Here is a 129,066-nt window from a genome sequence, read left to right as displayed (position 1 = left end):
GAACAAAAATAAATTTGACTTTAAAAAAATAAGATCAAGATCTAAAAGTAATGTATGGGTAAAAAATTGCACTTAACATGTGGACTAACATGTAGTCGACACGTGTCATTTTAAATAATGACGTAGAGAGATCAAATGGTAATGCCGAGTAAAGCCTTTGCGGAAAGGTAGCTGATACCAACGATGTGGTCAACGAAAAGAGCATCAACGGAAACAACAAACAAGACCGTCTTGATTGCGCATTGAATAGAGTTAATACAGTAACAGCCAAACAGTTTCTAACTACCAGAGTCAATGAATTAAACAACATCATTAATTCAACAATTAATGATAGCCGTTACATGTATATAACGGGAAGGACACCAGAAAGGTCCAGATACCTATAAATAGGACTTTCACTTGTATATCTGAGCATCCAATATGGACTGAAAAATATACGATTATTGATTATTCTCTGCTTATTACTATTATCATTATCATTATTCTTTTATCATCAAGTTCTTATTCATTCTGTGGGAATGAAGAAATCCATCACTGTTGTTCATCTACAATTGGCATAATTTTACTTTTTCCTTTTATTTACTTATTCTTTATTGATCTTTAAATAATTTGCATGCGTTAATTCTAACATCTGTATCATTACTACCAGCTATGGTTAACCTTAAAACAAATTCAACTATTTGGGTAAAATACGAATTTTGACTCAAACAGTTTGGCGCCGTCTGTGGGAATTCTAAAGTGGGCTTTGTAGTTTGATCTATGTTTTATTTCTGTTTACGCAAGCGCTATTACTTTGGTATTTTCTTATGTTTTTGCATTCAGTTATGATAGCAACCACAATTACAAATAAAGACAATCTAGGAGCAAATGGGAAGATCATCGCCAACAATTGCAACATAAGCAATTTGAGCTATAGCATTCCTAACGCAGAGACACATTATACGAGCTGTACCCTTTATCCGGGTTTAATCCAGATTGTATTTTACCGAGAAGAGGCAGTAAAAAGGATATACGGGAATGGTATACCTGCTACATTGTTTGAATATACATACTTCACACCCAAACAATAGGGGGCTATGAATAGGGACTGTCAGTCTGTATGTATAAACTAGGGACTGCAAGTCAACCCGATAAAATTACAAATTACTCAAAATTACAATGCCTTTGTCTCAGTATGGTTTCAAAGTTGCATAGCGGCGAACATTACACAAGCGTGATCCCGATTCATGGAGCGATTTTATCAACTATAACTCCGGTTATGTAAATAAATCTACTATAGGATCATATTTTTCTCAAAGAAAATTCAATTCTACGTGATTGTTTAAAGAAATAATGAAAATGAGAAACCACACTCGTAAAATGATTCAGACAATTTTTTTATTCAAAACAGGAAAAATACAATGGAACGATACTTGGAAATACTAAAAGTATACATGGATCAACTCTTCTACTTAAAGATAGCAGGAATCTAAGAATCAGCAATGGTGACAAAGATTAGAATTATCAGATGGCACCACAAACCAAATCAGCACACACTTTTTCAAGATTCTTAACATTCTTGGAGGAGAGAATGATTCTAATCTTGGGAATCTTCCAACACACACTTTTTCAAGATTCTTAACATTCTTGGAGGAGAGAATGATTCTAATCTTGGGAATCTTCTTCGGAATCTTCCAAGTCTTTAAGAGATGCCGGTGCAACGTGAAGCTCATGGGTAAGCTTGAAGAGATGTGGTCAAATTAAAATTTGGAGTGAGAGCTTCCTCAAAATCTTCTTTTCGAGATTTAAGGATGTCCACATTACGTTGAAGGCGCAAAAGAGCTTACACTGGGAGTAGCAACGTTCACGAGAAGCTTCAATACTTTTAAACCGATCTTGAAGGTCCGCGTAGGATGTGCTCAATACTTGTATTGCATTATCCCGATGCTGTAACGCACAAACAACATCCTCTAGGCGCAACATCAAAGCAGCTTCAACAGAGCCAGAGTCCCGAAGGTCAGACTAAAGCTTTTTTATTTTTATCTTAAGCTGCTCATTTTCTTTTCTCGTTTTAGCAACATGTGATGAAGAATCTGCAGCAAGGGAGTAACCTCGTAGAAGCATCTCGGATTAAGTGACCCAAGGATAACTCCGCATTACCATGGGACGTTCTTGGTAACGGGAAGGATCAATGGTTAACACTCTTCGAAGATGCTTCTCTCACCGATATCTCGGGATTAGGCAGAGGAGGGGCAACAGAATGACCAATATCAGCTTTAACCTCCTCGTCATCATCCTCTATTATGATTACATCTCTCTTTCATTTTTCCATTTGAAGGTCCGGGCCTTTCTAAAGGAAAAACTGAGAGAGGAAGCCTTAAACTCCTCCAAGAACTTATAAAATCCCGAGAGGCTCCCAACAAACCTGTGATCCAATCAAGAATGTCTGCAATCTCATTCAGATTAACAGGATTCGGAGATGAGTTCCATGTCTTCGGAAAAACATCGTCGGAGGGGCGATGGAGTAGTTCTGTTCGAATATTGACAAATCGCTTCAATCGATCCACGTCGCCAGAATCAATAGAGTCAATTAGGTTGCGTTCTCCACGGGGAAACAAATGAATCAAGCCACCCCAAAAAATAAAAGAAATGTATAGGTGGATCAAATGATCCAAGTTAAAAGGAAGATTAGCCTTAATGGCTAAAAACTGGAGGCAATAAAATAATCGCCAGGTATCAGGAGCAATTTGACCAACACACATATTGTATCGGCAGCAAAATTCCTCAATAACAAGAGGAATGGGTAACAGAAACACAATAAGAAAAGGAAAAATAGGCATCAAAGTAAAACCATCCACATGGTTATGGAGTCTTGTCCCGTTGTCAACAACTAAAATGACATCAGTACCCAAACCACAATCTTGAGCAATTGAAGCGATATCTTCAGGAGTAATAGAGGAGTCAATACCCTCTACGGGAGAGGAGTGATGAAAAATTCCAAAATCATTACAATAATCAGAATGAGTTGGAAGAAAGGTAGTAGCAAAAGTCTCTAATTCAAAAGGATTAGATAGAATTTTAAAAGGATTTTTATCAAAAGAAGAAGACATGTTTTCAGAAAAGATATGAAAAGATTGCAGAGAATAATTCTTGCTTTAAACGATTTATGAAAGGAAAGAAGACTGCGAGATATTTGATCAATGATTCACTTCCTTATATAAATTCAAAAGAGGAATACAAAGGGTTGAAATTGATGGTTCCAATAAAAAGCAGCCTTTATGGAAAATAATTATGAGACGTTACGCGAATCGAAGAGGATCATCGAAAAACTAAACTGTCTTATCAGTCTTAATCATATCCTATTTTCCCGCCAAAATTCAGGTGAATCCATGGAAACCGAACCGTTTCGCCGAAAAGAAGAAGGGATTATATACATGCATGACAACAGTTTATGTAATAAAAATAAATGCGAAATGTGCAACGCCATAACGACAAAACATTAAGTACAAGCTTTACAAAAATTATTTATTATGAAAGAATCTTGCAATTTAATTGCATGATGCCCCTTCAAATACCAAATACGACAAAAGATTTCAATCTTTTGATATTCCCGAATAAGTTAATATCATGTTTTTGAAACAAAATTCTTACAAAGCAATAGCTAAACCCAAGCGCAACAAAAGTAAGAGAAACAATCAAACATTGGAGGAAATAGAAATGCAGGAGCCTCTGAAATGATCTAAGTATGATCATCGTCGGATGGAATCTTCTTTTCAAAAAGAAAATCATCACCTGCATCCCCGGAATCACTTTCCTCCTCAACCTCCTCTTCGTCATTTTCTTCTTCAGCATGCTCATTTTCGAACATGTCACTGAGAAGATCACAAGCGTCTTTTAGTTTTTGCTCAGCAATAGCGAGGGCGTTGGCATGATCAAATGAGGAAAGATCAAGGCCTTTCAGAAAATTGAAGCGAGCTTCAAGAACAACCAGGTTAACAACATTTTGCTTTTCTACAGCATGGGCTTCTTCCAATCACTTGACCTTCTGCTTATACTTGTTTTTCCGGTACATGAGTTGCCTCCCGCGCTCTTGCAGATCTTCTAGTTTTCTCAAGATTTTAGTAATAAATCTATCTTTCTTCTCCAACGAAGTTTTCATCTCGAGATCTCAGTATACTTTTCCTCAATTGCAACTATGTCAATCTTACTTTGATTTAAATCAATCAAAGCTCTAGTTAGATCCCCAGAATCTTGAATGCTTTTAACTTGTAATGATTGAAATTTTGCATCAAGCTCGGCGAATTCGGCATTCCCAGAAGACAATCTATCTCGGAGATTTTGGATTTCCTCAGTTGCTTTTTCAAATTTGGCTTCCGTTTGCATAAGTTTCACCCTCAAATTGCCGATGGACGTATCCTTCTCGAAGATCTCTCCTTTCAATTTTGGAAAATCGGATACCTGATCTTGAAGACGCTTCAACTCTACTTTGTACACATCGGCTTCCGCCTTGGCTTCTTTCAACTCTGCATCACACAAGATTGCTTTGCTTTTAAAGCCGACAACTCCCCGAGCGAGAGCGACGTTGTCTTCATTAAGTTTATCAATGTGTTTGGACTCACCCTCAGAACGCTCAAGACTTCCCCCCAAATAAGTCTGATCTTGTGAGCAGATTATATAAAGTTATAACGTATGAGGAAAATCTAGTGGAGGAAAATTCATAGAGAAAGATGAAAAGAAACATACCTGGATCATAAGCCCTAAAACAATCATGTTCATCTGATATGTAGGCATATCCTTTAGAACGACATGTTCTTTTGGTCCTATGAAATTATTGGAAAAAGTGCTCATCACATGAGGATTAGCTAATAAATTTGCCTGATCAAATAAACTGAAAGATCGATTGTGATTAACAGTAAGAGGAACAAAAGACTACATCCACTTTACTGCAGGATCATCAGCCCGAAGAGCATCATCACCAGTTTCAGCGTCATGTGAATCCTCTTGAACAAGTCTTTTTCCTTCTGCATGATCAGAAGATCGACCTGAAGGAGTTGGAGCATCGCACGAGAAGGTGTCAATTTTAGGAGAACCTTCAACCTCATCCTGAGAGTTATCAACTTTGGGAACATGGGCAATCTCCACCCCGGCAATATCAGTCTTGGTTCTATTAACAGCGGTGATTGTGCTTTGGAAAGGTACCTCGGAAACATTATCAATAATCACCACCTCAGGGAGAATAGCCGATGAATCTTTTTCCCGAGAAGGAACTTCAAGGATGCCAGATAAATCTTCAGAATCCTTCATCAGAGATGCCTCTGAGACATTTGTCACATCAATAAGAGAAAGGTTAGTTCTTCTTCTTTTCCTCAAAATTAAAGGCGATTCTTCCTCGGAATCTGTACTTTCAGTGCTACGCCTAACTTCAGTCTTCCCAATCACGGAAGGACCAGAAGAAGATTGCTTCTTCAATCTTCCCTTCTTGAGAACAGGTTTACCAACATCCTTTGAACCTTCCGCCTCCGCACTCGATTTTTTTCTAACAATAGAGTGGATATTATCTAGTGCCGAGTCGTCATTATTGGGAAGAATCAAAGATCTTGATGATGGTCTCCTTTTGCTAGAACGACCTGACAAAATAGAGACAATAAAGATAATTGTGACCAAAAAAAGAAGATTAATAAGAGTAAATACCTTTATTCTTTCCGGAATCATCTAAAGTACGAATACCCCGCTGCACCGCTATTGATTCCCAAGTTCTAGCACTTGCCGAGAATCGGATTATTATTTCTGTAAATGTACGAATATTCTCCGGAATATTTAGCTTGGGATTAAAAGCTCTTGCATTCCACTTCTCCTCCGAAAAGACTCGGCGCTTACTCGGCCCCAATTGTGAGTATGAATAAACACAAACTCATTAAACCATAAACGGTCATGGCTATCCTTGGGATCATCGAACAGCTTATTCAGGCCCCTGGCCCTAAACATTATCATAGAACCCCTTATAAAACGAAGGGAGTTCAAATATAAAATATGATCTAAGGTAAGCTGTACATTGGCAAGTCGAGCAACATGTTGATATAATTGAATCAAACGCCAGACTCCCGGAGTGAGTTGCTACACAAATTTAGAGACGGCAGCATAATTGATCAATCAACAGAGTTAACGGTAAATTAAACCCAATAGTGAAGGGTAGATGTACACAACCCGGGAAGATGAAGAGGAGAGTCATCAAAGGGATCAATAGTTTTACAGAAAATCCAGGAAAACGAGAAGTGGCCGGTCTATCTGGTTTAGGAACAATAACCTCCACACGGTGATCCTTCCAATGATAACTTTCAATTACAGAAGGAACAAGGTCTTCCGTAATATGGGATTTAATCCCAGAAACCATAGCCACTCTTTCCATATCGGTTTCATGTTCGTTTGCAATCTTTAAATCAGTAGTGTGAGTAGGATTTGTGGGGAGCACACTATCAACAGAAGGAAGATTTACCTTTCCAACTTCAACATCACTAGCTCCAGAAGATATTGAAGAGGAAGGCCTGGGAACAACAGCAACAACAGTAGCATCACCCATAAATTTTTTGGGAGGCATTCTATTCTTAGGTTTTTCAGCGCCCACATGGGGAGGAAAAGCGTCAACAATGACGGTCTTTTCTGATAAAGTATTTTGAGAAGATGAAGGAGAAGACATGATTAAGAATTGAAGAAATAGAAGAAATTGAAGAAGAAAAAGAAGCAAAGGAATTTGAAATTGAGAGTTTTGGGGCGGAAAATTTGAGATGAAATAATGAAAAGGTAAAATTTAAACTTTTATCATTAAGTTCTTATTCATTCTGTCGGAATGAAGAAATCCATCACTGTTGTTCATCTACAATTGGCATAAGTTGACTTTTTCCTTTTATTTACTTATTCTGTATTGATCTTTAAATAATTTGCATGCGTTAATTCTAACATCTGTATAAAATTACTACCAACTGTGGTTAACCTTAAAACAAATTCAACTATTTGGGTAAAATAAGAATTTTGACTCAAACAAGTAATTAATTGAAAAGTTTGATATTTTATTGAAAACTACTGTGATGACTACAAAAACACTTTGATTGTCTCTTATATATAGTAGTAAATAGTAATATATACAGTTAACTTATTATGCCTTAATACCGAACTGGTTAGACTTACAGAATACTACGAGGGGAAAATAAAAAGTAATCATGCAAATGAATTCAGATACGGCAGCCTTAAATTCTCTAAAATTACGAACTAAATGCTTGTGCTTTCACAACTGTTGTATCCTAACCACTAGATATATGATGGATAACAGTCTTAACTTTAAGCAATTAAGATCAATTCAATATATTGAAAATACCCCTCCCGTCTTATATTACTTATCCACTTTTTTTTATTTTTTTTTTATTTTTTTATTTTTTTTAAGTCAAATTATATAAACTTTAATCAACATTTTGAACTATATTTTTTATCCATATTGATATGAGAAGAATTACAACTTGTAGTACTTTTCGTATAGTTTTGAAATATCTAAATTATATTTTTAAACTATTGAATTGATCTAATCCAATTTAGTTCCGAAAATTGGTGAACTTAACTCTCAAAAAGCGAAGCAGGACAACTAATATGGGACAGAGGGAGAAATCAAGAAGTAAATTAATACTCCCGCCGGTCCATATTTATTTGATATATTTAGCTTGGGCATACCCTTTAAGAAATCACTCATCCCTAGTAATTAAGAAGTATTTTCACCAAATTAGCTTTAATTAGATAGTATCCATTTAAAATGATTTCTTGGTTATGTAAAAAATCACTTGTCTAAATAAGGATAATTTTGAAAAAAATAATTATTACCTTTATTATTATGGATAAAAACTTATTTTGAATTAAATATAGAAGCTAAAAACACCATATGATGTAGACCAGAGGGTGTAGCTTGTTTGGAATGTCATTTTGTAATTGGATTTGGATATAATTAGGCGTAACCGGAGAAGAATTTGCCCGATTCCCCCTATCTTGGGGTGGCCTTTAATTTTTTGCGCTCAAATCGCAGGAATTTAATTTTTGCCCTTCGGCACTTTAAGTAATAAAAAAATGGCTAAAAATACCTCTGACGTCGGAAAAACAATTTTTTTTTGTATCTATGTCTAATTTCACAAGGAAATGTTTCATAGAATCATAATTTATCAAATTAAATAAAAAAACTTGATTCCTATGCTTTCTATAGCCACTAGCCAGTAAATGATACTCCCTTCATTCCATAATAAGTAGTGTTTTAGGCTTTTTATTTTATTTCAAAATAAGTGGTGTTTTAGGATTTTAAGAAGAAATTGATCTTATTCTTCCAAACTTACCCTTATCTATAATCAAGAATCATTAAATAACTTCCTTTTTCTAGGCATTAATTAGGGGTAAGTTAGTAAAAGCACTCATAATTTTTTAGGAGTAAGCAATTTCTTAAGGAGTGTGCATAAGCTAAAAACACCACTTATTATAGAATGGAGGGAGTACTTATTTGAAAGTAACTACTGTGTATTGATGGAGAAATAATCATTTATGCTTGTATAATTGCATCCAGAAATACGTAGCTTATGAAATAATGCTTGTTAATTTGATTGGTACATTATATATGAAATAGACATCGTAATTTGGAGAATTCACAGGTTAACATGCATTAGAAACCACAAAACTTGCATTTCTTTAGCGTACTGTCTTGTTCGTGCCACACACTTGCCCTGCTTCTGAAATCTGAGGATCGGCATCATAGTCTAAACAAAAATTGGCCAAGAAAATGATGACCCGGTGGATGATTGAAAAGAGAAGGATTAAGAAGATGAAAATAAAAGAACTCAAAGTGGAGAGAATTGGTCGGGTAGGTTTCTAAAGGACTATGTATTTAAAAATAGGGGGTGAGTCATTTGATTCTGAGCTTGCCACGTGTCACTCTATCAAAATTAAGGGCAAGTTTGGGCTTCAGTAAAATGGGAGGGGCATATTTAGATCAAAAGTATAACGAGAGGATTATATTTGGACTAAAACTCAAATGAGAGGTATATTCAAATTATTTTTGATAGTACTGGTGTATATTCGGCCCTTTTCCGTAAAATGTATTAGCTGGCAGAAGAAAATGGGGTTGACAGGGTATTATTGAATGATGAATTTCGTGTAATGTCTCATGCCATGTCTTTTTATAAGGCATTTAACTCTCTCGGCTTTGAAGATGTAACATTAAGAAATATATGAATTGTTCTGCCAAAATATCTCAATAACATTGTATACAAAGTATATACATATCCTATTTATGCACTGCAACTATACTCAAAATCAATTTGTTATATCTGCAGAATATTATTAAGGATATTATAAGGCTTTGAGAATGTGAACCACTTATATTCAATGCGTTATGTCTGTTGAAACTTAATGGATATTATAAGGCTCTTAGAATTTGAACGAAACAATAGAACACGGGGCAATTCGCAGAATTGCCCTTCTTTTGGGGTGGTCTTTAAATTTCATCCTTATTTGTATCTTTAAATTTTGCGGAAACCCCTATGCCCAGGGTTCCGAATCCCCACTTCGATCAAAAATTTTAAAAAAAAAAAAAAATTCGAAAGGCAAAATTTGAATTTCGCTATGCCCTTCCGCCGTAATTTTATTTATGTTTAACCAAAAATCTGATGGGGGACGACTTTTGCCTTGAAGCATATATATATATATATATTATATATATATATTATTATATATATATATATATATATATATAAGTAAACTTTTAGTTATGCCTTAACTAAAAAAGTGTGCCCCATAAGACATAACTAAAAGTATGCCCCATGGGAAACTTCCTTAAAGAATAACTAAAGTTATGCCGGACGCATAACTATAAGTTCCGCCTTATAAGCGGTTTACGCCTTAAGGAAAGTTACACGTATAGGGGCACACTTTTAGTTATGCTAAAAGTCGCTTAAAGCGCATAACTAAAAAGTATGCCTCGTAAAGGCGGAACTTTTCCTAAAGGCATAACTAAAAGTTTGCCTGTATAAAACAGAAATCTATGTTTAAGGAAAAGTTGACCGCATGGGGCATACATTTAGTTATCTTTAACTAAAAGTGTGCCCACATAAGGCATAACTAGGAAAAAACTTTTTAGTTAAGGCTTAACTAAAGTTCTGCTATCATATCTTGACGGACCGACATACTTGTTATAGAATAACCAAAGTTATATAGGACTGACATACTTATGCCAAGTCAGCCCATAAGGCATGAGTATGCGGGGTCCGGCATAACTTTGGTTATTCCTTAACAAGTGTATGTTGGGTCCGACATACACGCGACCCAAATCTTGCCTTGCGATTTTTTTTTAAATTTATGCTTGAGTGGGAGTTTGAACCCAGAACCTCATGATTTCTGCGCGAAGCTCAGGATTGCAACACGAAGGGCAAAAATTAAAGACCAGCAATATGAGGGGCAAAATTTAAAGACCACAAATATGAGGGGCAAAATTTAAAGACCACCCCAAAAGAAGGGCAATCCGCGCAAAAAAATGTAGAAGATCAACTGTCATTTCTTATTTTGGGCCGTCCTCAGCACGACAATTTGCACGATTGGCCTTCATACAGGCTGGTCTTTAATTTTTGTTCCTCAATTCGCTGGTCTTTGATTTTTTCCCTTTGCTTAAAAAGATGGCCGAAAATATCTCGAGGTTTTGGGTTCGAAACTCAGTAGAGTGAAAAATAATAATATTTTCGCAAGACATAGGTTTCTATGAACCTATGCCTATTCGGGAGAAGTTACATAGAACCCATGCCGGAGACGGTAGACTTTGCCTTGTAAGACAAATATGCCTTAAGGCATAACTAAAAGTCAGCCGGTTCCAGCAGACTTTACCTTAAGGCAGCCTTTTAGTTATGCCTTAAGGTTTTGCAAAAGTCATTGCCTTGTGAAATTATTTATTTTTTTGACTGAGCGGGAGTTCGAACCTAGAACCTCAGGGTATTTTCGGCCACCTTTTTAAGCGAAGGACAAAATTTAAAGACCAACAATTTGAGGGACAAAAATTAAAGACCACAGCAAAAGAAGGACAATCCGCGCAAAAAAATGAAAATGTTGATTCTGTTTGTTTCTTGATATAATAGATGTAATTTTCATATTTGCAAACAAAAAACCTATTAAGTTGACTTGAATAAACTCGAAAAAGACCGAACCAAATACACACTCCTAGCGAATAATATAGATAGTACAAGGTGTACATTAAAGGAAATTTGCCACCCGTCACCTTCAAATCTTGAATCCGTCTTCCGATCATCCCCTTATTCCTTCTTTCTTTCTATTCCGCTTAGTTCCAAAGCTCTACTTGGTATTTTTAGTGTTCATTACATCGTTTTATGGACTTCGTTGAGTAGTGAAGACCATTTATCGGTTAAGCAGGTGTAAACTTATCAAGAGTACTATACAAAAGGAAATCCTTGCCCAGAAACACATATAATTTGGAAATGATTTTGTTATCTTGATCACATCCAGGTTATAGTTGAGATACTGTTGGATCCTCCAACACCGACGAGACTTATAGCCTGTTTAGCCAAATTTATTTTCTCACAAAAGTACTTATTTTCTCCAATAAGTGCTTATTTTAAAAAAGTAAAGTGTTTAATCAAGCTTTTAAAATAAAATAAATATTTTTGAGAAGTAGCAGAAACTATTTTTTAAAGCTAAAAAAAATAATTTCTGTCTAAAAATATTTTTGAGAAAGATACACTTAGAAGCAATTTTTAAAAGCTTAACCAAACACTAATTGCTACTCAAAAGTACTTTTTAAATTAATTGACAAGACAAACTGCTTTTAAGCAAAGTACTGTTTTGAAAAGCACTTTCAAAAAATTCACTTTCCAAAATAAGTTAATTTTAGAAGTTTGGTCAAACAAGCTATTAACTGTTGAATATGGTCGAGAAATATCTGGAAAATCACATTAAAACAGTAATAATGGAGGAAAACTTCAAAACAGAATGAATAGACGTCGGAAAAAGAGGGTTAAAACAAGGTGCCCTTGATACATCATTCGTGTTCACTAGAAAGCATACAGCTGAGAAAACATAGCAAAATCCAAATTCAAACAAACACAAACTATAATTCACAGTAGAGAGTAGATACTAATGATTATCCGTGTTGAGTCTGTTGACCAATACTTGGCTCATTTTAGGGGATCTAATGCGCAACGCGCAATATTCCATGCAAATACCCACCAGTCATAACAAGAGACACAAAGGAGACGACACCAGCTGGGAAAATCTTCTTCGATTTCAGAAAACGAGATCCCATTACTCCAAGAAGTCCAGCCGAGAGGACGAAACCCATTGCTGATGCCATAACAGGTTGTGTTGGAAGCATAACATAAACAGAGTACAGAAGGGCTGCAGAAACTCCACCTGCAATCAGGGATTTCGTGCTGCCACTCTTCAGATAACCCATAAAGCCACCAGCTCCAACCAAGAAGGCATAGCCCAATGTCAATTTTTGGGACATAGAAAGGGCCATTTTCTTTTTACTGTTATGATCTTTGCCTTCATCTGACCCGTCCTCATTGCCACCATCGTTATTATTATTTCCACCATTATCTCCCCCGCCGCCACCATTTGCACTCCCGGAATCACCTCCACCGCCACCTGTCTCTGGCAGAATATCGATTCCTGGCCCAGCTGAATCAGCAGTAAAGGTAGTCGGCATTGTAGAGTCAGAGACAACACTGGCTCTGACTAAATGCTTTGATCGAGTGGAGAAGTTCAGAGACACTGTGCAAGGGGTAGTCAAGGGATGCAGAGATGAAAGAAGTGACCTCAAAGGCTGACTATGAGCAACGAAATGCTGCCTTTGACTCCAAGCTTGGAAGCGGAAGTGAGGCAACACGATGGAGGACTGAGAAATGGCCAAAAATTCTCCCATTGTCTGGAATATGAAATAGAAATGTGTACGCTGTATTACTAGAAACTTATTTTCGGGATGTCTTGTTTTCTGCAGGTTCTGTAGTCTCAGCAACTTCCACAAAAATCAGTCTTCCGTCAACAATCTGCAGTTGATAGATCATTTCAATGACACAGCAGAAATAGACTCAGACAGCCAATGTAGGATATATTTCACTAGGAGGAAATGAAATTAGATGCACTTTATAAAGCTGGAAAACAAATTCCATTGGGAAAGTAAGACAATCTTTCTGCAAAGAGATAATGCCACTTAAAATCCTCCCAAACATTGAGGATTTCTAAATTTTAGCAGAGAGCAAGAATCCATTCACGGCACTTATAACTATCATTTTTTTTTTATTTTTTATTTTTTTGCAACAAAATCTCACAAATCCAATATATGGATCAACATGAAACAAACAAAACAGACTTTCTTTTTGATAAAATAGTCATCTACTTTGGAATTATGAAATAATATATAAAATCAAGACTTTGGACATAAGTAAATCAAAGCACAATTGTTACAAACAACCAACCACCACAATCTCAAATCAGCTTCCAAGCCAAAGCTTGGTGCATTTTTTTTGTTTTTTTGAGAAAGGTAACTTTGTATTCATCAGTACCAAGATGATACTGGCTGTAAGATAATCACAAAAAGGCCCAGAATCTTACAAGGAGTCAAAAATCTACCGGTGATTATGCATCCACTACATAGTTCTCTTTACACCAGAATTGGAAAAAAAAAAAAAAACACAATTTAGCTTGATTCTCTGAATAGAATTACTTCTGTTCTCAAAACATCTACTGTTCCTAGATTGAACTCTCATGTCAACAAGAAACCCTTAGTTCATGCATTATTTAACTAAGATATACAAATAAACCACACAGCTGCACCAAAAGTTTTCCTAACATATTCACATTATTGATATAGGATTTCTACTGCTCTCAGCAATTGTGCTTTCTGTAAACTCTATTAATCTGTCTGCTTGATACTTTAATCGTGTCTATCTCAAATTATAACAATCTTTTTGCTCACAAAGTTTAGGGATCTGTTTTGAACAACTTAGAGTCCATTATGCCATTGTGACACTAAAAACACACTCACAAAAAAAGAAAAAGAAAAAAAGAGAGAGTCACGGAAGAGGGAATGGACGCTGATAGATGCGGCAATTAGGTACCAATATTAGATGAGAAGTCAAGAAAGGTATTGAACACATAGGGTAGGTGGATAGAGTAGCTTAATAGAGGGGAAGCAGAGAGTTCATCAGTTTGGAGGGCACCAGGATTGGAATTTGATATCATAATTTTGTTCTTCGATGGACATATTTTGTGCATATGAGTATTCTTTCTTTCTTCTTTTTCTTGTTTTGTTTATTACCGGCTGAAAAAAATTCTCATCTCCAGAACACACTCCATTTTTTAAGCCCTTATTTTTCTTGAATTGAGAACTTTTGTATCATCTTTAGTCTTTCCTAAAAAACTTCCCAGTTTCTTATCAATAACTCAACGACTACCAGTACTTAACGCAATATAACATCTTCGAACAGTGAACTTCAAGAAATTTTGTCTCTACTATGCTGTCTGCAAAACCAGAAGGAAGACGTGCGAAAACAAGATATTTCCAGTCTTCATTTTCACTAAAGAGTTTATGCGTCAATCAATTCAAGAAGGTAGGATATATCTCCATACAGGAAAGTTAGATTTTCTTAGATGGTTATATTCTTTGCATGTTTGGTTATAAGCCTATGAGTTCCCCAAACTTATTTTTTCCACCCTTATCGTTGGCTCGTTTTAGCAGTGATTGTCCTGTCTCCAGCTGAAAGCATTTGCAGGACCAATATCAACTACCACATACCCAGTGAAATCATATTCTAAAAGTCCTTAAGACCAAAAAATGCACCAGTAGATGCCGGTTGATAGAATAAAGTTCACCAAGTCAAACAGCACGCTGAAACGATTCAGCTTGAAATAGATCTTTCGCTTACAATTTTGCAGCAAAGTGTTGGAATTAGACATCTGCTTCCTCTAACCTATGATTGATAAAGTGTTTTTAAGCCGCTAACAGTCTAAGAATTGTCAATAGGTAGATACACACCTAGTTTAAAATGCGGAATACAACTAATAACCATAATTCCTTGTCCCCTTTCTAACAATAGGTACAGATTTAGTAAAAACTTACTCCCTCCGGTCCATTTTACTTGTCGTCTTTACTAAAAATAGATGGTCCAAACTAGTTGTTATTTTAGAAAGCCAAGATATAATTAACTATTAGTTTCAACTTTTACCCTTACTCAATAAATGTGGAGAGAGATTAATGTGGTGAAAAAGAGAGTAGTATTAGATTGAGATCAAACAATAAATAAGGATAATTTAGTCAAACTACCCTTCTAGTTAATGGTTTCTTAAGAAGCGTGGAAAAACAAACATGCCAAGTAAAATGGAATCCAAAATTCTATACAAAAACACGTAACAAAGCCTAAATATCTACAAAGCTGAGAAATTACCCTTCCGTTCATGGAATTCAATGCATTTTGAGCTTCTGCTTCTTTCTCAAAGGTAACAAATCCAAAACCTTTAGGCCTTTGTGTTCTTGGATCTTTAACAAGCCTTGCTGCTCACCCAATTAACAAATCAATATCAATCAACAAAATTAACTAAGCCCTAACCCTAAACTAAAGGCAGACTCACTTAACATATTAATCATGAAATAAAAATCTCATTTTTATAGAGAGTTACAAAGCAATTACATATAGTGATTAAATTTAATACTTAATATACTTAAAAATAAAGATATCAGTTAACAAGCCTTGCTACCCACCCAATTAATAAATTCATATCAATCAATCAAATTAACTAAGCCTTAATCACAAACTAGTTGCAGACCCAGTTAACAAATCCATATCAACATATCAATCAATCAAATTAACTAAGCCTTAATCCCAAACTAAATGCAGACCCGGTCAGTGGTAGATCTAGGATTTTCACTGAGGGGGTTCGAAAAATAAAAATGTAGTGCTTGAGGTTCCAACTTGGAACCTCAAGGTGAATTTTGAACCCCCTAAACCACTGAACCAACCCCTACTCTTGTGTTCAGGTATTCAAAATCTATATATGTACACAAAAACTCTAAAAATACCTTATATATAAAGTGTAATTTATTGCCGAGGGTGTTCGGGTGAACACCCTCACTGGGCTGTAGATCAGCCCCTGGACCCAGTTAACAAATTCATCATAAAGAAAAAAAATCCTAGCTTTATAGAGAGTTACAAAGCAATCACATATAGTAGATTAAATTTAACACTTAAGGGGTCGTTTGGTACGCGAGATAAGGTGGGACATCCCAAGATTAAGCTAGGGATGAAATTTATACTGTGTTTGGTTGACGGTATAAATTTATCTCAACCAAACACAATATAAATTTAATCTCTTATCTCATCGAACTTGGGGTTATCTTAACCTAGCTCCCAGGTGGGATAAAATAGTCCAAGGATTGTAATTTTAGGACCATAATCCTGATGTAATTTAGTCCGTATATACTTATAAATAAATATATCAAGAATACAAAAACGAATAAATTAAACACATAATGACTAAATTTAACACTTAGGGGTCGTTTGGTACGCGAGATAAGGTGGAATATCCCAAGATTAAGTCTTGGGATTGAATTTATACTGTGTTTAGTTGAGGGTATAGATTTATCTCAACCAAACACGGTATAAATTTAATCCTGAGATATCGCACCTTATCCCATCGAACTTGGGATTATAGTCAATTTAGTCCGTGAACCAAACAACCCCTTCATATACTTAAAAATAAAGATATCAGGCATACATCAATGAAGAAATGAAAAGTAACCTTGTCTAACAGCGCCAAAAGGTGAAAATAGCAGTTTGACTAAAAACACACCAATACATCCTCAACTCCACCCACCCCACCCTATCCCCCTGCCTACCCACCCCCTCCTACACCCCCACCCCTACCCCCACTACCGAAAGTTGCAACCCAAATCCCAAAACATCATGTTATTTTTCTATAAATATATGCAAATCACCGATATTTTCCAACTTGCGTACCAAACACAAGAAAATGAGTAGGAAAATCACTTATTTCCAAGAAAACATTTTCCGTCATACCAAACACACTCTTAATCCCAAACTACTTGTAGACCTAGTTAACAAATTCATCACGAAGAAAAAAAAATTCCAATCTTTATAGAGAGTTACAAAGCAATCAAAATAAAGATATATCAGTAAAAAATGCAAAGTTAACCTTCTTTAACAGCGCCAAAAGGTGAAAAGAGCTTCTTCAACTGTTCATTCGTAGTGTAAAACGATAATCCTATTTAACAACAACAAATAATCAGTATTAGGGTTTTAATAAGGATTCCACAGAACATATATTAGACTATACAAGTTTGTTAAAAAAAAAAAGAAAAAAGCTTGTTATATAAAACAATAAATTTATATATTGGGAGAGAGAGTTTACTGTTGACAAATAGCTGCAACCCTTTTGCCATCTAAAAGTTTCGAGAGCATCTGTGTATCCAGTTAAAGAGACAACTGCAATTATCAAAATTGCATATTGGTCACTGTTTTAATCGAAATTGCATATCGGTCCCTGTTTTTTCTCTTTAGTTGTGGCACCTTCCGTCCAGATTTATGTGAAGATGTTTGATCGGACAGGAAGTTTAATAGTAAAACAAAATACGAGTTTTAAAATTTGTAGTCTAAAATAAATCTTAGACATTTGTGAGTGTAAAAATTATTTCATTAGGAGTAAAATAAGTTTTTTTAAAATTAAGTTATTTCTAATTACAACAACAACATATCTAGTGTAATCCTACAAGTGGAGTCTAGGGAGAATAGAGTGTGCGTAGACCTTACTTTTAACTTGAGGCTTAATAAAAAAAGCGTGCCAAAAATTGAAAGGGAAAGTATTTTTTTTTCCCAATAAAAGCTACTCCCTCCGTCCCAAAAAAATTATCGTAGTTTGACTTGACACGCAGTTTAAGTTTAAGAAATGAAGGAAGGCTTTTGGAATGTATGCTCCAAAACAAGCCTTAGATATTTGTGTGACTGTAAATCATCCCATAACGTTAAATTGTTTCTAATAATAGAAATGTGTCAATCTTTTTGGGACAAATTAATCAAGAAAGTAAAACAATCTTTTTGGACGGATGGAGGTTAGACAAGACAACTGTATATTACTCCTAATAACCAAAAATAGAAGACGTAAGACATAGGAGCAAATGCCTAGGTTCGTTCCTCAACTGTACAATGTGGATTAGACATGCCTAAGTCCTTAGAGGAAGAGGTGTAGATGTCAAACTATGTTAGAATTAGAGTGAGGAGTAAGGGATCTACACTCGTATACAAAAATGGATGTATCAATTAAGCTTACAAACAGTTACAAAACTATGGTATGGATAAAATCATCATGTAACGGGGGTTGAGGTAAGCGTGCTACATTGTGCTTTATTCATTCAGAAAGCTCATCTAGCCTCTCTAGGAATTTTTCCAAAACATGTTAGCTATAGCCTATAGGGAACACCTCAAGGTGAAATCCCAACTTTGCAAGAGGACACTTGAAACATTATTTCCCTCTGTCTATAGATGTTGAACTTGAAAATGATGTAATTGAATTGCCTCTATCATTTCTTAGGACTTGTATTCGCCCTTCAACATCTTAACAATCAAGAGTGAATCTAATTCAAGAATGATTTTTTTAAGATTGTTTGAAGCAACCTAAGAGATGCAAAAGAAAGCAATTGCAAATTGTTAGCACAGAAGTGAAAACCCTTAGCAAATTCCATTATTAGCACTCCATTGCTATTCCTAATGATGTCCCCAATTCCAACTATAACACTACAATTGCTACCATCTGTGTTATTTTTTAACGGATCAGTGGGAGGCAATTTTCGTGTCACTCTACATATCCGTAATGCACGCTTAAACCTTTCAATAAGCCTAGAAATGACACCCTATGAACCCTACCAATTAAAATATCTGTAGTTAACTTTCAGAAGCAAGACTTCGAGGGATAAGTTTGTATCATTATACTTAGCTGCACACCCATCCTTTCAAAGTTCCCACCAGATAATATATGGAACACATTAGGAGTAAAACTGTGTACTTCATTCACAGATTAAGTGAACCACCAACTTTTACAAATTTGTTTCATGTCCTCAGCTATACTTGTATCATTATATAAAATGTTTCTGTATCATCTGAGCCTTCCAGTTGTGAAAGAGTGAGATATGTATGCTTCACTTGGTTTCCTATAATAGTAGTATCTCGAAGGACCCTGTTGTTACACCTCGTCTTTCGCATACGTTAAAGTTTCGTCTTAAGCGGATTGTCGTAGGCTCGTATTGGGAATCATTTGGGAAGTTGTGTATGAGACCTATGGATGCATCTCAGAGTTATATAAGTCCTTAAACATGTTTGGAAAAGAGTATGAAGGTTAGGCGTCAAACAAATCGGAAAGAATATGTTTCGTCAGAAAAATTGGACCAAGGCAGTTCCACGGCCACTTCCATGGACCGTGAATCATTTCACGGACCGTGAAAGTGGTGTTGGGCCACCGTGGAATGGTGGCAGTGGGGTGGAGTCACTGGAATCATCCCACGGATCAATCCACGGTCCGTGAAACATTTCACGGCCGTGAATTGGTGCCGTGAAATGTATGTCGGTTAATTTTTTGGCTAAGTTATATAAAGGTGGTCCATGACTTGGACCTCATTTTTCTTTTTCCAAAAAATCAGAACCCTAAGGTCCTCCAAACTCTCTCAAAAGTTCTCTATCCATCTTAAGCCATCACAAGAGGTATCAAGCTTTAAAACCCTAAGCTAGTTCATGGAAGGTGATTGTTCTTGCTTCTACTTGATGTTGTGGTGAATTTGGTCTTGAAGCAAGTTGTGTGGGTTGAAGTTCTTCAAGTTATGAGGTATGTTCTTCATCCTATTTCTTATGTTGAGTTGATTTGGAGGTTTAACAAGTCTTAAAGGTGAAGAGAATCATGGTAGAGAGGTCATAAGGTATTGAGTTGAAGTTATTGGCTATAATGAATTTGAAAGGAAGTTTTGGATTGATTTGAGTCTAGCTTGAATGTAATCCCTTGGCTATGGTATTGTTGATGTTGTTAATGATGCTTTAGAGTTAGGAGGAAGTATATGATATAGGGGAGATGTTGTCCAATTTCCGTTAGCTCACCTGTTAGTTTAATTTGGCCTTATAAGTGTCTCAATGACTTACCTTAGTGTAGATCATCTTGAATGTAGATTGGCAAGCTCGGGAAGATAGATGTTGAGTGGTTAAGTAGACGACGAGGTATGTTAAGGCTATCCCCTTTTTTTTTTGGCATGATCATATTGATACAATTATATACGAACGACATCCATAATGACTCCATTCTTAGAAATATTAGAAGCGTATGTTCTTGATCTTTTTATGATGTTATTGATTTTGCCTCATGATTATTGATCTTATCTTATGATTGTTGATCTCATCTTATGGTCATTGATTCTTCAAGGTGAGATATGATGACGATGTTAGTTCTATAAAGATAATCGGAGGTATACCGACGTTACGTCACTCCGATAGAGTCGTAACACTTCTTTGACCTTTCATGCATGCTTTATATATATATGTATCTATTTTATGACACCGCGCCTTATATAACCGGTCGGGTACGATCTTATCACCTTATGGTCATTGATTCTTCAAGGTGAGATATGTGCACACCTATAAAGATAATCGGAGGTATCTTAGCTTAGTTAAGTACGATATGATGATGAGAGCCCCAAGAGTGGCTTAATGATGATGATACGATGATAGCCCCAAGAGTGGCTTAATGATGATGATACAGCCCCATAGTGTGTATCAGATATTTTTAAAAAAAAATGAAAGCATCCATGTCATCCGCCTTCAGAGGCATTCAGATGTACAGGTTGTTTCTCTTTTATCTTATGTTACTTTCATGTCTTTATTATGTTGTTTTTCATGCCTTACATACTCGGTACATTATTCGTACTGACGTCCTTTTATTTGTGGATGTTGCGTTCATGCCCGCAGGTAGACAGGAAGACGATTCACATCCTTAGGTTGTCTTCTCAGCGCTTGTATTGGAGCACTCCACTTGTTCCGGAGTTGCCGTCTAGCTTGGTATGATTCTTTTGTGTACATTTGGGTATGGCGGGATCCTGTACCGTCCTTATTATGTTTTGCACTCTAGTAGAGGCTTGTTACACCTCGAAAAAATTTCATGTCGTCATGCGGTAGATAGACTAACGCAGTGTGAGATGTATGCGATGTCCCTACAAGTAAGAAAGGTTGCTTGGCGATTCTAATTAAGATTCCAAAGACATTTGAGGCAAGAGAAGAAAGTTCGTTGAAGAAGGCAAGGTATAAGTCATGTTTTGGAAGGATTTTTGCAAAGTACCGAGTTAGTGTTGATTTAATAATGTCTTGAGGAAGAGTTATAACGCTCCTTAGATTGTTAATGAAGTGTTAAACAAGTGTTAAGAAGGTTCCATAAGGATTAGAGATCAAACGAATCGACGAGATTAACTACGAAAAAGTGGAGTTATACGACCACTTATACGGTCCGTATAAGGGTCCGTATAACCTTAACAGGAAGGGAACATCCTTGATGGTGAAGTACGGTCACTTATACGGACCGTATAAAGTTATACGGACTGTATAAGTGTCCGTATAACATGATCGGGATAGCTTTTTTTTTTTCTAGTATAAATAAGTGATCCAAGTTATTATTTTTCATTTCGCACCTTCCTCACTTCTCTCAAGAGTTCTAGAATATTCCATATATCATACCAACATAAATTCAAGGTGAATCCAAGATCAAACACCAATAATTAGTCGAATCAAGTGCAAAGAGGCTAACAAGGGTTCATGGAAGCTAGAAATTTCCTTGGAATTGAAGTTAGGGTTTTCTCCAAGTAAAGTATTTTCATCCAAAGCCCATTCCTATATAATCAAAGGTGAGTTTTATGATCATTTCATGTTATTAAGAATATTGAATGATTGAAAGACTTGGATTGAGGCGGAAAGTAGAATATGGAGCTCAAATGTGAAGATAATGGTATTCTTGAATAGTGACTTGACTTGAATTATAGTTCTTGACATGTTGTGAGTATGATCTTGTTATAAATGATATGAATAATGTTAAAGAAGCATTATATGAGGATGAATGTGGTGTTGTATTATGGCTATGGTTATGGATGACTTTGAGAGGAAATTTTGAGAATTGAATAATGACTAACTTAACGAAGTCTATTGATTATGATATTGTGGGTGTGTTGTTGATGTTTGAGAGTTGTTATATTATATGGAGAAAGTTGTAGAAACAAAGGAGATGTTGCCCAATTTTCATTAGCTTTAGCTTAAGCTTAAGTATATTATCGATTATCCAATCTTAGTACGAATTCTCTTGAATGTGGAATCGCCAGCTTCGAAGGAAACCATTTAGTTGATAAAGTTAAGGAAACGAAAAGGTGTGTGAGGCTAGTCCCTTCGTTTCTAAGACATGATTCCTATAATATGACTTCCTTTATCTTTCCATGACTTTCTCATATTCCAGAAATTATAAGTCTATGATTATTAAGAGCTACTCGCAAGATAATGATAAGAGACGTGTTATGGATGTGATAATGATAACAATGAATCTAAATCTAGAGACCTTAAAGCTCATGATGTGATATTATTATGAAGCTAATGATCCTTATATGATTCCTTGATGTTGTTCATTGTTTTTAGACTCACCTTATGATGCTAGTTTCTTCAAGGTGAGACATGATGATCATGACTACTCCATAATGGAATCGGGGGTTCTCGACCTTACGTCACCTCGATAGAATTGTAGCTTTACTTGAGTTCTAATGCATGCTTTATGATAAATATATAATGATGAGATTACACCGTGCCTACATGGCGGAAGCGTAGACATCATAAGCGGCATATACACCATGTCTAGATGGCACGGGCATACACCACTAGTGGGCGGCGTGAGATGTTTACCTCGACACGGGAGGCTTGAAGCACGACGATCACACCGCACCTATATGGTCGGGCAGTTACATACATATGTTCACATGATATGATGTTGTTTATTATATGAGTTAGCATGCATGACTCTGCCTTAAGAGGCAATCAGTTATAGGTTACTCATTTATCTTATATTCTTGCATCTCTTTATCATGTTATTGTAAGATAAACTTGCATCTCTTTATCATGTTATTGTGTATGCCTTACATACTCAGTACATTGTTCGTACTGACGTCCTTTCTTTTGGACGCTGTGTTCATGCCCACAGGTAGACAGGGAGGCGGCCCAGATTCTTAGGAGCTATTCGGCAGATTCACAGGAGCACTCCACTATTCCGGAGGTGCCATTTGTTGATACATTCTTTTGTGTATATATTTGGGCACGAAGGGGTCCTGTCCCGTCCTTATGTCTCAGTACTCTAATAGAGGCTCGTAGATACATATGCGTGGGTAGTAGTTGTCTCATGAATACATCAGTGTATATTTTTGTATATCATTTTTGCAGCCATGAGGGCTTACGTATATTTATGTATTGCCTTGGAGATTATATGTGTCCAGGATGGATATGATGACTAGCGTTTTGATTGATGCTCGGTAGTCAGCTCCGGATACCCGTCATGACCCCCTCGTCGAGTCGTGACAAGGCTCGTCGACAAATGTATGCGATTAGATGATCTATGGCCTTCTCGGTCTATATATATTGTTGTATCATTATTTTGATAGCCTTGTCGGCTAGTATACTTAGGTTCAGCTTGATGACATATGTGTATATATATATCTTTTGGGCTTGTGTCCCTTCCAGCTTATGATATCTATTAGTTAGCAGGTTGTCTCGTGACGGCCCTCATGGCCCACATTCAGGTATGACTATGTGATGCATGTATGTTTTGTGGTGCCTGGTAGGTTAGATCCGGGTGCCCGTCATGGCCCTTCGATTGGGTCGTGACACCTGAACACCAAACCTTCATCCGTAGGTAATCTCGTCTCAACATCCTTATCATGAAAAGAGACACTTTAAAAGGTATCTTTCTATGCCAAACTTTCTGTGAAGATAAATTGTTGCTTCTAATATTCCTCATTGCATTAAAAGCTAATTTACAAGAGAAGTGTCTATCTATTGAAGGTTTCCACAGATAACGCTTAATCAGACATTGAACTCCAACCAAACATGTCACTGTTTATGACAAGCCAATTAGGTGAAACCACGCCGTAATCTATTTTTGACATTTTCAAAGTAATAGCATCCAAATCCAATAGCTAAAGTACAAGTTCAGCTAAGAGCCAGCTTACACCCCTATCACTAGTGCAAAAAACCTTGACTATGACTTCCCAAGAGTCAAAGTCGAACCTTTCTTTCTCTTCTTCCTCTCCTCCAAAACAAAACAAGCACCTTCAACCTTCCCTTTATCATAGGGGTTAAGTTCAGATAAATTTGAGGACGTATTGATGAAAAATGATCCAAATGTATGATGACTCTTGATTATACTGATGTAAAAATGAATGAGATATCTCAAAAAGAAGTGTCCAAATTTATTCCTACTAAAATAGTGTCTAGATCCCTGTCTCATGGCTATTGTAACAGACCTTTCAGAAGTCCATCTTCATTATAAAATAACCCTTTATTTGCTTTGGTAACGTACTCCTTATTAGTCATTAAGCCCTTTTATTACCGTGACAACTCATGCATTAGCTAACAAATTTATCGATAGCTAATATATATTCAATCATTAATTTTTCTAACATCTGCAACCAATTGTTACAGCTCCTTGATGAGCTTTCAATCCTTAGCACATTAATAACCTTCTTGTCCGTTGGAGGCATTTTGAGCCATTCTAGTGAGATGCCTATTCAACTATATAAATTCCAAGTCTTTTCCTTTTGGAGTGAGAGAGATATATATCCATAGGTATTCTTCCTTTCATACCAATGGTGCTGAGTTTTATATTAAAATAAATCTTTATTAGATTCTGGCTCCTAGTTTTGTACTAGAAGAACTTGTTGAATCTTGGGGGATACATCTTAACCGAGTGATATATCCTTAAGGACAGTGTCTTAATTGACACGCCTCAAGCTATGAGATTGTTCAAGAATTCCCTACAATTTCGTGACCGAGTATTTTCCGTAAGATTTCCAACATATAATTGTTCTGCATACATCTGACAATAAGATAATTTTAAGAAAGTAAGAATAATGATATTGCCTTATTGGTTAGCCTAAATGTGACCTCTTTACATAGATATGTTGTGGACTAATGGTTGGCATGTCTCTATTCTATGTTTTTACTTTAAAGTGTTAAGAAAATGGGCTTGATATTTAACTCAACCTCAAAAATTAGCTCATACGGTGAGAATTGTCCTAGATCATATAAGGAGAGTACAACTGAAATGCTCAAACCAATGAAGACTGTTAAAGGGGCTATCACCAAGTCAAGTCTCCCTCTACCTGAACGTCAATATCCTTGAATTTTTGTTTTCATTTTCTCATGAGTTATATTTCCAAGAAGAGAAGTTTGATCATGTTTTAACACATGGATTGAAGATTGGGGAGTGAGGATTCAAGTGGTCCTATGTGCTTACTTTACTGAGTCTGATTACCTAGTTATTAGGGCTAAATTTGATGTAGATTCTTTGTTAAAAAAATAACATATTAAGAAAAGATATTACTAAGTTGTAATTTATCTCATATTATATTAAAAAAGAACTGCACTTTACTATGTAGACTCTCAAAAAGCAAAATATTGCGTCCTTTTTGGGGCAAAGAGAATATCCCAAAAAGAAGTGAACCCAGACATATTAAGTCAGTCTCTTCACTGGGCTTGACAATGAAGTCTTATTATTGCTGCAAAGACTTCAAGTCTTTCCACCAATAAGTAAGTACTTTAGTCTTCCCTCACAGCACCTAATTATACGTTTCTCACAACTTTTCCAAAATCCACTATGCTTTTAAAGACAAGTGTAGTGAACAACTTCAGTTTATATGGTTTAGCATTACAACCAGACGAGAGCATTATTCCACAGTCAGATTGTCTAGACAGAGAGAAAGGAAAGCTCAGGTCAGTAAGATTTTCACATGAAAAGGACTTTGGACATGTTGAATCATTTCTACCCTTTGTCTGAACTAAGCAATAGATCAGAAGAAAGCATACAAAAGAAGTGAATGCCATATTGGATCCCATTGATCAAACAAATTTCCTCTCTCAAGAAGAGAGAGACTAGATTGTGTGTGCTTTCTTCTGATCTGTTGCTTAGTTCAGACAAAGGTTAGAAAGGATTCAACATGTTGCTTTCTTCTGATCTGTTGCTTATTTCAGACAAAAGGGTAGAAAGGATTCAACATGTCCACAGTCCTTTTCATATGAAAATCTTACTGACTTGAGCTTTCCTTTCTGTCCGCACAACCTGACTGTGGAATAATGCTCATGTTTGGTTGTGATGCTAAACCATTTCCAAAAATTCAACTGCTTCCTGGAGGACATTGGTCCTATGCTTTAGGAAAGCCATATAATTATATAGTTTTGCTTGTTGATCCGATGCTTCAAATAGCATTGAGGCAACACAATTGCCAGGCTTTTAGCCAAAATATCTCCGATCCTGTAGCCTCTCCTTCTATTTCTGTCAAAATCCTGAATTTTCACAACTTCTTCAAATGCAGTATCACCAGCAACAATACCCCTAATAGTACCCAGAAGAAGAATGATCATTTTGCTGGTTATAAAATGTACAATGGCTGTAAAGTCTTTAACATATACTACAAGCTTCTCAAAGATGATAGCGTTGAAGACATTCGAGCAGGCAATCTTACAGCTAACTGTTCCCTTATCAGGTTGCCAATTAACCCAAGATCAGATGGTGGTGGTTTGTTCAATATGTTAAGTCCCGTTTTTCTAATTGAATGGAAATTGTCTGATGACAGTTACCAATGTCGCTATGGTGGAGGAGGTCAAAGCCAGACTGATAAACCCAACAAATTTCTTTGTCACAAAGGTATGCATCTCCATATAATCTGCTCCTTTTGAAGGTCAAATTCAAATCTGAAGACCCTTCCTTATTCTATACCACAAACCCATAATTTGTAATAACATAACATTTGCTGTTTTTAGACAGTTCAAGTAACAGAGAAAATGCTCTAGCTTATGGTGAGCTGGAGTAAGAAATTGAACAAAAACTTTGGTTTTTCTTTTATTTGCATCTTTATGTGCACTGATTGTGAAATTGTGCTGATGCCGAGGTGTTTAATTACGTCCAAAGATTCAACCACTTAGTGGGACGTACTTCCAGGATAATTCATTTATCTTTCTCTCAGTATCCCCACATATCATGATTTTCTAAGTGCTAAACTAGTGTCAAACTGTCAATAACCCTAATAGTAAAGAAGATTAAACTTTTTCTTTCTGTTTATGATATAATTGAGTAACTATGTTGTTGTTGTTGATATAATTGAGTAATTAAATGACCTATGCTTGTGACTTAAAAGATAACCGAAAAAAGAACTAAAAAGAGAACAGAATGGAAAAAGAAAGACAAGAAAACGATTATTAAACGGAAAGAAATGTCATTCTATGGAACTTACAAGTGTTAGTATTGCACACAGTGGCGGAGTTACATTGCTCAAAGGGAAGCTACAAGTCTTCGTCGAAATATTATACTGCTGTGCAAATAGTGTAAAAACAATTAATAAATATCTATACACAATTAATTGTTAAATCCCTTACACATGAGGGAAGCTCTTGTGTAGCGGAAATGGAGGTTCAAATTTTATTTTAGGATGCAGAATCAAAACCCAAATGTGGCGTTCTTACTTATCTTTGAATCCCTTTGTTAGATTTCTTGGCTCCACCACCGGTTGCAGCTGTAAGAAATCTACTACCAGGAACATCAAAAATAGGCCATCTTCGGACAGCCTGGTTCATGGTGGCGACAGGTAACTCGTCTTCTTTGTTCTTCTCTGAAACTGTGACTGCCAGATAATCTTTTCATATACAACCACTTTATTCCTTGCTCTTTCAGACTGTTTTCTTTTTGTACATATCTACTACTTGCATTGTCCCAAACAAAGACTATTTCTCAGATAGTGACATGTGATTTTTCAGAATGCATTTATATTCTCTGATGGTGTATGACTTCATATTTTTCCACAGGTACAGTTTTCTCTAGTGTTGGATTATTGATTTTGCTCTTCTGCTTCAGAAAAAAGGTTTTATGGCACAAGTACCTCATATTTTGGGAATCTAAAGCTGAGGATCACCGGAATATTGAAGCATTTCTTAAGAACAATGAGTCATGTGCTCCAAAAAGATTCAGCTATTCAGAAGTCAAAAGAATCACCAGTTGCTTAAAATGATTCCACGAATCACCAGAGATTTCTGATTTTGGCCTTGCCAAAATTTGCATGAAAAAGGAGTGCTGTGTCAATGTTAGGTCCACGAGGGACTATCGGTTATATGGCTCCAGAAATTGTTTGCAGAAACTTGGGAGGAATCTCTCATAAGTCTGACGTCTATAGCCACGGAATGGTGGTCCTAGAGATGGTTGGAGGAAGAAAAAATGTTGATAACGGAGTTGATTGCACAAGTGAAATCTACTTTCCACATTGGCTCTAGAAACATATTGAACTGGACGAAGAGCTTCAACTAATCGGAATAATGAATGAAGAGGAGAAAGACTTGCAAGAAAGATGGTGATGGTGAGCTTATGGTGCATACAGACTGATCCCTCAAAGCAACCATCCATGAGCAAGGTTGTGGAAATGTTAGAAGCAAACCTAGACTCCGTGCAAATTTCTCCCAAGCCTTACCTATATTTTCCCTCAAGATCAGAGGTAGATTCATCAGCAGAACTGGCCCAGTCTTTATTTGTTGATCTGTCAAATGTTATTTCTGTAGTCTTATTTTGTTGTGTACTTTTAGCCAAAAGCTGGTATGATTGCCTCTGTTTTTCTTCGACTACTGAATTTATTACTCCCTCTGTACCATTTTATAAGACACACTTTCTTATTTAGTCTGTCCCAAAAAGAATGACATTTTTATGTCTAGTCCTCCCTTAGTTTCAATTTCTGTGATGTTAAGTTTCAAATCATGACTGGGCCAGAGGTTTAAGAAACAAAGTGGGACAGAGGTAGTACTTGCTCCACGCTTTTCTCCTTGAAGATGGTGGCAGATCCAGAATCCGATGTGCTTAGATATCCTTGAGAGTGTGGTAGCTGCAAATTCATGATTTTCTTAATGATTGGTTGCTAATGGATCAGTTATTTGCCTAAAGGATTTCAAGAACTGTCCACAGGAAATCAGATGTACATTCTCCTTATATGAATTTAAAGCCATTCTAGTAACAATTTGCAGAAGTATTTTGATGGAGTAGATCAAATTTTAAGTCAATTACGCTAAGAAGTAAATGTCAGTGCTTAACTAGCAAAAAGAGGAAAAACTACTATGTGTAGTAATGATGCATGGAGATTTGGGGTGGGGTTGGGGGGTGGAGGTGGGGGTGTGGGGTGGGGGGATGGTATCTTTCAGTGAAGTCATATTATGAGAATCTTAATTAGGGAGGAGTTTGCTTTTTCACATATATCGCTATGGATCCCAAGGGTACCGAGAAAGGTATATTTTTTCACTTAGCTAGCTACGAGGGGGTGATCTTGACGGTGGAGAATTTGAGGACGTGAAGGATTACTTGTGTCAGTTGGTGTTTCATGTGCAAGAATCAGGAGAAGATGTGAATCATCTTCTTTTACATTGTCAGATACAGATAGCTTCTTATTTATGGTGGGAAACTTTGAGACGGTTCGCAATTGAGTTGGTGATGCCGAGCACTGTGGAAGAACCAACGTTTAGTTGTGACTTGGGCCTTTAGAAGAAGGAAGATAAGATACAGAGCATAGGATGTTGCTCCTCTAGCACTTATGTGGATTATATGGAGAGAGAGGAATAAGAGAGTTTTTGAGGGAGTAGACAAAGACTTAGTACACTTGAGGAATAGCCTATTTTCTCTTATTTACTTTCGGTGTAGCCACAAGCTTCCTACATTATTTATAGAAAAAACATATCTTCTTGTAAATTGAAGCTCCAAGATCAAGTAGTCCAGTAGTCCCAATTTGTTTGATCCTATGCATTTTCAGAGCTAATAATGGATAATTGTATTGCAGTTAATTTAGATATCTAAAAATTGAATAAGTATTTACGACTTGTAAGTGTGTGACAAGTTGTAAATGTGTCATATCAAACAGAGAAAGACTACCAGGTAACAATCATTATGGGTAAAAGAATTTTAGCTATTACTACAAGAGTTTTATCTTCACACATGCAGAAAAGTGCCTGAGTAGGAAAAACCCCTCACAGCATTTCAAATGTGTTTCTTTAGTTTTGCTTTCTTCTTATGGTAAATTTCATGTATGCATTTATTGATTTAGTGTAAACAGCAAGTGCAAGTAATTGTTTTCTATTCAGAATGCGTGAGAAGGCTTCAGATATAATATAATCATAGTGGGATATGCCATAACTGAATAGGTATAAGACTTTAACTACATATGACCAAACACAGAGAGAAACAAACAGCTTGAATCAAAGAAGAAAGAACAGAAAATGATGCATGATCAGAGAAGCAAAGTCCTTAGAGGTTGCCGATCACTGCAGAATTGACGAGTAAACTCTGAAATGTTTGGTTGTATCTAATAATTAACGCGGAGACTTTTCCAATCCCAAGTTATTGTGGTACAATTCTTTATTAATCCATTTATTTACCAGGATTTACTCTTTCTACTAGTTCAATGATTCAACTGCCCATGGCTAGAGACGGATCCGGGATTTTAACCTATAGGTTCAACTTTTAAGGTTCCTAGCTTTTAAACCATTATACTTTTTAAGTTATGTGTTCATATTTTATCTACTATTTATTGCAATTTTAGTGAAGTTTTAGTGAATAGGTTTAATAGAGGAGTTTGGGCAGAAAGAAGAGGAACTTGAAAAAGACAGCTTGAATCAAAGAAGAAAGAAGAGAAAATGATGTATAACCAGAGGAGAAAAGTCCTTGGCAATTCTCAAATATATCAAGTCAGTCTCTTCACAAAGGCTTGACAATGATGTTGCTGCAAGGCTTCACAAATCTTTCTGTTGACAGAAGGTGCTTTGAAGATTCCCTCACAGCCCGTAATACACGTTTTCACAACTTTTCCACATCCACTGAGATAGGAGGATAATATGGTATTCGCTTCTTTTGTATGCTTTCTTCTGATCTGTTACTTAGTTCAGACAAAGGGTAGAAATGATTTAACATGTCCAAAGTCCTTTTCATGTGGAAATTTTTTATTTGACCATGGAATGATTCCAAATTACTTGGTCTTCTTCTTTTGTTTGCTTTCTCAGTCATGATTTCTGCAAATGAAAATCTCGTCTCGCTAAGTTTAGCGAGCTAGAAGATCAATTATTGGAAAATATCTAAACTCGGTAATTACATTAAATTAAAAAGTATACGACTTTTGTTTGCACATAAACTTTTACTATCACTTAACTAAAGTTAATTGGTATACACTCTCACCTCATTGTATCACTTGATCATGATAACTTGATATGATTTGTTACAAAATCCAGGTTTGAATAATTATTTTTCCACCGTAAATTCTTGTTGCGCGTTTACTGATTTACTGCAAACAATATGTGCCAGTAATTTTTTTTTCCCCTATTTACAATGCCTGAGAAGGCTTCTAAATATGCTATAACCATTGTGGAATATGCCATTACATGAATAGACATAAGATACTTTCTCTGCCTCAAATTATCTGTCATGGTTATTGAAATAGTTATCTCAAATGACTTGTCATTTTAGAAGTTTAAGGCACAGTTAATTATTTTTTCCCATTTCACTCTTAGTAGAATTTTGACACATAAATAAAGTAAACATTTAATGCATAAAAATTATAACTAAGACATAAATAAGGATAGCCCAATAAGTATACCCTCCCAATTATATTTCTTAAAGGCGTGTAAAACAAAGAAATGATAGATAATTTGAAACGGAGAGAGCTTTAATTACAGATGATAGTGACCACTGACCATATGGACAAAAACAAAAACAGCTTGAGTCAAATATGACCTTTAACCAGAGGAGAAAAGTCCATATTTATTAATGCAGAGACTTTTCCAATTCCAATTCTTTGCGGTACAATGACTTAACTGCCCATGGCATCTGAATCTTGGCCATGAACCTTTATGCAGGTGACATTCTCTGTTTTTTACTGTATCCAGTTGAAGTTAAAGAATCAAGTACTTCCTTCATCCCAATTTATTTACCTTTTTTTTAGTACAATTAGTTGTAAGTTGCAATGTATCTCGCATTAAATAAAAAAGAACTACATTTCAGAAATCTAGAAGATCAAGTCAGTCTTTTACTAGGCTTGGAAAGGTCTTAATTACTGCTGCAAGAAGTCTTTCCGCTGACAAGAGGTGCTTTGCAAATTCCCTAGCAGAACTTAATATACGTTTTGGATGATTTTTTCAGCTCCATCATGCATTTTTTTTTAATAACCACTGTTCCGAGCCATTCCACGGAAAGATCGCTACCTTCCACCAAAGACAAATACCGGTAACTCCACTGTACTTTCAAACGCAAGTGCAGTGAACGACTGAGTTCATATCTAGTTTTCCTCTTCTTAAGTTAGGAGATTGTTTGATTGGTGAGTGGATTTAACATGGATTTCACTTCTTTTGTATGCTTTCTTCTGACCTATTACTTAGTTCAAACGAAGGGCAGAAATGATTCAACATGTCCAAAGTCCCTTTCATGTGGAAATCTTACTGACCTGAGCTTTCCTTTCTCTTTGTCCACACAACCTGACTATGGAATAATTCCCATGTCTGGTTGTGATGCTAAACCATTTCCAAGAATTCAACTACTTCCTGGAGGAGATTGGTACTATGCTTTATTGAAGCCGTATAATTATACAGTTTTGCTTGTTGACCCGAAGCTTCAAACAGCACAATTGCCAGGCTTTTAACCAAAATATCTCTCTTCCAGACTCTCCCTGTATTTCTTTCAAAATCCTCCCACTGGATATTCTCTTCTTCAAATACCACAACACTAGTAGTAACATTATATAAAAGAAAGCACCTTTCTATTTCGAATTATTAAACAGGAAAGCATGATGACATCACCAAACAAATTTAAGAAAAGACATTGGGGATATTTCTTTTGTTTATGGACATGCTATCTACAGGAAATCAACAGTTTCCACAGACAACGTTTAATCAGACATTGAACTCCAACTAAGCATGCCCAGCTCTACAAACGCAGAAAAGAATCATGTCACTATCTTATGACAGGCATAATCTATTTTTGACATTTTCCATAGTAACAGCATCTAAATCCAATAGCTAAAATACAAGCTCATCTAAGAGCCAGCTTACACCCCTATCACTAGTGCAAGAATCCTTGACGATGACTTCCCAAGAATCAAAATCGAACCTTTTCTTTCTCTTCTCCATCTCCTCCAAAACAAAGCAAGCGTCTTCAACCTTCCCTTTATCAAGCAGACCAAGAACCAAACACCTTACTGTTTCCATACGAGGAAAATGCCTGCTCATCAACATCGCATTCAAAACCTTCAAACCTTCTTCAAATTCTCTTGTTTTACAAAATCCATCAACCACCATTCTGTATGTAGCTGCATTAGGACAACAACCCGCAATTTGCATATCAACTAACATCCTATACGCCTCAGCAGTTTTACCTTCCTTACAGAAATAATTTACTAACATGTTATAGATCACAACGTCAGGCTTAATGCGCCTTCTTTTCATCTCCACAAGTAAACTGTTTGCCTCACCAATTTCGCCTCGTTTCAAAAGATCAGTCATTAAAACACCATAATTAACTATTTTCACTTTACATCCTTGATATTCCATATCAAACATCAACTTCTTTGCTTCCTTATACTTCCCTAAAGAACATAAACCTTCCATTAGCAAAGCATAAGAAACCGCATTTGGCTTCTTTCCCTTTTTAACCATATCTTGGAACAAACTTTTACCACCTTCAACATCCCCCCTTTTACACAAAAACCCAATTTGACAATTATAAGTCACCACAGTTGGCTCAACTTCTCTCTCAAGCATTTCATCGAACACTTTGCGTGCCATTTCCCAATCACCCTTTTCCAACCACATCTTGATGATAATGTTAAACGAAATGGAGTTTAACCAGATACCATTTTTCGAACAACTCTTTAACATCTCATTCGCACCTTCATAACGCTCATTATCAACAAGCACATTCAAAAGTGCATTAAAAGACCGTAAACTACGCGAACAATTAAACGACGACCCCATGTTGTGAAAAAGCTCAATAGATTTATCAACTAACTTGGCTTTCCCATAATGTTGAATCAACCCAATAAAAAGTGTTTCTTTACATCGAATATAATGGGTTTGGAGATATCCAAGAAGGGTTTCAACAGCTTCAAAGTTACGAGACTTGGCGAGCTTATAAATAAGACAAGAATAAGTTGGGTAGTCATGTTTGAACCCTGTTTGTTGGTGATCATGGAAGAGTGAAATAGCTTCATCGGGATCTTGGATTTGTTTGAGGTCAGCAAGGAGTGGTATCGGCTTGCAAAGAAGGTTTCTTGTGGGCTTATGAGGCCTTTCTTTTTTAGTTGAGGATTTTGAGGTGGGTTTGTGGAAATTTGTGGTTCTGAAATGGCCAAGATTTTGAATTTTGAGTATTGAGGGAGTTATGGCAGCCAGTTTAATTCTTAAATTGATCATGGAATGAAGAAGGTGTCAGTTTCAAGCCTCAAATGAAAGACCTGATGGAGGGTAAAAGGTGCTTAAACTTAGAAGCACATCTGAAAGCTTTTATACTCCAAGAGTCGAGGCAGCACTATGAAGGACTGAGCAATGGTCAAAATTTCTCCCATAATATGGGTTATGAATAACAATGCATACGCTAAATTACGAGAAACTTATCTTTGCAATGTTGAGTTTCTGCAGCTTGCCGAGGGTCTATCGGAAACAGCGTCTCTACCTCCCAAGATAGGGGTAAGGTCTGCATACACTCTACCTTCTCCAGACCCCACTTGTGGGATTACACTGGATATGTTGTTGTCGTTGAGTTTTCTGCAGCTTGTATAGACTCAGCGGCTTCCACACAAATCAGTCTTTCCATCAATAACCTGCAACCAGAAAATCATTTCAAAGACCAAGTAAATGGGAAACAACAAGACTCTTCGGACAGCCAATATAGAAATATTCCTTTTTTTGATAAAGTAAGATTTTGTATTGCTGGCATCAAGAAAATGCAAAGTTACAGAAGGTATGTTAGCTCCAACAACAATAGGCCTCAAAGCATAGGGAGCTAACCAAAAGCAAAAAGGAGGGCTATTTAAGCCAGGCTCAGAGAGCCAATATAGAAATATTTTATAATGAGAAAAAAATAAAATTAAATTGAGAAAGACTTTACAAGCTGGAAAAGATATTCCCTTGGGGAAAAGAGCTTTATGCAAAGAGATAATGCCACATAAATTCCCCCAGATCACAGTGGATGTCTTAATTTTAGCAGAGAGAAGAATCTTTTCCCTGGCCCTTCTATAACTTTGTTTTTTGCGACAAAATCTCACATAGCCAAGATTTGGAACAACCAAATCTAAACAGTCACTTTTATTGGATAAAATAGCTATCTACTATGAATTTCTGAAAAATCAAGACTGCAAATAAGCAATTCAAGCACATTTGTTACAAACTAACAACCACTAGAATCTCAAATCAGCTATGAAGCCAAAGGTTGGTGGATTATTGACTTCTCTAGACAACAAAAACCCCTTCAGTCATGGACTATTTGACTTGGATATATTAACAAACCACACATCCAAAACTAGCTATGTAGACAAATAATTTTCAAGAACAACACCAATTTTTTTTTATTTTTTTTTTGTGAGGAGGTAAGGAAATGTAGAGGAGAAACATTGTGCCTTTCAACTTAATACTTGGCTGAAGAAGACTGGTGTTATTCTTAATAACAAAAACTGGTGTTATGTTGGTGTTATGTTATTAAGAATAACACCAATTTTCTTTGTTATTAAGAATAACACCAATTTTCCCCATATATTCACATTATTGATATAAAATATCTACTTCTCTCAGCTATTTTCTTTCTCTCACATCTCTTTCTCTGTCTACTTAGTACTTTCTCTGTTTCTAGTGTTTAATCCCAGATTACAACAATCATTTTGCTCTATGTACACAATGTTAGGGATTTCCATTTTGAACAACTTAATGTCCATGATGCCAGTTTAGCACAAAGAACACAAGTAGGGGAATGGAAGCATAGATGTGGCTGCTATGTTCCAATATTAGATAATAAGTCAGGAAAGGCAGTTGTCATATGGTTGGGTGGAGGCAGTGGCTTAAAGGTCCTTAGGTTGGGGGCAGCACGATTGGGAATTTTGATATAATAATCTTGTTCTTCAGCTGACATGTTTTGTGAATAGGAGTATTCTTTTCTATCTTCTTTTTCTAGTTTTTTTTTTTTTTTTTTTTTTTTTGTTACCTACTGAAAAAATATTCTTCTCTACCAAAGAAGAACTCATACATTCCTTACATTGAGAACTTTAAACCTCTTTAGTCTTTCCTAAAACTTCCCAGTGTTTATCAATATCTCAACTACTACCAATACTTAAGGCGATATAGCATCTGTGACCAGCGAACTTCAAGAGATTTCATTTCCACTAATAAAGAGTTTATGAGTCAATTAATTCAACCAAGGTACCATATATCGTCATAAAATATCAAATATAAAAGGAACCAAGAACAAGAAACAGCAATAAGCATTCATAATGAGATGCACTTCCTACAGCTAGCGCATTTTCTCTATGTAAATCAGTAACATTTTTTTTTTTTTTTGATGAAGTAAGAAGTTTCCATTAAGAAAGGCAACTGCAAGGTGCCATTTTACAAAAGCAAAAGCTTGGGATATGTAAATCAGTAACTTTCTAGAACCTAGATCTCCATTGTAAGTGAAAGTCAGATGTTTTTAGATGGTTATATTCTTCACATATTTTGTTAGAAACCTATGAACCCACCAACCCAGAGTTCAAAATTTCCACCCTTATCTTTGGTGTCATTTCAACAAAGATTATCCTGTTTTTAACAGAAAGCATTTGCAGGATCTATATCATATTTTAAGTCCTTTAGACCAACGAATAGTAGCCAGTAGATGCAGGTGGACGATAATGTAAAGTTCACAAAGTCAAACAGCATGCTGAATCACCTAAAATGCTTGGAATAGATCTTTCGCTTACAATTTTGCAGCGGAAGTGTTCGAAATAGACATCTGCTTTCTTTAATTTATGATTGATATATAGCTTTTTAAGCAGAAGATGATCTAAGAATTGTCAATAAGCAGAGACAGACCTAGCTTTTACAGTGAGGCACCACTATAACCATAACTCCTAAATAGGTACAGGTTTAGTGATAAAACCCTATATTTTCTTTAAGAAAATCTAAAATTTTATATATAGTTAAGTCTAAATTAGCAGGTCTGTCTGCAACTAATTGCAGGAGGGTAAAATTCGCCATTGTTGACAGGTATCACGATTAAGCATCGTTCTGTCATCACCATATACTCCTTTTCTTTTCGTTTGAGCAAAAGGCCTATCGGAAACAGCTTCTCTACCCCACAAAGGTCGGGGTAAGGTCTGCGTACATCCTACCCTCCCAAGACCCCACCTGTGGGACTACACTGAGTATGATGTTATCAACACAATATACTTGAAACACACACCCTTGTAAAACACATACACAACTACAAGGCTGAGTAATTATACTTCCATTCATGTAATTCAATGCATTCCTAGCATCTGCTTTTAACTCAAAGGTAAACAAATTCAGAACCTTTAGGCCTTTGCTTTCTTGATTATCTAACAAGCCTCACTGCTCACCCAACTAATAAATCCATATCAATTATTCAATCAAATAAAACTATGCCTTAATCTCAAACTCAAACTAGTTATAGACTTAGTTAACAAATCCATTGGATAACTACAAAGTAAATATCAAAACAACAACACATATCCAATGTAATTCCACGAGTGGGGTCTGGGAGGGTGGTGTGTAACACATATCAAAAATCAATTAAATGAATATAGTATAGTACATAAGCCATACTAACAAAAATGGAGAAGAGAACAGCAGCAGCAACAACAAATAATATGATAAACGAAACAAAGGTTAATATCCCATCACTATAAATATTAAAAAGCAATTTTTTCGGTTAATTGTTTTTGGATAAATAGATTAAATCATAATTGAAAATAAAGATTTCAGTAACAAGGAATGAGGAAATGAAAAGTTACCGCGCCAAAGGGTGAAAAGAGCTTCTTTAACTGTTCATTCGGACTGTAAAACAACAAAATTCGAATGCTCACGAATAGCCGCTGCGTGAATCAAGTCAAAGAGACATTAGATTTGTGGGAAATTGCAAGTCGGTCACTGTTTTAATCGAAATTTCATGTTGGTCCCTATTTTTCTAATTAATTGTTGTGTGTGCATGGTTTCAGCATTTTCATTTCTTTTCTTTCCCCACCTTCTCTTGTACTTTGAGTATTACTCCCTCCGTCTCAAATTATTTGTGTATTTTTTTAAAATAGTTGTCTCAAATAATTTATCATTTTAAAAGTTCAAGACAAAGTTCATTATACTTTTTTCCATTTTATCCTTAGTAGTAATTTTTCTTGAAGACTACAAACACTTCAATTATGGAGAGAAGACATATAAATAAAGTAAATATTAAATGTAGAGAGATTATATTTTAAGATATAAATAAGGGTAAAATAGTTAAAATTTCTTTTAATTAATATTTTTTAAGAAATATATAAAAGAGAAACACGACAGATAATTTGAGACGGAGGGAGTAGTAATTTTTTAAAGCTCGTCCAAGGTAAATAAGAGAGAGGCAGGGATACACAGAATGAGAAAATGCGACAAAAAATAGTGCTCAGAAGATTATCAAATATTTTCTGTCTATTGATCCCCGGTTTGATTTGATTCTGTTTCACTTTATCAAAAATAATAAGTTCATAATGGTTGAAAAGTATGAAAACAAATGGTTTTGTTGACAAAACTTGAAAATAACGATAAACCACCGTCGTTGTGAAATGCGTTTGTTAGATTTGTTGTTGTTTTGACAAATTGATGATTGGATTTGTTCTTTATGATATATGAAATTTATTTTTTGAATTTTAGCTTATTTGAGGTAGATTTGGGTGTTGAATCATGTGCTTGATTGTTGAAATTCGAAAAACAAATGGCTGATTTTGAGCAAATATTTGTTGGCCTGAACTTCATGCCAAAATGTATGAGGTTCAGTCAAATATGTGCCCTGACTTCATGCCAAAATGTCTGAAGTTTGGCCTTGCCAAGGCCACAACTTTAGTAAAAAAATGTCTGAAGTTTGGCCTTGTGAAGTCCACAATTTAGGTATAACATGATGTCCGAAGTTTGCATTGACAAGCCGTACCAAATTTTAGGCAAAAATGTTGGATGCTTGGCCTTCACAAGGCAACACTTCAGACAAAAATGTGTGAAGTTAGCCAATTTTTAGATGTGAATTTTCGCAATTTTAGTCGCGTATGTCTGGATTTGTCCCGGCATTTTTTTTTTTTTTTTGTAACTTCATATACAAAAAAATGACGACCCCAAAAGAAAGCCTCCATTGACTTAAAATCCTATGACCTCTGTTTGTTAGGATTTGCTAATTTGTATTACAGTATTAGCATCCACGAGAGTAACTTTATATGTTTATACATGACAAACTCTGCGTTTTGATTTGCTTTTGACGTTAAATGTAATTCGGCATTATTTAGATATTATACCACAAAAATATAGCAACAATTAAAATCCTTTTCAATGTAGTGTTCTGAAAAGGATAACATGTACTCCTATAAATCAACAGTTGAGAGAACTTATAACTCATCATTGCACTTGCAAACAATTAGGTGGAGAAAGCTTGTCATATAGCGAATCACATCTTAATTTAGTACTCCAATGTATATTCCTCTAGCTGAGAGTTATGGAAGCATCAGTTTCTGATTTTGATAAAAAAGAGTAAATTTTCTTCTCTAGATTCAGTAGACAGGTTTGTCAAAATGCCACAATAATTTTAATTTTACTTTGGTTCAAGAGTTTTCTGATAGATAATTAGCTATTACAAAAATGAACCATAACCTTAACATATATAAAAGTAAAAGCATGTAAGTCTAGTATCTATATGATGTAGCAGTAACTCTCCATCTCACAAGGCCAGGATATCTCTCTCTTTTTCCCCCAACAGAAACCTTAGTTAACATTTCCCTCACACTGCAGCAGCATCAAGTTGATACCTTGATAAAGTTCTCAGACATTATAAAGCCTGATGTCATTGTAACTCGAACTCCACTCTATCTCCAGCAGCCTGCATGGAATATCCACTATAAGAAATATAATTCTCCATGTCACAATGATGGTGTTTTGATTCGTTATAGCTTTATAAAACCAAAATCCAGAATTAAGAATCGATGTCTCGAATTCAGGTGTTTAGGTTGATGATTAGTGTAATGAAAACCAAGTTGAAACATACCATGTGTGGGTGTCTAAGTACTGACATGCTGCTGATGTTCCTAACGTGGTCTTTCGACAGCAGAAGTCTAACATGCGGGACGCTCCTCCAACTCTCTCCAAGTGCTGGCTTGGAAGTACCTCTTTCACCACCCACCATGTGATTGGTGACCTAGCATAGAAGGGTAAATATTATAAGAAGTCCACACAAAGGCAGAGCTAGGGGGATAAGTACACTGTATATACAAGGTCAAAATTATTTTTTATCGTATATATGGTAGATGTTGAATCCCCTTAGTTTCTTAGTGTGTTTACTTCTTTATAGTTTGAATTCCATTAGTAAAAATCCTGGCTCCATCACTAGGTTCAGAAATAGGATATCAAGCAATCTAACTGCATGTTGTGAAAGTAAAACTAGAATACTCCAATATGTGATCATCTGCATTAAGTTAAAATTTACTTGTTAAGTCTAAATTGAACTCTGTGGATCAACACAAAGCTGAAAGTGCCTTTTAAGAACCTAATTCATCAATAGTAGCCGATAGTAAGTGCATTACAACTCGACAAGTTCATATCTCTGGCTTATGTGCTTAATACACTAATCCATTAAAAAAAGAAAAGAAAAATGATACCATCAGATAAAATAGTTCATGTTATGAAGATAAAAGATATTAAAGATAATAGCAAAGAGAATAAGATTCTGAAACAAAGAGAACATGCTAATGTTACGTTACTGCCAAACTTACCAAAATGGAGATATCATGTTCATGCGCCAATCGCTTTAATAAGAATCCCACTGAAACCATTAAAGCATGTCCTGTTTCACAAAGAAGTAACAATTCCTTCAGCTGTTACTTCAAGTATCAGTTATCAAGAAGGTTGTTTTGATTTTGACATGTAGAGTTAAACTACAGTTGCTACATCAATAATTAGTTTTAATGCAGACAGTTCACACGAATGAATCAGATAACAGGGAACATGGGCAAAGCTTCTGTAACATTTTTTCACCATTTCTATTCTCTCATGCCACAAAAGCAAATAGACAAATCTGTGGACATGATAACCGCCGTGAAAACCTAATCATCTACCTATGGATGGGAGAAGAAACTCGGGATAAAATTATACTTATTTGATGGAGAAAAAGTCCAAAACAGCAAGATCAAATTACCTATTTGTTCCCTTCTAACATCTCTTTTTTCAATAAGCAACTGTCTTTCAGAAACCTAAAAACAAGTTTGTACAAGGATAATAGCAGCAGAAACAAGGGAAGCACGAACTTCCTCAATTAAAGAAAATCGAAGAAAAATCATAATAAAACTCACAAATAATGCATTACATCTGACAGCATACATCAACAACTAACCCTCAATTCAAACAAGTCAGAATAATAGAGGAAAAGAACCTAAATCTAATCCAATCAGGTTCTTGTTGACCAGGAAGCGACCTTAAAGAAAAGAAAACAAGAGACTTCCTAGAAAAACTGGAAACTACAACTTCAATCTTAAATAGCTTAAGAAAGTAAGAAATAAGTAATAATCTAAAATTAATGCAATAATCAGTTCATCCTATGGTCAGAAATTACCCTGTGCACCACCTCCTCCAAGAATTGGTGTAATGAGTGATGATATTGAGTCAATGATAAGCATTTTTATGTGCTGATCTATCTGCATATCATACGCTCACTAGTGAGTGAGCTGAGTAATTGTACCTAATCTATGGCAGTAGGGAAAAAGAGACGAGAACAGAGAAACTAGAGTTGTATTTCCAAAAACCTGAGATCTGAGATTGTTCTTTAGCTGATGAAGCACTTCGAAAAGTGTGAAAATGTCAAACACTGACATACATACTATGTTGTTCATTACTTGTTGAAGGGCCTTGTCTACCTGAGAAAGAGTAATGTGAGAGAGATAAGATGGTGTCGAGAAGTTGGGTACAACAACTTGCATGATAATCTCAGTAGCCATATTATTCATTGCTGGACAAATAACAACGTGCACAGTACATCTCCAGTGACGTGCATAAAAGTTGTGCAATGCATGTCCTGATTGCACGTAACTTCCCCAGTAGATATGCAATGAGGAATATGAAACTGAATTTGAGACAGAGGAAGCATACTCTATCTGACCTACTAACAGAAGTGAAAATCAAATTGGATAATGAATCTATGCAAGCCAGACCTTTTTGATTCACCTGTCAGTAGTAGAAAGAAGAAAAAAAAAATTATCAACTGCTACTGTATTTTCTTTTGTTAATTAGCATCACAGATGTTCTCCAAAGAAGATACTTCTTACAGAATGGTTCTCCTATTCAGATTTGTACAACACATCACAGATGTTCTCCAAAGAAGATCCTTCTTACAGAATGGTTCTCCTATTCATATTTGTACAACACGAAGTATGGATCATGAACAATAATTAGATTGATTGGTGCAATTTATAATGTATGAAATCAACTCTAACAAATTAGAAAAGAGGGACTAAGGATTTGACTGCCAACATTTCTGCAAGTACCCTTTCTCTGTTCACCACAACAGATATCCAAGATAGAGAATGTGCAGTCATACCTAGAAAACATCTACGTAACCTTAACCAGAAGTTTCCACACTACACCCTAACTTTCACTGGGTACTTTGGTATTCCGATAACATAAAGATTTGTACAGCTGCAACTGAGCTGCATTCTATCTTCGCCAGCAATAAATAACAAAATTTGGTAAGGAAGGGAAATCACAAATGAAAGGATAGTAATCTGGTTGTTTTGTTAAATTAGACAATACAAACATATACAAACAAATCAGGTTAATCCAAAAGGCTAGAGACGTTTGACCTCACAGGCAGAAAGATCTGATGTCTGAGTGACAATTTGAGCAACACGTTTTGGAGAGAAAGAATTTCCAGAGTCCAAGAAAACAATTTTGCCCCAGTTTTTTGCGACAGCTGAAGCCGTTTGTAAGCAAATCTGGACAATAACATAATCTTGAATCAGCAACAGAATTGAGAGCCAAAAAAGGCTTCAAAGATGAAACATGCTTCAATGATTGATGATTTATCTAACTTTCAAGAAACAAAAATCAGAATCCGCACAACCTCCACGTCAAGAAAAAATTGAATTATCAATACACTCTTACTTGTGTTTTACCAGAGGATGATGTACCTACTAACTCCGTTAGATATCCTTCTTTTAATCCACCATGAAGAAATGCATCTATGCTGATCCAGAGTAGGCTTATTCATCAGTTATCTACTGTCAAGGAAGCTAAAAAGGTAATAGGTATTCAAGCAGTTTTACCTTCTGCATCCAGTAGGTAAGAATCGCTTATTCTGTAAAGCATCATCCAACAACTCCTGACCATCTACCCATGGTTGATGCTGCTTGTTAATGATAGTTAGAACCTGAGTGATGCCCTATTTTACGAGCAAAAAGAACGTACAGATCATTATACAACTACCAAATCACAGAAATGAAAACTACATATGTGGCAGATCAAACCTCCTTCAATCTCTCAGAATTATGATGCTGTTCGGTTGAAATCACTAACACATAAAGATCATGCAGAAGAAAATCTTCAACTGCAAAAATAGAAAAACAAAAATAATTTGGCTAAAATACATAAACTTCAACTTTGCTTGTTCTTGTGCCGAGGGTCTACCGGAAACAGCCTCTCTACCTCCCAAGGTAGGGGTAAGGTCTACGTACACTCTACCCTCTCCAGACCCCACTTTGTGGGATTTCACTAGGTATGTTGTTGTTTCTCTGCAATTCTCAATACTTTTTTCTTTTATTTAAAGGCAATTTAGGACCCATATCTGTTCTAAACAACATCAAATTCTTCAAATGAGTCAACTTTAACTCTACTTCTAGATCCATAGTAAAACTTCAACTTTTGCCTTATACATGTAAAATGGAATATTGGGCAGCGGTGTCAAATATGTGACCCAACCTTAAACGATAATATATGGATGGGAACCCAATCCACTCCCCACCCCAAATAACCAAACTCCCTGGCATCTTTGTTATTTTCTTGATAATCGAGAAATTCTCGAGAGTCAGCTGGCACACAGTTCGAAACTTGGTGGATAATTGATTTGCCCTTCTCCATTTAAATACTAGACTTTTATCAACGACAGGGTTCGAACTCGTTATATGCGCAATTTTTGTCATTTTAAAGATAGTACATTTTGTTGGTCATCTCTTCTCATACTATAAAAACAAACTGCAAAATATAGATCATCTAAAAACTTCTAAAAGAGAGAAAGAGGAAGAATCCCCGGTATAGTCATACTACATGCTCCTTCATATCAAAAGTATAATTTCAATCTAAAATGAGCTCTTTATCAAAGTAATATCCTTTGTCAGGTAGGAATCTAGGATGAAACTGCTCTAGCAGCATAAGTTTACAGAATCAGTTGTTTATCTTTTAGGGCAAAGTGGAATAAAAGTTGTAATCTAACAGGGTAATTTGCCAAAAAAAACATCAGCATTAAGACATAGGGACTTTGGCCCTCTAAAAATGACACCAACTAAGTCATTACCTTACACACAATAGGGACAGATCTAGAGGCTTGTATACGGGTTCACGGGAACCAATAGCTTTTACCAAGACCTTGTATATATATGACTCCCTTCGTCCCAAAATAAGTGTCGTTTTAGCAAAAACAAGTTTGTCCCATAATAAGTGTCACTTTAGGAATACGAGACAAAATATAGCACTTGTTTCCAACTATACCCTTATATTAAAGAACTACTTCTTCTTAATAGTACTCAGTTCTCAAGAAACATCTACTCCCTCCGTCCCAATTTATGTGGCACCATTTGACTAGGCATGTAGCTTAAGAAAGAAATGAAGACTTCTGAAATTTGTGTTTCAAAATAAGCCTTGGATAGTGTGGCTATAAATCATCTCATAAAGTTAAATTGTTTCTAATTATAGAAAGTTGACATTCTTTTTGGTACAGACTACAAATGAAAGTGTGCCACATAAATAGGGACAGAGGGAGTAATAAATATGAGAAACTTAGTAAACTATACCTTGTATTTATTATTTTTCTTAATGGGTGTGAAATGAGCTAAAACAACACTTATTTTGGGACGGGGAGAGTAAGAAATTTTCTCAATGTCTATAAATATTTAAATGTGAACCCAGTTATTATTGTAGTATAAACTTAAGGTCTCTCTAGGAACCCATAAACTACAAATTCTGCATCGGCCTTTGGACACACACATATGGAATCCCTAAAAATTAGAATGGGTAAGAAGAAAATCATTGCAATATCTTATACACAAAGCTTTAAAATCAAGGGCCAAATTATTACTCCTTCCTGTTCAAAATAAGTGTCCACTTAGAGCCCGTTTGGATGGGCTTATGGCCTTTGACTTATACGCCAAAAGTCATAAGTTAGAAGTTCTAGCTTATGGCTGATTTTTGTTATTTTGGCTTAAAAACACGTTCTTAAAAGCACTTTTTATTTTACCCAAATATTGCAAAAGTTCTTAAAAGCTATCTTGGCATAAAAACACCTAAAAATAAGCCAATCCAAACAGGTTCTTTAGTCTTTTTATTTTGGTTCTTGTAAACTCCATGAACGGAGCTTGAGAAATGAAGAAGAAAGCTTGTTTAGCAAGCAACACACGGAAGAGAAGGAGAGGATAAAATCAGTTATAGAGAGAAGATTTTTACATATTGAGTATAAGAGAATAACGACTTGTGTTTATTAGATTCCTTGATCTCATATTTATACACTTTACATATACAACTAACTCATGTATTGTTTGCTTGATTCTAACAACTTAACCACCTAACCACCTAGAGTTAATTGCACATGGCACCTACTAACTACACTCTAGTGATCCTCAACTTCATAACCATGTAGCTTGTGCATGATTCCACATGCTAACACTCCTCCTCAAGCTCATGGTTGGAACAAGTTTACAACTCCAAGCTTGTCCAGGAGGTGTTGATGCTGAGCTTTGCCTAGCCCTTTAGTGAGTAAATCTGCTAGCTGCTCTGAAGTGTGTACATACTCAGTTTTCAGCAGACCTTGACATATCCTCTCTCTCACAAAGTGACAATCAATGTCTATGTGTTTAGTCCTTTCATGGAAAATGGGATTGGCTGCAATTTGGATTGCAGCTTTGCTATCACAGACCATCTTAACAGGTGTTTCAACTTGCACTCCTAACTCTTTAAACAGACCAATCAACCAGGTTATCTCAGCTGCACATGTGGCCATACTTCTAAATTCTGCCTCTGCTGAGCTCCTTGATACTGTCTCTTGTTTCTTGGACTTCCAAGAGATCAATGCTCCTCCAAGTTTCACTAAATAGCCAGTGACAGACCTTCTAGTCTCCAAACAAGCACCCCAGTCTGAGTCACAATAGGCTAGCAGTTGATGTGTGTCTTCTGCTGGCATTAACAATCCTAGTCCAGGTGCTTCTTTGACATATCTAACAACTCTGAGTGCAGCTTCCATATGAGAGACTTTTGGACAATGCATGTACTGACTTAAGACTTGTACTGAGAAAGCCAGGTCAGGTCTAGTCATGGTCAAGTATAGTAGTCTTCCTACCAGCCTATGATATTTACTAGGATCCTGCAGCTCTTTATCTTCTTTGACTACTGTTTGATCTTCCTTACTTTGATCCTTTTCACTTCCTTGCTCATCTTGTTACTGCTTGGAACACATTGATCATACTGAACTGAAGTGAGTTTTTGATTCAGCTCAAGTGGTGTACTAGCATTTTTGGCTCCTCCTAGACCAGACTCAGCTATCAGCTCCAAGGCATATTTTCTTTGTGATAACACAATACCTTTGCTTGACCTTGCACATTCAATGCCTAGAAAGAACTTGAACTCTCCCAAATCTTTCATTTTGAACCTGTTTTGTAAGTCTTTTCTAGTACTGCATAATAGTTTAACATTGTTCCCAGTTATTAGAAGATCATCAACATATACTAGTATAATGACAATGTCACTCCCAGACTTCCTAGTGAACAGTGAGTAATCAAAGTGACTTTGTTGGAATCCCATTTGCACTAAGGACTCAGTTAACTTCAAATTCCATTGTCTAGGAGCCTGTTTGAGGCCATATAGTGACTTGTGAAGTTTGCAGACCTTAGTATTCCCCTCTTGTCTGGCAAACCCCTCAGGAACTTGCATATACACCTCTTCAACTAAGTCACCATTGAGAAAGGCATTATGGACATCCATTTGATAGATGAACCAGTGCTTAGCAGCAGCCAAAGCAATGACTGACCTAACTGTGACCATCTTGGCAACAGGACTGAATGTTTCACCATAGTCCAGACCCTCCTTCTGGCTATACCCCTTGGCAACTAGCCTTGCTTTAAACCTCTCCACTTCCCCATTAGACTTGTACTTAATCTTGTAAATCCACCTGCAACCAATGGGCTTTTTTCCTGGTGGCAAGTCAACTAAACTCCAAGTGTGATTGTCTTCAAGGGCTGCTATTTCTTGTTGCATTGCAGCAACCCACATAGGATCCTGAGAGGCAGCTTTGAAGGAAGTTGGTTCAATGAAAGTAGAGTAAGCTGATAGAGCATGCTGATAAGCAGGTGACAGGTGTTGGTAGGAGACATGATTTGATATAGGATATAGGCAGGAGTTGGAAGTAGAGGTCATGACATAGTCATGCATCCATAGGGAAGGCTTAATTTGTCTGGAAGATTGTCTGGTGGCAACAGGAGCTACTGTAGGACTAGGTGTAGGTGAAGGAGAGTCACTAGGAACTTGTGAGGTTTGTGGAGATAACTCTGATGTAGTAAACATATCAGATGGGGGTGGTGTATGTATAGGTGAAGAAGATACAGATTCAGTGGAAGGAGTATTAGTATTATTTAGCTCAGGGGAAAGTAGATCCAGGACGGGAAATATGGGATTTGAGGCAGTTTGCATATGCTTAAAAGGAAAGATGTTCTCTTGGAACACTACATGTCTGTTTATAAAGAATTGTTTGGAGTGTAGATCATACAAAAGATATCCCTTTTGGTTGGATAAATAACCAAGAAAGACAACTGGGATAGCTCTAGGGGACAGTTTGTCAACTAGTTTTGGGCATGCTGCATAGCTTAAGCACCCAAATACCCTCAGATGCTCTAGAGAGGGAGGGTGATTGTACAAGAGTTCAAAGGGGGATTTGAACTTGAGAATCTTAGAGGGAAGTCTATTTAACAGATATACAGCAGTTACCACACATTCACCCCAAAACCTTAAAGGAATAGAGGCTTGAAATCTCAGTGCCCTTGCCATATCAAGTATGGTTCTATGTTTTCTCTCAGCAATGCCATTTTGCTGAGGTGTATACACACATGTGGTCTGATGATAGATCCCAAATTCATTCAACAAGTCCTGACATGCACTTCCAATGAACTCACCCCCATTATCTGTCCTTAGAGTTTTGACAGATGTAGAAAAGATGTTCTTCACTTGTGTGAAGAATTGTCTCAATACTACAACAGTGTCTGATTTGCATGTTATTAAAAAAATCCAAGTATATCTTGAGTAATCATCCACTATAGTCACAAAATACCTTTTATTACTATGAGTAGGCACCCTATAAGGACCCCAGATATCACAATGAATCAGTTCAAATGCAGCATGTGACACATGAGAGCTCAATGGAAAAGCTAGTTTTGTCTGCTTTGCAAGAGGGCAAACAGTACAATGTAAATGATCAGCAACTTTCAGCATTTTAAAGCAGTCATGCTTCTTTATTATATCAACAGGAGCATGTCCTAATCTTCTATGCCACAAAGAACTACTAGAAATAGATGCATTATTAACTGCATAGGCAATATCACTTGTAGATGTAACTGGTACTTGAATTGCTGACTGATGATGTAACACCTGAAGTGCTGCTTGATTTATTCCTTCTCTTAGTATATAGAGGCCACATTCTTCCCTACCAATCCCCCTGACCTGTCCAGTGTAGAGATCCTGGAAAATACAGAAGTCAGGAAAGAATGAGGCTGAGCATTTGAGTTCTTTTGTAAGTTGTGACACTGACAACAAACTATATTTGAACTCAGGAACAAATAGCACATTAGTGATAAGTTGATCTTTAAAAATACTTGATTGGCCAATATGAGATACAGGCACTACATTGCCATTTGGCAAGTGTACTTGATTCTTGGCAGTTTGAGAAACTTGTTTGAATTTATCAAGCATATCAACTTTTGATGTCATGTGATTAGAAGCCCCAGTATCTACTATCCACTCTCTATTCACATGCTTTGACACCAAGGCAGCTAGTATTCTACCTGCAGCAGCAGCTTTGGCAGAGTGTTCAGCTGGTGCATTGTCTCCTCCTTTAGTGAGCATCTGCAAGATCTGCTTGTATTGGTCTTGAGTGAAGAAGCCAGCTGTAAGTGTTTGCCCTTGAGGTGGAGGCATATGTGCTATGGGCTGTGTGGTTGCTATTTGATTAGCATATGGTCCATTCTTCTTCTTAGACTTCCAGTTAGGTGGATAGCCAACAATTTTAAAGCACTGATCCTTTGTGTGTCCCTTGTACCCACACACTTCACATATAATGAACTGTTTCTGTGCCTTCACTTGATGATTGCCATAATGTCCTCCACCTGGTGCATTGTTTCCCCCTCCTGGTCCACTTCCACCAGTGTGACCACCTCCAATACTGTGTCCTTTGTGACTAAATAAAGTTGTGCCTTCAATCACACCAGGACCTATGCTAGCATAAGCAGTACTAGCTAAGCTTCTCTGACTTTCCTGATCTATCATGAGTGAATATGCTTTGTTCAAACTTGGAGTGGGAGACATCATAAGGATCTGTCCTCTAGCTTGGGAGTAGGACTCATTTAGTCCCATTAGGAACTGTAGCAGCCTTTGATACTCAAAGTGTTCTATGAACTTGATTGACTCAGGACATGAACAACCAGGACATGGCATTATAGCATCAAACTCATTCCAAAAATCTCTAAGTTTTGAGAAATAATCAGATATTGACATTGTTCCTTGGACACAGGTATGAATCTCTTTATGCAAGTGAAACACATGAGATCCATTTATCTTGTCAAATCTCTCCCTCAGTTCACACCATACCTTATGAGCATCACATGCATACACTACACAACTCAGCAAACCAGGCCTAACAGCACTCATAATCCATGACAACACTACAGCATTGCATTTTTCCCATAAATCATGAAGTTCTGAAGGACAACTATTTTTAAGATATCTACCATCAATGAATCCTAGTTATCCTTTTCCTAGCAATCCAATACGCATAGATCTACTCCATAAAGCATAATTCTTCTGAGCCAATTAATTGTAATGTTATCAGTGAGCTACCTGGTGTATCAGTCGACTGAACGTACAAAAGATGTGTATGATCGACATTTGATCCTGATGCATTTGTTGCAGAATTGCTTACATTTGCAGTTGATTCATTCAAGTTGTTGTGCATCTGCGGATTTCCAGTTGCTGCTCGAGTTTGTGATTCATTCACTACACCATTCGCCATTGTAATACGAATTAACTGATCTTCGATGAACCAGCAAGTCTATCTATTACTTATTTTTGACTCAAGCCTAAACTGCTTCGAATCTAAGTAAACTCCATGAACGGAGCTTGAGAAATGAAGAAGAAAGCTTGTTTAGCAAGCAACACACGGAAGAGAAAGAGAGGATAAAATCAGTTATAGAGAGAAGATTTTTACATATTGAGTATAAGAGAATGACGACTTGTGTTTATTAGATTCCTTGATCTCATATTTATACACTTTACATATACAACTAACTGATGTATTGTTTGCTTGACTCTAACAACTTAACCACCTAGAGTTAATTGCACATGGCACCTACTAACTACACTCTAGTGATCCTCAACTTCATAACCATGTAGCTTGTGCATGATTCCACATGCTAACAGTTCTTTCTTATGTTATGGGGTCTCAAAGACTGAATTTAGCTGCCAACCGTAGTCAACACTTAAAAAGAAATAAACTTTATTTACCCATATTTACTCAAGACAATAAAAAATAAGAGTCTTAAGGGTAGTTCAGTCAAAATACTTATTTTTCCTAAGAGTTAGTATTTGATTCAGGGATGTGAAAAAGACTAAGTGTGCACTTATTTTGAACGGGAGGGAGTATGTTTTAGCCAATTAGAGCCATGGGGAAGATAATATTGTTGAACAAATTGACTTTCCAAAGTGATAAGAATTTGTTGGTAAAAAATGAGAGTATAGAGAAAAGGAAATTACCTGAAAGAATGGCGTGAGAAGCACAGAATTTGCAGAAATCGGAGTCGATTAATGGATAATCACACTCCAATGAGCTTAATAGCGGCATAGATTTTTTATTTTTTTTTTCTCTTTCCAATGCTAGTTTCTAACTAACAAATCTCAATTTGCAGTCTTTTCTTCTTTGGCGGGTTATTATAGAAGATTGGAGGTAACGCCATGAAATGGAGTGTTTAAATAAAATAAAAAATTGACGACAAAGAACCTGTTTAAATAAATAATAATTGCAAAAATGAGGTAAATGCAACGGAGCCCTCTAACTTCTTCTTTCTTTTTTTTTTTTTTTTTTTTTCCAAAATTTTTCAAAAGTAAAAAACACATTCTTTTGAAATACACATACAACAACAATAATATATCCAGTGAAATCTCACAATGTGATCTAGGAGGGTAAATTATACCACAACTTAGCCTGCCTAGGTAGGAAGGCTCTTTTAAAATACACATAAAAAAAAGATATTCATGAAAAGATAAAAGAGTTAATAGGTTAAAGGGGGGTTAGCCCCTGATAATTTAACTATGAAACTTGCAAAACGGTGATAGTTCAAGGGAGGGGGTTAACCTATTCACTCTTTTTTTTTTCTTCAGGTGTAATGCAACTAAGAGCTCGTTGGAGGAGTTTTTGGAGCGTGATATTCAGCAATGTCACGTGACCTGGCCCAGTGAATTTGGCCTTCGCGAACGTTGATAGAGCCCCGCGAACGCAAAGCCTCACGCCTGGGCCGGCCCAACCCACTTCCTCTTCGCGAACGCGGAGAGGAACACTAGAAACTCACTTGGAATCCCCCGGACACAAACCAAATATACATTTCAGTCAAACACGCTATGAACTCGCTCACACGCTCGAATTTTTCAAAATAGGTCACCTTGACCCGGTGTTGACCACGGTCAACTCCAGAATCTCCAAAACCTATAATTCCAACTCATGACTCAAATCTTACCCTAACGACTCGACACCCGAACCAAAAGCTCAACTAAGTCATAAATGACATTCCGGATCTAGTGGAATCGATGAAAATTCAAAAATGATGAAAATACCCCCGATGTTGCCTTTAGTCAACCGTTTTTCATTCATTTAACCTAGGATCTTTAAAACCCAAATTGCCCTTTTTTTCACGTAGCATGCTATATTCCTCCGGGGGATATTTAATATGAGTTCAAGGTAGTTCATGAGGTTCTATGAATATTCAATGGTTTAGATATTAAACTCAGCAAACCGTGATAGTTTAGGAGGTTTTTAACATATTACTCAAAGTTAAATGGATTCTCAATTTTGTCTTGATTCACTGCAATAACAATTATTTGTGCGATTAGATTTACTTCACATTTAAGATCTTTTTGTCAAATTAGATGCTTTACAAAAAAATAAAGGTAAGGGCAAGGTCTGCATATATCACACTCTCCCCAGACCCCACTTATGGAATTATATTGGACATGTTGTTGTTATTGTTGTTGTTTGTGTACTTGAAAATCTAAAGGATCCTAGCAAGGCAAATTTCACTGTTCTGCTTAGCAATAGATTATGTTCACATATATGCAACTAGGGGTGTTCATGATTCTATTTGGCTCGTTTATTGATTAAAACCAAAACCAAACCAATGTAGTCGGTTTTTAAATGTCTAAAACCAAACCAAACCAAATAAAATAAAAATCACCGGTTTGATTCAATTTTTCGATTTATGACTAGCAATGGAAATTCAACTATTCTTTCTTTACATTTTTCAAATTTCTTATGAAACTCTCTTTTCCCTGTACTTGAGGTTGCTCTTGAGCCTTCACTGTGAGATAGAAACGTGAGCTTCTATTGTTCAGTTAGGTTATACATAAAAAGTGAGATAGTAGCGTTACACTCAAGAGTTAAGACTTACACTTGGACATATTCTTTAAGACATGGGCCTTAGACAGTCATGTGAAATAAGTACATTTTTTTGCGCGGATTGCCCTTCTTTTGGGGTGGTCTTTAAATTTTGCCCCTCAAATTTGTGGTCTTTAAATTTTGCCCCTCATATTTGTGGTCTTTAAGTTGTGCCCTTCGCTTGGAAAGGTGGGCGAATACATGAAGTTTGAACCCCGCTCAAACATAAAATAAAAAAAAATAATTTCGCATAGCGGGATCGGGAGAGTATATGCCGGGATCCGCATACAATGTCTTTAAGGAAACCATAAGATTTTTCCTAAGACATAGTTTAGTTATGCCTTATGGGGCGGGGAATTTTAGTTAAGGCATAACAAAATTATGCCCCCAGTTAAAACTTTTCCTTAAGCATAACTTAAACTTTGCCTTATAAGGCAAAAATTTAAGTTATGCGCTTAAAAAGTTACATTATGGGCATACTTTTAGTTATGTCTTTGGGGCATACTTTTTAGTTAATGCATAACTAGAAGTTTACCTTAAAAGTAAAAATAAAAAAAAATAAAAAAAATAAAAAATATATATATATATATAAGGCAAGTACGCCCCCCTCGAGACTTTTAGTTAAACATAACTAAAAGTAATATAAAATTTAAACTTTGCTTTATAAGGCAAACTTTTAGTTATGCCTTAAGGAAAACTAATGGGACATACTTTTAGTTATGTTTTATGGGCACACTTTTAAAAACTAAAAGTTTGCTTGAAAAGTTAAAAATATATATATATATATATATATATGCTTGAATTTCCGGCAGACTTTTAGTTAAACATAACTAAAAGTTTAGGAGGTATAGCGAAATTTAAATATATTTTGCAATTTTTTTTTAAAATTTTGATTTGTGGGGGTTCGAACCGGAGTTATGGGTTTAGCCTCGAAGGGCAAAATTTAAAGACCACAAATATGAGGGGCAAAATTTAAATACCACCCCAAAGAAGGGCAATTAATTGACCAAATAAGTAGACCAAAATCAAATTAATAATTAAAAGGTATAAAATATTTATAATTATTTATGAAAAACTAATGTTATACATATAAATAATTATAAAATTTATGCATATAATTTATCGGGTTGGTTCGGTTATTTTTCAATAGAACCAAAACCAAACCAAACATTATCGGTTTTTAAAATTTAAAAACAAACCGAATGTTGGTTTTTTATTCGGTTTGGTTTTGGTTTTTCACCAAACCATGAGCAGCCCTATATGCAACTAAAAGAGTCTTAAGTTGGCAGAAAAATATTACAGGTAAAACTTGATGCAGTAAATACATATTAGAAGAACTAGCACCAACTGAACCGAAGTGTTTTTTTGCTGAAGCTGTAAATGGAAATCTTTTGTTCATCATATATGAAGAAGACATGACCAAAGTATCCAAGTAAGGAAAGTGATGATCTCCTTTAGTATCTTCCTCTTCACAGCATCAAAATCTGGTAAAAGATGCTTGTTCAATGCCTTTATGTTGATTATGACTACTACTGGAAAAAAGATGAATCATATCGCAAGCAGAGAGAGCTTAAAGAGGAATCAGTACCAGTAATGTAATAGCTATAGCTGATGAAATTTTGAGGATAACACAAGGCAACCAAGGAAAAGAGCAATTAAACTATGATATTATTGTATCAATTCAAGAGTACTTGTTCCGAACACCATAGGGAAGAAAATCTAAAACAGTAACCTCTATACTACTGCCCCTCTCATATTACTAAGGATGGAAAAGCATAAATCAGTTAGGTGGTGGGAAGAAAATCTCTTCAGCGGTTCTCTTGGAGCTGAATTGCTTCTCTACATCTGGTGAGACCTTGAAAGCGGCCTGCAGCACTTGTGGTGACAGCGCCTTCCATGCTGAAGTTCTTCCAGCCAAGTGAGTGAACATTGGATTTGGTGTAGTGATGATGGAGAACCACTCCATGCCATCTGGATCCCCGATTTTCGAGACCACAAAGAACCTCGGAACGATGAACAGACAACCAGCTTTGAGGTGTGTTTCAAGAACACGCTTACCATCAACGCCAACAACCTGAACTCGGCCACTGCCCCTGACAATGTAAGTGACCTGAAGAGCCGAATCACATGAGAAACCGGGAGAGCACATAGCACTTCCGTTCAACCTAACAAGATCAGCACCGAGTCCAACTTCACCAACCAATGGCAAGTTCTTGGTGTTCAAAACAACCACCTTTCCCCCACCCTTGATGTCAACATCCAATGGGGCTTCCTCACAGTTGAGTACCATGCCATCCCTGTGGGCTTGCTTAGGCTCGGGCATTTGGAAGCCAGCATCGAGCTTCACGATGCCCTTCGCAGTCTGGGAGCTAACTAGAGTCTTAGCCACACTCTCTTCTACATTCCACGCCCTGCTAACAAACTCAGTCGAAAAGCCAGTGAAGATCCCATTGGAGCCAGTCAAGTACATGTCGGTGAATGAACCAGCCTTGTGTGCAGTTTTGGTATCGCCAAGGAAGAGAACGACAAGTTCAGTGTCGTCTTTGTTGTACCACCATGTTACAACACCAAAAGGGAGGGCAATAGCATCACCCTTCTTAATGGGCACCACCTTCTCTTCTTTCTCTGGAAGAACAATTCCAGCAGTCCCACAACCTGATAGGTATTTTCAGAATTTTAGTAAACAAGTGGCTAAAATAAACAGATATATTTATACCCAATGTATATAGCAACAAAAGCAATATGTTCAATTGAGAAGACCATTGAATCAAGATTCTAACAAAGTACACATGTATATAGATGAAGACCAACTTCCAATTTTCTATCTTAATAGTAAAATAGTCCACAAACCAATTATCATTATTCAAAGAAGAGTATGATCTTAACAATATTAACATATAGAAACACACAAAAGTCATGTCACAATCAAAAACCAAATGGAAGATTTACAGTAAAAAAGGGATCAAACCCTTTCAACATCATATCAAATAGTAATAAATGGATCACACAAGACCTAGATCATAAACCAAACCATCAAATCCAAGACTTAACCTAAACCCATAAATTCAAACAAGTAAATTCTATTTTATAAAAAAAAAACCCACCAATCAAAACAGCAAAACCACATGATTCATAAACAGAAACCCCAAATTAACGCAAATACGATTATAGAATTCCAAAACAATAACAATTAACTTTAAACAAAAGAAAATAGAAGAAAATCCCACCAATCAAAACAACAAAACCATCATGATTCATAAAAAAGAAACCCCATACAATCAGAAGAGGGGAAAAAAAAAAAAAAAAAAAAAAACCCCATTAGGATCATAAGCAAAAAATTTAAAAAAAAAAAAAAAAAAAACCCAAATTTTACCTTGAAGGACATAGGCAACCTTAGCAGAATCAGAGTATTTGGGCAAAGCAAAGCCATTCTTGGAAAGAGCAAGTTTAGCAGCACCAATATTGCCTTCTTTCAACATTGCAAGTTCATTTGGACACCATGCATGGTATGATCCACCTTCTCCTCCATACACTTGTTTTGCCAACTTTGGTGTTAGATCAACATCCATCTTTGTATATATTATAGAAAAAATATAATCTCAGTGAAGAAAGCAAACAGAAGAAAATTAGAGTGATTGTAAACCCAATGAGAGTTTGGTATTTATAAAGGGGAAATCTCACACCAAAATAGCGTCGTATAAGGATTTTAATTAAATTGAGTTTGTGATAGAACAGGATTATAGATCACTCTTGGGGTTTGCGGAATTTGAGTTTTAGATAAATATGGCCAACTTTTTTAGATTAGTATGAAATATTCAATGCTAATTACTTAAATCATTATATTGTATGTAGCTTTATTTACTTGAGACAAATTGTAGATAGTTTCATCATTATTAGGTGCTTTATTATATCTGCCAACTATATTCTTGTTTTTATTTTCCTATAATTAATAGTCCCTCTATTTCTTTTTAAGTAATTTTTTAGTTTTTCAATTTTTTTTTTCCAAAAAAAAGGGGTTTTTAAATAAAATTAGGAAGATTTAAATTTCTTTTTTAAAATGTTGGATAAATTTGTAAAAAAATAATTTACTTAACTAGTACTCACTCTGTCCTAATTAATGTGACACACTTTCTTTTTTAATCTGTCAAAAAAATTTACAACAACAGAAATATTTAAAGCTTGTTTTGAATCACAAATTTCAAAAAATTTCTTTTATTTCTTATACTCCATATCTATGCAAATGGTACAACATAAATTGGGACATAATGAGTACTATTAAGTAAGTTTTTTAACGAGTTCGTCAAACCTTTAAAAGTTATTATATAAAAGAAATCGAGGGAGTAGACGAGTTTAACAAGTAAAATTATTTACTCCCTACGATCCGAAATAACTGAACTTTTAGTGTTATTTTTTTTTTTCAAAATAAATGAATTATTCAAAACCCAAAAAAGTTATTCTTCTCTCTAATAGATTTTTCAAATTCCAACGTTATCAACTTTTACTTTTAAGAAAAGTTAGAGAAAAGAAAAAAAATATTATCAAATGGCTTTTTTTAGTGTAAATGATTAATTTTCTCAGATTTGCTACATCCCAAAAATTTACTTATTTTGGACCAGAGGAAGTTTCCTCTGATTATCACAACAATATCTGTTAATACATGTAATTTAACCTTCTGACTCTTAGAAAGAATAGGAGAGCTGTCAGAAACAGAAATTGAAATAAATTAATAATCCCTGACTAACTCTTCCGCAAATTATTTTCCTACCACGTTCCTAGTTAATTAGTGTTTCTTTTATAAAATTAAGATTGGACATAGTTTGAGGGGGAAAAAAAATCCAAATCAAACCGAAAACCGAAAATTCAAATCTAATTATTTATATCCAATTTAAACTATCCAAACATCTACCCCTAATTTTTTGTAATAGAAATCTGATAAGTGATTCTATTTGTATTAGAAGATAATGACCTGTCAGAAACAATAAAAGCGAAGAAGAAGATAATGATTAATGATCATAAAGAAGTGGTGAAAAAAAAAAAAATCATAAAGATGTGATTAGGAGACGTGACCTTTTGGTGGGAATAACAAATTCGGAAGCAGATTCCACGTGCGCTATTTCTTTAAAGATTAGTGCCCAACTAATTTATCGGCTCCTCAATTTTTATCCTTTCTCTTTTTTTCCAAAAACTGTATACTCTCTCCTTCTCAATTAAAGTATCTTACTTTCCCTTTTTAATTTATCTCAAAAATAATGTATCTTTTTATATTTGGTAAGTTTTGACAAGTTCAGGATCACAAGATATAAAGAACTACACACTTCTTTAATTCAAGACCACATAATTTAAAAGTATTTATTTATTTCTTAAACTTCGTACAAAATCAAACTAAGATACTTAAATTGAGACGGAGGGAGTATTTATTGAAAAGGTTCTCCACGTAATAAATTCTTTTTCATGTTTCTCTTTTCAAGAATTTATCGGTCATAAAAGCAACTAATATAATTCCAAAATAAGGATATATTTTGAGATTTTCTTTTTTATTCTTCCAAACTTACAACAAGTCATTGTAACTTTTTTTTTCTAAGAACTCTCTTTATTTATCACTTTATGACTTTTCTTATGACTAAAAAAAAATGTATTTTGGTGTGGGAGTTATGAAGCTATATTTTGAGATTTTCTTTTACGGAACTGACAACAAGTCCTCGTGGCACATAGATGATAACCGTATGGATGGGGGGAAATTGTTGATCTACCAACGGGGAATTGATCCCCAACTAATACGATCTAGAGGAGCACATGTGACTCAAATCGAGCGTATGACGTATGGATGATTGCTTGGGCGTGTGGAGTGAAGATAAGATGGATGAGACGATGGTGTCTAGCAATGCAAAGAGGCTATTCTCGAAATTCAAGTCATCATCTCTAAAGAAGACTACTAAACAAGGCTCTTACTTCATTAAGGGTATTTTTGTAATGGCTAGCCTAATCCTCTTTAGCCTCTTTAGTATAAATACCATACTTGGTCATTCATTATTTAGGCTAGTTTATTATGAATTGAGAGTTGATATGAGTATCATAGTTCGTCTGGCTTACTAGCCTTAGTTTTAGACTTAGTTGATGGAGTGTGATTCCATTGTTGGCTTTTGAACCCATTTTCCATTGATTTCATGAAGAGTTGTTCATTTGTGGATATCAATTGAATTTCTCTTGCCTTGATTTCAAATAGTATGGATTCTCTAAGGTTGAATTCAATTGGGAGGGTTTGGATTTCATATTTCCAAGTTTGCCTATAAATCCAATCCTAATTGGGTCTTGCTTCTATCCCTCTATTCTCATCCCAATTTCTTCAATTTTCACCCTCATTTTCTTGTTATTTTAGTTTCAGTGTATTTGTTGTCTGAATCCGTGTCCCACAAGCCGGATCGTTATCACCAACGCCCGACACAAAACATGAAAAGGTTTGTGATTGAGGCAGCTAGGCCTAACATTAAGAACGTGATTTAGGCCATAATTGTCAAGCTTGAAATCATTGGCCATTTCGGGCTGAAGCAAAATATGGTGTAGCCGGTCCAATCACAGGGTTAGTTCATGGGTAAACCACATGAAGATCCACAACAACACATATTTTGGAGATTATTGATACTTACAACTTCACAAGTGTCACTCTAGATTACATCAGACTCACATTATTTCCAGTTTCAGGCTTGATTGCAAATTTAATCACTTTCGCTCAAAATAATTCAAGAAAACGCTATGAATTCATATATGTCTTCTTGATTAAAGTTTTATTAGTTGATGTTTTGTGAACATCATTAAGTTCCATAGTTTTGTAATTATATTGAAATTTAACTAGATTGCTTATGTCTCACAATCTATATATAATTGTGACCACCTTACCATTGGGAATCTTCATAAGACAGATACACTCCCTTAGTTTTACAGCCTATGCACAGAGGCGAATTTAGGATTTTTAAAAGATGAGTTCACTACTAAAAAAAAAAGAGGAAAGAAATGCATTAAGTGGGAAGGATCTTGAACCTCTAGATAAGTGGCAATTCCCTACTATGAGGTGAAGATATGAGAAATGCAACTTCTTTGTAAGTTACGTTGTCCATATTTTTGTATAGTGAAGGATGTTGTATAGGCTAGTCCTTCATATCCATTTAGAAAGTTCTTATTTTTGTATAGTTTCTTATTTTTGTATAGTGAAGGATGTTGTATAGGCTAGTCCTTCATATCTTCTTTGAAAAGATGATTTGGTTAGAGGTTTTTGGTCCATGTCCCCCTCTAACATATGTAAAAATTTTGTGAATTAATTGACATGGTAAGGGTCAAGCCTAACCTCCCACACCATTGGGATCACAACCATGGTGATGGCTTATTAAAAAAACAAAAAACAAAAAAAATCGTCAGGTAAAAAACTTAAACTTTCAACCAAGTGCACCCCTAAGCCTTTTGTAGCATGGATTCCAAAAGGTAATACTAGATATATTTTGAAAATTATATACATAATATATCGAGTTTAATCGGGTGACCATGAATTCACATGACCTATTTTTAATACCTAAATTCTCCCCTACCTATGCATCCTCTATCAAGATGTAGAGAATTTCTCTTTTGAAACCTAACCGTCAGATTATGGTGGATTTTTTTTCTTTCTTTTACAACATCTATCACAGTGCATTTATATGTTATAATAAGTAGGGTTTGGAAGGAGTACAAGCTAATTAGCACCCTTTATAGGTAGTCGTACCACAATAAATTTCACCACAATCAAAATGAGTATAATAACTACCTCTATATAATTATCTTGAATTTTAACTTCATATTAATTGCTTCAACTAACACTTAGACATAATTTATTATTTGTTCGTAATCTCAAATATTTGTTAAAACACTCTCCGATTTTTTATTTTTCACTCACCAGTCAAAAACCAAAAGCATTAAGAATATTCATTATGAAAATAACTTTCGTCAAATTAAATACACCCTTGATATTTAATATTTTTCCTATAGTGAGCAGTTTTTTAATATAATTACTCCTACTGGCAAATAAAATGAATACTTTTCGCCAGGGAAACCAACAAAAGATCTTCCTCTTGTTAGTTTGGGCAACTCCATCGTCACTACGAAATTCGTATTATTAAATACCACACGAGCAAATTAAATATTAGCTTGCTATAAGTTATTGTCAATTGACCTGTCTTAATTATTTGTAAATCAATGCAACATTTTAATAGTTAAGTTTCCTTTTTGATTTGTGAAATTGTGTGATCACCCATTTACATAACTTTAAAGTATTTAGATTAATTTTTTTTATTTATTCAATCATATTTTAGCATGTTATTTCAAGTGTGGACCATATATTTACTCGTGTTTAATTATTTGATTGCGAGAAATGCACTTTTGTTATCTTTATGTTCATATACCATCATATTGTACTTTATGATCATTTCATCTAAAAGTTGAAATTGTTAAGAATGAGACCTTTTGTCAATTTAAATTATGTGTCAGCTTTGATTGATATCTAGATAATAAGTTGTTTCTTTGTGCAAGGAATTAACTTTAATTACATTATTATCGTTACTATTATTATTCTTTAAATTAAATGTTCTATCATGCATCTTTTTTTTCTATATATATCGTGAATTATTCAAGGGCTCTGATTGGGACAAAAGATCAAAATGATTCATTATGCTAAATTAAAATTAATCTAAACTCGATCCAACATCTTACTCACGTTGGCCAACAAGGCAATGTGGAGAAGTACTGAAGTAGACGTTTATTTATATTGTAATAATTCGTAATCAAATAGAAAATCATAAAGCAAATCCTTCCATTATATTAGTTGCTTTAATAATGACGGATAAATTCTTGATAAGAGAAAATGAAAAGAATTTACATCGTGGAGAACTTTTTAAATTAAAGTTACAAACATTTCTTTCGAAACAAAAAAAGAAAAGTTTTAGTAGCCAACAAGTAATTTGGCACTAACCTTTAGAAAATAGCCCACGTGGATTCTTCTTCCTAATTCATTATTCCCACCAATGGGTCACTTTCTCCTAATCACACTTTTTTTGTGTCGTTATCTTCTCTTCTTTTTTCTGTTTCTGACATGTCATTATCTTCTTATATACTAATAAAATCATCTTATTAGATTTTGAGAAATGGTATTTTAATTTTTTTATAAATTTTTTTATACTTAGTCCACAAAGTGGGTAGTTATATAAAAGCAAAATTTTCATTCCAAAATATTTTAACTTTTTTATATAACTTACATCCTAATTTTCTGAATTTAGTTCTAAATAAATAATCTATACATAGTTAATGAACTTTTAAGACAAATACATAATTTAACTTCTCTCTTATTTGGGATTAGGGGTTCAAATGGATATGGAAAAAAATCTTTGGAGGAAAAATAGCGCGATGCGGTGCGAATTATATCGGATTAATTGGGCTCAAATCTCAGAAAATCATATTAGAACGTGAAAAATGAGGTAGGAGGTTTGATAGTTTTTGAAAAGTAGAAAAAACAAAAAAAAAATTGACATAAATAAAATTTTAAACCTAAAAGTAATTATTTTTTAAAAAAAAAGAAAATTTTTGTAAAGCCAAGTTATGCCATCACTACTTTTAAAAAGTAGAAAAAAAAAACAAAAAAATTGAAAATAAATAAAATTAGGACATAAAAGTAATTAATGAAAAAGTTTTTAAAAATTTGGGAAATTATTGTGTCAGGAGAATATAATAGTAAAATCATCTTATCAGATTTTGAGAAATGGTATTTTAATTATTTTATAATTTTTTTTAATTTTATGAAATCCTAAAATATTTTTATTTTTACAGACTAGAAAAAAAGCCATTCTATTCTTTCAAATTATAAGGGGATCTTATTTTCAGGTAGTTGAAATTGAATCTAAAAATTTCGGATTGAATTTTAATTTTTTATTTAAATTTCAATTTTGGCCAAATTATGCCATCACTACTTATAATAGAAACGCTAATTAACTAGGAAATTAGCGGTTAGAAATTAATCCTTCCAGGAGAAAACTAGTCAGGATCATAATTTGTTTCAAATTGGAAATCCTTTTCTATTTCAGACAACCATTCTATTCTTTCTAAGGGATCGTTTGGTTTGAAGACAAGTTATGATGAGATTGGTTTTATCCTACTATTTTTAATCCTGAAATAACTTATCTAGGATTAGTAACCAAACAAGAATATAATGGTACTAAATTTTTATCTCAGTACTATTTTTCCTTATTTATCATACCAAACGATCCCCAAGAGTCCGCAAGACTTCTCAAAATTTTATTTAACATTTATTAGACAAGGATTAAAAAAATTAAAAAATCACAGTGAGTATTAATCACAGGAAAATAAAACAAGAATACAGATATAATAAAGCACCTAATAAAGATGAAGCTATCTACAATTTGTCTGAAGTAAATAAAGCTACATACAATATAATGATCAAGTAAATTAGCATTGAATATTTCATACTAATCTAAAAAAGTTGTCCACATTTATCTAAAACTCAAATACCGCAAACCCCAAGAGTAATCTATAATCCTGTTCTATCACAAACTCAATTTAATTAAAATCCTTATCCTACGCTACTTTGGTGTCAAATTTCCTCTCTATAAATACCAAACTCTCATTGGGTTTACAATCACTCTAATTTTCTTCTATTTGCTTTCTTCACTGAGATTATATTTTTCTATAATATATACAAAGATGGATGTTGATCTAACACCAAAGTTGGCAAAACAAGTGTATGGAGGAGAAGGTGGATCATACCATGCATGGTGTCCAAATGAACTTGCAATGTTGAAAGAAGGGAATATTGGTGCTGCTAAACTTGCTCTTTCCAAGAATGGTTTTGCTTTGCCCAAATACTCTGATTCTGCTAAGGTTGCCTATGTTCTTCAAGGTATAATTTTGGGGTTTCTTGTATTTTACAGTTTTTTTATTTTTATTTTTGTATTTTTATGAATCTTGATGGTTTTGTTGTTTTGATTGGTGGGGTTTTGTTTTTTTAATGGAATTTAATTGTTTGAATTTATGGGTTAGTATTGGATTTGATGGTTCGGTTTATGATCTAGGTCTTGTGTGATCCATTTGTTACTATTTTGATATGATGTTGAAAGGGTTTGATCCCTCTTTTACTGTAAATCTTCCTTTTGGTTTTTGATTGTGACATGATTTTTGTGTGTTTCTATATCTTAATATTGTTAAGATCATACTCTACTTTGAATAATGATATTTGGTTTGTGGACTCTTTTGCTATTAAGATAGAAAATTGGAAGTTAGTCTTCATCTATATACATGTGTACTTTGTTAGAATCTTGATTCAATGCTCTTCTTAATTGAACATATTGCTTTTGTTGCTATATATACACTGGGTATAAATATATCTGTTTATTTTAGCCACTTGTTTACTAAAATTCTGAAATACCTATCAGGTTGTGGGACTGCTGGAATTGTTCTTCCAGAGAAAGAAGAGAAAGTGGTGCCCATTAAGAAGGGTGATGCCATTGCCCTCCCTTTTGGTGTTGTAACATGGTGGTACAACAAAGACGACACTGAACTTGTCGTTCTCTTCCTTGGCGATACCAAAACTGCACACAAGGCTGGTTCATTCACTGACATGTACTTGACCGGCTCCAATGGGATCTTCACTGGCTTTTCAACTGAGTTTGTTAGCAGGGCGTGGAATGTAGAAGAGAGCGTCGCTAAGACTCTAGTTAGCTCCCAAACTGCTAAGGGCATTGTGAAGCTCGATGCTGGCTTCCAAATGCCCGAGCCTAAGCAAGCCCACAGGGACGGCATGGTACTCAACTGTGAGGAAGCCCCATTGGATGTTGACATCAAGGGTGGTGGAAAGGTGGTTGTTTTGAATACCAAGAACTTGCCTTTAGTCGGCGAAGTTGGACTTGGTGCTGATCTTGTTAGGTTGAACGGAAGTGCTATGTGCTCTCCCGGTTTCTCATGTGATTCGGCTCTTCAGGTCACTTACATTGTCAGGGGCAGTGGCCGAGTTCAGGTTGTTGGCGTTGATGGTAAGCGTGTTCTTGAAACACACCTCAAAGCTGGTTGTCTGTTCATCGTTCCGAGGTTCTTTGTGGTCTCGAAAATCGGGGATCCAGATGGCATGGAGTGGTTCTCCATCATCACTACACCAAATCCAATGTTCACTCACTTGGCTGGAAGAACTTCAGCATGGAAGGCGCTGTCACCACAAGTGCTGCAGGCCGCTTTCAAGGTCTCACCAGATGTAGAGAAGCAATTCAGCTCCAAGAGAACCGCTGAAGAGATTTTCTTCCCACCACCTAACTGATTGATTGATTCACCAATCCTTTAAACTCAGTAATAATAGTATAGAGGGTTTTCAAATTCTGTTTTAGATTTCCTTATGGTGTGTTGAGAACAAGTTGCTTTGCGGCTCTTCAGTTTTTACAATAATATCCTAGTTTAACTATTGCTCTTTTGTTTGGTTGCCTGGTTACCTTTAAACTGATTTATGAGCCTATTAAGTTTGTTTAACCAGTAGTTATGATAATCTGCAGCATATATAATAGCAGTAATTTACATGCCTCTTTTACTAAAATCTGAGCTGTGAAGAGTGATATACAGATATCAGTAAATCTCATCTCCACCCGAACAAGTTTAACGCCTTACACAAATTTATTGAATGACTGCACGTTACTGGTGCTATGGATCATCCTCCCATACGCCACATATAACTATGAGGGGTCGTTTGGTACGCAAGAGAAGGTGGGATATCTTAGGTTTAAGTCTGGGATTAAATTTATACTGTGCTTGATTGACGGTATAAATTCATCCCTCTATGAATTTAATCCCATACTTAATTCTGGATATTCCACCTTATCCCAGCAAACTTGTGATTATTTATCTTATCTCCCAGGTGGGATAAACTAGTCCAAGTATTATAATCCCGAAATTATAATTCCGGAATAATTTAGTCCATAATCCAAATGACCCCGAGAGTATTTGGGCCTCACATGGATTAATTATGGATGAAAATGCTTATTGGGATGCACCTCCTTTACTTTTAAGCAAAGGTTCCTTAGCAATTGAATCTTGAGATCAATCCCCCTTCTGTAACAACGCAAAACTTTCTCTTTTACTGTTTTAATTTAAAGTTCTTATAAGATTCAGATTTTAAAACCACTTAAAACTCAACTCCTCTAACATAAGTTATTACCTGATAAAAATAAGTTATTACCTGGAAGGGAACTAAACACTCAAAAAAAGATTTGTTCCAAACGGCTACTAAGGATTTGTTTGCTTCATAAATCTTTGAGATCTGATTTTCCGTGTACCCTAGATCTTTTTGTATGTATAGCAAAACCACGGTTTTTTTTATTTATACTTGCTCATTATCATTTGCAATGGGACGAGTAAACCAATGCTGAATTAAATGACAGGATTAAGAGCAAGTTGTCTCCTCAAAATCAATAATCAATTGATTAACAAAATTAAATGCACATGTTCCCCTTAATGATACTTAATCCTTATCCGCCATACTAATATTTGGCTAAGTACCTTCCTAATATAAGTTTAGCTCTTAAACTTAATTAAAAAAGGTTTTTGACATTCAATTATTTTTTGTATGAATAAAAATGACCTTAAAACTCTGAAAACATAGTAATCCCAATGGCTATTTCTCCTTGAAATAACCAAAGTACGTACTTTAAAAATTCTCCCTTACTCAATCTTTCAAACTTTATCGAAATTATGGCAAAATCAACTGTTAGACTGGCTATTTTTCAATAGTCAATGTGGTATTTAGATATAAAAATCCCGTATTTTCAGATCCTCTCCTCTTTTTCCTTGATAACACCAATTGGCCACCCCAAGTCTCGATAAATACAAACTTTAACCCTTAAAGAAACAAAAAAGTTGTGTGGCTGCTGGGATTCGAGCCCAGGTCTCCACGGCCACAACGTGGAATTCTCACCACTAAACTACAGCCACTTGATGATCGAGGATTCTGTATCAATTGTATTATTATGGAAAATGAATTAGCAATTCCTCGCCAACAATCCTCATTCACACTTTAAATTTAATTTGTTTTTCAATTGTAGCAAAATTTCTTTGAATTGCTTTGATTTATTTAGAATTTAAATGTTTCATTCAAACACTAGAATGCCAATTGTTATTTCCCTATTATATTTTGATTATTTATCTAGAATTTAAATGTTTCATTTCCAAGATCACAATGCCAATTATCATTTCCCTACTGTATTTTGTGAGTGTTTGCATTGTAAGCTAATCAAAGTAGTTTATTAAGCATTTTTTAACTTAGTTACGCATATTGTAAACACCTAATTAAGTCAGTTAAAAGTCGTAAGTTGATCACTTTCAACTTATAAGTACTTTGTGACCAAGTATTATACTATTCCTTTTTTATATCTCAAAATACACTTTCCAAAATAGAACTCCTGACTCCCTTTCCATTTCATTTTTATTGTTCCTTATTCTCCTTACTAGGGGCGCTAAGTCCGTGTTGTGCAAGGGCCCAATATTTGAATATTAAAATATATATTTCATATTTTTCACTTATAGATCAATATAAATATATAATTTTCTATTAATTAATATAACATTTTCTTTCTCAGGGTTAAGTATATAAGTTATGTGGGTATTTGTGTATATTATTTTTAATATATACAAGCCTCGCATTATTAATTCATGCATCACATGAATCCCTACATTACTGATTTGGACATCTCGGTGAAATGTGCATCCTAATTTAAGTCTTTGTAAATTCGATAAGTAAATTAGAATAATCTAAAAGTTGATTTGCAAGGAAATAAAATTTAGTATGCAAATATTCCATTAATTTGTTGTACTTCTTACATAAGAGTACTTGTGAAGAGTATTTGTTTTCTAAATATTCCAATAATATACTGAATTTTTTGAATCATACTTTCGCTTATGCTCCTTGTTTAATTTTTTTTTTTTTTTTTTTTTTTTGTGCTAGTTATTTTTCTAAGATTTTCGTAAAGGTTGAAACTTTATCTAATACGTAGTTGTCAGACTCTTAAATATGTGGCTCTTTAGTTGCTGCTTCCATTGTACGTTACAATTGTTAAGAGTAATTGGGATTAAATTAAGAAGAACGTGATAGGTAGAAATTGGAAGAATAAATGTCTAATTGCTTGGAAAGAACACATAAATGCATATTAAGATATCAAATAAAGTAGATAATTATATGGGAGGTGAAAAGTTAATTAATTAATTTAAAGACTTCTAGGGCTATTGAAAATAAATTAAATAGATAAAAAAGTCAAAAAAAAGGATAAATGGGTTTCTAGGCCATAGAGAGGTGATATATAATGGGAGGTGAAAAGTTAATTAATTAATTTAAAGACTTCTAGGGCTATTGAAAATAAATTAAATAGATAAAAAAGTCAAAAAAAAAAAGAGAAAAAAGATAAATGGGTTTTTAGGCCATAGAGAGGTGTCACAATCACCTTGTCTATGCCTACCTTTATATTATATATAGATTAGTGCTTTATGTACTACTCCCTCCTCCGTTCACTTTTACTTGTCCACTATACTAAAAATAAATTTTTAATTTTACTTGTCCACTTTAAAGATATCAAGGAAAGACAAACTTTTTTTTTTCTTGTTTTACCCTTAACATTAATTACTCATTTCTAAATTATTCTCTATGTCCAATGAGACTATACACCAATTAATATGAGTATTATAAAAAAAATACATACTTCATTTATTAAATCTTAAGGGACGTGTAAAGTCAAAGTGTTAGTAAAAACTGAGGAGTAATTTTTTTCTCCACCCAAAGAAGCTCTTGGGAACACAAACTATTATTCCTCAGGTGATTAATTAAGAAATATCATTGGCTGCAGTGTTAAGATAAATCTAGTTTTCTCCATTTTGCTCATTGTTCCGGTCTTTAGAAGGTAAAGTCCCATTTTATCATGCAACTTTTATCTCAAGTTAATATGGGGCCAAATTTCTTTTTCTTTTTTCGTATTTTCTCCAAACTGTCAAAGGAACACCTCAGCGTATATAGAGCCCGTTTGGATTGGCTTATAAGAGCCTGTTTGGATAGGCTTAAAAAAAGCAGCTTATAAGCTAAGCTTGTATACGGTCAATACCGGATATAACGTAAACCGATGAAATGAGGACCGAGGGAAAGAAGAGAGGAACGTGCCCGATGACATTCGAACCGAACCGAGGGGCGCCTAGACCAGAGCGAGCAAGGACACCATTTGTCCACCACCTTATCGTTGGGTCCGGATAGCCGTTGATCAACACGGCCGTTGGTCCCAGATAGCCGTTGATCCGCATGGCCGCGCGTTCGTTTAGCGCTGATCCGCATAGCCGTTGTTCCGTGTATGGTTGGGGTCAGCTGGTCGTTGTCCAAGCGCCCGCACGCGAGCCACGCGTCGATGGCGTCCCGGCCATGGTCGCCACCAACCATGCGTGTGTCGACGGCGCCGTCGATCCCAATCCCACCAAATCCGTTCGGGGGTCGTCGTTATTATTATTTTATTTAGTTCATTGTACGAAGCCCATGTAGGCAGACTATAAATATGGGACACCCCCTCCTTGGAGGGGTTGGCTCCTTCACTTTCAAGAACATTTAACAAGAATCTCACATATTTATTCTCCCTCTCATTCATTCTAGCCAAGGCCATTTCTTTTAGAATTATCGCTAATAATATAATTCATTGCTCATAACGTTTACATCTTTGTATCGCTTTAGCGCGAGCTCAAATCTATATTTTCTTTATCTTACATACGTCAAGAACAAAGCACATATCCTATACCCATTTACAAATTCAATTGGTTATCCGATATCGGGTAAAAATGGGGCGCCCACCGTGGGCTAGGATAATAGTTCTTAGTCTTGATTCTTATCAAACTCATTTAAACCGTAACCTCGTTCGTCTCGTCAAAAAACAAATCTATGGCCGACGTGGGCCGGCAATCCTGGCCACGTTAACAACACCGAAATTGTGGCGTAAAACGAGTAAGGCCGAACGACGAAGTCGTCGAATCCCCGCCGACCCGAACCCCGTCGACTCGAGGGAGGCTCAATCGGCAAAACACCGTGGATCAAGAGAATGTCGCTCACCTACGACCGATCCTCTAAGAACTCATAACTCCGTTACATTGTCTCGACCCAAAGTCGGGAACCGGCGCACCGAATGACTCCGCATTAATTTGGCTCGATTTTCGAGATGTCAGCAGGAACAAAGAAAGCAGCACCGCCGAGCAAGGAATGGCGACGTCTGCCCCAGGCACATTAAAAGGAAGCCGGGCGAAAAGTGCTGCCGGGCACATCCGATAGCCAAGGAAACGAGTCAGCGGTGGTCGAGCAATGATTGCGGGGCCGGTTCCTCCACCGAGTCCCAAAGATGCTCGAGACTTTGGCAAAACGGGTGGATTCGACCGAGAAGAAGGCCGAGACATATAACTCTCGGACCGTGAGACCGGGCCCCGTCTTTCGAAGGGGCCGAATTCGAAAAGGCACATTCAAAGGCCTTTCCCACCGAGTGCGGCCCCAAACCGATCCCAAAGAGGTTCAAAATGCCCGACATACGTAAATACGACGCGCGCACCACGGACCCGCACGAGCACGTGACCATATACCGCGCCATAAAGTATAGGCAATGATATGGAAGAAGACGAAATCGAGTCGGTATTCTGAAAAGTTTGGGAGAAACTCCGTCGAAGGGGAGCGACGTGGTATGACCATCTACCCGAGCACTCGATCACGTCGTTCGAAATGCCGGCCGACGCTCGTAAAGGCCCATGCGGTGCCATCAAGGCGCGGGCCCGTAAGGCCGACATCTTCCGGATTACGCAGCGGACGATAGGTTACTAAGGAGTTCGTCGATTCCGTAGAGAGGGGAACGGATGGAATTACCCGGCGGGAAGAATGGGCCGCACAAGCTTTCACTGTGCGGCTCAATATGCTAAGCTCCTGTTGCCTCGGCCAGTCAAGGAAAACTTGCTAGAATACGAGGCCGTAACATGGGCCGATGTCCACAATCGGTATGAGTCAAAGATCGGGTAGAGGATGACCGGCTCGAGCCTTCCGTAAGGTAAAAAATGAACGGAAGCTTCGAGAAACCGAGGAAGGGTTACGAAGCGAAGTCCGAATCGACTAAAGAAAGGTTTCGGCCCATTACTCGCACCGAGCGACCAAATTTCAAGACGGAAAATCGAGGGAAGGCCGTGCCTCTCCGGTCGAGGTAGCGGCGTAACGGACACGCGTCCGCCGAACGGCGGGCCCTCGTTCGTAAGCGATACCGGAGTTCACCAAGAATAAAGGTCCTCCAAGATTTGGTCTGAGCAACTTCAACGCGTGCCTCGGATCTTGTCTCCGGCCGAGCTGGATGTTTCGGATGTTCGGGTCGTACCAAGGACAAACATCCCGAGCAACCGGATCCGAGCATGGTTTGTGAATATCACGGAACCCGCGGCCATAAAACCGAGGATTGCCGCGGTTGAGAGAAGAGGTAGGCCGTTGTTGAAAAAACGGCCACCTCCGAGATCTATCGAGCGAACGAGCCAAAAGCCATTATAAGGAGAGAGAAGTTCATCGAAGGATCGAACGGTACGAACACCGATGATCAATATGATAGTCGGGGATTGACGCCCTAGGTGTCCGTAATGGAAGTCGACAAAGATCTCCGTTGTTCGGAAAAGCGTACCCGAGATCATTTATCCGAACTTCCATCTCCTTCGACGACGCTGACGCAGGGCGTCATTCAACCGCAAAGACAACGAGGCGTTGGTAATTCGTACTTATCTTTAAGACTATGGTTAAACGTATCTTGATTGATCCGTAGCTCGGCCAACATAATTCGATGGAGAGTGGTCGAAAAGTTAGGGATCAAGCTAACGAATCGTACCTAAGAACTCATCACGTGTTCAACATGGCGAGCGAAACCACAAAAGGGGAGATCTCATCGCCCGTAAACATTGAAGCCACCATTCAATGCACCCCGTTCTACGTGATCGAAGGGGACACGAAGTATAATGCGTTATTAGGCGGACCGGATACATAGCATGAGGCGGTGCCTTGACATCGCATCGACCGAAATTCCCCACCTCGGGGGAGTGAAAACCATCCGCGGTGAGCAGCCCGGCAGCGCAAAGGAGATGTTGGTAGAGGAGGTGAGCCGCCCGCCCGAGGAACCGGCTCGAAAAAAAGGGTGTAACCGGGAGAGGGAGTCCCCGGTAATAGCAATCAAAGAATATCGGGGCGGATGCGAGAGACACGGAGAGGATGACTTCTCTCGGATGCCCCGATCTTTTGTCACGCCGGACGACTCGGACGCAACCAAGTCGACCATAGAAGAGCTGGAAAGGATCATTCCCCGTTCGAGTTCCTACCGGACGAAGGTATGCACGGGCACGGGGCTTACCCCGAGCTCGGGCACGCGGAATTGAAGTTTCTTCGAGCTAACGTCGATTGCTTTCGTACGGTCGCATATAGATATGACAGGTATATCACCGGGGCTCACACGAAGCTCGGCTTGACGGTAAGTTCTCCTGAAGCAAAAAGGAGGCCCATGTGAGTCAAAGCATGCCTTCATCAAAGACGAGGTAACAAAGCTTTTAAATATGGGTTCCATCACGGAGAGGCGAAATATAGGATTGGCTTGCTAATGTGGTGTGGTGCCCAAAAAAAGGTAATAAATTTCGGATGTGTGTCGATTATAAAGATTTAAACAAGGCGTGCTCCGAAGGATTCATTCCCGCTACCGCACATCGATAAATGATCGATGCCACGGCGGCAATACGAAATGTTAAGTTTTCTCGACGCTTACTCCGGTATAACCAATCCGGATGCGCCGAGGATCGAGAAAACATCCTTCATAACCCGATATGGGACTTCTTTGTTATAACGTCATGCCTTTCGGATTAAAAAATCTTAGTGCAACTTACCAACGCCTAGTTAACGGAATGTTCGAAGAACGTAGAAAAACGATGGAAGTTTATATTGATGATATGGTTGTCAAGTCCACGGAAACAGAGGACCATCTAAAGCATTTGCAGAAACCTTCGATGTGCTCAGCAGATACACATGAAGCTTAACCGGAGGTTGCGCCTTCGGGGTGAGGTCCCAAATTCTTGGGCTTCGTGGGTATCAAACCGGATCGAAATCAACCCGACAAAAATCAAAGCCATCGAGGACATTGAGGTCGTGAACGGCATAAAGGGTACAAAGGCTCGCCTAGAGAATAGCGGCACCGAGTCGCTTCATCGAGGTCCCTCGACAATGCCACCGTTTCTTCTCTTTGCTCGTAAAGAAGAACGACTTCGTTTGGACACCGGGTCATCAAGAGGCTACGGGAGAGTGGTGGTATTTGACCGGCCCCGTTCTTTGCACACACCGAGCAGTCGACGAGCCACTTTTCCTCTACTACCGGTCTCACGGGGAGTACGGTAAGTGGCGTTTTGGTCGGAGAGGAATCGAGTACGCAATTCCCTCGTCTATTATGTGAGTAGAACTTTGGGGGATGCGAAACCTCGCATCCTCATTTGGAAAATCGGCGTTAGAAGTATCAGTAAGCCGCCTCCGTAAAACTCAAACCTTGTTTTCAATGCCACCCCATATAGCGTGTTGTGACCACTTATCCTTTAAAAAATATCATGCATAAACTTGAAGAGTCCGTAGGTTAACAAAATGGGTTGTAGAGATTAGCGGCTACGACATCGAGTATAAACCACGAGACCCGCTCATCAAATCCCAAGTCTTGGCCGACTTCGTAGCCGACTTTGCCCCGCTATGGTTCCGAGGTCGAGAAGGAACTCCTCGCCGACCTCGGAAGAAACCACGGCATTTGGACTCTACAGTGAATTATGAGCAACTAGGGGCATGACCGTTTCGAGAGACTTCCGAGTTTGGATTGCTTTGAAGGCTTAATTGTGTATGATTTTATGAGCAAGCAGAAGCAAAGACCGTGACTCTTGGGAATGCTAGGGAAATATTTGGAGGAAATTGCCATTTTTAGAAAGTAGGCTATTTTGGGAAAAGGTTGACAAGTCAAATTTTTTTTAATTTGAAGCAAGGTGGCCGGCCACTCTTTAGTGTGCCAAGGCCACATGAATCACATGCTAAATTATATTATATGACTAAGTCATCTTCCACCTTAGCCATTCTAGAGAAATCAAGAACAAGAAAAAAATTGAAGAGACCAAAAAATAGGGGCATTCGGCCAACCTAGGAGAAAAACAAGACCAAAAATCCTCCATCAAAAAAATTATTTCCTCAAGCAAAGTTGCTAATTCAAGGGTGCTAAACAACGTGGTGGTGTTATTTCGGAAGATAGCTTATTCGTTTTCTCTAACGACCAATTTTGGTCAAGTAAAGAGTTGAAGAAGAAAGGTTAGCTTTAATCTTGTTTTCTTGTGTTGTAGATGGTGTATGTGTGTTGTTGTATGCTAAAAAGGAAGAAATTCATGCTAGGGTTAATGTTGAAGTTGGCCATGTATAGTGGTTGAGGCCGTGTGTGTATATGATGTGTATAAGCCATGTATTAATGTTGGTTAGCATGATTTAATTGTTGTTGTGTGAAGGAAGGGATGAGAATTATCTTGGTGTACAAAGTTGGTGTTGGCCGAATGGCCTTTAGTGGTGTAATTGTGATTGAATAATTGTCGTTAGCATTTTTGTTATCGTCGTTATGGATTCTATAAGGCAAAATGTAAGTTTGATTACTTAGAATGATATTATGTTGGTTATGGGATGATTTGAGAATTTATGAGAATTTTATGTAGTTTCTGCGTTTATGAATATTGTGTTGTTAGTATGTAGATTAATGTGGTGAATTATGAATTTGGAAGAAAGGAACGTATTTAGTGTCGTTATCGGGTTTTGAGGCAATTTTGGGCAAGTTGGGATATTATGTAAATTGGTTGGAAAATTGTATGAATTGTTTAGAATGAACTTGAATTGATTGTTGATGTTGTAGCTCAGTTATTGGTTTGGTTGTTGTTGAAATGGGCCGAGTTGAATCTCGGGGATGCTATATGTATAGGGGAGATGCTGCCCAAATTGTTATAGAACAATATCGGTTAAGCTTGAAAATTGTAAGTCTCATGAATAGTAACTGGTCAATGTGACCATTTGCAGATTTTTGGCGAAACGGGAAGTGAATTTGGAAAGGCGTAAGGAGCGAATAAGGTATGTCGAGCTTTACCTATTCTTTTCTTGGCACGTCCTAGGTATGATAGGCTTTGATACGAGCCTTGGGGGCGACCCTACCCCTCGGAATCTACGTTCGAATCTACTCCTTTTTCATTCAGTAGAATTGAATTATAAATGTTATGAAAAGTTAGGAAAAGCGCTTAAATGTCTAGAACCTGTGCGAATAGGACCCGATTACTTTAAAACCCTCATAAGTGTTATAATGAAGCAAAATATATGTAAATTATGTATGCCACCTCATTTGACCCGAGGTGGGCCCACCATTCCCGAGTCTTTCTGATTTGTTCCGTTTGACTTATTGTGGGGTAGTATTCAAAGGAAACTTTTGGCTACTCTCCTAACTACTACATGGCATTCGTTTGAACTCTTTTGATAAGTCCTATAATGTAGGTTGAAACAAGAAAATGATTACAAAAAGCTTATTTTGACATACGCTATTGTGTTTTCCGAATCGCATACGCTATGATTACTACCCGCTTCTGTCATATGGTTTGTCATCTGAATTATGTTACTGAGTCTCTGTAAATGTGCTATATTTTATTTTTGCATATGGTTTTCTCACTACTCTGCTCGTGCGGATCGTTATGACATCTTTCACCGCGTCCCGGCCGGGCATGTACTCGTGCACGTTTCTACATTATTCACCGCGTCCCTCACTAGAGGGCCGGGGCATGTTATATACATATATATATACTTATGATGATGATGTGATGACGGGGAGGTGGCGTGATGGCGTATGATGATTCCTTTCACCGCGTCCCTCACTAGAGGGCGGGCACGTTACATATAAATGCATGATGATTTTTTACCGCGTCCCTCATTATAGGGCCGGGGCATGTTATGTTTGCATTTGTTCACGATGATTTCTTTAATTATGATACTCACCGTTATTATGATTTGGGAAAAGCATGTTTTATGTTCAAGGTAAGTTTTATGAGATCCGATTATTGTACTCATTTTTCCGTCCTCTTTATTTCTGTATGATTCAGTTATTGTGTTTACTGCTTTACATACTCAGTACATATTCCGTACTGACCCCCTTTCTTCGGGGGCTGCGTTTCGTGCCGCGCAGGTGCAGATATACGTTCGGGTGAGCCGCCTGTTTAGGGTCCCTGTCCAGCTATTTTGAAGAGCTCCCTTGTCCGGAGCCCAGATTTTGGTACAGTCTTTTGTCACGTTCATGTATATTTAATCAGGCACGGCGGGCCCCGTCCCGTCATATGTTTATATGTTCCGTTCGTTTATAGAGGCCCGTAGACATAAAGTGTGGGTTATGGTTCCGTCCGTACGTATGTGTATGTGATATATGTCCGGGCGGTTATCTACCGCGCGCGCCCCCCTTCGCCGCCTATGTATGTGTTTATATGATATGATGGCCGTGTGTGGCCTTTGCTGGTATTTTCTGAGTGCAGGTAAATCTTGGTTAGTAGGAAAAACAGAGGAAACTCTGCCCGAATTTTTTTTAAAAGTATTTGAGTAATTATCTTATTGATTTTCTTGTTAACATATGCGATACTGTGTGTTAGCACGTACGGGTGCCCGGGGCCGGCGCTAGTCGCGGCCACGGGTTGGGTCGTGACAAAAGTGGTATCGAGCGGTCGGCCCTCGAATGTCCGCAGCCGTGTCTAGTAGAGTCTTGTTTATCGGTGTGTTGTGCACCACATCTATAAACAAGAGCTACAGGACATTTAGGATACTCGTCTTTCCTTCGATCTTAGATCGTGCGATAAAGCCGTGTCATTAGGATGATTTCTTCGACGACATTGTTATGTTTTCGAATGCCTCCGAGAAAGGCGACGGTTGCCCGTGGCGGGCAAGTCCACGGGCGCAGAGAGACCGCGGAGGCCCGCAGAGTTACTAGGGCCCATGCCCGCCCCCGAGCCGGAGATTGTGCCCCGGTCGGCTAGTTCGCCACTCCATCACCGTCCGAGAGCACGCAAAGCCAGCCGGCCGGCGGCACGAGGCGGCCCCACCGCCCGCCCCCGAGATTCGAGTGCCCGAGCCTCCCGGCTCCTCGGCCGAGGCGGAGGCCGTGGGCCATGAGGGACGCCGTGTCGCTGTTGACCGCATCGGTACGGGGGACGTGTCCGAGACAAGGAGCCGGGAGATGATTTTGCCGGTGGACGTGACGCCCGCAGGGCTCGATATTTCTCGACCCGCAATCCGCCGCAGTTCTTCGGTCAAAGCCCGAGGAAGACCCTCGAGTTTGTCGAGAGATGCGACGCACGTTGCGACTTGTTAAGGCCTCCGAGACCGAGTCTCGTTGAGTTCGCGTCGTATCGGCCGCACGACATTGCGCCAATTGGTATGAGTCTTGGGAGCTATCTAGAGGTGGGGGGCTCCCCCCGGTGTGCGGGATGAGTTCGTAGAGGCTTTTCTCGCCCATTTTCTACCCCCGCAGATTAGACGCGCCGATTCACGGTGTTTATACATTTGAGGCGGTGGTGGTAGGAGCGTCCGAGAGTACGGTTGAGTTTGACTCCCTAGCCGACACGCTCCTCATGTTGTAGCGTACATGGCCGATAGAGTACACCAAAGATGTCATGGGGCCGGATGACTATTTGATTGATAATTGTATGTCGATGGCTGCTCGGTACCGCGCGCGGACATTGCGCGAGTGCGGGCGTACGCTCAGGGCATGGAGGAGCGGCACAGAGGGCGCCAGCCCGACAGGACGGATGATAGGCGCCAGCCCAAGAGGGCTAGGTCAGCCGGGTATTCGGGGGATTCTCGAGGCGGACAGCCTCAGCAGAGTACGGGATATTCAGCCCAGCCCCGGCCGAAGTGCACCCGATTTCCGGGCGGAGGTTTGACGGTGCGATATTCGGGAGCCGGTTCGAGCTCCGCAGCTTGGGGCCACGGATGGATAGAGGTTCGGTCGAGACGAGGCCACCTATGCCCCGGTGCCCTCGGTGCGGCGGCCGACGCCATTTGGGGAATGCCGTCGCGTCACGCGCGCTTGCTTTACGCGGCGTTACGGCCATGTTATGAGGGATTGCCCGCGTCGGGATGGTTCGAGGTGGTATGGCCCGGCCCTTTGGGTCGGTCGCGGTTCATCCTCCTCGGCGGCTATGCGCCTGCGGGCAGGTACACCGCACCCGCCGGGCCGTGGCGGGTCGCGGCGGAGCCCCCAGCTTCCGGCGGTCCATCGAACCGCTTATACGCATTAGCCGGTAGACATGATCGGGAGGCATTACCGGATGCGGTGTACATAAACCCTCACTAGAATTTATTTTCTTATACATGTGTGTATAATTGTGATATGGTAATGGGAAACTCGATTTATAAAAATAGAAGTGATTTAAGTGTGTCCATTGTTATTACGGACCCGGGAGTATAGGACGGAAAGTAGGAATGGCCATGGGTGATTGTAATTAGGTAAAATCGAGAGAGGGCAAAATGGTAATTGTGTACGAGAGCGTGTCGGAAACCCGTCGACACTTTATGTTACTCCCAATTACGTGACGAAGATCCCGTGTAAGCCGAACGCGATTATATTAGCGTTAGAGTATTTTATTTCATCGAGATTCCGAAGTTAAGCGTGCTAGAGTGAGGGAAATTCTAGGATGGGTGACCCCCTGGGAAGTTTCTGAAAGTTTTGCAACTTGAGTCGTAAGAAGCAAAGGAAAGCTAGAGCAATCTAAAGGGATCTAGAATATCCTGAGCAGGTGGAAATTTAGAAAGGTCGTATAGACCGGAGAGGAATAGACCGGGTAAAGGAAAAGGAAGATGCGTTCCGGCATTAGAGTTGGGGTCAGTTTGAGCAGTACTCAGGGGGATCTTTTGTGAGTGTGGTGCTGGCAGTTATAGATGTGTGTATAGGTATAGGTTAGGGGGTAATACCCTGTGCATGACCATACGAGTGGGAGTACGGCTTCCGGCGACCAATGCGACGATGTAAGAAAGGTACTAATTGGATAAGACGATGAAGTTCAATCGAAAGAGGGGAATAATGATAAGCGGCAAGTGAGATCGTACATTGTGACAATAAAAGAAACCCCCCCCCCCCCCCCAAAACCACCCCTCGACCCTATAAGACAAATTGAACATTCGAGGACGAATGTTCTAAAGGGGGGGAGGATGTTATATCCCGCATTTTGAGTAACGGGACAACTTGAGTGAATTATGAGCAACTAGGGGCATGACCGTTTCGAGAGACTTCCGTTTGCTTTGAAGGCTTAATTGTGTATGATTTTAATGTCTTGGGAATGCTAGGGAAATATTTGGAGGAAATTGCCATTTTTAGAAAGTAGGCTATTTTGGGAAAAGGTTGACAAGTCAAATTTTTTTTAATTTGAAGCAAGGTGGCCGGCCACTCTTTAGTGTGCCAAGGCCACATGAATCACATGCTAAATTATATTATATGACTAAGTCATCTTCCACCTTAGCCATTCTAGAGAAATCAAGAACAAGAAAAAAATTGAAGAGACCAAAAAATAGGGGCATTCTGCCAACCTAGAGAAAAACAAGACCAAAAATCCTCCATCAAAAAAATTATTTCCTCAAGCAAAGTTGCTAATTCAAGGGTGCTAAACAACGTGGTGGTGTTATTTCGGAAGATAGCTTATTCGTTTTCTCTAACGACCAATTTTGGTCAAGTAAAGAGTCAAGAAGAAAGGTTAGCTTTAATCTTGTTTTCTTGTGTTGTAGATGGTGTATGTGTGTTGTTGTATGCTAAAAAGGAAGAAATTCATGCTAGGGTTAATGTTGAAGTTGGCCATGTATAGTGGTTGAGGCCGTGTGTGTATATGATGTGTATAAGCCATGTATTAATGTTGGTTAGCATGATTTAATTGTTGTTGTGTGAAGGAAGGGATGAGAATTATCTTGGTGTACAAAGTTGGTGTTGGCCGAATGGCCTTTAGTGGTGTAATTGTGATTGAATAATTGTCGTTAGCATTTTTGTTATCGTCGTTATGGATTCTATAAGGCAAAATGTAAGTTTGATTACTTAGAATGATATTATGTTGGTTATGGGATGATTTGAGAATTTATGAGAATTTTATGTAGTTTCTGCGTTTATGAATATTGTGTTGTTAGTATGTAGATTAATGTGGTGAATTATGAATTTGGAAGAAAAGAACGTATTTAGTGTCGTTATCGGGTTTTGAGGCAATTTTGGGCAAGTTGGGATATTATGTAAATTGGTTGGAAAATTGTATGAATTGTTTAGAATGAACTTGAATTGATTGTTGATGTTGTAGCTCGCTTATTGGTTTGGTTGTTGTTGAAATGGGCCGAGTTGAATCTCGGGATGCTATATGTATAGGGGAGATGCGCCCAAATTGTTATAGAACAATATCGGTTAAGCTTGAAAATTGTAAGTCTCATGAATAGTAACCGGTCAATGTGACCATTTGCATTTTGGCGAAACGGGAAGTGAATTTGGAAAGGCGTAAGGAGCGAATAAGGTATGTCGAGCTTTACCTATTCTTTTCTTGGCACGTCCTAGGTATGATAGGCTTTGATACGAGCCTTGGGGGCGACCCTACCCCTCGGAATCTACGTTCGAATCTACTCCTTTTTCATTCAAGAGAATTGAATTATAAATGTTATGAAAAGTTAGGAAAAGCGCTTAAATGTCTAGAACCTGTGCGAATAGGACCCGATTACTTTAAAACCCTCATAAGTGTTATAATGAAGCAAAATATATGTAAATTATGTATGCCACCTCATTTGACCCGAGGTGGGCCCACCATTCCCGAGTCTTTCTGATTTGTTCCGTTTGACTTATTGTGAGGTAGTATTCAAAGGAAACTTTTGGCTACTCTCCTAACTACTACATGGCATTCGTTTGAACTCTTTTGATAAGTCCTATAATGTAGGTTGAAACATGAAAATGATTACAAAAAGCTTATTTTGACATACGCTATTGTGTTTTCCGAATCGCATACGCTATGATTACTACCCGCTTCTGTCATATGGTTTGTCATCTGAATTATGTTACTGAGTCTCGTAAATGTGCTATATTTTATTTTTGCATATGGTTTTCTCACTACTCGCTCGTGCGGATCGTTATGACATCTTTCACCGCGTCCCGGCCAGGGCATGTATTCGTGCACGTTCTGCCGCATTATTCACCGCGTCCCTCACTAGAGGGCCGGGGCATGTTATATACATATATATACTTATGATGATGATGTGATGACGGGGAGGTGGCCAGGATGGCGTATGATGATTCCTTTCACCGCGTCCCTCACTAGAGGGCCGGGGCACGTTACATATAAATGCATGATGATTTTACTTACCGCGTCCCTCATTATAGGGCCGGGGCATGTTATGTTTGCATTTGTTCACGATGATTTCTTTAATTATGATACTCACCTATTATGATTTGGGAAAGCATGTTTTATGTTCAAGGTAAGTTTTATGAGATCCGATTATTGTACTCATTTTTCCGTCCTCTTTAATTCCGTATGATTCGCTTTTGTGTTTATCGCTTTACATACTCGACATATTCCGTACCGACCCCCTTTCTTCGGGGGCCGCGTTTCGTGCCGCGTGTGTGCAGATATACGTTCGGGTGAGCCGCCCGTTTAGGGTCCCCGTCCAAATATTTTGAGAGCTCCCTTGTCCCGAGCCCGCATTTTGGTACGCTCTTTGTCACGTTCATGTATATTTAATCGGGCACGGCGGGGCCCCGTCCCGTCATATGTTTATATGTTCGTTCGTTTATAGAGGCCCGTAGACATAAAGTGTGGGTTATGGTTCCGTCCGTGCGCATGTGTATGTGATATATGTCCCGGGCGGTTATCTACCGCGGCACCTTGCCGCCGCCTATGTATGTGTTTATATGATATGATGGCCGTGTGTGGCCTTTGCTGGTATTTTCTGAGTGCAGGTAAATCTTGGTTAGTAGGAAAAACAGAGGAAACTCTGCCCGAATTTTTTTTAAAAAGTATTTGAGTAATTATCTTATTGATTTTCTTGTTAACATATGCGATACTGTGTGTTAGCACGTACGGGTGCCCAGCTCGGGCGCTAGTCGCGGCCCACGGGGTTGGGTCGTGACAGGTACCTCGAGAAAGCCCAAGTGGTACTCCACAGATTTAGAGAATGGACCGTGCGACATACCGAGGGAGCGAACGGTATCAGCGAGGCCGACGCCTTGGCTAATTTAGGATCCTCTGTTAACGGGGAGAAGTCAACCTCGGCTCAACAAAGACACACGACAAACACGGCCATGCAGACCGGCGCGCTGAAATATGTACGATGGGCTTGACCCGGGATTGGCGCAACCGGTACATCGACTACTTGCGCGATGGTAAGCTCCCGAAGGACCCAAAAGAATCGCTATCGCTACGGACCAAGGCGCACGCTTTTTTGCTTAGGACGATGACAGCCCTTGTATCGACGCTCCTTCCCGGACCCCGGCCAAATGTTTGGGGCCGGGCGAAACGAGTACGTGACGAGAGAGACACGAGGGAACTCGCGGCAACCACTCCGGCAGGCTTTGGCACGAAAAATAGTCGCAGCCTTACTACTGGAATCGGATGGACGAGGACGCGAGAAATTTTGTCCGAAAATGTGAGGGCTGTCAGAAACATGCCCCGATGATCCATCGGCCCGGGGAGCTGCTGCATTCGGTCATCTCACCCTGGCCTTTCATGAAGTGGGGAATGGACATCGTGGGCCCGCTACCCCAAGCGCCAGGTAAGGCCCGTTTCATTCTGTTTATGACTGACTATTTTTCTAAACGGGGGCTACTGTGCCTTCGAAAAGATAAGAGAGAAGGAAGTGATCGACTTCATACGGGATCACATCAATACCGCGTTTCGGGCATCTCTCCCCGAGATAACTTGTGATAACGGCCTCCCGCCGTGGGCGCAAGGTCGACGCTTCCTCGAAGGATTGAAGATCGAAGAAAAATCGTATCAACTCGTATCACCCATGCGCGAACGGACAAAAGAATCCACGAACAAAACAATAATCCAAAGTCCGAGGAAGAGGGAAGCGTCGAAGCACCGTTGGAAAGACATATTGCGAGGTGCCGCGGGCTTATAGGACCACATCCAAGTCGAGCACCGCGAAACTCCATTCTCGTTGGTTTACGGGCCGAAGCTCTTATCCCCTGTGGTGAGCCGACTCTCCGTTTCAGTACTCCAACGGGAGTCAAACGAGGAAGCCATGGCGTGAAACTTGACCTCGCGGATGAACTACGCGAATGCGCGTCTATTCGCATAGCGGCCCAAAACAAAGAATGGAAAGATACTACAACCGGAGATCCAAATTTCGCATTTCCAAGGGGGGACTTAGTGCTTCGAAAGGTCACCTTGCACACCAAAAACCCCAACGAGGGGAAGCCGGTCCGAATTGGGAGGGCTCCGTACAAGGTGACCGGTATAACGGCAAAGGATCGTACCGGCTTAGAATCAATGGACGGGCAACGACTACGCAACAACCGGAACGTGGCTCACCTAAAGAGATACTACCGCTAAGGTATGGGCCGTATTCTCTCATTAACCTTTCTCATTTTTGCAGAAGTCGAGAACGGATGGAAAATAGAATCTAGGCCTGAAAACACGTGTTGCACTCTTTTCCTTAGTACGGTTTTGTCCCAAAAAGGGTTTTCCGACGAGGTTTTTAATGAGGCAGCAAGTACGTGTTACTGAACGAAAGCGAAGAACATAACAAAGACTCACCCAACCTCAAGGCTCGGATCAGTGCTGGGGGAGTACCATGCCCACACCGAAGATGACACCCACACCGAAGATGACACCAATCAAAATAGACGGGAACATCCAAAATTTGCTACTAAGAAAATAAGGCCCGGCCACCGGCACAAACCTCCAATGTAAGGACCAAACGATCATAATGAATCGTGTCCCATCCAAAATTTGCTACGGCAAAATAAGGCCCGGCCACCGGCCACAGCCCCAATGTAAGGACCAAACGATCACAACGAATCGTGTCCCATTCTTTACATTTGCTACGGCAGAAAAAGAAAGAGTCAAAAACTACCATATGTACAAACGTTTCGCGAAAATAAAGTTGTCAATAGTCGCCAAAGTTAACAACTTCCCTTAAATCGTACTCGTATAGTAAAGGCAACCGGCCCAAAACTCAATAAGACCCCAAACGGGGCTGCCAATCCTTAGCCAAAGGCCGAGAAGGCACCGCCCCAAAACAAAGCCGAACCAAAATGTCGACTCTAGCGAAACGGTCCCTCGAAATTCGAGACGACCGAACTCTCGAAGAGTCGAGTAAACCGAACAAGCATGATGAATCGGTGACCCCGAGTCACCTTATCATGAAAACGGACCAACAATCGCAGAAAGATAATGACAAACATTCAAACGAAGAAGTCGAAAGATACACTTTTCATTTATAGACAAATCGATGTTCTTTACATCAAGAAAAAGAAAAAAATGAAAGTTCTATGAAAATGAAAATAAAAAAGATAGATGCCAAAGTAATGGCCCTGCACACTATCCTAAGATGGCTAGAGGAGGATGAATGCTCGGACTCGGTCCGCTCGAGTCATCCGACTCGTACCCGAGAAACGATTGGCCTTCTCCTCCAATCCTTTGGCTTCCCGGACAGGCCGGAAGGTTTCGAGGCCGTGCTCAACTTGCTCGAGGGCGAGGCGCCGAGACTTCCACTTCTCATACTCGGCGAAAATAGCGGTACGAGCCTCGCCGCCTCCACACTTCTCCATGCTCCCTCCAAATCGCTTCACCCTTGGCCGCTTTGGCTCCAAACGAGCCGGTTTCTTTCGAGGTCATCTTTCACATGGCTGGCCGCGTCCAGCTCGGCCCTCGCGTTGTCATTAGCTTTATTCGCCCCTCGAGTTCGGTTCTAATACCTTCACATATCCCAAGCCCGCTCCTCGGCCTTTTCTTCCAAAATCCTCGCCGCGCTCGTTGAACAAGGCGCCCGGACCGAGTCGCCGGCCTTCCGAGCAAGCTCCCGACGTCATCCTTCGCCGAGCATGCCCTCTCCCCGAAGTTGGGAAACCGTGGCCTCGAGTTCATCCGACCGCACAGAGAACTGGGTTTTATCCCGGTTAAGGGCGATCTTGTCGGCCTCGAGACTCCGGTTGTAATCGGTCATGGCGGCCAAGTCGCCCGCCAAACGACGGTTCTCCTGCCAACCGCATCGGCTCGGGGCGAAGATCAAGCAGCACGGCCACCCGGCCAACTCTCCCTCCTTCTCCCGAAGAAGGTGTTGATATTTCTCCGTCTCCCGCCCCGGGCATCGAGTCGTCCCGAGATCGTCATCTCGTGTCGGGCACGAATGAAGGCCTCGTTAACCAAAGACCACACTCGCGTATAAGACAAACCAAAGGACTTAGGCGGCTAAGGATGGCATTTCGAGAATAAAATTTCTGCGGTGTTAAGACCTTACCCGGCCGCCCGCGTGCATACCCTCCTCGATGACAAGGCAATCGCCAAGCGACTCCCGCCATTTTGCGTTTGTCCGAATCCGACAAAGAGGGCGCAAATAGCTAGGCTACGCCCACCGGGCGTGATAAGAAGCTAAAGTCTTCGGGGACAAAGGACTACCGCTGGACGGTTCTCCGAGGATCCACGTCGAGTCGGAAAACATTCACCAAACTATCCCCTCGGCACCGTATTCGGATGCGCCGGCGTTGTCTGCCTAGTGGCCCGGGAATAGGGAGGTAACCGAAGCCTGCCGCTTCGCAAGAAGCCGAGGAGTCCCCGAGAACATGTCATCAAAGTCATCCACCCGTCGAGCTCTGAGTGGATGAACTCGGGAGCGCCCTTGCTTTCGGCAAAGGCCGGGCTCCGCAATCACGGCAGTTCGTGCCCAAGACGGACGAACACCCGCGGGGGCTTCGATCTCCGGTTCTCCAGCTGCCCTTTCACCGGCTCCGCTAGCCGACCGCTTCCCCGGATCTTTTCCTTGCAGGGGAATATCTTCCGAAGAAGTTTCACCGAAATGTCGACAAAGTCAATCGACCCAAGAAGGACCGGTGAAAGTATTTCTTCCGCACTTTAGCGTGGGGCAGAACCAACGGCCTTTCGCCGATAGAAGGAACGGGCTGAACGGAGGCCGCCCCTCCGACCGGGGCCACGAAGGACCGAGCCGACCCTCCGAACGACGATGTCGGCTCGGCCTCCTCCCTCGATGGCCAGGGCAACACTCGTGCTTTCTCCTTTTGTTGTCGGCCGCCGCCTCCCTGCTCCCTTTCGCGGCATCGTGAAGGACACGAGAAGAACCCGCCGTGTCGAACCGGATGACGGTGCAGTCAAGCGGTTCCGCCTCCGGCCTCGAGGCCACCGAACCCTTGGGCAACCCGAAAGGCAAAAGCAATGACGGAGATAGTGAATTGAGGGCCTCGGCAAAGAGGGGAGCACAACAAACACGTAATGGAATAAACATATTACCGTGTTTTCGCGCCACCCACCGGCCACGAGACAAAGTGGGCCCATGTCCGATTCTCATAGGGGTGCCGGCGGAGGAGCGCGGAACCCATTCGCTCGCATCGCGGATGACGAGGAACGTATCCGTTGGGCCGAGTAAAGGAAAAGAGAAGGCAACGAGTCAACAAGATCAAAGAATGAATAAAAAACAACTAAAACGCATAAAGAACGATTGCCCAAAAATTCGAGCTTACGCTTATTGTTCCGTTCCTCCCAAAGGGCATGTAGTCGGCAGGGATGATGTCCTCGGTTTTCACTCCTGACGTACCTCTCCTCTAGCCGCCCTATCCCGGTCTTCGTCCATCTTCGAGAAGAACGGATTCCGGATCGGCTGACAAGTTTAATCACGCCGCCCGAAGATCCTCGGGGGAATACGTACGCACAAGCGTGGCCGAAAATTCCTTCTCGCCGTTATTTGTGCAAAATCGGGAGGTAGCAACGACCCTCCAAACGACGGCCGACCGTGCCGTAGAGTCACCCCGTAGGTCCCAAGACATATCGAGGACGCACCCATCAACTCCGGGAGGGCCTGGCTGAGGGTAAAGGATAAGTGTACACGTAAAAATCCCTCTCGTAGTCGTGGCATTCGTCCCGGCTGTGTACGAAAACCTCACCGGCGGGTGTCCCACCCGCAAGCCGCCCGACCACGTCGAGCTTCTCCTGATCGATGTAAGGATATCGATTCACGTCGTATCCCCCCGTCCGAAATCGAGGAAGGCTTATCGACCCCGGCGTCTTTGTTAAAGTTGGAAATTTTAATAATGTCCGAAATCGCGAGCTCGATTTTAGCGGACGCGGGACCGGATCCCGGTGACATCGAAGGAACTCCGTGGGAAGCTCGACTCCACATCTCCAAAGTATGAAAGGAGAAGGGTTTAAAAGTGAAAGGGGAAGCGAAGGAACTGGTAATTCAGGGATGACGAAACAACGACAACCGGACCAAAACGATTGGCGAAATCAACCCTTTTGCATTAATTTCGAGTTAATGAGTCAAACAGCAAGTCAGATGCAGCAGATAGCAATTTTTGGGAATGTGAAGGAATGTAGAGAAGAAGGAGGTCAAGAGCAGAAAAGCAAGAATGGAAAATGGTAAATGAGTAATGGGCCTTATATAGGCGAGGAAGGGGAACGGTTACCGAGGGTGACCAATCGAATAGCGCGCGTGTCCCCATCATTAATGAGAGGCGACTTAACATGACGTGCAAAAGGCGGTTGGCGAGGCATTGCGTGAGTCATTCCCGCCAAAATGTGAAGATAAGAACGAGCCGGCCGAGTCACCGTTTCTAAGGTTATTCACTCCCCGTTACTCCGACGGATCGACGATAACGAGGAGTGAGGGGGCTATCCGTATACGGTCAATACTCGGATATAACGTAAACCGATGAAATAAGGACCGAGGGAAAGAAGAGAGGAACGTGCTCCGACGACATTCGGAACCGAACCTAAGGGCGCCAGACCGAGCCGAGCAAGGACACCATTTGGTCCACCACCTTTATCGTCATCCGTATACCCGTTGATCCGTACGGTCGTTGGTCCCAGATAGCGTCGTTGATCCGTACGGCCGTTGTTCAAGCATAGCTTGGATCCGCATACCCGCTGCTCCGGCAGAACCGTTGGTCCGCGCGGGCCGCTGGTCCGCATGCCTGCCAGACGCGAGCCACGCGTCGTTAGCTGCCTCCGCCATGGTCACCACCAACCACGCGGTGCGCGTCGCACCTGCCGCCGCCGCCCAATCCCACCAAATCCGTTCGTGGCCGTCCCGGTTATTATTATTTTATTTAGTTCATATCGTACGAAGCCCACAAGCAAAAAGACTATAACATGACACCCCCTCCTCTTCGAGGAGGTTGGCTCCTTTACCTTTCAAGAACATTTGCAAAGAGAAGAATCTCACATTTTTATTCTCCCTCTCATTCATTACGACGAAGGCCATTTTTTGTGAGTTATCGGCAATAATATAATTCATTGCTTCATAACGTTTACATCTTTGGTCAAAGTAGCGCGAGCCTTCAAATCTATATTTTCTTTATCTTACATACGTCAAGAACAAAGCACATATCCTATGCCCATTTACAAATTCAATTGGTTATCCGATCTCGGGGTAAACAAAGCTGCTTTTTTTAAGCCCATTCAAACAGGTCAATTTATTTTTTTGGACTTATTTTAAACATAAAAAAACTTTATAAATTTCACAATTAAACCCTCAAAAAAACTAAAAATAAAATTTTTATAAAAACAAGCCAACGACTTATAAACCAAGCCAAACGGGCTCATAATTACTTTCTCAATCCATGTTTTACTCGTATATGATTGGCAGGTGAGGTGAGAGATACATCACCAAAGCAGCCATGTTTAGAAATCAAAAGCCAGCAGCTAAAAGCTAAATGGGCCCCACATTTTTAGAAAGTTGTGTTTGTATTCCTAAAGGGCAAATTAGTCCACAGATCCAAAAAGTTGAACGGTAGCTACAGTAACTCCTTTTGCTAGCCAATCAAGTTACTTCATCTATGAATTTACTAAAACCCTTTATGAGTAAAATGGTATAAATTGAAATGGTATGATTTTTCCGTAAATTCACTTTAACCCGAAGCACCTCACTTTCTCTTATTAATAGTAGTAAAATGATAATATAATAATTACTTTTTAATTTATAATTTCTGTAAATAAATTTAAGGATATCGACAATTTTTACCAAACACATTTACTGGTCACAATCAATTTCAACACTTCAGCCAAAAATACAAGAGCTTATTTATAAATCATTTTCAACATCAAAAAATACTTTTCAGCATCTAATGTTCAAGCTACTTTCAATCAACTGACTCAATCAGGCTCATTTGTTCTTTCTTTCTGATTTGCTTTCACTAATAGCATACCAGTTACCCGTGCGCTAGGTCTGTTCTCTTTTTTAATTTGCACCCCAATATTGGTATTGGACTGTTCTCTTTTTTAATTTGCACCCCAATATTGGTATTGGAAGCGCATCACACTATGACAGGGTTTCACAGTTTAATGAATCTTCCACTTATTTGATGAGCTGGTTAAGGGGTTATTTTATGGTTAAACTCTTCACAACTTATTCACACAAAAGAAAGGGAAATCTCCCCTAAAGTCCTTTACCATGAATTCCATAAGATTAAAGTCTCCATTTTCATGTCATCAACCACACGACTGTTCAAGCGTTAGAACAAACATCATGAAACTGTTCTTGCTTCTTCGCCATTCAGAATTTTAGAAGCAATCTGAAGTATATTTCCTCAATTTTCCCTCACTATGACAGTTCCAAATGTACAATTCTTCAATTTGATATGCAAAACATGTCATGTTCCACAACATAACATTTACACGTTGCCTACGTAGATGAAGTCCCAGTAAAACCCACCACCTGATATTGTGTTAGAGTTGAAAAAGGTTAGAGCCACAAGACAACTCATACATTTCTTATGTCTATTTGTATAGTTCCAAATTCCTAAAAAGAGAGAACCGCTAACCATCTGTTACATTCTTTTGAAATTCCAAAAAATGGAGAAAAGGAAGTCCATGGTTAAGTGAACAAAAGATCATAGAACTTCTATTGCTTAGTGAGGCTGTAATTTGACAGTTGATGAAGGCTCGTCAAAATCTTGCTCGATTGCATATGGCCATTATATGCACGTTGTTATGCAATAACCAGCAAGCTAGCCTTCCATCTGGAATTTTAAAGAATAGCAATCCCATTCATGCCTTGTTTAATTACATCTTTCTCCGATCAGCTTTGAAGTTGCAGAGAGCTATTTCAATTCACTTATTCCGAAGGTCACAAGTTATTTTGTGATAGATTTCCTTATGAAGGACCTGGGGCTTTAGTTTCAGGCATCTCCAATGATGACGGTTTCTGTTTAGTCTCCAATGATGATGGCTTCTGTTTAGTCTTCAAGAAGCTTCTTGCATAAAGGGATCCAAAGACGATAACCTGAAAAAAGAAATCAAATTAGAGCACTTAAGTAAAGAACTTTCAGCTTACAAAAACCAACAGAGCAAAGTTGACGCTTACAGCTCCAATGCATTGCTCCCAGCTCAAAGGATGGGCAAACCACAAGCATGAAAGCAAAATGCTCACCAACTACACAAATTGAATTAGGCGCCACAGCTTTAGTTTAGCAGGAAGAAGACAAAAACTTCAAAACTCTCAAACTATTTCTTAATACCTGTCTTGTGGTCATTATGGTTGCAAATGTTAGAGCACCAAATGTGCGGATTGTGTAAGAAATAAAAAATTGACTTGCAGTCGCTACCTGCAATGAGAACACAATATCAGTTCCGTCCTCCGAATTTTTCCATTCCAAAAGTAAAGAGGAGTTGGCTTCTTGATATGCATCTTTAAGTGACAGCAAGTTTGGCAGCACAGATACTTGTGAAAGCAGGATAGCTGTTTAAGCAAATCAACTTCTACAGGAACAACTTACAGTTGTTAGCAGAGCAATATCAAAGAAACAATCATGATGGCGGGATACAAAATCTATTGCCATGAGAAGATTGCCTTGCAAAACTAGACCTGCATGCGAATCAGAGAACATAGTCCAGTTAATATCTAGTCATTGGAATATAACCTAAATAAACATCCGAAGTAATATGAAGCGTGGCATCAAGAGGACATCATAAGCAAATAACACTACTTAATTTGAGCACTAGTACCTGTAGTAAAAACTAATTATAACTAAATAGCAGGAAAGCAGGCATATAATTAGATATAACCAGTAGCCCGAACGGGGTCAGATGTCTCTGCCAGAGTTTAATCCACAATCACGTAAACAAAAGTGCATAATAAATCCTTATAGCAAATATGTTTTCGAAATAATTTTGGAAAATTAATTGAGTGCAAATGATATCAATACTCAAAAATCTTTTGCATTCACAACTAATTCAAAGCCAAACATACTGAAGCTTGAAAGCTAACCAATCAGCATTGTGTTTGACAGGTTTTCTGTGACAAAATTAAATCATTATAACGTTAAAGATTCTTATGTAAAAACATAACCACAATGAGGTACCTAAAAGTAAAAGCCACACCCTTCCCTCCCATGGTGCACATTAAAAACATACAGACAGGTATAGACTGTAAAGAATTGGATATATCATGCTCAGTGAAAAGACATTTGAAACAACTGAATGGTTCAGCATTATTATCTTCTGGAAATGTAAAGGAATCTCTCAAATGTCCACCAAATACACACACAATAGTTGCAAAGGTTTTTTCTTAAATGGAAATGTATCCAATAGTTGCAAAGGCGTGTTACCCGATTCCAATAAATGAAATCTCACGGATGAAACTAAGAAGACATGAAACTCAAGGCTTTATTGAAATGGTATTGTATTTCATAGTTGCAAAGGCTTGCTACCCGAGTCAATAAGTGAGAGATCTTACCGATGAAACTAAGAAGACACGAACAGGCTGTTGTATAGAATATTTGATTGTGTATTTCCATATCATAGCCTTTAAAAAGTTTATCCTGGAATGTACTCGTAAAGCCATCAAACCTGTGAGATCAGATGACTGATAAAGCTTGTGAACATCCCAGAAATATATCCAGACACTAACAAAATTCAATTTCATAGGGAGAATAACAATGTGGTGTTGCCCCTTTAATAGATAACTATCCCAACAACCTAAAATGAAAAAGAAAAAAAAAGTAACAATACATCCTGCGCAAAACATCAGAAGCATATTGGTAGTCATTCAAAAAAAATAAAAAAATGTCTTCCATTGAAATATTACACAAGAAAAGGCAGGGGAAAGAGGTAACAAAACTGAAGAATGAGAAAGTTGCGAAAAGTATACTTTCTTTCTAATGTAAAATTATGTAAATGTATTTGTTGTGAGTATTTGATATATATGTAACTCATGGAAACTACAATATGCTAATATTTATTTTATTTTCCACTTTCCAGTTAACATCAAAATCTTTCATTCTGACCAGCACCAAATAATCTTTCTTGCATTTGCACTTGGGTGGAGCAAGGGGTGGAGAACCATGATATTGACCATTCCATTTCGCTCAGGTGTTGTCACAATTCTACAGTTAACCAATTAATTAGGGCTTTGAGGGTTGGGCCACAACATCAGAAAAGTAGAATTATCCTATCGGTGGGGTAAAGACATGTAATAAGTTTGAGAATGATCAATAAGTAAATATGATATCAAATACAATTTCTAAACAGCCAAACTAACAAAAGCTGATGTAAATACCATGACTTTCTATTTGATAGTTCAGTAGTTTTGTCAAAGTATTACAGGATTTTTTTTTTTTTTTGGGGCAGTTAAGATTGCGATGTAGTATGTGTTAGAAAAGTATTCAGTCGATCATTCTTTTGGTGATCTTACAGAATAATTGAGATGATGCAGTGAGCAAGGAAAAGAGAAGCGAACAGTATATAGCATTTCAATGCTCAAATATCAGTCAAATTCACACAATGAGATGGTAAGTTGAAAGCCAATTTTCTACAACATCAGGTACTGAATCTTCTTGAGGAAACAAGTCTTGACGCTAAGCAAATTGAGTTGTGTAGCATTTAGTTAATCCAATGACTAAAGGTTTAAAATGCTGGAAGATTATGTGAGTTATAATCCATACCCAAGATAGCCTATCATCAAAGAAACTCCCCAGACTGTGCTTTCCCTTCCTCTGTTGAATGGACTGATGTCACCTGCAGCCTAAAACCAAACACAAAATGGCAAAAGTATTACCAAGTGGACTAATCGTAGAAGCTAATGTAAGTCCAGAACTTAGCAAATCAAATAAAAGCATGGCTATCAGAAACAAAATTCTATCCATCGATGACTAAGAAGTCCTTGATATCAATGTAGACTTAGCTAAAGATAGGGCGCAATAGAAGAAAAAGATCTATATAGGTGATATCTACTAGTTGAGGATAGGTTTTAGACCCGTTGGAGAACTTCTAATAATAATAATAAAATATATTACTATTATTATTATTATTATTAATTATTATTATTATTGTTATTGCTATTTATTATATAATACAACAATAAGCTTAAATGAAGAACTGGGGATTCATACAGCCGACCCCAACTTGTTGTGGACTGAGGCCTAGTAGTTGTATTAATCTAACTGGAAAAATGGGATTAACCAGTAACAGGAAGTACTCATCATTAAAGAATTCTGCAAGCTGGAGCTTCTTTCTACAAAATTAATCCAGTCCTCTCAACAAGTTGGTGAATTGTTAGCGCTCCAAAATTATACAAAAATATGAATCTCTTTAGTGAGCATCTATTCATTTTGGAGAATCAGTAAAAACTACGAAAACCTGTCCAGTGCTGGTAATTATATACAATGAATGGTTTAGGTGACACAAATTAACAAGATAAACCGCAGCATCCCCTTTAGCTTTTCCAAATTGATCCCAGCGCAGTTTTCAGTCATTCTAAAAGATGGAGACAAAGAACTACCCATTATCGCAGAGTTTTAGGGAGGTATAGTACAAAACTGCCTCAGAAGTTTGATACAGCTTGCAAAGAATAACAACTAGAAAATTTAGTTAGATGATCTCTGTTAACAAAAATCTGACCCATCATCTAGAGCTACAACCATTCCACGGTGTGCCATTGCATGTGTTCTTTGAACAGGGATGCTATATATCTCTGTATTGTTGGAAGTCGTAAATAAGAAGTATATTCTAGAATTGAAAAACAAACAATACAACACTATCTATAATATTTCAGTTCCTAAAATAAAAGTTGCCTTTCCCAAGTAAGGCCATTATACCTTCTAATTAAGACAAGTTCTATGTGAGTTCACATTGACAAACTTCTGGGACTAAATTCAAGGAAACAGTATGAAAACTTCAATATATTGATTGTTGACATTACAAATGAGAAAGTAACACCATACCTAAACAAGAAAATGACTGTTTCCCCCAAGAAGCTAGTGAAATCATAGTTTAAGAGACGCTGTACTCAACGAAAGCCCGCAATATCAAAGAGCATGGATCTCAGCTAGTTAATAGTATTGATGGGATACTTGGACGTCATGACTCTTTGGTTGTGAAACTCAGTTATTTATGAAAGACTCAAGCAGTGTTGTGAAAGGCGAGCGCCATCTCGCCAAAGGCGAGAGGCGTGGCGAGGCGTGGCTCTGCCGCCTTTTAGGGCTGTGGCGAGCTCACCTTCAAAAGGCGAGCCAAAGGCGCTAATGGCTTTGGGTTTTTTTAAAAAAAAAAAAAGCAATTAAAAGTTGAAGACTTAAATGAAAACAACGGCTAGGGTCTTTTTTTTGCCTCTCTTCTCCTTCAAGCTTTTCAGGTACGCTCTCTTTCTCCTTCTTCTTCTTCAGTTCTTCTTTCTTCCTCCTCTGTTTTCTTCTTCTGCTTCTTCTTCTGTTCTTCTTTTTTTTTTTTTCCGGCGACTCCTCTGTTTCCGGCGACTTCTGCAATTTTTTTTTTCCTCCTTCTATTCTCTTCTTCTTTTTCTACTCTGTTTTTTTCTTTTTCTATTTTCTCCTCTGTTTTTTTTTTCTCAACTGCCAGTGAGGCAGTGACTGTATTTTCTCCTCTGTTTTTTCTGTTCAATAATTATTGAGTCATTGACTCATTCAAGTTCTAAACTTTTAGAATCTACTATCTACTTTTAATTTTTGAATTGAAATATTTGCTAATATGTTATTACTAGTGAGATTTTGATTATTTATATATGCAATTAAATATTTTAATTTTTTGGTATTTATTGGCGCCGCACTTCAAAAGGCGAGCGCCTTGGCGAGGCAGGCCTTGTCGCCTTTGTCGCCGCGCGCCGTCCAAAACACTGGACTCAAGGGCTCAACCATAAGATGTTTGCTTGCACTCTCTTCTGGATAGCCAGAAAACTAAGGCCTTGACATTTTCAACTTGGATGTCCCTTGTGCTCAACCGAAAAGGGAGCATTGGGCACCATGGTGAGGTTTGTCAACAGTGGGAACAAGAAGTTTAGCTTCAGGGAAGATTCAATTTAGGGTTTGGTTCTTCTAGGTAATTTCATGGTTAATAGGAAAAAATACTACGCTCTGAAACTTGACTTTATTGATACTTATGTATCCAATCCAATCACTGGACTTTCCAACAGCTTCAGAGACCACATCAACAGTCAACTGATGCATCATCATCTTAAATTGGTTTAAGATTTTTAGTGTTTTGTACTGAGCGAACATGGAAAAGCATGAGATCATTCAGCAGTTCTCAAACATAATCGAAGAAAGTTGCAGTAATTGATGAAAATGATACTATGGCTGTGACATCAAATACACATCATTTATCAAAGATTTTGTTCGACAAGCAAACATCATTTATGGATGTTTGACATGATCAATGTATTCTGAAAATGATTCTTGACATAATTTGAGAAAGTAGCAATTTATAATATCCAACAGGCAATTCAAACAAGATATTAGTAATTACCTGATACAGAATAAATAAGGAACAACCCAGGGTTACTAGGAACGCCACAAGATAGTCATATCCTTGGTACTTCTTTTGCATAATGATAGCACCCCAGATCTGCATCAGCACAAAAGTTAAAGAGAAAACGACATCAACTAGAAAGGACAGTTAAATAATTTACAATCTGTCTACGCAAGAACATTGTAAGCAAGATGACATCCAATTATCCTATTGCACAGAAGCTGGTTTTACCCTGTGCGCACCCGAAGGGTAGCGGCTGTGGATTCCCAAAAAAAAAAATGACATCCAATTATCAGATGCCTTATAGAAGATTATACGAAGAGACTTTTTCAGTATCGGGGGCAAAAGGGTTCTTGGTTTACTTTATATATCTAAAATGACACACAAGCCGAGGGTCTAATGGAAACAGCCTCTCTAGCTCACACCAAGTAACGGTAAGGTCTGCGTACACCCCACCCTCCCTAGATCCCAGTTGTGGGATGACAATGGGTAAGCTGTTGTTGTTTGTTGACACACAACCTAGCAAATCCCAGTAGTTTTAGTGTTGCAATGAACTTCAGTTAACACAATTTTCCACCAGACAATTGGATTTCCATAAGAATGAGTAAGATTCTAGAAATAATAGTAAGATTCTAGAAATAATAAATGCAAAGTAGACTAATATGATATCATGGCTGTGATTAGTTCCAAACAAAATGTCAAAGCTAAGCCTAAAAATAGCAATACCACAACTCAAACACATGTGATAGAGCTTTATTCATGCATATACTAGAGAAGTCCAGCCCAAGAGGAATGAGGAATTGCATGCAGTAGTTACTAAGCAGTTACAACAATCTATCCAGCAACAACTTACCATTACAGGTATCATTTTTGCACATTTTGCCAGGGTTTGAACAGGAAAGCTAACGTACTTGAGAGCCTGAAGCAAGAATTCATCAAAAAAGCCAGTGGTTCGTTATATAACAACTTGATAAATCTTCTAACGCTTTAAGTCATTTTTCAATTTGTTCTCAAAATGTTCTTAGTTTACCTCATACTGACAAGTAGTTGTAAGGATGTTAGAAACAGAAACAACACCATATTTATAGAGTGGAGCTACGGGGTCCAATGCCTTCTTACTTGCCTGAAAAATAAAAAAATAAACATCAAATAATGAACGGAGCAAAATGTTAAATGTTCTTACAAGATTCCTAGGAATAACAAGTACATCAGGTTAGAGAATGCGGAAGAATATTTGCAGTGCTATATAAGGCTTTTGCTCTTAATACACAATAGAAAGTAGATGAACTAAGCCGGGAATCATTCCACTACCAGTAAAACTCCAGCAGAGACAGCAGAGGTGGTAATCCGATTGCAAAAGACAAGAAACAATGAGTATGAAAAATATTCTTTACTCGGCCCGTAGGGAACTCGCATGATCTTTTCCTGCAGTTACAAATCCCACCACCATGTTAAAGTTAAAAAATACCTATTATTGTAAATATGAGAAGCAAAGATGTTTTATTTTACCAGTACATAATGGGCAAAAGTGTCAAGTAGAGCCGAACATATATATAGGCAGATGGTTAAACAGGCACTAATGAAGCTACAGAAGGAAATTGAAAACAAAAAAAAAAAACAACAAAAAAAAAGAAGAAGAAGACGGAAACGAGCATATGCTTGGCTACGGAGATTGCCTTTTAGATTAAACCTAATTTTCACTTACGAAAGAGGCCTTGAGGGAGAAAAAAGGGGGGGGGGGGGGGGTGGGGCCGTGGGGGTCGATAGCTTTCATCATCAACGGTTTGTTTTTTACAAGGTACTGTGAGTCTCTAGTTTATCTAGTTAAACTATAAGCAAAACTCTATAATGTGTCCAAAGGACAAGCAACGCAACAAATTGTGCAGAGAGATAAAGAGGTCATTAGTCTTTAGTACCCACTATCCACCATACTGAACAGAAAAGACAAACCATGAGCCATATGATAGTGCCTTAAACTTACAGTAGATACTTTAAGAAAATTGAGTTCTTAATTAACTAATGGAAAATCCATAGACTGTTATTAAATGCGTAGACACTAGACAGTTACCCCTAGCAGGGTCGAGAAAAATTCATGGCATCAAGTTACTGTGTGAAATCATGTAGGTTTGCTTCAACTTCTGCGAGACTGGACTGTAGAAGATAACTGTTCGCGAGAATGTATGATTTACTGATTTGTTTTGTTAATATTATCTGTAAGCTGCCTGAAGAGACTCAGCACTATCGCAAGATGTGGCCCCACTGAATGATATACAATATCTGTATCAATTAATCAACTACGTCAACCCCAAACTAGCTGAGGTTGACCAGATGAGATTTCTATATCCAAGTACAGAAAATTCATCATACTTGGACTATTTTCATGCTAGCCAGCAACCTGCAATAGCCTTCTCTATTATCTAGGCATTGGACGGGCTATGCTGGAGTCAACTGACTAAACCATAAATGACACTATTATAAATGGAGTCAGGTACCAGCTCATAGATGAACTCTATGACATGGTTCTTGTTGCCCAGGCCATTAAATTAAGAACACATGCTTAATGACACCTAGAATATGCATCAATTTATTATACATCAGCACGAAAATACTCTACAATAATAACTTAAGTTTTTCTTTTGTGCATATTTGTTTCTTTGGCCTGCTAAAAACAAACTTATGTTGTTTTCTTCTCCACCTTCTCTCCTTTTCCTCTAAGGAGCTTCCACACTGTGTCTGCTAATTTAGTCGCAAAAGCCATAAAACCATATATGAGTTGACCATGTCCATCACGGACCTCATATTTACACTTGTGTGTTATCATGTCCAGCACCAAAGTGGCCACATAGAATGGGACATTGTTGATATCGGATAACACAAGAATATCAAGCTAAAGGGAAGAGTCATGACCTCAGGCTTTGTCCTGGTAGTTCCACTCACATAATCTATAGACTAGTCTGAAGAGAGAATAACTTCCCTCAATGAAACGTCTTTGCATATCTTGAGATGGTAATTTCAATAGCTTAATTTTAGCAAAAATCTACCAAAAAAGCACTCACGCTATGAAATACTTTCTTTTGATCGTAAGCTATGAAATCTTGTCTCTGAATACATAAATGGTTGATAATGTAATACAATCCAAAAAATACGTATGCAGAAAGATGAAGAAAGTGAAGCAGCTCAAACTATACTAACAAATATAGGTGATTTGGCGAGTTTTTTGGAGGGATTTCATTATTTATTTTGCTAAATGAGTTGGCATGTATACTTCTTGTATTGTGAGTCATCCCCTCCTTTGCTGCAATATTACCTCCTCATCAACAGAAAAGTTCTTTACAACTGTGCATGTCCTAGGTGATCTTCATATCTTATGGCTTTCCCTGTTAAATTATTAGGGTCCTCACCATAAGCACAAATCTTGAATACAACAAACATTAATTGCAGTTTCGCACAATTTCAGAATAAATCTCAACTTGGAACTCACAATATTAAATAGGAATATTCACTTATCCCATTCTATCACACAAAAGAATTCAATAACTTGTCTCGGTTGCATAGAAGATCAAAATATCATAGCAGCTGAAAACTAGTCATTAGAGAAGAAGTTATAAAAAGCTCAACCTTAATCATTCAAACACCCAGCCAAGCAAATGAATCAAAGAGACTCATACATTACAAATAAACATTCAAATGTCTTAGTTTTTTTTTTCGTTTTGAAATGGCAAGTGTTCATTCAAATGCCTGAGTATTAACAAATCAAAAGCCCATCAGACAAGAAATTATACACATCTTTTATCTTAAATACTAAATCTGCTTTTTCCTTTTCCCTTTTTCCCAAACTGCAAAAGAAACATTCAAAAACTCTATCTTTACCAACTTCAAGGCAAGCGGCAAGAGCTTTCTGCACTTCTCCACACACATCATAAAGGCAGTTACTTTTCCTTGTTTCTTTTCAAGTATGAAATAGATAAATATCAAACTTCATAATTGTTTCTCCTCGTTTTCTTTTAGGCAGCATACAATCACTAAAATGTTTACTCATAAACTCTTCAACTGTCATATTAGCTTCACCTAATCAAACAATACGTCAAGTAAGCCCTTCTCTAAAGCTAGAGAGACGTATAACACATACAAGTTCTTGTCACTGTGTTTCCCTGTATTAAGAGTTCATGGTCAAAAACACACCTAAACTCTATTACTTTTTTACGACTTTCATATCTCAACTATTCATTGTTCCATTTACCTACCCAAACTATCGTTCCCTTTTGTAACACACCTCGATGTTGAGTTGGTCAAATATTTGTTCCCAATCAACAATAGGTGCGTGAAGGCCAACTATAGAGATTGAAGTGCATTTTGGTACATTCCACATATCTTTAGTAAGTGTTTGTCCATGAAAACCAAATATTCACTTTATTTGGAATTTTGTAGTTGGAGTAGAAGTTGGAGTTGTGTTTGGTTATAGTTTTTGCAAAAAGTATTTGGTTGTTTGAACGTACCGAAAGTGAAAAGGTGAAAAAAGGGTTTTAGCTGTTTTCCAAATTCAAGTTGTATTCGAAATTTTCAAGGCCAAATGCTGATTTCTAAATAAAGTGAAAAAAAAAATCTAGAAAAAAGTGAAAAATTCTCATGGCCAAACGGGTTTGTTACCACAATTTAACTTTCTTAAACTCCGTGTCAAGTCAAAACCAGACAAACAAATTGAAACAGATGGAACATTAATCACAAAACATAGACACACACATTGTATTCCATCAGATATACCTGTAAGATGCCATAAATGACAAGAGTATGACGAGAGTATTCAATTTATTTGTCTTACTTTCATTTTTAGTGTGTTTAAAAAAGAACGTCTCTTCCCTTTTTAGGCAACTCTTTAGTTCCAGCTTTACACATGAATGTCTAAGGCCACAAGTGCATTCTGAAAATCTTGCATTCTGGTATATTTTACATATCTTTAGTTTAACACCACAATTTTACTTTCTTAATCTCCGTGTAAAGTCAAAACCAGACAAACAAATTGAAACAAACTTAACATTAATCAACAAAACACACGTTGTATTCCATCACATATACCTGTAAAATGCCATAAATGACGAGAGTAGACATGATTCCAACCACAGCAAAAGTTCCTTTGGCTAACTTGTTCTCCTTCAACGGTGGCTCCGCCATATCCCACCACCTCTATTTTATCAAAAACTAATAATTTCTTTTGCTACAGCTCGCTCAGTATTTGAAGGTTGAAGGGTCGAGGGAGATTTATTTTATTTTAATATGAAGATCGTCAGGGCAATCGCCGGCAAGTTTACGCTTTCCTCTTTTTTGTTTCCTTTTTTAACTACTAGTACAGTAGCACGTCAGATGGATGGCACCCACTAATTTAGTGACGAGGACAGTGACGACATTATGAGGAGCGTGATGTAGCTCTGGACTGGGTTTGCATTTGCCACCAAAATGAGGTCTTTTTTGTTTAATTTTTTTTTTTTTTTTAATTTTTACTCAGAGGATTCGAAAAAATAACAAAAGCTAACTATATAAAAAAATATTAATGTACCTGGGAATCGAACCTAGGATGCTTGAGGAAATTTTGAACACCCTAGATCACTTAATTTAACCTTTTGCATTGGTTCAAAGTATTCAAAAGTTAATATATGTGCATAAACACGTAAAAATCTACACTACATATATAATGAAATTTTTTGCCGAGAGTGTTCGGGTGAACACCCTGGGCACCCTCTAAATACGCCCGTGATTGCAAAGCGCTAGTCTACCAGCTCATTCACTACAAAAGAAAAAATCAGACAAAAGATCGAAAAGTCGTCACTAAAAGGTTCACTACAAAAAGACCGGGATTACTTGTGGCGACTTTTGATAAAAAAAAAAATTATACTAAAGATCGAAAAAAAAAATTATATTGAGCCTTAAAAAAATATCCCGAAACATGTATGTGTAGAATTAGTAAGTAAACGTTAATTGAGCCTTCAAGAAATATCCAAAACATGTATAATATGCATATAATTAGTAAGTATACATTAATAATACAGAAATTATACACCAATGATACAAGTTCTATACATTTGATAGATTTTCTATACAATAATGATACAATTTCTATACACATGCTAAAATTAGTTGAAAAAAGGCTACAAAATGGAATTATTTTGAAAAGACTAAAAATGTCTTTTAAACTTCGTGAGTCATCCGGTTGTCAATAGTTTTGGGTCAGATGGCTATTTGTGTCCTTTTCCCAAAAGTATTTGTAGTTCATGAATACGCTAACGTCTCACATTAAAAATCGTTATCCGAATATGTTTCATGTAAGTATTCAATGCAGATTAGCTTAAATGGTAAGATAATATTAAAATCAAAGAAACTAACGAGAAAATTGAACAAATAATAAACTATAACTTTTTGTATTGATTCTCAAATTATTTCTTGTATTGAAAGATAAAATCTACAACTCTATTTATAGATAAATAAAAAGAAAAACTAAAAAAAAAAATAATCTACAACTCTATTTATTCTTTTTTAATGACACGTATTTTAAAAACTCCAATTTTTTTTAATTACGCAAACCCCTACCCCTCCCCGCACCCCCTCGCCCCGCCGCTATGGTGTGGTCCTCCTCCCCGGCCTCTAAACAACCAATGAATATTTTAACATTTTTTCGGTTGTTTGAACTAAACAAACTGATATATTAAATAATTCTCAGAATATATACACTGATTTTTTAACTAAACAACTTGAAAATGTTTAAATAATTTTAGGTTGTTTAAGTATCTTTTAGTTGTTTTGGACGGATTGCAAAATTTCTTTTACTGTTATGTTTTCATGTTTAGAAATAACAACTCATACCTAAGATTTAAGGAATCAAAAGACAAAAAAAGATGTGTGTCATCGTCTTTTACTTGTTAAAATAGGAAGTCTTTATCCTATTTATACATTTTTTATTGTAATTTTTCACACATTTACTCCCCCTTCCTCCCAAATTAAATGATTTCATTTTGAATAGTTCAAGATCAAAATTTGCTCATTTCTCTTCGTTTTGGATCAAATGTTAATAGAAAGAGTATTTTTAAGCTACTTGACTAGTTAGAGAATATGTTTAACTAGTTGACAAATGGCAAGAGAATTTTTGTGCCAAAAACGTAAAAAAAAAAAAAAGGCGGGGGTGGGGGGTGTGGGGGGGGGGGTTAAAGTTAACCTACTTCAAATAGTTCAAGATATTTTTGATCATTTTCTGTAAAACATTATACGCTCTGTGTCCCAATTTATGTGATACGGTTCGTATTTTGAGAGTCAAATTCTTTTATTTTGACCGTGAATTTGGACATACAATCTTTAAGTTTTTTGAAAAATAATTTACATATTTAGAAACTACATAAAAAGTATTATAAGTCACAGTAATTAACCGAAAAATGGATCATTTATGTCACTCGTCAATAGTTTGTGTCATGACCCAATTTCACTAAGTCGTGCAGGCACCTACCTTTTCCACCTCGGTGGGCGAACCCTTAACTCAACATTCATAAATAATAATAGAAAATAGCGAAAGAAGTAAAACAACGAAAGTCTCACAATTATGATATAAATAAGAAAATGCGGAAATAAGGAAAATACACCCCAGAGTCTGGTCTAATCCATACAAGAGCATCTAACTAGAGTCTACAAGTCTGGAATATCAATAATACATCAACGTCCGAATATGTCTCGGAATAGAAAATAAGACATAAATAAGGAAGAATCTTCAAGGTGGCGGACGTCTTGTTCTCACCATGCAGACTCTAAGCAACTCTCGGAGCGACTAACGGCCACGAGAAACAGAGGTGGAACTCACCTGGAATTCTGCAATCATAAAAGAATGCAACAAGTGCAGGTCAGTACAAAATCACAGTACTGGTAGGCATCATAGGGCGACTAAGTTTAGCTAACATAATCCAGACAATAAAGTAAGATAAACAGGTAAATCAACAAGTATAAATCAAACATAAGCCAGACACCGAGTACACGTCATCACCTAGGTTATAGCATCTAAATCCAAGTGTGTCAAGTTTCAATATATCCAATCCAAATCCAAATCCAAATAACACAAATATATCACACCAACATCATCACAATCAAGCCATAGTGCAATGCAATGCAATAATGTATGAAATGCGAATGCAATGCAATGATGTGTACACATGTACCGGACGGAAGTATCGATGTCTCGGTAGCACAACCCGTAGGGACCTGCGAGTCCATGTACCTCGCGGTCCGTGACGACACCGGATCTTGGATCCCCTTCCGACACAAACCTCGGGAATCGCTACCATACAACCACGATTTCGGGATAACCATCGGATATCGGTCCTCACATCACTCTCATCCAACTGAGCCCAGCTCATCACAGTGTTTCCTCAAGTATCATCAATGTATCACGAATATCATGAAGGATAAGAATGCGTGCAATGTATAAGTTCAACATCGATGATCGGATCATATCACAGTACCAAGCATGGGTACGCCAACAATATCATGAAAAGGCTACACAAGCCATATAGAACACTATCCGTGTATCAAACATCAACAAGTAAGATACTACAATATCATAAAAAAGGCTACACAAGCAATATAGAACACTATCCGCATACAAACATCAATAAGTAAGATACCACAATATCATGAACAAGATATATCAATAGTCTCCAATATCTATTATCTCCATGTGGCATCAAGCCCATAACAATAGAACAAGATAAGGCACAACACAACGGGGTGGCTAACCCCAATCACACAACAGAGCCCAACCTAAGACAATATCTAACCCAACTTCATACCCGAAGGTTTATATGCTTTCTTCGACAATATTATCTAAATATATGCTACGCTAAACGAAGTCTCACCATAGGGTAAACCATAACCTACCTGGAAGGCCGAACAATAATAACACCATTAATCACTCCTTAGCATTTCCTTTCCTTTCCTTTGAGGTTCGAGATCAAGAAAGTCTAAGCATATTCGAATCATGGAATTAGAATCAAGGAGAACATCAAAACAAACCCTACTTCTATCAAGACCCAAATCCCCAACCTATGGAATAGGGTTTATGAACTAGAAGGGTGAAATTAGGGATCTAAAGGTCCCAACATGAAATTAAACCTCTAGGTGATCAATTCCATCATTAGCAAGCTAGAATAATCAACAATTCACTCTATTTCGGATTAGGCAAAACCCTCCCCCCATTTGGGTATAAACCCTAACCTTAAATTTACCAATTAAGCCTTGGAAAAAGGAAAATTCAAGTTACAATAGCTAATACCCATATATCATGCTAACCCATGCTAATTCCACCAAATAGACAAGGTTTTATCATCATAAGATCATTAGAGAAGAAACCCACAAAACCCCCCTTTTTTGCTCTTACCATTTAAGAGAAATCTAGGCATGGATTATTGATTAGGAAAAGCTAATGAATGATTTAGAGACAAGATAGTTACCATAGAGAAGAAATCGTGAAAACCCTCCAAAATCACCTCCTTGAAAAGCCTCAAGAACGAGTATAGAAATGACTTAATGTGTAAGGGTTTTAACACGTTAAAGCCTCGACTCGGCTAATACCGCTTCGGCGGCATCGGACAACTTCGACCGACCAATGAGACCGCCACGACGATTCGGCTCCACTCTGCCCTACCGCGGCGGGCCGTAACCGCTATAGCGGTGCGGCCCGTGCGGTTTTGGTGCCGCTATAGCGGCACTGCGAAACTAGATTCTCAAAATAACACAATCTCAATCCCGAAATCTCACTAATACCGAGGCCATCTGCTCAAACCACAACATGACACACGCCAAAAATGTGCTACGAACACACTCGTGGCCTCAAAATTCCCAACGGAGGTCTCGTTCCCAAAATGACCGAGGTCTCATTGAAATGCACCGGGGTCATTGGGGGCAGACATGTACATAATTTCTATATCAGGACCTCTTTGAATTGACGAATTTTCAAAAAGGTCCGTTTACTAAACCCATTTTCAAACCCAAAACTTATTCAAATCAACTCCGATGACCTCGGGAAGCGTGCCAACGGTCCCCGCGGGTCAAATATGAGCTAATAAAGCTTGAAAAGGATCAAAAAGGGTCGGAACGCAATAACGACCAAACGGGTCGTTACAGTTTGGCTCATTTATGCCATCGAACTATCCGAAATGGCTAATTTATGCTACTCATCAATAGTTTGGCTCATTTATGTAATCGTCGTTACCAAAATGACTCATCCATGTCATTTTTCATTAATGCTGATTTTACAATACCAAATATGACACGTGGCTTTTAGCTAGATTATGGTTGTGGGTGGGTAGGGTGTATGAATCGATTTTTTAATTAATTTGAGATTTAAAATTGGGCTGGTTTAATTAAACGACATAGACCTGTAATTGGTGAAGTTATACGGGATAAGGTGGGGGTTGCCTCTATGGGGGACAAGATGAGAGAAACGAGACTGAGATGGTTCGGATATGTGAAGAGAAGGTGCGAGGATGCACCAGTGTGGAGGTGTGAGAGGTTGACTATAGCAGGAGTTAAGAGAGGTAGAGGTAGGCCGAAGAATAATTAGGGGATGTGATTAGACAGGACATGATAGAGCTCCAATTGACTGAGGACATGACCTTGGATAGGAGGGTGTGGAGGTCGGGGATTAGGGTAGATAGTTAATAGGTAATAGAGTTGTTATCGTCTGATTTAGGGTGGTCGCGTAGTTTCTTTTTCGCTAATGTTTATTGATATATGTTATTGCATTTATTTTGTTCATTTTGCTATTTTGTTGTCCCTTTTTTTTCCTTTCCTACGTTTCTGCGTCGATTACATTTCTTTTGAGCCAAGGGTCTATCGAAAACAGTCTCTCTATCCCATAAAGGTAGAGGTATGGTCTGTGTACATCTTACCCTCCCCAAACCCCACTTATGAGATTATACTGGGTTTGATGTTATTGTTGTTGTTGTGTCATATCTGGTATTATAAAACCGACGTTAATGAAAAAATGGCATGGATGAGTGATTTTGGTAACGGCGATGGCATAAATGAGCCAAACTATTGATGAGTGGCATAAATGAGTGATTTCCAATAGTTCAATGGCATTAATAAGCCAAACTATTAAAGAGTGGCATAAATGAGCCATTTCTGCGATGACATATTTGAGCCTTTTCTGTTCAAAATATTTAAATGGCATACGAATAAATTACAGTCAAAGATATTCTTATTTGACTCTTAAAATCCGAACTGTATCACATGAATTGGGACAGAGGGAGTAATATAACTAGCATAATTACTTGGACCTAGTTAAAATTTCTAATCTTTCTCTTAAGAAATAGTAGTCAAAATTTCTAATGTCTCCGTTAAGAAATGGATCTTGGGCCTAACTCAACCCCAAAAGCTAGCTTATGAGGGGATGATTGTCAAGTCCATATAAAGAGACCCTGTACCCTTTAACCTACCGATGTAGGACTCTTAACCAGAGGCAGATCTAGGGCCTGTCGAGGGTGTTCACTCGAACAGCCTCGGCAAAAAATTAAATCGTATATATTAGGTATTTTTTAAATTTTTTTGCACATATATAGATTTTGAATATCGTAAACACAAGAGAAGATGTTGGTTCATTGTTTTAGGGGGTTCAAAATTCAGGTTCCAAGTTCAAATCTCAAGCACTTCATTTTTATTTTGAACCCCCTCAATGAAAATCCCAGATCCGCCACGCTCTTCATTCGTATTTTAGTTAGGGGTGCTTATCGGGCGGTTCGGTTGGATAATTGTGCGTAATGGTTCAGCTTATAGGATATCAGTTTTTAAATATCTTAATCCGCTAACCAACCAATAAGATATCGGTTGTTCGGTGGATTTAGCGGTTAACGGTCGGTTAGCCTCATCAATGAAGTATATGAGATTTTTTTCCTTCTATTGCTCGGACTATTGCATCAATACAAAATTATCAAAACACAAAAGGCTCAATATTGATAGCGTATAGGTTGCAAACTCACATTTGACCCTATTTGCTTCACATCGCAAGATTTAAATGGATGTATTACTCATGGTGGGTATTCTTGGGACACATGATTTTAAATTATTGAAAATACGAATTAAATTTTCACTAAAGTATCGTTATTAAATAAATCGTGTGATTAAGTATGAGATTTTCATACTAGAGTGTGTCAATGTCCATAAGAAACTTATTTCTTTTAAACAACCACTAGTAATTCTATCTCGTTCTCATCTTCACCATAGAAAAGGGAAGAAACATCCGGGGAAAGTAAAAAAGTTTTGAATGATTCTAGTTGGTAACATGAGATAATAAGAAACAAACAACAAGCAAAAGTAATAAGGAAAATGAGAAACTGCTACCATGTTGCGGGAAGAAAAATGAATTTTAGGCTCAAAGATTAGTATTTCTAATCTTTAGTACTTTATATACATAGGGATATATTTATAATTTAATTATTCTTAACGGGTTAACGGCTAAACCGATAAGAAAAATGAGGAAACCGTCCCCGCACCGTTAAGCCGTTAACTATAAAATTCCAAACCATTCCCCATCCGTTAATCCAATTACCCGATACCAATAAACCAATAAACTTATTTTGCGGTTGGGTTATTGGTTGCGGTTCGATTTTGAACAGTTACATTTAGTGCGTAGTCGAATCCCAGGGATTTAAGGGTCGTGGGTGCCAATGCAACACTAAAAGATAAACGCAATTAATACTATCATTACTAAAATTGAAATGCTAGCGAGGTTCGAACACAGGACGTCCTAACCGTCCAAACCTTTAAAGTTCCACAGAAACCGCAGCACCCACTGTAACTGGTTTTAGGGTGCTTTTTTAATATTTATAACCAAATTTCATATATTTTTTATATAACTATACCTAGTCTACGTCGAGTTTAACGGGTGCTAAAGCACCACTAAATTATACATAGGTCCTCCCCTTAGGTAGTCAATTTTAATATGAGAGCCTAACATAGGTAACAATGAATTGGACGGACCGAGCTCTAATACCATGTAAAGAATGAATCTAATTTTTTTTTTTTGCCTCATTCTCCTCAAGTAAGTAACTAGCAGTAGAAGTTAAACTCCTCAGGTGCATCCATTTGGCTGTATGCATGCGGTTCTAACTCCACCTACGTTCAAAATGAAAATTTCTTTTTCGCGTCACCTTATTGGATAAGGAGAGAAAAAACTAGAGGTGCTCTTTTTTCCCTTCAAAATGCCTCCACATGCAAAATCCAAATCCTAAGTACATTTTCATTTTCTGTCAACCAACAAAACCAGTTAAACAAAACAAACAATTCAGTTAACTTCCAACATGGACTGCATCATGTTTAAGCATCCATCAGTTCCAAGAATCTTGATCAACTCAACATCTTTTGGGAGTTCACAGATTGTTGGACTTAACCACTATAGAAAAAGACTAGTATTTCCTAATTTGAATACTACATGTTGGGCTACTGGGATATCTGGAGATTCTTTTAATGAAAATCCATTTGAGAGCAATAAAAATGGTTCTGTATTTGAAACATTGAGTGCTGAAATAACACCTGAAACTATTGATTTCTTTGTTAGTGAAACAGAGGGTGATCCTGATTGTCCTTCCAAAGGCTATTCTTCAATTGGAGAGGCAATTGCTGCATTGAATGAAGGAAAGGTTGGTGCTTTAATATTTTAGGTTTTTGGACTTGAATTTTTTTAATTTCTTGTAAAATAAGTTGAATGGGTTAGTAGTTGTTAGAAATCTCATAAAGAAAGAAAGAAGAACCAAATAAACAAAGGCTTGAGGTACGGTCAACAAGTCTGATGAGCCAGCCCAAAAAAGCTCTTAATATGGTGTGGCAAAGACACTCTTTACATCAGTAGCAGAGCCAAGATTTTCATTAAAGGGTTCAAAATATAAAGAAATAAACACATGAAAAAAGCCGGGGGTGCCTCCGTTTTAATTTATGTGAACTTATTTGACTGGGCACGACATTTAAGAAAGAGAGAAGGCTTTTAAAACTTGTGGATCAAAATAAGTCTTGAATATTTGTGTGGCTGTAAAGCATTCATAAAGTGAATTTGTCTCCAAATTAGGAAAGAGATCATTCATTTTGGCACGGACTAAAAAGGAAATAGGTTCACATAAATTGAAACAGAGGGAGTATATAGATATAAAAATAAATTTTGACCTTATATATACTATGTAATTTTCCGTCGAAGGGGGTTCGGATTCCCACCTGGTTCCAACCCTGCTTAACAGAGTGTGGTGTGATATTGCAAGAAATTGTTCGGGGTGTGCCCAGCAGGACTGCTCTTCATTTTTTGTATTCATTATGATTCGGTATGGTTTGTGAGTAATTGAAAAGGACAACTAGGTAGAATATAGCATGAAGGCATACCGATCTGTCATGACTTGCATGTCATAGTTGTTGGCATTGGATTACCTCTACGCCGCCCAACTTAAGGGTATTTTGGTACTGGATTTTTTCATTAAACTTAAAAAGGCCATTTTTGCACAAATGTCATAACTGGGGACCATGTTTAAATAGCAGTGCAGACATATGGTTTTTGTGCAAATCACCTCTGATATTGTCCGCTTTGGCCAAACCCAAAATGTCTCACACGTATCCATACACCTTATATATAGATTACTTTTATTATGTGGGACTTTATTCGCACACCTAATACATGATATTATTTGTTTTCGAAGTGACTGATTTTAAGTATTTAAAGAGATACTTTTCCTATTTCATTTCTAATTTGGGCTCTATAAATGATGTTATCTTGTTTAAGATGACAAGAGCTTCTTTTATAATCAAACTTTCAATGTGAGACTATATGTTGAGGACATGTGTTCTCTCAGACAGCTTAAACTTTTGGATGAGATGATCACACAGTTCTATTGATGCTCTTATTATTTTCACTTCAATATTACAAGCTAATATAGTAGTAGATATTCATTTGGTAGAGCTTATGATTGCGAAAATGTATCAGTTTGTGATTGTTGTAGATGATGAAAGTGAGGAAGTGGAAGGAAACCTTGTCATGGCAGCATCCTTTGCTAGTGCTGAGACAATTGCGTTTATGGTGAGGCACGGGTCTGGCATTATTTCTGTGGGGATGAAAGAAGAGGATCTTGAGAGGCTAAATCTTCCTTTGATGTCACCTGAAAAAGAAGATGACTCTTCTGCTCCATCCTTCACAATCACAGTGGTAATATGACTCTTCTCTTCCTTCAATAACTAAAAGTGTTGTTATGTACTTATTGTCATGCTTTATGCTTGAAAAATGTACTAAATGTACTATATTACCACTAATTGATTGGGAACTGGTATCATTATGGCCAACTTATTAACAGAAAAACTGCAGTTTTACTAACTCTATCTATCTCCTTAGTTTCTATTAATACTGCATTTATATTTTAGGGAGTAGATTCGTATTGTATATGTGACAATTATATTAGCTAAGTTTTGTGCTAATGATTATTCATCAAATTTAATGAGCTATTAAAATATCATTTTTGCTCACTGAAGTACCTTGTTTAATTATGCAAAGGATGCAAAGATGGGTACATCTACTGGTGTATCGGCTTCAGATAGGGCTAAAACTGTACTTGCATTGTCATCGCCTACTTCTACTCCTGAAGATTTCAGAAGGCCAGGCCATGTTTTCCCTCTCAAGTATCGAAATGGTGGGCTCTTAAGAAGATTTGGTCATACTGAGGCTTCGGTAGATTTAGTAATGTCAGCTGGTTTGCAAGCAGCTTCTGTTCTTTCAGCTATAGTTGATAAAAATGATGGTTCTATAGCCTCTATGCTCATTTTGGAAAATTTGGCCTTGGAGTACAAGATTCCGATTGTCTCAATAACTGATTTAGTAAGGTGAATCATTAACGTATGTTCATTCCATTTCAGTAGCCCATTTCTTTCTTCATTCCCTTATTTCTGCATACTAGTGTTGAGAAGTTAGACTGCAGTTTCAGGTTCCATATTTTCCTATTGCAGCCTTCAATTTGTACACAGGCAAACACGGCCAACTTTCTTATTTGTTTGTCATATTTTACTGCTTGCAGATATAGGAGAAAGAGGGAAAAGCTTGTTGAAAGAACTGCAGTATCACCTTTACCAACTAAATGGGGATTATTCCAGGCTTACTGCTACCGTTCAAAGCTTGATGGCACAGAGCATATAGCTGTTGTAAAGGTCAAAAGTTTCTCCTTAGTATATACCAGTTAGTGATTAGTTATTTTATCCTACTAATAATTTGCATAATTCATCTGGAATTGCTTTAAATTTCAACGTCTTCAACAGGGTGATATTGGGAATGGTGAAGATGTGTTGGTACGGGTACACTCGGAATGTTTGACAGGTGATATTTTTGGATCAAGGCGATGTGATTGCGGTAATCAGCTGGATTTGGCAATGCAGTTGATTGAGGAAGCTGGTAGAGGTTTGGTTATCTATCTCAGAGGCCACGAAGGACGAGGCATTGGCCTTGGTCACAAGCTTCAGGCCTATAATTTGCAAGATCAGGGCCATGATACTGTTGAAGCCAATCTAGAGCTCGGCTTTGCTGCAGATGCTCGTGAATATGGCATTGGTGCACAGGTTAGTGACACAGTTTCTCATAACTATCCCGCCATCCCAACCTCCTCTTAAGGCCAATTCCCCATGTATGATAGATGATCATGTGCTTATTTTCTTGGTCGCTTTTCATTTTGTCAGTCAACCGAAATTAATTACAGACGCTAGCCAAAATATACAAAACCTATATACTGATTGTGTATATTATATGTATAATAATGTATACTTTGTGTATACGATATGTATATTATATGTATATTTATACTTAACATACAAAACATATAGATTTGGTGGCTATTATTCTTTTGAGTGGTCCAAAAATGTAATTATCCCTATTTTAATAGAGTAATTATTAACTAATGGAATTTATTGATTGCAACAGATGTTAAGGGATATAGGAGTTCGTACCATGCGCCTAATGACAAACAATCCAGCGAAATTTACGGGTTTAAAGGGCTATGGTTTAGCAGTAGTTGGACGGGTACCAGTTTTGACACCCTTCACAGATGAAAACAGGAAGTATTTGGAAACCAAACGAACAAAGATGGGTCACATATATGGATCTGATGTACAGGGACCAATTAAGGCATCCATCAAACGGAGTTCAGAGAAACAAGATCCACCCCAGGAAAGAAAAGAAAGTTGAGTAAGTGCAGATTATGTTCAAGGAGACTTTCATTTGTTTCATACTTGATTCACATTCTTTTTTGTAGAATTCCAATTACAAAAGAACACACTAAAGACTAATGATACATATATACTTTCTAAATGCGCAATAGTTCTTCTGCGCTTACTTTAGTTCCCGATAAAGATTTAATCCAGAATCCAAAAAGTTCAATAATTCTCTTTTGAACCTTGATTTTCTGTATCTCATTTTATCTTTCAACATGGACAGCCTTCAGTATAAGGATATGTTATTTGAGGGATTATGAAAGTTCCAGGTCAACGATGTTCAACCAAATGAAACTAACAATACAAGGGAAAATATGAGTTTCAATTGATAAGCTAAAACAAATACGTATACCTCAATAGAGCTACAAACTTTAGATGACCACACTTCAAATTAGCTTGGTGTAATTTGTGTTTTTGATTTGATTGGTGTAGTTTTACTCAGTCAATTATAATTTCTATTACTTTACTATTCCAAGTGTACCTTTTTTCCTTATTGGTGTTGCTGTTGGCAAGATTATTGCTGCTAAAAAAGAAAAAAGAATAAATTACTTAAATGTGTTCTTCACATATTTTTTCACTTCTATGCTCTGAAGTGATTAAGATCTGCTTCTGTTGGCTGAAGCAAACTTATTATAAACAACTATAACTTTCATGGACAGTGAGAAAGAAGTGAAGAATGAACTTTTACTTTGGAGTGTGTCTGCTAAGTCTATATCAATGTTCTTACAAAAATTCCTTATTACTTTGGAATGATCATTCAAACTATTCAGTAAAAGGAATAGTTACTCTCCTGTCCAAACCATTGAATCCGAAAGAAATTTCAAGGAGATATCATCATTACAAGAAAGAAAACATGTCATACATGATACATCACATAAACTCTTCAATCTTATCTGGCAGAATAAGGCGTTTAAGGGTCAAAATCGCTTTGTGTTACCACAATTTGTGACTTGGCAAAAAACATTCTGATTATACTTGTCTCTTATCAACTTCCTCTCGTGCGCGTTGCCTTGTCTTTGATAATCCAAAAGTATGATATCCATCCCAAATTCTCCTTGTTCATGAAGTCCTCTACCAGAAGAGAGCTTTTTCTGAAGTTCTTAGTAGTTGTTAGACACAGTTGGAAATGGAAAAACCACTAGTCAACACTTCCTTCTACAGCTCTAGAAGAATGATTATGTAGTATCTGTGACCGGATATCCTCGTTGTTTACTGATCGTTCATGATTAAAATCTTCCCTTCTCAGAGTTTCCAGTAATGAGTTCATAGTAATGGAATGTGCTTGCTGCATTTTGACACTAATTACATTTGATCTGCATAACGGGCAGCTCGAATGAATCTGAAACCAAGTGTCAATGCAGGAAACATGGAAAATATGAGAGCAATAAGGCAAGTGTTTCAGCCATTCACCATCTTGAAATTCACCCAAACAAACGGCACAATCTGCATTAGTTGGTCTGGTGGTTTGTTCGTCGTTCTTCTTGAACTGAGTGATTGGCAGTGAATGCATAATATAGGAGTCTAGTCCACAGCTTCGGACCTGTGAATCAGGATCTTCGAGAATTTGCTCGTTTAGTTGGTGCCTCGGGTTTCTGTAGAAATGCACAGATAGAAATCCACAACAGTGTGTCTGTATTATCTTGAAGTAACTGAATAGAAGAAAGATCAAACAAATTACCCCGACCGCGACAATCAGCAGCGGGTCCCAACGTGAAGGTCCAACGCCTGGAGAGGTGTCTGGACTAGACATGCTATTCTGAAAATTCAACAGGAAAGAATTCTTAGAATTGAATTGACAGGGCTTTTAAGGAAATGTTGAGGGATAACTTAGTTTAGGAACTTTGTAATTGGAGAGCATTCTAAATTTAGAAAAACTTTTGAGGACATTTTCTGACGGTCATATCCAAGTTAGATCAATATAGACAAAGGTTGGTGATGAATCCAAGAATTGAACATTCAGACTTAACTTGAGGGCAAGTTCATTTTAAGGTTTGCTGCAGGAAGGCTTATGCTAAAAAGAAGTTACAAATTTCTACAAGTGAATTCTTGATTCATTCCATCTATGGTAACATCTAATTTGGTATATGTAATGTGGTGTCATGATTAGTCCATCTTAACGGTAGAAAATAGGATCGAACAAATTCTATATATCACTTTTGGATATAGCTAATCTCTTCATGATACCAAAGATTCTAGATATTGATACATTTTTATGTTTGTCATTTTCTATGCAACCACCAAGATGCTTTCATCTTGCAGGCAGCTAGCTTGATAAATAGTATAATCCAAAATTTTGCCGTCAGAATACTTTAAAAGTGCAAGAGGGTTAGGAGAATTCAGGGTGGAGCTAGCAACCACATACGAGTGCGACCCCAACTTTAGTTCAAACTCTAAATTTGCATTAAGAAATTAACTAAATATATATAAAAAATAAATTCAGAACCCAGATACCAACAAACCTTACATAACTATAGAATTTAGAACCCATAAAATTCAAATCCTTGCTCAGCCTTTAGTGGAATCGGGGATTTTGCTCTTTTTCTTTTTGCAAATGACAAAAGCAATTCTTTTTCTGAAACATATCAAAAGTTCTCCGTAACAGCAAAAACTTGAGCGAAGAAGTTAAGTTACACTTTATGGAGTCACAAACTCTTAGAATCTTAGTGAATATCAAATGTAAAACTCTAGTTGCCTTGAAATAATTTAAGCTTTGAGTAATGTATTAATATCAAGAACGATAATCAAAATTCAAATTCACATTAATACTTATTGAAGAACTGTAAGGAAAAAGCCAAAGGAGATAGTATGAAATTCATCAAGCTAAAAAAAAGCTAATCCTGTGAAACTCAAAACTCAAAATATCCCATTTACAAAACCCGGAAAAATGCTTTGTACAAAAATTTGAAATATAGCCATCCATCTTTCAACTTGTCTTACTGCAACCGTTGTCTCTTTCCGAGGTGGACAAAACTGTCGATATTTGCACCAGCAGAATTACCAAAGTTTAGCATAGGCGTCGACAACATTTGTGGAGATCCACATGACATGTCAAAATATGGTTGAGAATGAAATGATCTTGAAGAAATGTAGCTCAAATTTGCACCAAGATTCTGATTTGAGATCTCAGATTGACACCCTTTAATGGAAACTGGTGGAATATTAAACGACTTAAGCTGAGGCGGATTGCGCCATTGAGGAAGTTGTCCTGAAACTAGAAGTGTCTGCAGAAGTGGCCCTGCTTCAAGGACAGCCTTCAATAGTTTCCCTTGTTGTGGCAAAGTTTTCCCTTTCACATAACTGTCAATAACCAATGTGGCATTATCAACTTTTGGAGCCAGTTGAGGGACATAATTGTCATTAGCCAAAGGCTGGTTAACATACGTTACTGGATTAGAATCAGCCATGTTGATGTTGGAAAACTCAGGGGATGAAACTGCATCGAAAAAAGACTCGACGGGTGATGAATAGTGTGACTGATAATTGTATGTTTCAGACAGGCTGTTTGATTCAGTTATGCTTGAATTTGCTTTTGTAGCCTTCACAAGAGGATTATCAAGTTTGTTGAGTAGTTTCTGAAGCTGATCTCTTGCTTCATCTCTTTCTTGACAAACCATTTTTAATAGTTGGATCAATTGCTTCACATATTCTTTGTTCTTCATCATTTCTTCACTCGTTTGCACCTTCAACTTTTCAAGTTCAAGACTTGTGTAAAGAAGCTTCTGTCTCATTTCATCCATGGTCTGCAAGAATTGTTCAAAATCAAGTTAGTGAAAAATATTCAAACATTGAATTTTATCAACGAAAGAAAGTTATTGTAAGTGACAGAGTGGCTTTGCTACCACGATCCACTAAGATTCATAAAGAAAACAACAAAAGAAGTCATTTAGGCATGCTACTCAAGAAAGATCATAATTAAAAAATCTTTCACAGTAATTATCTGGTCACAATCATGCCTTGAACAAGTAATTCAAATTTAATAGTGATAATGACATCTTAGACAGGGCCCATGTGGAAGGTGATAAATCATCCCAGTAAATTCAAGAATTAAGTAGAAAAGCATATGATTCACCATTGGATACCCATATTAAAGAATTTTTTTGATGCATTGGGCCCTGCTATGATCAACTCTTTAAATTTGTGAATAGATTCTTGAAACAGTGAAATATGTTTGGAATTAGGAGAAATGGGATTCCACCACTTTTACCAAACAAAAACTACAGTAAGTCTAAAAAGAAAAAATCATTGACTGTGAAACAGAAAGCACAAAACACTTTATTTACTGTTACTATAAGGTTGATTTTAGCAAGATATAATGGTATTCCTTAAAGAAGGCTTTAGGGTGTATTTAGTATGGAGGAAAACATATTTCAGAATTTTTTTTCCAACTTTCTCATGTCTATTAGTACTTATTTTCTAGGAAAACCAAGAAAACATTTTCTATCAAACACACACTTAGTTGAGAAGTGGTAAACAGAGTAACTGGTACTCAAATGAAATTGGGAAAGCAAGAAAATGAAGTATTCACCTCCTGGTAACACCACAAAGAAGCCATTTCTTCCATTTTCTCTCTTACTCGCACAACTCACAGTTACTTGAAAGAAGAAATATAGGAAATAGAAAAATGAAATCTTGAAAAAGAATTTTTGAGGACGGGGAGTTTTTAGGAGTGGTGGGGTTGTAAGACTTATATAGAAGGAAGGTACCCAGAAAAGGACAAAATAAGCTCCAGTACAGAGCAGCAACCAATCTCCATTATGGTAACAAAAGTTTATTATGGAATCTTAAAGACTTTCCATTAAAAACTTGAACTACTACAAAAAAGAAAACAAAAAGAAGAGACCCCATTTTCTCTAAAGAATTCTCCCATACTGAATTTTTTTTCTTTTCTTACAGAAAATTTAGTTCCACTCATTTAGGGTCCTTGTCTCTTCTTACCTAAAAAGAAATTTAATTTACTTTATATATATGATGACAGTGTAAAGAATTTTTACATTTTCAATATATTTAAAGTATTGGAGCATGTAAGATTTGTATTTTTTGTGTTACAGTCTATATTTATTATGAAAGATTACCAATATTTATCTATTACTATATGATATGATAGTATAAAAATAATTCGTTTACACTTTTGGTATATAAAAAGTTAAACTCAAAAAATAAACCCCTCTCCCTCAACATATACATAAGTACCATTTCTTCTCTCTTTCATATATGTAATTCATATTGTCAAGGACCATACCTAGTTAGATTTCGCAAAAAGTTTCCTTTTTGTTAGAATAAAATAACTCTTTTTTTCTTCTTTCTTTTTGAGTGAATATAAATGGTAACTATGTTCTCCAATAAATGAAAATTCCCAATTATAAAAAAGGAGTCATGAAAGGAAGTTGTACTACTACTCTATACCAAGGTTTAAAGCCAAAGCTGGTTCCAAAATATAAATATGGATATGAATTTAATGTTGCATGGTGTTATTTAGAAAGGCAATTTCGAGAAAAATCATGCCATTTATTTAGCTCTTACCTAAAATTACTTTGAATGCAAGAATGGAACTTTCCGTCTCCTACTGCTTCCATAATGCTATTTCCATTTTTAGGTTCTTAATTTTATTGTGTAAGTACTTGTTAAGCAAGAATGTTCTTTATTACAAGCTGGCCATATATGTGAAAAATATTTTATTATTTTAAAGTATGTTAATTGTATAATCATGTACCTTGTTTTTCTAGAGTGGTATGGAGTTTAATTTTTTCTTAAGGTTATACAGTTTATTTGCAGCCTTTTGGATTTAATTTTGAAGAAGCACTAGCATTTTGTAATGCTCCCTCCATTATACAAAGGGTAATTGTTTTGACAAATTAAATTTGAAAAATAAAATAATATTTACAGTACTTTTTTTTTTATTTCGAAATGCCTGTTCGCATTAATGGAATGTTAATAAACTAAATGAGACGTTTAACAAAGAGATATGTAATTATTTTAAACTAATATTTTTATGCTTAAGAGTTAAGACTATATTAAAGGTCTTTCTTAAGAGAAACCGGATAATATATAATTGGCTAATGATTGTGTTATTTCGCAGTTCTCCATGAAAATGAATAAGAAGTGCTACTTATATATCTTCTTTATTTCATAAAAAATGAAAAATCGAAGGGGGCGGTGTGTGAACTGCTCAAGAAACTGAAATAAATCTGTTGACTTTATACATAGGTGTATTTTCTAATTATAATTCATTTTGACAAAGTTTTCCATATCCCCATACAACTGGCACACGGTTTTAAGCTGTGAGCACTAATGTTAAATTTAACAATTACTATAAGTAGCAATATTAATTTGGTAAACACCTTAGAAGAGTTACTCCCTCCGTTTAATTAACTCTTCCCTCCGTTTCGTTTAATTAAACACTATATAAATATATATATATATATATATATATATATATATTCTTTTACTGATCTATTTTAGCAAATCAAGAAAAATTTATTATGTTCTTCCAATATTACCCTTAGCATGAAGTAACTAGATTTTCAAAGCATAATTAATAAAAATAATTTAGTAAAATAAAATCCTAATAAATAATTTTTAAGAGATGTGCCAAGTAATGAAACAGAAGGAGTATTTTTTTCCTCTTGTGTCGTTGTAGAGCTTTGCTTTCCACACACTTCATAGTTCTTACTTTGACAATAACTTTATTTTCTTTTTGTTTGGTTAATTTTGACCGAGTGAAAGTTGGATTGCGCATGTGAATTTTTCGACTTAGAGGATTTAAACTCTATCTTTTCAACTTAAGGTTTTTAATTCGACCTATAATATTTGTAGAATAATAGACCCAGATCTACTATTTATTACTTATAATTTTGGTGACTTTTTTTTACAAAATTTTCAGTCAAAAGGACCCCTTTATATTAGTGAAAGCTCTATCCTAGCTTTTGCACTCTATAACACTTTGGTGCTAAAGGGCACATTAATTTATACTCAGCTTAAAAAAGCTATTGGTTAAGTTGAATAAGTACTTTTTTTTTAATAACCATGGCGTTCGGATCAACTTATGCTACCTCAACAAAAAAGTCATGAATGTTGAACTAAAACTATAAAGCTGCATCCACCTGTGTTCGACCCGATTATGAAAAATTAAAGTATAATTAGTTAGTGATAGTTATCTGAAGTTATAAGAGGTTTATTTGTTATAAAAAATAATAACAAGATCGAGAAGCTTTTCTCTGAAAAGGTGTAAGAAAAATGAAAAAGAAAAGAACGCAAAATAGAGAAGAAAATCTTCTTCTTCTTCCTCTCTTCTCAAGAACACACAATTGTTGATATTTAGTTCGTGAAATAAATTGCTGTATCCTAATAAAACATTATAGGACTTGCCCCAGTTTCTTACCGGTGATCTTTTTTCGAATTCGTCGCTGAAAATAAGTATAGAAAATTCTGACTTTAAATTTGTCCATGATTGAAAATCTAGCTACAAGCTAGCACTTCTTTTCTTTCTGCGTTTGCACCCATTGCTCCAACAGGCTAGCGTGTAAGGGGCGGAGCTATATTTCCGTTCAGGGTTCGGTAGAATTTAATAGCTTTAGCTTAATTCCTAAACTCTATATAAGTTTTTAAAAATTAGCTTAACTTATTCAGAACCAGTAAACTGCCTTTTTATTTATCCATAAATTCAAAATCCTAGCTTTACTTTTGAACTGTGTACGTAACAAATTCTCCTAAGTTATGTTTTGTGTTTAATCAGAGCAACATATGAAGTGACAAGTTTTCTGAAGTTGTTCGAAAATTCAGTGGATATCGTAAAGTTAAGGAAGATTTTGAAGAGTGCAGGTTTATAGAGAGAACGAGCTTAAATATTTCGTGTAAGTTATTCAAATTTTTGTATATAATTAAGTTTAGGAGTGGTATAGAAACAATCAAAGACAGAAAGAAAATAGACACTACGAAAAGGGTTAATGCAAGTAGAAGGTCCGCATGGAAAGAAAAGATATAAGTACTTGAATGGGTTAATGCAAGTAAAAGCTCCGCCTAAATTATTACTCAAAGAAGTTCCAAAGTTTTAAAAAAAAAAAAATTACAATCACTTGAATGAAGAAAGGATATTATAGTAATACAAGGAAATTTTGTCATTTTTTAATCAAAAGGGAAGTTATAACTAAGAGCCCTTTAGAGAAACTAGCCTTGGATAACACTTGTCCTTAATTTTTCTATTTATATTACCGAGTTTTAAATAACGATGGTATTAGAGTAAACTTGCGCACCATAACTAATCTACCTGTATTATTTATCTTAATAGTATGTTTTGGAATCCTTGTGTGCGCGCATATATATATATATATATATATACACACAAATTATAGATGATTTGTTGATACCTAAATACATACATGATAATATAGGAAAATTAATACTCCATCCGTCTCAATTTATGTGATATAGTTTGACTGAGCACGGAGTTTAAGAAAATAAGGAAGACTTTTGAATCTTGTGGTTTAAAATAAGCCAAAGATATTTGTGTGGTTATAGATCATCTCGTTAAGAGCAAAAGGTAAAGTTTAAAGCTAAATTGTTCCCAAATAAGTAAATGTATCACTTTTTTTGGGACGGACTAAAGAAGAAAGTGTATCACATAAATTGGGATAGAGGGAGTAATAAATTTTATTGACATTTCCAAAGAGAGTAGTTGAATATTTTTAAACCGTTCGAGTGGCATCAGAATTGCTCATATAACATATTCCGACTATTTTTAAGACGGGATGATGGACAATTGAAAATTAACGAATTTCTGGCACCGTATTAGTGTTGTATAGGGGTGTACAAAGTAAATAGACAAATCGCACTAAACCGATAAACCGAGAAAAAAACCCGACTAGTGGTTTGGTGTTGGAAAAAAAAACCCGACCATAATTGGTTTGGTTTGGTTTTAACTAAAAAAAGTCAAACCGAACCAAACCAACCCGACATTACATGTATTCAATTTTTAAAATATTTTATACATAAAAATATTTATTTGTAAAGTAATTTATAAATATTTCTTAAATTTTTTCGTAATTTTTTATCTATTATCATATCATTCAAGCTTGAACTTAGAATTTTGAATGTCAATAAGTTTTATCCTATGGATGTTAGTAACTCAAATAAAGTCCAAACCAAAACTAACTCAACACTAATCCTAACAAAAGAAATTCAATTTACCACTAGAAATAACAATAATGTTGGATATTTATTCTTTAGTTTTGTATAATTGATTTAGAGAGTAAAAATACATAACTTAAGTTTTTTTTCTTTATCATATAATTAATACTTATTTTAGCATGACTTAGTATTTTTAGATTATGGTCATTTTATTTTATGGCTTGTTAATTAGCAATATTTATTTTAACCGATTATATTAGCTTTTGTTGAATATTTTAATACAATGTCATCACTCTTCTCACATTTTGTGTTATTTTCTTAAGAAACACCTTAATTATATAATTATATCTTACTAGGACTAAAGAAATATTTAAAGTAAAAGTTATATGTGTTTGTATCAAGACTATTCCGAAAAAAAACCCGAAAAATCCGAGAAAACCGAACAACCCGAGAAAACCCGAGGTTGAAAAATTCGAATTTTATTGGTTTGGTTTGGTGTATAAATTTTAAAACCCGACGCAATTGGTTTGGTTTGGTGTTTAAAAAATTCAAACCAACCCGGTCCATATACACCCCTAGTGATGTACATCAACATTCATGGCATGCATGTATGAGAGGACAAAAAAAGAGAAAAACGAGATTATTCCGATGAAAAAGAAAACGACAAAAATAAGTTTATGCATTGGTCACAAATAGAATCTAATGAACTCAGGAAAACATTACAAAAGTTTTTAACTAAAATAAACAAGAATAATAATTAAGGATAAAACCTAGTTATGACAAAGACAATGAACATGAAATCAGGAAAATTTCTCTCTTTATCCCCGGCAAGCAGTTTCCCCACTCATTATATTTTCCATACTATCATGTTACACTCGTATTACTTATATTCCAGATTGGAATAATTAATAATCTAACACCGCCATTATTAACTAATCCTTACAATCTTAATTCTACGCCGTTAGATTTCTCTATGTTTGCGTTGTTTTACGTACTAATCTTGTCTTATTATCCTCCTAATCCAATCTTTAATGCTCTAGGTACACCAGTGCATGGTTGTGTACGAGACGTGGCACTATGACCAGCCGTTGGAGCTTTAACACTTTAGAAATTTTCTGTATTGTTTGTTTGTGGTTTCAGTCACCAAAGGTGGAGACAATATTTGAAACTCATGGACTTATGAACGTTCTAACTCTTTCTTAGCCATTTACACACCCTTGGAGAAAATACTATTTCCTAGATAAAAGCAGGTAATTCGATTAATCTGTCCTTAATTAAATAGGTATTGAGATTTGATCACATAACACTTAAAAGAGGCAAATCTGAAAAAATAAGATTAATTCTTTCTTGATTTGATAAGTGGACACTCTTTTTGACCCAAGAAAAAAAAGTTATGTGGACACTCTTTTTTATCTGGATGGAGTAACTTTATAATTTTTACGTATTAAATGAATTTATGAACACAAATATAATATTTGAATCAAAATTATTGGGTTCGATCGAGCCCGTACCTTTTGTTGGGCTAAAACGGCCCAAAGATACGCTTAACATGATGTGATATTGTCCGCTGGGGCCAAGCCCGCACGGTTTTCTCCAAAAGGCCTCACATCATTAAGAAAAGATCTAACTCCTTATAAGTAGCTCATTTTTCTTTCCAAATACCAATGTGGTACTTTGTTCGCACAACCAACAATCTCCCCTCGAACTAAGTTCCACGTGGCTCATTATCATACCACGGGATCGAGATTCAACGTATCTGTGCCACCCACACCGTCAGAGTATTTACGGTCACCGAAGCCCAAAGGCTGTGTATGCGTCTTCACACCCAACAATCTCCCCCTCGAACTAAGTTCCACGTGGCTCATTACCATAACTCACGGGTCAAAGATTCAACATGTCTGTGTGCCACCCACATCGTCAAAGTATTTACGGTCCACCCAGAGGTTGTGTATGCGTCTTTAAAGCTATGGGTAAGTGTCGTAAACCAGCCCATAGTCGGGCAAAGACACTAAGCCGGGTCCCACGCCACACTCCGCCATCTTCATACTCGTCCCACCAAACCATTGACTCTGATACCAGTCGTTGGGCTAAAACGGCCCAAAGATACTCTTAATATGATGTGATATTATCCGCTTTGGGCCAAGCCCGCACGATTTTCTCCAAAAGGCCTCACATCATTAAGAGTATCCAACTCCTTATAAGTAGCTTCTTTTTCTTTTCAGCTACCAATGTGGTACTTTGTTCGCACACCCAACACCTTTGAGAAGTGATTCAGTAATTAAGGCTTCATGATTCCATTTTAGTTCTTAAAGTTCCCTTAGGTGTTAACTAATGAGAAAGATACTATGACAACTCCTGGTCTCTGGCTTCGCCCCTGGTTTCACACTAATTTATTTGGCTAAGAAGCAGACAAATTAAAGGTGCTTTATATTCTTAAAATGTTCCATTAAAGGACAAAGCTGCTTGGTTTTTGTATTAGTTTCATCTCCGTGCAATGTATCTAGCAGTTCTCTAACTGGATAAAAAATCGCATACACACGCATCATATACTTATTTATTTATTTATTTATTTATTCTCTCACTTGCCTAGGACCCCTTAATACTTGAACTGATTTAAATCATTGTATAATGTGTTCTAATTGTAAATCATTGTATAATGTGTTCTAATTGTAATTAACCTATCTTATTTTCAAGTTACTACTCCCACTTTTATGGATGGTCATCTTTAATTATCGTTTTAAGTGAACTGATGGTATTAAAATTCTATTATTCTGTTTTAGGGGTTGTTTGGTAGGAGCCTAGGAGGGATGTGACGGAATGGAATTATTAGTCCCATGGATTCGAATTATTCCATATTTGATTGGTGGTGGTATCACACCCAATCCCATCTATATGAGATAAAAAGTGGAATAAGTTATCTCATATAAAGGGTGAGATAAGTTATCTCATCTCATCCCATGCAATTCCATTTATATGGGATAACTTATCCTCCTACCAAACGACCCCTTAGTGTTTAGTAGTTAAACTATTTAATACGTAAGTAATGTACAGTATGTGATTCGAAACACCAGGGTAGTTACATTATTCAAACTCGGTTTTAAGTATGCCTGGATTGCTGCATACCTGGATTAAAATTCAACTCACCTAGCTAATTAGTTGGCTCCAGGTCTATTGCTACATTTTGATAGATAAGAGTTACAGCTTTACAAAACATATTTTATAATAATTTAACTTATTGAAAGGGAGGAATTTTTTTCCCGTGGATAAAACAACACCGTCAGTTGATTTTGCAAATTCCTTCACAAAATGTTGAACAAGATCCGCTTGTTGATAATGGCAACTGTTTCTTTCTATAGTCGCATCATATGCTCAGAATATTTTTTTATCTTGTAGCATTTTCCCATTATAATTTATTTTACTAGAATGCAAATATTATATATTACCAGCCATAACTCATAATTTTCAACTGAATAATTTTATATAAGACCCCTAAGTATTACTACCTTCGTCCCAATTTAAGTGTCGTACTTTTCTTTTTGGTATGTCCTAAAAAGAATGTTCTTTTCTAAATTTAGTAAGTTTTCCAATTCCAAAATCCTACATGCATGACAAGTTTAAGACCACAAGATTTAAATAACTACACACATTTTAATTGAAGGCCACAAAATTCAAAAGTCTCTCTTTATTTTTTAAACTCCGTGTCAAGTCAAACTAAGACACTTAAATGGGATAAAAGGAGTAGTAGAAACAATCTCACAGTCAGGACTAGGGATAGGGCATTGGTGGGAAGTTTCTCTATCTCAACTCTCCTTTCTTACTGATATTTCAAACCATTTTGATGTTCAAATTCCGGGTTTTCCAAATTAAAAGATCCTCAGAAATAGAAAAGAAAGTGAAAGTGATAGAGAATGGTTTTGTGTGGACTAAAGATTAATGAAGTGGAAAAAGTCTTGGAAGACTAGAGTTCAAACTCTATCATGTAAAGACAAAAAGAATTAGATGATCTTTTAACTTACCTAAATATTAGTGAGTAAAGTTATTCGGTATTTATGTTGATAGTAGATAGAAAATACTTGATGAATTAGTTCAAGTACACTTAAATTAACCTAAAATACTAATCTTATGGAAAACAGAGAGAGATTGGAGTGGTTTTTGACACATTCGTCGTTTGGTTGCTGGTCACATTATAATCATTTTATCCCATACAGATTATTTTATACCTGGAGTATTAAGACGACTTTAGTAGGGATAAATTTATTCTTATTTTATACTTTGTAAAACGTAAAAATGAACTTTCATACGAACCAAACGACCACTCATTGAATTCCTGGAGTATTAGGACGACTTTAGATCCGCAAAAAATTATAGATCCCAAAAACATATACGGCACCAAATACCAAAAAGGAAAAAGAAGGCACATGCATGAATATAATGTAGAAAAAAGGATGAGTATACTTGCAACTAGCTAGGATCCATGGAGTCACACATGGCTCAGTGCCTAACCTACATCCTAGTCTAAGTCTGCATTATATAAAGTTCGGGTAGGGCACTCATTTGTAAGTTACTGTTTTTTGACATAAAGAAAATTGCTTTAGAGCCCACCTAAGCAATGGTCCAGAAAAGCAGAAACAGTGGTTCATTATTTTAGGAACTATTAACTTACTTTTTTAGCATATCCTAACGAGTAACGACTTTACCCGTCCTCTTAATCACTGGAGAAAAAAGCCAACCGGGTTTCACGCATCAGAAAATTCATAATAGAAAAGAAAACACAGAATAAAATAAGATAACAAAACTAAATAGACTCCATTTTATTAATTTATGTGATACATCTTAAATTTTGAGAGTCAAATGACTTTTTCTTTGACCCTGATTTTTATATGCTTTTTAAATATTTCGAGTTGTTAATTATATGATTTATAATATTTTTACGTAGTTTTCAAATATATAAAATTTATTTAAAAAAACTTAAAGTTTTTATGTCAAAATTTACAGTTAAAAGAAAAAAGTTTCGCTCACGAAATTCGAATAATGTCATATAAATTGGGACAAGGAGAGTACAATAAACTAACTTGTTTCAATGGTGAGTCCATGCAGACTTAGTAAATGATGTAACATAAAATAGAAGAAAAAGATCTATGTAGACGATATCAATTAGTTGGAAATATGTTTTATTCACGTTAGTATATTTATTTTAGTTATTGATGTTTTCTAGGATTTTTTATTTTGGCGCTATGTGAGTGTTTTGGCCCACAGCAAATATAGAGAATTTCTAGTTTTTATTAATATACAAAGGGAGGGGAAAAACTTGATCAAAAGAAATCTAATTCACACCTAAATGTGCACCTTTTCAGATCAGAATTCAAAGCCACGAGCTTTGAGTGCGCCTCCTCGTACGGAGAAGCGAATATATTACTAATATATAAAAGAGACAATCTAAAGAGTTTTGTAGTACTTTGTTATATTGTAACTATTTGGTTAGCTTGCTAACCAAAAAGTATTTGCTCTTTCAAATATTTGCCCTTGTATTTGTTGCTTTATTACTTCATATATCAAGTATGTTTTCAATAAATTAAGATAATTTCATACCCTTTTTGGTAATACATGGCCCAATAGACTAACTTTTTGGAGGTGGAAGTATGTACCGTGACTTTTTTCTGTGTATTATTTTTGCCCCTATTTTATTTCTTTTTTTACTTAGGTTGCCACATCCAATATGATACATATAATTTGAGCACTTTAATGTTTGAAAAGTTATGCATGATGATGATGTCATCTAATAGAAATAGCTACGCACAAAGATAATCTAAAATGGTGATAATGATAATTTTGGAGAACTCATTTCACTCATTTGGTATTGGCAGAGTGTCGATCATATTTTATTAGTAATTCTAATATTGTCATTAAATTTCTCTTGATCTAAGTCTTAATAGAAAAATTATTTTGAATAAA

General features: G+C 37.1%; 11 protein-coding genes, 1 non-coding gene and 1 pseudogene across 18 annotated transcripts; 4 read left to right on the top strand and 9 right to left on the bottom strand.

Moving 5' to 3' along the window:
* Positions 1-11,995: 11,995 nt before the first annotated feature.
* Positions 11,996-12,922, bottom strand: LOC132065715 (protein FATTY ACID EXPORT 2, chloroplastic-like). The gene has a single exon (XM_059459233.1). The coding sequence runs from the start codon at positions 12,920-12,922 to the stop codon at positions 12,188-12,190; it is 735 nt and encodes a 244-aa protein (XP_059315216.1). The 3' UTR covers positions 11,996-12,187.
* A 7-nt stretch (positions 12,923-12,929) lies between these two features.
* Positions 12,930-17,511, bottom strand: LOC132065716 (uncharacterized). Its single transcript, XM_059459234.1, has 4 exons — positions 17,425-17,511; positions 17,209-17,277; positions 15,444-15,550; positions 12,930-13,046 (listed from the first exon to the last, which is right to left on the bottom strand). Exons 1-4 carry the CDS (start codon positions 17,453-17,455, stop codon positions 12,969-12,971), a joined length of 285 nt encoding a protein of 94 aa, XP_059315217.1. The 5' UTR covers positions 17,456-17,511; the 3' UTR covers positions 12,930-12,968.
* Positions 17,512-26,265: 8,754 nt separating this feature from the next.
* Positions 26,266-28,995, top strand: LOC132065714 (uncharacterized). Of its 2 annotated transcripts, XM_059459232.1 has the most exons (4): positions 26,266-26,821; positions 26,912-26,982; positions 27,821-27,919; positions 28,137-28,995. In XM_059459232.1, the coding sequence occupies exons 1-4, from the start codon at positions 26,412-26,414 to the stop codon at positions 28,337-28,339; spliced, it is 783 nt and encodes a 260-aa protein (XP_059315215.1). In that variant the 5' UTR covers positions 26,266-26,411; the 3' UTR covers positions 28,340-28,995. The 2 variants fall into 2 exon arrangements, with proteins under 2 accessions (XP_059315215.1, XP_059315214.1); XM_059459231.1 differs by having other exon boundaries at positions 26,272-26,982.
* On the top strand, positions 28,349-28,996 carry LOC132062361 (LEAF RUST 10 DISEASE-RESISTANCE LOCUS RECEPTOR-LIKE PROTEIN KINASE-like 2.3; annotated as a pseudogene).
* Positions 28,997-33,131: 4,135 nt separating this feature from the next.
* On the bottom strand, positions 33,132-38,386 carry LOC132065713 (pentatricopeptide repeat-containing protein At1g07740, mitochondrial). The gene is made up of 2 exons (XM_059459230.1): positions 38,336-38,386; positions 33,132-35,158 (listed from the first exon to the last, which is right to left on the bottom strand). Exon 2 carries the CDS (start codon positions 34,749-34,751, stop codon positions 33,360-33,362), a length of 1,392 nt encoding a protein of 463 aa, XP_059315213.1. The 5' UTR covers positions 34,752-35,158; positions 38,336-38,386; the 3' UTR covers positions 33,132-33,359.
* A 1,725-nt stretch (positions 38,387-40,111) lies between these two features.
* LOC132065712 (DNA repair protein RAD51 homolog 4) lies at positions 40,112-52,316 on the bottom strand. 5 transcript variants are annotated; one of them, XM_059459229.1, is made up of 10 exons: positions 51,813-52,186; positions 44,063-44,142; positions 43,862-43,977; positions 43,727-43,777; positions 43,405-43,531; positions 42,347-42,457; positions 42,157-42,238; positions 41,321-41,391; positions 40,597-40,746; positions 40,112-40,431 (listed from the first exon to the last, which is right to left on the bottom strand). In XM_059459229.1, exons 1-10 carry the CDS (start codon positions 51,898-51,900, stop codon positions 40,396-40,398), a joined length of 912 nt encoding a protein of 303 aa, XP_059315212.1. In that variant the 5' UTR covers positions 51,901-52,186; the 3' UTR covers positions 40,112-40,395. The 5 variants fall into 5 exon arrangements, with proteins under 5 accessions (XP_059315212.1, XP_059315211.1, XP_059315209.1 ...); XM_059459228.1 differs by having other exon boundaries at positions 40,112-40,447; positions 43,400-43,531; positions 43,701-43,782; positions 51,813-52,177; XM_059459226.1 differs by having other exon boundaries at positions 43,400-43,531; positions 43,701-43,782; positions 51,813-52,158.
* Positions 52,317-55,348: 3,032 nt separating this feature from the next.
* LOC132065711 (12S seed storage globulin 1) lies at positions 55,349-57,549 on the bottom strand. Its single transcript, XM_059459223.1, has 2 exons — positions 57,077-57,549; positions 55,349-56,358 (listed from the first exon to the last, which is right to left on the bottom strand). The coding sequence occupies exons 1-2, from the start codon at positions 57,270-57,272 to the stop codon at positions 55,484-55,486; spliced, it is 1,071 nt and encodes a 356-aa protein (XP_059315206.1). The 5' UTR covers positions 57,273-57,549; the 3' UTR covers positions 55,349-55,483.
* Positions 57,550-64,170: 6,621 nt separating this feature from the next.
* On the top strand, positions 64,171-66,190 carry LOC132065709 (12S seed storage globulin 1-like). Its single transcript, XM_059459222.1, has 2 exons — positions 64,171-64,633; positions 65,166-66,190. The coding sequence occupies exons 1-2, from the start codon at positions 64,438-64,440 to the stop codon at positions 66,038-66,040; spliced, it is 1,071 nt and encodes a 356-aa protein (XP_059315205.1). The 5' UTR covers positions 64,171-64,437; the 3' UTR covers positions 66,041-66,190.
* Positions 66,191-67,629: 1,439 nt separating this feature from the next.
* TRNAH-GUG (transfer RNA histidin (anticodon GUG)) lies at positions 67,630-67,701 on the bottom strand. Its single transcript has one exon. It is a non-coding gene; the product is annotated as a tRNA-His (tRNA).
* Positions 67,702-90,602: 22,901 nt separating this feature from the next.
* LOC132065708 (UDP-galactose/UDP-glucose transporter 5B) lies at positions 90,603-102,087 on the bottom strand. Of its 2 annotated transcripts, XM_059459220.1 has the most exons (11): positions 101,818-102,087; positions 98,056-98,169; positions 97,775-97,867; positions 97,598-97,663; positions 96,742-96,840; positions 93,927-94,006; positions 92,720-92,832; positions 91,761-91,849; positions 91,503-91,589; positions 91,349-91,417; positions 90,603-91,267 (listed from the first exon to the last, which is right to left on the bottom strand). In XM_059459220.1, the coding sequence occupies exons 1-11, from the start codon at positions 101,911-101,913 to the stop codon at positions 91,139-91,141; spliced, it is 1,035 nt and encodes a 344-aa protein (XP_059315203.1). In that variant the 5' UTR covers positions 101,914-102,087; the 3' UTR covers positions 90,603-91,138. The 2 variants fall into 2 exon arrangements, with proteins under 2 accessions (XP_059315203.1, XP_059315204.1); XM_059459221.1 differs by lacking the exon at positions 98,056-98,169.
* Positions 102,088-109,910: 7,823 nt separating this feature from the next.
* LOC132065707 (monofunctional riboflavin biosynthesis protein RIBA 3, chloroplastic) lies at positions 109,911-114,160 on the top strand. The gene is made up of 6 exons (XM_059459219.1): positions 109,911-110,408; positions 111,731-111,949; positions 112,292-112,617; positions 112,809-112,938; positions 113,047-113,343; positions 113,702-114,160. The coding sequence occupies exons 1-6, from the start codon at positions 110,070-110,072 to the stop codon at positions 113,963-113,965; spliced, it is 1,575 nt and encodes a 524-aa protein (XP_059315202.1). The 5' UTR covers positions 109,911-110,069; the 3' UTR covers positions 113,966-114,160.
* Positions 114,161-115,129: 969 nt separating this feature from the next.
* Positions 115,130-115,741, bottom strand: LOC132062360 (RING-H2 finger protein ATL1-like). Its single transcript, XM_059454944.1, has one exon. It carries the CDS (start codon positions 115,739-115,741, stop codon positions 115,130-115,132), a length of 612 nt encoding a protein of 203 aa, XP_059310927.1.
* A 972-nt stretch (positions 115,742-116,713) lies between these two features.
* On the bottom strand, positions 116,714-118,704 carry LOC132063005 (uncharacterized). The gene is made up of 2 exons (XM_059455458.1): positions 118,517-118,704; positions 116,714-117,731 (listed from the first exon to the last, which is right to left on the bottom strand). Exons 1-2 carry the CDS (start codon positions 118,550-118,552, stop codon positions 116,925-116,927), a joined length of 843 nt encoding a protein of 280 aa, XP_059311441.1. The 5' UTR covers positions 118,553-118,704; the 3' UTR covers positions 116,714-116,924.
* Between the last annotated feature and the right edge of the window lie 10,362 nt (positions 118,705-129,066).

This window comes from Lycium ferocissimum, chromosome 7, assembly GCF_029784015.1.
Source record: "Lycium ferocissimum isolate CSIRO_LF1 chromosome 7, AGI_CSIRO_Lferr_CH_V1, whole genome shotgun sequence".
Classification (NCBI taxonomy): domain Eukaryota; kingdom Viridiplantae; phylum Streptophyta; class Magnoliopsida; order Solanales; family Solanaceae; genus Lycium; species Lycium ferocissimum.
This window is presented reverse-complemented; position numbering and strand designations above follow the sequence as displayed.

Excerpts from the sequence above, each read along its gene's own strand:
- LOC132063005 (XM_059455458.1), bottom strand. The coding sequence starts at position 118,552 with ATGGAAGAAATGGCTTCTTTGTGGTGTTACCAGGAG. Across the intron at positions 117,732-118,516 it reads CTTTGTGGTGTTACCAGGAG|ACCATGGATGAAATGAGACA; the intron begins GTGAATACTTCA and ends CAATTCTTGCAG.
- LOC132065713 (XM_059459230.1), bottom strand. The coding sequence starts at position 34,751 with ATGATCAATTTAAGAATTAAACTGGCTGCCATAACTCCCTCAATACTC.
- LOC132065709 (XM_059459222.1), top strand. The coding sequence starts at position 64,438 with ATGGATGTTGATCTAACACCAAAGTTGGCAAAACAAGTGTATGGAGGA. Across the intron at positions 64,634-65,165 it reads GGTTGCCTATGTTCTTCAAG|GTTGTGGGACTGCTGGAATT; the intron begins GTATAATTTTGG and ends AATACCTATCAG.
- LOC132065716 (XM_059459234.1), bottom strand. The coding sequence starts at position 17,455 with ATGGCAAAAGGGTTGCAGCTATTTGTCAACA. Across the intron at positions 15,551-17,208 it reads TTTTGGCGCTGTTAAAGAAG|CAAGGCTTGTTAAAGATCCA; the intron begins GTTAACTTTGCA and ends TTGGGTGAGCAG. Across the intron at positions 13,047-15,443 it reads TGAATTCCATGAACGGAAGG|ATTGTTGACGGAAGACTGAT; the intron begins GTAATTTCTCAG and ends TATCAACTGCAG.
- LOC132062360 (XM_059454944.1), bottom strand. The coding sequence starts at position 115,741 with ATGTCTAGTCCAGACACCTCTCCAGGCGTTGGACCTTCACGTTGGGAC.
- LOC132065712 (XM_059459224.1), bottom strand. The coding sequence starts at position 49,888 with ATGCACCAGCTGAACACTCTGCCAAAGCTGCTGCTGCAG. Across the intron at positions 49,527-49,849 it reads TGCCAAAGCTGCTGCTGCAG|GATCTCTACACTGGACAGGT; the intron begins GTAGAATACTAG and ends TGTATTTTCCAG.
- LOC132065715 (XM_059459233.1), bottom strand. The coding sequence starts at position 12,922 with ATGGGAGAATTTTTGGCCATTTCTCAGTCCTCCATCGTGTTGCCTCAC.
- LOC132065711 (XM_059459223.1), bottom strand. The coding sequence starts at position 57,272 with ATGGATGTTGATCTAACACCAAAGTTGGCAAAACAAGTGTATGGAGGA. Across the intron at positions 56,359-57,076 it reads GGTTGCCTATGTCCTTCAAG|GTTGTGGGACTGCTGGAATT; the intron begins GTAAAATTTGGG and ends AATACCTATCAG.
- LOC132065707 (XM_059459219.1), top strand. The coding sequence starts at position 110,070 with ATGGACTGCATCATGTTTAAGCATCCATCAGTTCCAAGAATCTTGATC. Across the intron at positions 111,950-112,291 it reads CATCCTTCACAATCACAGTG|GATGCAAAGATGGGTACATC; the intron begins GTAATATGACTC and ends AATTATGCAAAG. Across the intron at positions 112,939-113,046 it reads AGCATATAGCTGTTGTAAAG|GGTGATATTGGGAATGGTGA; the intron begins GTCAAAAGTTTC and ends CGTCTTCAACAG.
- LOC132065708 (XM_059459220.1), bottom strand. The coding sequence starts at position 101,913 with ATGGCGGAGCCACCGTTGAAGGAGAACAAGTTAGCCAAAGGAACTTTT. Across the intron at positions 91,418-91,502 it reads CCATAATGACCACAAGACAG|TTGGTGAGCATTTTGCTTTC; the intron begins GTATTAAGAAAT and ends CAATTTGTGTAG. Across the intron at positions 91,268-91,348 it reads GGGAGCAATGCATTGGAGCT|GTTATCGTCTTTGGATCCCT; the intron begins GTAAGCGTCAAC and ends TTCTTTTTTCAG.
- LOC132065714 (XM_059459231.1), top strand. The coding sequence starts at position 26,412 with ATGCTCATGTTTGGTTGTGATGCTAAACCATTTCCAAAAATTCAACTG. Across the intron at positions 26,983-27,820 it reads CAAATTTCTTTGTCACAAAG|ATTTCTTGGCTCCACCACCG; the intron begins GTATGCATCTCC and ends TCCCTTTGTTAG. Across the intron at positions 27,920-28,136 it reads CTGGTTCATGGTGGCGACAG|GTACAGTTTTCTCTAGTGTT; the intron begins GTAACTCGTCTT and ends ATTTTTCCACAG.